The sequence below is a fragment of the Melanerpes formicivorus genome, unplaced genomic scaffold (genome assembly GCF_026170545.1).
Source record: "Melanerpes formicivorus ecotype bairdi unplaced genomic scaffold, bMelFor1.0.p_v2 SCAF_2, whole genome shotgun sequence".
In the NCBI taxonomy this organism is placed as follows: Eukaryota; Metazoa; Chordata; class Aves; order Piciformes; family Picidae; genus Melanerpes; species Melanerpes formicivorus.
The window spans coordinates 54,830,147-54,952,042 of NW_027142354.1; the positions used below are offsets into that span (position 1 = coordinate 54,830,147).

The following is a 121,896-nucleotide window of genomic DNA, read 5'->3' on the forward strand; positions in this document are numbered from 1 at the left end:
CTGGCAAGTATGGCAGAGAGCAGATATCACAGCACTGCCACTCACTCAGAGAATGTTGGGGCAGGGTTTACCCTTCTCTCACTACCCAGATGAAGGAGAACCCTGAAAAAAACACCAGTCATCCTTCCTCCTCACATCACTTTTGCACTTCACAGTCATGGCATTGCTGAACTATACAAAAGTCTCCATCTTTTTCTTCTCTCTGAGTAGGGGAAGGTGCAACATTTTTTTTGTGTTCCACCTTTAACAGCATGGAAACTGGCATTTAATTTTTAATGTTAGCTTTAAAGCCAAGTGGTTGCTAGGCTTTCCACATCAGCAAAATCAATCTGCTTTGGGGTCATTCAGAGAGTTCAGGAGCTTGACACTAGTGCCTGCAACTAATCCCTTCCTCCCCTTCGTCCCTCCTCTTTCAAACACCCTTTCAATTTTGCTGGACTAAAGGCAGGGGTAAGGTCAGACAACCAGCAGGCCTCCTGGGGTACTGCAGGGGCCATAAAGCACCAGGAATTAAAGCAGGATATATATGCCAGGTTACCAAACCCACTTCCTGGCCAGCACAGCTCAGTGGCCCACAGCACAGTCCCTTGTGCTTTATCTACTGCTTTTGAATAGAGCCTGCTCCTATTCATTTCTGGTCACTAGGACTCTGCAGCTCTCTGGATGACCTGCAGGCTGGTTTGATCCTACCTGCAAAGGCTGTCTGGTCTAAGAAAAAAATAATTCAGTATATAAAGGGATAGATAAGAACATATTCCTGCAAAGATGAGTCCCTGTGGGTTTAGGGCTTCTTGCACTACCAGCAAGTTCATTGCACTAGTGGGAGGTGTCCATACCACCAGTGTTTTTAAACCTACAGTAGAGAGCAGATTGCTTTTTCTTCTCTTTAGATTTTCTAAAGGGAAAGATCAAGAGACTGGAAGGGAAGGAGGGGTTGGGGAGGAGGGGGGGAAACCACAAATAGGACCAGTTCCAAGAATATCAGCTACTTGTCAGCTCTGCAAAATAGCTGTTAATTTATAGGGGAGAAGTGTGCAGGTTCTTTCAGAGCCATACATCAAAGCTTTCTCACTATGATACCTGGCTTTATTTGGCCTTCATATTATGGACCAAATTGGATTTCTCTGGTTCTGGATAAATGGCACAAGGGTGATGTACACTGTGATTTATTGCTGTAAGTGCTTAAAATGCCTCCCACTAAATTTGTTGTGACCTTATCACACCATTAAAACCTGAAGTAAATAAGTGCACTGAGTAAAGGTTAACAACACACCAAATAAAACAAACAGCAAACAGGGGGGATAGGACCTACTCACTCACATTGCTGGCATGCTCCAGGGGATGAAACTGCTGCATGTTCTGGCAGCACAAGGGAAGAGCTCAGAGGATGCAGAGTTGTACAGAGGGCAGAGATAAGGAGCTGTGCTTAAGGCCCCAGACTAACACCAAACCCAACAGCCCACCAAACATGACAGCTTTGCTTGCACTCTATGTAGAACTGTATCACTCTACCTCCAAGCCAGGCTGGGTAAGGTCAGCAGCATGGAGGTTCACGGGGCTCCCTCTGCGCAGGGATCCTTCCTTTAGGCTCAAAGCCCAAAAGCCACTGAAGAAGACCCTTTACAAAAGCATTAAGGATGGCATGTATTGCAAAGAGGTAAGCAACTAGCAGCCCCTGAGATGGGTTTAACTATAAGAGTATATAACTTACCTACCTGCATTGTCCAGGTGATGCTCCCTCGATACCAAAAGCAATGGGCCAGGCAGGTTCATGAAAATCCAGGTACCACAGAGATGTCATCCTCTTCTCAAACAAGATCCCTCTAGCTAGAGGTTGCTTGTCTCCACACCCTCCTCTAGCTAGCTAGACCCAAAGGGCCAACAGAGAGAGAAAAAACAAGTCCTGGCTTAAATAGATTCCTTACTCTCTCACAGAGGGAGATGTTTTCCTCTCCAGGTGTTCATCCTTAAAGCCAGAGACACCCATAGTGCTTTGTGCTACTCAGAGCAACAGGACACACCTGTGCAGCACTACAGCTTGCTCAAATCAAAAGTGAAGTTCAGGGGTGGGGGGGAAAGCCATTTATCATTAAAAAGCCTAAACCAAAACCAACAAAAAAAGGTTTAAAGTCCTCAAGACAAAAGAATAGAACCTAATTGTTTTTAATAAAACCTGAAGCAGTTTATTCATTTGGCCTCTGCCTCCAGCTGGCACTGCAAACACTAAAGCAGTTTATAATTCAAGGCAGTAGGTTGTGCCACCAGCATCTCAGAAACCTTAGAGAACATTTAGTAATCCACTGTGATCTCTGCAAGGAAAATGCAGGAAGACTGACAAAGCAGACAAGTGCATCAGGCGTCTACTAAAAAGCCTTTTCTCCTTGAAATGTTCTGGTTCTCAGTAAGCAGGACCGAGGTTGAACCAGGTGAAAAAGTCTGTGTGATCAGGGGCTGAGAGTTGATTCCCACAGCTGGAGAACTTGGGCTCTGTGGGGGTGGAAAGCTGTGCAGGTGAGGCTGATGTTTGCTGCTGTGGCTCGCAGGGAGAAGATCCCAGCCATGGTACTTCCCTGCAGCTAGGGGAGTTTCTTAACCCTGAGGCTTGAAGGCAGCAGAAGTCTTTAAAGAAGGTTCCCAAGGAGTCTTGTCTGCCCTGGCAAAAGTGAGAGATTGGTGTAACAACATCACTGAATTCCTAGAAGAAAGTGTTTGGGAAGGAAAGACAGGCTGGATGAGAGGAAGGGGCTTGAGTGAGCTGCTGCTGGGGGAATGGATCCAAGCTAGAGGAGAGCAGATTTAGATTAGATGTTAGGAAGGAGTTCTTCACCATAAGGGTGGCAGACAGTGGAACAGGTTGCCCAAAGACGTGGTAGAAGCCTCATCCCTGGAAGTTTTTAAGGCCAGGCTGGATGGGGTTCTGGGCCACCTGTCTAGTGGAAAGTGTCCTCATCCATGGCAGTGGGGTTGGAACTAGATGATCGTCGAGGGCCCTTCTAAGCCTGACAATTCTGTGACTCTGTGAGACCAGCCTTGGGGAGGTGAAGCCTCTGTGGGTGCCCAGTGTCTCTGATTCAGCACTATGTCTGCCCCTCTGCTCTCACTTCAGAAGTACATCAGAAAAAGTCCATTATATCATGTGCTTTTAAGTGCAATGTTTTTCTCTTGGCCTCAAAGTCATGATTTTTAATAGGATGTTAGATAAATTTCATGCTACTTACTTTGTTTGGGTAATGCCTTGTAAGTAGGACTTTAGATTAATTTAACTTTAATTGTTTATTATTGTGGCTGGGTAATGCCTCACAGTTAGACTTTTGAAATTAATGTGAACCTATTACTAAATTATAATGGAGCAATTATGAAAATAATGAATTTACTATCACAACTGCTGCTGGAATAAGAAGGAAGGAGAGGCCAACAACCTGACTTGCCTTTGCTGATACACCAGAAGAAAATGTTTCTGTGTGGCTAAGCCCTGCCTTGGACTGCTTTTTCTGAAGGTCACTCCATTAGGTTGTAATCACTTTTTAAATGAAAACCCTCACATATTTTCTTTTAAACATGTGTTGAACTGTTGCTGCTGCTGCGTTTTCTCTGCAGCAGCAGAGCTTGTCCTATTAATGCAAACCAGTCCTTCATGGAGCAAACGCGCGGTAACCCAACATGTTTCAGTAGCGTGGCTCAACAACTAGGTCACACACTGCATTAAGAAGAAAGCTCCAGATCAGCTTCCCATCTGCCATGCCCAGCAAGAGGAACCAACAGCATCTTTTCGGAGGAGAGACTTTGCCCAGGCAGCCAAGAGGGCCAATGGCATCCTGGCCTTCATCAGGAACAGTGTGGCCAGCAGGAGCAGGGAGCTCATTCTGCCCCTGTACTCAGCACTGGTTAGGACACATCTTGAGTCCTGTGTCCAGTTCTGGGCTCCTCAGTTTAGGAAGGAGGTTGACTTGCTGGAATGTGTCCAGAGAAGGGCAACAAAGGTGGTGAGGGGTTTGGAACACAAGCCTTATGAGGAGAGGCTGAGGGAGCTGGGGTTGCTTAGCCTGGAGAAGAGAAGACTCAGGGGTGACCTTAATGCTCTCTACAACTACCTGAAGGGAGGTTGTAGACAGGTGGAGGTTGGTCTCTTCTCCCAGGCAGCCAGTACCAGAAGAAGAGGACACAGTCTCAGGCTGCACCAGGGGAGGTTTAGGCTGGATGTTAGGATGAAGTTCTATACAGAGAGAGTGATTGCCCATTGGAATGGGCTGCCCAGGGAGGTGGTGGAGTCACCATCATTGGAGGCATTCAGGAGGAGACTTGATGGGGTGCTTAGTGCCATAGTTTACTTGTTTACATGGGTTGGATTGGTTGATGGGTTGGACACAATGATCTTGAAGGTCTCTTCCAACCTGGTCTGGTCTGGTCTATTCTATTCTATTCTATTCTATTCTATTCTATTCTATTCTATTCTATTCTATTCTATTCTATTCTATTCTATTCTATTCTATTCTATTCTATTCTCAGTGTCCAGGGTTACACTTCAGAATAGAGTAGAAGTGGAGTAGAGTAGAGTAGAATAGAATTGAATTAACCAGGTTGGAAGAGACCTTTGAGATCATCAAGTCCAACCTATCACCCAACACCATCTAATCAACTAAACCATGGCACCAAGTGCCTCATCCAGTCTCTTACTAAACACCTCCAGTGATGCACATCCCTGTTCAGAAACATATTAAAGCAAACACTCCACTCCACCCCTGTCAGTTGCCTCCTGTCTCTGCCTTAACAAGTCATTAACTGCATTTCATCTGTTCACTTCCAAACCCCTCAAATTCAGCTGTAAAAATGGAACCCCTTTGATCTCAGATTGCCGCCAATTCATAATTGATAACCCAGTCTGGAAGGAAGGGAAGAGCTCCGTCCCCATTAGTCGTTCCACTTAATATGTTCTGGTGCTTCAATTAAGCGAAACCCAACTCCCAGGGTCTGACTGCCTTCCAAAATGTGAGTCAATGGGGGGAAAGGGAACAACCCAGATCAAATTATTCCAGCTGTAAATCTTTGTAATAGCATAGATGTCAGGAGAGTGATCTCCAGCACTGAACAATTCTGTTTGTTTTCCGAGCTGTTGCTTTGTAGAATTCCCAAGGCATCCATTAGTGACTTCAGAAAGCTCAGCAGAGGACTCATCCTCCCTCACTCACATTTTTTGGTCAGGTCATTAGGCTGCATGCTGTAATGACCCCTTTTGGCCCAAGGCACTAAAAGCCTGGGAGTAATACATGATCTGGTAAGTGAGTAAGCAGGAAGGAATAATTAACACAAGTCATGTTACTCTCTATTTTGCAGAAGAAAACTGTAATTAACACACATCATGTTACCCTTTATTTTGTAGAAGAAAGACTGTCACTTCTTCCTGAAGATGTTTGAATTATAAATGTTAAGAGTGCGAACACCCTGAAGAAAACAATAATGTGCAGACAGCACTGGGCTAAAACTTGTTTTTCTGCTGGGAGAGTCTGACAGAAGCAGGACTACACAGCAGGCAGCTTGAAAAACTTCAGTTTCTTTACCTTGAGGGTAGTGGAACAGGCTGCCCAGAAAGGCAGCTGGGGCCCTATCCCTGAAGATATTCAAGGTGAGGCTCAACAGGGCTCTGGGCAACCTCAAATCATCCCTGCTTATTGCAGAGGGGGTTGGACTAGATGACCTTTGGAGGCCCCTTCCAACCCAGACCATTCTGTGATTCTATGATTGGATAGATGCTGGTCAAATGAGACTTTATTTCAATCAAAGTATGCCCCACTGAAAGCAGCTGGAACACCTGTTCAGGATACTTGGGTCCCATATTTCTCCATAGTCTACCCCCACCAGCTGTGTCTGGTGACTGATGGACTCCATGCAGCAGGAAGATGTGAACTCCAGTTGGGTATTTTCCTGGAGCAGGACCAGTTCAAGGAGTCTTTTCTAGAGGCCATCATAGCTTGTCACTGATTTCCTATAAACTTTATTCTCTCCCACCCTTGTTCTCATCTGTCAAATTTGGTCAACAGGTCCTGACACTGCTGGGAAGTCTGGGGGATGCTCAGAGTGCAAAGGCATTGACTTCCTGTCTGTGGTAAACTGTGCTAAAGAACACCACAAATATTTTGCACCAGAAATTCACGTCCTCTCTTTTTCTCTTATGTGCAACGAGTTTCCTAGAGTGACAGAGTAAAGGCAAAGGCTTAAAGCAAGTGGAGGAAATGTCTTCACATTGCATTTACTGCCAGAATGTGTCAAAGCTGTCACATAAAACTCCCTGCACTTTCTGGTACTTTTTAAGGGCTAAGCCATTAACCTCTTACAAGGGGAAATCCACCAGGTTCTCCAGACTTCCCTTGCTCTGCTCTTGCTTCCCTTCCAAAACTCTTTGAGTACTCAGAAATGGCAGGGTACACCATGTCCTTTACAAATAGATGTTACCTGTCCTCACATGCCATCCCCTTTTCCCTCTTTTCTCTTTGTCATGTGCTGCAACTCACCCCCTGTCACATTTGTCCTCCTGGCATTCTCGTTCCCCTCAACATTTCCCCTTCCTTCTCAAGAGAAAAAAATTGTCTCAGCCCTGCACAAGTTGATGAGAGCAGTAAACTGTCAGCTTGCTTCCTCAGGCAGCACAGGCCCTTGCCCACCACAGGGGAGGGGCTGCCCTGGGGGTGATGGGGTTCAGAGCTCTGGCTTGGCTGGCAGACTTCAAGAACCCTGTCTCGTGGCCAGCAGGACTCAGACCATTGATCCAGGGCCAGTTCTTGCTTCACACTTCGCCTCTTCTGCTTTGCTGCACGTTCTCCTCTTGTTTTCATTTTTCACAGGCACCTGGCAAAAGGAAAACAATTCTGCACCTCACAGCCATTTTAATAATTCATATTCAACTGCAGTTACTGCAAGTTTAATAAACAAGTACTTATTAGAATGTAATCATTTCTCCTTAAAGCAGGCAGTTTTGAGGAATGAAATCACAATCATTACATCTAAGAATATGCATGAATAACAAACATTCAGTCCTCCTGTTTTTGTTGGCTTGCTCATTTGCATGAAAGCCTTCCCCACTGTTCCCCTTGCCTTTGTTTTAGCAGAGGCTTGGCTTTTAATTGGACTGAATATTCAGCTGGGTTCAAACCCAGATTTGTGTGTCAAAAAAAAAACTATACATAGCAACCAGCTCATCCTGGAATCCATTAAAAATAACAAGGAAGGCTGGAATGAGATTATTCCAAGAGCTCTCTTGCATTCAGACCAAAACAGATTTATTGCACTTGCAGAGCAGCTTTCCCAGATAAGGGAGATGCAGCTGATAACATTGACTCCTCCTGGTTTTTTTCCTGTAGTCCATAAAGCAGAACCCTGTGCATATCTGAGCCAATTTCAAACCTGAGAGAGGCTTGCATGCACTGATAGCCTGCTCTCCATTTCCACACAGAGAACAATTCTACACAGAGACACACCAACACTGCCCATTTCTGCAGCCTGCTTCCTTCAGCCCTCCCTTTGGGATGCTTTGCACACCCCTATGAAATTAACCTTGTGCTAAACGGAAGCAGTGGGGAATGCAACAGTTGGTGGGAAATGAAAATAAACCAGACATCATTAAGTGGCAGCTACAACAAACTCACCTGCAAGGGCCAGGAAAGCAGGTTGGAAAGCTCATTTCAGTCTCAGTGAGGGGAAGCCAACCAGCCACAGCATCAGGCTGTAACAGGGGGGGTTGAACACACCCCTACCACCTGTGTGGCAACAGGAGCAGGGAGGTCATTCTGCCCCTATACACTGCACTGGTTAGGCCACACCTTGAGTACTGTGACCAGTTCTGGGCCCCTCAGTTTAGGAAGGATGTTGACTTGTTGGAACGTGTCCAGAGAAGGGCAACAAAGTTGGTGAGGGGTTTGAGCACAGCCCTATGAGGAGAGGCTGAGGGAGCTGGGGTTGCTTAGCCTGGAGAAGAGGAGGCTCAGAGGAGAACTTATTGCTCTCTACAACTACCTGAAGGGAGGTTGTAGACAGGCAGAGGTTGGTCTCTTCTCCCAAGCAACCAGCACCAGAACAAGAGGACATAGTCTCAAGCTGTGCCAGGGGAGGTTTAGGCTGGAGGTTAGGAAGAAATTCTTCATAGAGAGAGTGATTGCCCATTGGGATGTGCTGCCCGGGGAGGTGGTGGAGTCACCATCATTGGAGGTGTTTAGGAGGAGACTTGATAGGATGCTTGGTGCCATGGGTTAGTTGATTAGATGGTGTTGGATGATGGGTTGGATGTGATGATCTCAAAGGTCTCTTCCAACCTGGTCTATTCTATTGTATTCGGAAGCACAGTCACCCTCTCATGGTTGCCTAAACGGCAGACCACAGTGCCAAACAGCAGCCTGCCACCCCTCTGAGAGGATGCAGGCTGTCTTTTCCCTCCAAGAGAAGGTGTTGGGGGGGTTAATATTTTTTTTCTTATCTATATAATAGCTATTTTCATAAAGAGCATCTTCCCTGCACTCCTACTCACAGCAAGGAAATAAAGTCACCCAGAGATTTCAGGTTTCTGCTTCTAACACTTGACAGGGGAAGGTCCTTCAGAAGAAAAAGAAAACCCCTCCTTAGCAAGGTAATGAATTGGTTTTGCTGACATGTTGTGGAACTGTTTAATGGAAGACAACATGGTGGGAGGCCAATTTTGACTTTCTAAGCAGTGAAAAATACCTTTACAAGCTGGAGGTGCACAAGTCTTCCACTAAGACTTGCCTTGCTGGTTGCCCCACAGGGCTCTCACACAGCAGTTTCAGAAGAGGCCTTGAAGTCATCAACCCTAAAGGCACAGGGTCAGGTGTAGCCCCCTGATCTAATCTGCCTTCCTAGGGAAGATGTATATTCAACTCCAGGGCTACAAAGAGGGGCCAGAGTGAAGAAGCAGCACATTCTCCTGTGTCAGGTAAAGTGTGACCTTTCAAGTTGTTTTTTCAAAGCAGAAGATCTTCCTGCACCAGAGGCACATGCAACTCCAGCTTAGGTTACTGGTGAAAGGTCTGTGCTTACAGGCCAAATGAAGCAGGATAAATTTGTAGTGGTTTTGAGAGCAGGCTTTACTGTCACACACCCTCAAGTGCTGAAAGTCTGCCGTTCCCATAAGGTCCAGGCCACTAAACAGAAATCACAGGAGTCAAGGTGGTCCCCTTTGAAGTTTTCCTTCTGGTTGCTTACAAATTCCAGCCCTCAAAGTAAATCAGCTGAAGCTTGCTTCTCTGTAGATAAAAGTCTTAGATTTGCACTACACCAAAAGACCTCCCAGGGTGCAGAGCAATTCCTCTGCACCACACAGATTACTGTATGAGTTAACCACTGCAGGGCACAGTGGGGTCCTTTGGCAAAAGGCACTAAAGTCATCAGGTCCCATTTTTTTCCTCACACATTACACACCTCAGGTTTGTTTTTTGGCTTGGGTTTTTTTATAGCGCAAACTGAAATGAACATCATGTGGTTCACCTCTGCAGTAGATGCTCATCTGACAACAAAGCTGGTGAGGGGTTTGGAGCACAGCCCTATGAGGAGAGGCTGAGGGAGCTGGGGTTGCTTAGCCTGGAGAAGCGGAGGCTCAGGGGAGACCTTATTGCTGTCTACAACTCCCTGAAGGGAGGTTGTAGCCAGGTGGGGGTTGGTCTCTTCTCCCAGGCAACCAGCACCAGAACAAGAGGACACAGTCTCAAGCTGTGCCACGGGAGGTTTAGGCTGGATGTTAGGAATAAATTCCTCACAGAAAGAGAGATTGGCCATTGGGATGTGCTGCCCAGGGAGGTGGTGGAGTCACCATCACTGGAGGTGTTTAAGAGAAGACTGGATGAGGCACTTGGTGCCATGGTTTAGTTGCTTAGATGGTGTTGGGTGATAGGTTGGACTTGATGATCTTGAAGGTCTTTTCCAACCTGGTTAATTCTATTCTATTCTAAATTAAGAGAGCTCTGACCTGTATTCCTAAATCACACCTTGCCAACCCAGGAGTGGATGTCTGAGGGTGAAATAGAAACAGAATTTACCAGGTTGGAAAAGACCTTTGAGGTCACTGAGTCCAATCTATCTAATCAATACATCATCGAGTCAAACACCATCAAATCAACTAAACCATAGCACCAAGTGCCTCATCCAGTCTCTTTTTAAACACTCCCAGTGATGGTGACTCCACCACCTCCTTGGGCAGCCCATTCCAAAGGCCAATCAGTCTTCCTGTGAAGAACTTCTTCCTAGCATCCAGCCTAAACCTCCCCTGGCGAAACACAACCAAGATGACTACAGTTAATTCTAGAAGCCTTAGCTTCAACAAGGTTAAGAAGCCATCAATTTACCTTCATTTTGATAGTCCTCATTCCAAGACAAGAAGAAGAAAGAGGATTTTATTTCAGCACCTTAGAGCCTGTCCACTCTCCATATGAACTCCAAAGCATTTCACAAGAGCATCTGACTTGTGTCTTCTGCCAGCTCGTTTTCCCCTGGTGCACAGGAGCGTGCTGGGCAGACGCAAAACAAACACCACAAAACGATGAAGGTGTTTGGATCTCACCTAGTTTGGGAATCCCTGGGATGCAGTTTCAGCTGTGTGGAGAGAAAAAAAAAATAAAGAATTAAATTAAAAAAAATAAGGGCCTGGCTTCATTTTAAGCTTATTTATGTACAGATCAAACAAACAGACTTCCAAGTGCTCGCATTTAACTTTGATACCAAATTTTGATGCCTTCACCATTCACAGTAATCATTTTTTATGTGCATTTAATATTTTAGGGGGTTTGGGGTTGGGGTTTGTGGGTTTTTTTTTTTTCCCCCTGTAAATCCAAAATGCCAGACATAAAAAGCCCAACTTCACTTGAAACAGGCAGCATTTTTTTGCTATTTGAAAACTCTGCATTTTTAATTTGTTCCTTATCAGCAGAGTACTTCTGGGGCAAAGAGAACATCAAGTTTTTAAATGCCTTTCAGTTGATAGGAATTAATCTATTCTGCTAGCATTCTAAAGAGCTGGCTCATAGAAGGGCCCTGACATGTTTTCAGGCTCTTTCTCTGGCATGTGTTATGTACAAAGCAATGGTTATTTCTCAACTGCTTGCTGCTTTATTCCATGATGAGTGCCCAAAAGACGACATCTCCACGAGGTTTAATCCCTCTGGATCATTGCTCAAAAGCCCCATAGCCAAGATGGAGGGAAGAGGTATCCCAACCACTCAGGATGAATAGAATAGAATAGAATAGAATAGAATAGAATAGAATAGAATAGAATAGAATAGAATAGAATAGAATAGAATAGAATAGAATAGAATAGAATAGAATAGAATAGAATAGAATAGAATAGAATAGAATAGAATAGAATAGAATAGGTTGGACTTGATGATCTCGAAGGTATTCTATCACCCAACACCATCTAATCAATTAAACCATGGCACCAAGTGCCTCATCCAGGCTCTTCATAAACACCTCCAGTGATGGTGACTCCACCACCTCCCTGGGCAGCACATTCCAGTGGCCAATCTCTCTTTCTGTGAAGAATTTCTTCCTAATGTCCAGCCTGAACCTCCCCTGGTGCAGCTTGAGACTGTGTCCTCTTGTTCTGGTGCTGGTTGCCTGGGAGAAGAGACCAACCTCCGCCTGTCTACAACCTCCCTTCAAGCAGTTGTAGACAGCAATAAGGTCTCCTCTGAGCCTCCTCTTCTCCAGGCTAAGCAACCCCATCTCCCTTAGCCTCTCCTCACAGGGCTTGTGCTCCAAACCCCTCCCCAGCTTTGTTGCCCTTCTCTGGGCACAAAGATTTAGATGATCACAGAATCACAGAAACATTCAGGATGGAAAAGAGCCTCAGGATCACCAAGTCCAACCATGGAACTGTACAAGGTTCACCCCTAAACCACATCCCCAAGCACCACATCCAAATGACCTTTAAACACACTAAGGGTTGGTGACTCAAGCACCTCCCTGGGCACTCATTCCAATGCCTGACCACTCTTGCTGGGATAAAAAAAATCTTCCTACTGTCCAGTCTAAACTTCCCCAGTGGCAGCTTGAGGCCATTCCCTCTTGTTCTATCACTAATTACCTGTGAGGAGAGACCAGCACCAGCCTCTCCACAACTTTTTTTCAGGTAGTTGTAGAGAGCAATGAGGTCTCCCCTCAGCCTCCTCTTTTCCAAATGAAACAGCCCCAGCTCCCTCAGTCACTCTTCACAAGGTTTATTCTCCAGGCCCTTCCCCAGCTTTGTTGCCCTCCTCTGCACTTGCTCCAGCACCTCCACATCTCTCTTGTATTGAGGTGCCCAAAACTGGATGCAATACTCAAGGTGTGGCCTCACCAGAGCCGAGTACAAGGGGACAATCCCCTCCCTACTCTTTACGGACATAGCACTTCTAATGTATCAACCCTTTGCTTTAGATGCAAATACCTCCCTTGATGTGCTTGAAAGCCCTGGCCCCCCCAAACAGCAAAGCAGGGGAGCATTTCTCTCCCTAGTTCTGTATTTCTGATGAGCTCCTTTCCAAGACCTTAGAAAACTAGAGATAAACAAAGCTTTTAATCAAAAAGGGCCTGAATGATTTCTATTGCATTTAATAACCACTTCATCACTGTCACTAGATGAAAATGCTATATTGGATTCCATACCTGACAAGAGTTGTGAGGTAGAGGATAGCCTTCAATTAAGAAGCTATACCCCTATCCTTTTAAAACTGATGGAGTACAGCCTCTGAAGCTACCTTTTCACTGCTGAACACTCCCCCTAACTTTACTTTAGGTGGCTCAGAAGCTGGTAGTAACCTACTATCAGCAGAATGGAGCTCAGTTTGTCTTTATCATTGTATCTATCAGAATTCAGGTCAGAATGATGCCATGGTCACACTGACCAGAAGTCTTCCAAGACACTGTTCAGACAACAGTACTAAATGACTGCTAAGGAGGCTGAGAATCATTTCCAGAATGATTTGATCTGCTCCCCACAGTGTCAGTAGCACAACCTGAACACTCAGATTCAACCTACAGGATTCACTAAAACTGGAGGTGAACCCTGGGCTTCCACACCTGCTTTAAGTTAGGATTCCTGCCATGCTACTCCTGTTGGGAGGACAACAACTAACCTTCAGCTCACTGAATCAAGAGCATACCTTCAAGCAGGTAAAACCACCACTGTTCCTGAGATACTCACATGTGACAACACATTTTCTTTCTTTGGGTTTGCCTATCTACATTGTTATAGCCCTAAACTTCCCCATGGGCCTGACAGAATTTAATGGTCACACAAACTGGTTTTATTTTCCTTAGCTGAAACCACTGGAGTCAACCTGGACCAGCTGTGCAAAGGAGTCAGCAGAAGATGACTACCTCCTTATGCAAAGTCCTTGCTGAGCAGTTAGAAATGCTCTGGAAGCTTTAACTCTTCTATCACTTTCACAGCTCAAGGAGGAGTCAGTGGAGATGGAGGTTCTAGATTATCCCTGCTACAGCTATCACAGCCACAGACAGGATCTACAAATAAAACCTGGAAAAGGAGGCAACCTAGAGAGGATGCCCACAATTACAGAGCTGAGTTTCACACAGCACAGGCTGCTGCAGTGTCCAAACCACAGTTTTTACCATTCATGCCACTGTCTGAGAGGACAGAGTGCAGGGGAGAAAGTTTTCCTCTGCAGGGCAGATGAAGGAGGAGGAGAGCACCAAGAAGCAATCATTAGTAAAATAATTGGCTGCCTGCTTTGCACAGTTGCCACAAAATGTTTACTCTGTCAGTGCTTTGGCTTGCCAAAGTCACAGCTGTGCCAAGGAGCTGCCTGCTGTGGGGGCTGCTGGTGCATTTCACCTTGTAGGTTTATGCTGCACCCCTGGGTCATCACCCCTATCCCCCTGCTATTTTTCTCATATTGGAAGGATTTATTATTAGCCTCCTTCTGATAGCTAAGAGTTTTGGCCCCCATGGCTGCCATCAGGAGCAAATGTATCATCTGAAACTTACTTCAGAGCAAGCAGGCACAATGTTGTCTGATAAAGGCTCTAAATGAGGCATTATTTTAAGAGCAGTCATAATTTGGAAGCTTGTGTGTTAGAGAACAAAAACAATAGAAAAAAAGCCCTGCTTTGGGTTTTTTTTCTTGTTGTAGACAGAATGTTACTGCCTTATGTTCAGGGACAATGATACTGAGGTTATTGTACTGTGCTGGAGTGGGATAGAAGTGTCACTTCATTAAAGTGGGTTTTGTTTGCTTTTTCTCCCCTCTATCTTCCAACTGACTTTAACAAAGCACATCTTGAAGAAGGGAGGCTGCCTTTATTTTGTATCAAAGCAGAGACACCCAAAATCATAATTATTCCTAAAAGATCCAGAAGTGATTCACTGAGCACAGGCAGCCATTGCAAACATTTAATCAAGGAGTCTCAGTTGCCAGTAAGAAATCATATTGAAGAAGGGCATGGTCTGGGAAGGAAAGACATGCACCACACAGGAGCATAGTCACATATTTTCTGTGTACAGAAAGCTTCTAAGGGCACAGTCCTGAAAGGAGCTGCAGGCTCCCTGCAAGTTACTGCTGCTCTGGGTTTCCCTGGTGTTGAGCACACTCAGCACCCTGCAGGATTTGCCTCTAATGGCTATCTGATCCAAACCGCAAACTGTTAAATGACTAAAATCCCTGCATGCTAAAGCAGGACAGGAGAAGATTGCCTGTGCTGCTGAGAGATTGAGATTATCAAGTGAATAAATCTAGCATGTGATAGATAAAACAAATAGCCATTAAAAGCATAAATCTCTCAACACTGGGAAGACAAATGCATTCCCTGCACAGACTCTGAAAGCCTTCAAAAACACAGGCAGGACCAGCATCAAAACAGATGGAGAAGAGGAAAAATAATTGCTTTCCAAGCATCCATCTGCACAGGCACCCTAAAAAGATAATAAGAGCAAAAGGAAGAGTATCTCTGAAATATCTAGGACTTGGTGAGAACAGGTGGGAATCTCTGCTTTGAAATGTGACATGCTAGAGACAAACCCAGACATTTCCAGCTACTCAGCCAACAGTTCAGATGGTGCTGCCTTTCATCTTGGACACAAATTTGCACTGACTTGCCTAAGTAAGAGAGTTGTAACTGCACCAAACTTCTGACCCTTATTCTTGATTCCTGTCAGCCCAACTTCCACATTACTTTGTCCCTTCCCTTCACTGACTTTGGACTCACTTTCCTCTTTTAAGGGCAACACAGCTCTGTTTGTTTCACACTCCAGTTTCTCCAGCTATGCCTCCGTCAAGAGGGTGCCATTTGTCTTCCCTCATTCACCTGTCTGCAGCCACAAGTTTACCTAAGGCCCTGAGCACACTCAGGATGAAACCTACCAACAGTGTCAATTTAAGAGGTTGCTATTGATGGGGGTCTTTGTGGGGGGGGAGCTTCCCCAATTCACATGGACCAGGCAGACAGAACACAGCTGAAGCATGTGCATGCATTTATTATTATAACACACTTCTCTGGGGGCCTTTTCCAGCCTTATTCATTCTAAGATTCTATGATTCTTCCACTTCTACAGTATCAGCCCTATGTAGAAGTCACCCCTGGTGACTGAATCTTTCTGGCTCAAGGTTCAGTGTCTCCAGCTTGCCCTCTCACAGGAACCATGCTACAAGCTCCAACTCAGGGCACCTCAGTCACAGACCACTACCTCAGCCTGTGCTCCAAGCTGACAACCCATCCAGACAATCTTCCAGCACAACATTAATCCCAGTTAAACCCCTGAGCCTAGCCCTGCTGGGGGGACCCTGGCTAACTCAGGACTGCCTTCCTCTGTTTGTGCAGGCAGGGTTTTCTTCAGGCAGCCCAATGTTCAGACTCCCTGAGCTAGTGACATGCTGCAGGCCTGAAAAAACAAACCAGAAAAGGACTTTTCAAGCCAGTGGAGAGGATAAGAACCATAAGGAGAGGATAAGAACCATAAGGAATGGCTGAAAGCTAAAGCTGTGATACAGCACAGAGGCAGAATACTGGAAGGGGAACTACCACAGGGGAGATGTTCCACCTCCATTCTGCACCACGGTGGGGTCCAGCTACACACCCTTCTGGTGAAAACTTCTGTCTCCTCTCACTTGCAGCCCTTTTAGGAGTTTTCCAGCACACCTTGCTCTACTGGAATAATTCAGGGAACTCAAACTCCATGAGAGAGAGGGTAACAGGACAAAGCTCATTACTAACAATTTAATCAGCCATTTGTGGGGGTTTCTGGGTTTGTGCCAACTCTGTATTCAGAGTTTTAGGACACACTGTGTGAGAGGAAGTAGGAGTTCTGTGCATTCTCTCCAGCTGTTCCATTACACCTGATTTATAGCATGACACTGCTTGTTCTAGCCCATAACCTTGAGCTTGTAAACTACACAGGGGAAAATTTACTAACTACTGAGTTCACCTTAATGCACTATGGGGAATTTTAAGTGAGGGGAAAAGAAGGTAAGGAATCAGGTGGCATCTAGAAGAGCTGGTTGTGAACAGCACTCCTTTAATGGCCCAGTGCAGTGCACCTCACAGCCCACTCTAATTTAATTGGGGTTTTAATTTATATGGCCAGGATACAGTAAGGACCTATGTTTGTCTTGCTCTGAAGGAGATAATCAATAGGAGAGATGTAGACACATTTCACTGCTTATTAGCAGCACACATTGATGGAGTTTACCACAACAGCATGTACAAATGCCTTTACTCCACTCTTAGCTAGCTTAGGAGTTTGATTAATAACACAAGCCAGAAAACTCTTTTGCAGCTTTTCTACTATGAAATAAAATTATCATCCACAACAGAATTCTCTAAATGGTAAAGGAGTCCCCACAGGAAGGCAACAAGAGCTGGAACACAGGTGCCACAGGTACTTACTGCAGTTCTGACGATCCACATCAAAAGGGCCTGGGACTTGCATGAACATCAAGCCGAATGGGAACCAACAACCTGCTGCCATCAGATACAGCAAACTGCACTCTTGGCTCCATTAAAAGCGTGGCCAGACAGCCAAGGGAAGCTATCTCCCTCTCATTAGTGCTGGTGAAGCTGTACCTGGAACATCAAGTCTGGGTTTAAGTCCCACATTGCAACAGAGATGGGGAAACTGGAAAGGGTACAGCACAAGAGGTAGAGAACTAGATTAACCAGCAGAGGTTTCATAGTTTCATTCAGGGTTGGAAGGGACCACAAGGATCATCTAGTTCCAACCCCCCTGCCATGGGCAGGGACACCCCACACTAGATCAGGCTGCCCAGAGCCTCATCCAGCCTGGGCTTAAACACCTCCAGGGACGGGGCCTTGACCACCTCCCAGGACAACCCATTCCAGGGTTTCACCACTCTCATGGTGAAGAACTTCCTCCTCACATCCAGCCTGAATCTCCCCACCTCCAGCTTCATTCCATTCCCCCTAGTCCTATCACTACCTGATATCCTCAGAAGTCCTTCCCCAGCCTTCCTGTAGGCTCCCTTCAGATACTGGAAGGCCACAATTAGGTCACCTCGGAGCCTTCTCTTCTGCAGACTGAACAGCCCCAACTCCTTCAGTCTGTCCTCATAGGAGAGGTGCTCCAGCCCTCTGATCATCCTTGTGGCCCTTCTCTGGACACATTGAAGCCAGGCTTGTTCATCCAGCCAAGAAAATGCATTTCAGGGTGACCAGATAGCAAAAGGAGTTACAGAGTGACAGAGTCAACCACTTCTCAGCTCCTCCAGGGAACAGAACAAAGTACAAGAGGGGAGAGCCTGGGAAGGCTCAGGCTGGGCTTTGCAAGTTTTCAGAGGAAGAGCAGCACAGCACTAAGTAGAGGCTACCAGAGAGGTGGCTGGATTTCCAGCTTTGTGGGTGACTTGATGCAGTGCTGACAATGGCCCCAACTTCATGCTAAATTAAAATAAAGGCATCCCATGACCACAAATATGGTTTAAGCCTCCATTCTTCTTGAAAGGATGAAAAAGGGAGCGAGTCCAGGTTCAAGCATGGCACCTTCATTTTACCTCACAGCCCAATGACTGTACTACTGTGCAACAAACACACAAATTAGCACTCAGATGCAGGAGTCAGATGCTCTGCCCCACATTTTGTCTTTAGTTTCAAGAACACTCTGTTCAAGTGCATTACATGGACTTTCAGATTAATTTCCTCAGCTAATACTCTTGAGGTGGGTGCCTAATGTGCCTGGTGTAAAGTTGCACTCTCCTTGGTTTGTTCTCTTCAATGGCAGCCTGCCCTCTGTGTTAGTGTATAACTTCCCTGAAACAAGAAGGGAGTGCTGATGTTACAGAGCAAATACAAAATGAGCTCTGCATTTGCTGACTACTCTCAAGAGAGATCTTGCTCCTTACTTCAGTCTCCAAAGTCAGTTCCTGAAATCTTGCCCTCCTTTCAAGTTATTTTCCCTAGGTAAGGCTGCAGCAATCAGGAACTTATGTCATCATCATCATTACTGCTACTGCAGTGTCTCACTTTGTTTAATTAGTAATTCTTTCAAATTTTAATTCTGAAGTATGGCTGGGTAGATGCCATCCAGCAATAGACTTGTCCTCTGCAAATCCTGACTCAGGAGCACTCTCAGCTAGACCACAGCTCATGATGAAGAATGCCACACTGCTTCTATGGTTCATTAAGGTCCTTAGGAGTAACCTTATTTCTGTTTAAAGGAGGCTTCAGTTTGCAAGTGACCTTACAGCATCTCAGCAATGGGTTTTCCTAGGGACTGGCACAAAGCAAACAGTGATTGCTATTGCTCCCTCACTCCAATGGCAGGACTGTTAGACACTCCCCTTTGTGCAAATGGGTTGTCAGAAGAACTGTGCTGCATGACCTTCAGCAAGTTCATGCCAGGTAAAGTAACACAGCTGAATCACAGGGCAGAACATGCCTGTCATAGTATCAGACAGGGTTGGAAGGGACCACAAGAATCAGCTAGTTCCAACCCCCCTGCCATGGGCAGGGACACCTCACACTAGATCAGGCTGGCCAGAGCCTCATCCAGCCTGGGCTTGAACACCTCCAGGGACGGGGCCTCAACCACCTCCCTGGACAACCCATTCCAGGGCTTCACCACCCTCATGGTGAAGAACTTCTTCCTCACCTCCAGCCTGAATCTCCCCACCTCCAGCTTCATTCCATTCCCCCTAGTCCTATCACTACCTGAGATCCTGAGAAGTCCCTGACCAGCCTTCCTGTAGGCCCCCTTCAGATACTGGAAGGCCACAATGAGGTCACCTCAGAGCCTTCTCTTCTCCAGACTGAACGAGTCCAGAAAAGGGCAACAAAGTTGGTGAGGGGCTTGGAACACAAGCCCTGTGAGGAGAGACTGAGGGAGCTGGGATTGCTTAGCCTGGAGGAGACTCAGGGGTGACCTTATCACGCTCTACAACTACCTGAAGGGAGGTTATAGACAGGCAGATGATGGTCTCTTCTCCCAGGCACCCAGTACCAGAACAAGAGGACACAGTCTCAGGCTGCGCCAGGGGAGGTTCAGGTTGGATGTTAGGAAGAAGTTCTATACAGAGAGAGTGATTGCCCATTGGAATGGGCTGCCCAGGGTGGTGGTGAAGTCGCCATCATTGGAGGTGTTCAGGAGGAGACTTGATGGGGTACTTAGTGCCATGGGTTAGCTGTTTGGGTGGGTTGGATTGGTTGATGGGCTGGATGTGATGATCTTGAAGGTCTCTTCCAACCTGGTTTGGTTTATTCTAAATAAAAGTTTATTTTAAACAGCCCCAACTCCTTCAGTCTGTCCTCACAGGAGAGGTGCTCCAGCCCTCTGATCATCCTCATGGCCCTAATGCCTATCTGTGCCCAGGGATGACCTGAGCCCTAACACTGTCCACCTCACAACAGCACAGACCTGACCAGCATCAGAAGTCCCTAACTGTGCAGTTGCTGTCTATCACACTTGTATTCCACATTTTTAAAGAGGCTGATGATCATTTTATAACTACATTCATCAGTCTTTCGTTACTCCACCTTTGATGAACTACCTCAAAAAACTTCACAGGACTTTTGAAAAGTCCAAAAAAAAAATAGAAATAGCCCCCATCCCAAAAGACATCAGGCTGGCTGCCAAAAGTGCTTCCACTTTCTCACTGGGTGCTTTAAAATGTTTATCCACAAGCCCAACTGCACGTTTTGAAGTTTCCCTCAATTAAATCTCACATTGCTGAGCACAGCTCACAGTTCTCCCCTCTTCAGATTTCCCTGAAGTCTTACAACACCTTCAGGCATACTTGCTGCTTCTCTAGTTCCTGTAACATCAGCACATACACACACCAGTGGTGAATTTACAGTGCCCCCAGACGTTACCAATACAATCAGCAACAAGTAGAGGCCCAGGTGCCCATCGCCCTCCCCTCTGGTGGTGGCTCCTTCAAGAGTATTCTTTTACTGGGGGGGTCACAGTAATAAATTAGCTTCTTCTGCTAAGGACTTGCTGCAGTTAGCATGGAATTTTCTGTGGGAATATGTATCAAATATCTAACTAAAGTGCAGATGTGCTAATTACTAAGAAAGCACAGCAGAATGAAAGCTCCCAGGTTTGATTTACCTATAGAGTGTGACAGTAAAAAACTTCCATCACTCGATCTCACTGTTTGATTTACCTATAGAATTTGACAGTAAAAAACTTCCATCACTAGATCTCACTGTTTGATTTACCTATAGAATTTGACAGTAAAAAACTTCCATCACTAGATCTCACTGCATTTTTCAGAGGTTCAGGCAATAATGGCAAGCAACAACCATCCCTTGTGACTGAAGTTGGTTTTTTTTTTTGGAAGCCCAGGTCTGTTTGTTTAAAGGAGTGTCAGAGCCACCTGCTGCATCATAAAGCAGCTGGGAGAGACATCAGTCACATCCTCACTTCTCTCACTGTCTGAAGATTCATAGCTAGAGCACTGGTATCTGTAAGGACAAAACCTTGTCTGCAGATCCAGAAGGGATCTGAAGCAAAATCTATAACATGTAGGAGAAACTGCTACTGGAGTAACCTAGCTAGAAGCCAGGTTTTACATGCTTACATGACAAGTACTTGGATCATTTAGCAAGTCTTTAGTCTTCTCCAAGATCAGTGACCCCCTGAAAGATTAAGGCATTCAAGTTTGCTACAACTTGCAAGAGATGCAGTATGAGAAAAGACTTTAACAGCAACTGGCAAGCAAAGCACAGCTGTTTATCACAGCACACCAGCAACAGCTCTTCAAACATTACCTAGAGGGTTTTACCAGGATGCATACCTTTCAGACAAAAGTTATAAACCATGGCTTCAGAGCAAGTGAGGAATCTGTAACTGCGCTGCAGAACACAGACAGCAAATGACCACCCACTAATGGTACTGAGCTAGGTGTGTGCCTTCTCCTGAAACTTCAGTCTCCTAACACTCTTGAAACATCAGCAGACCCTTTATTTGGCAGCCAAGGGAAATAGCTGGATCACTTTCATTAAGTCAACAAAGCAACTTGTTTCTTTATAGAAACTGTCCCTTCACCCTCACTCAAGTACTGATCAAAGCAAAGGCATGTAAGAAAAGCTTCTGCTAGCTGGTGTAGTAAGAAGACCCAAATGAAGGAAGCAATCTGTCTCTAGAATCCATTCTAACATTCCCAGAATAGAAAAGAAAGGTCTAAGTATAAGTCATTTGCATAAACAAGCAACTGCTGACTCTCTTTTTATGTTGGTGTTCATGATCTCTGGCCGAGTTGAAAATCTGCCTGAGTGAAATGAGATTCCCCTTACTAACCTCAGCCTTCTTGTCTTCAAAAAAGCAATGGCAAAATGGGATTGTTCTCAGAGAACTGAAAGTCTGATTTGTGTATGCAACAAGCCATTCCATACTAAATCCACAGAGCATTTTACTTTCTTCCACATTATAAAAGCAATTTGTTTCCAGACAGTGGAGATTAGCTGGTTCGCTCTTCACCAAGACAAGCTTTTGTCCATGTTGTGCCTGCTGCCCACACTGAGCTTCCAGAGAGGAGCCTGGACTCCTTGCACACATCAGTTTATTAATGCCACGGTCAGAATCAAGAAGAGTTTCTACAGGCTGGGAGTTTTCACTGCTGCTTCCCTCTAGCAAACTAAACATCGCCACCTACCGACTGCCAAAACCTGAACTCCAAATGAAGTTTCTGTTCCCCACTCCCAGACACGATGCCCAAGATGCACAACAGAAGGCTGCAAGGAAAGAGCATGACAGAAAAGGCAAGCATAAACTGGTGCCTGAAAATCTCAGCGATGATTGTTACTTGTTTTGTTACACCGTTGTAGCTACTTTGAGGTATCAAGTCCTAGTCCAGGTCTTGACTTTGCAGCATGACTGTCAAGCACATTTTTACAACAGAGGCCCCAACCATTGGTAAGAGACAGGTGTGTGAAACTGAGGACAACTGCAGTTGCTTACAAGCTTTACAATGGCACCATGTGCTCTAGATTTGATAGTCCAGGGTAGAGCTGGAATGCTGTGGTCCAGATATCTCAGCAAAAGTAACATCTGATGCTGCTTTTCCAAGATTCTTCCAAACCCATGGCTTGACACCCAAGTAAAAAGTCTATGATGATTCTTGTATAATCAAAAATATGACTAAAACCATGCTTTGAATTATTCTGGTATATATTTACATTGTCAAACAAGAGATACCTATACAGCCACAAGAGTTTGTCACAGAGTATGAACGAGGGTTCTGCTTCGCAGCTGCTCCACATATTCTTTTGCTTGGTCAAAACCAGTCTTTGGTGGCTCTGGAGGAGGAGGAGGACCCTCCACCAGCTTCACAAAGTAATGGCACCTGGAGATCTTCATGATGCCAAACATGCCCTTGCCATGGTAACGAATCCGCTTCACATAGCGGCCTCTGCCCGTGGCTGACACAGCTGAAGGAGAAAGGCAGGAGGGAGAGAAGACAATTCAGTCAAGAATCTGCACATCAGTCAAGAATCACACATCTGCAGCTGAAACAATGCCTTGCTAGGGGATCTTTCATGACTGCATATGAAAAGTTAACTCTACTTCAGATTCTCTCCACCATCTTTCCTCCACTGCACTTAGCAGATACTGCTACAGAGGAAACCCTGAGTTGCATTCACACTATTCAAGAGCGCCAAAGAGATGAACCTAGATAGCATGTGTGCAAAGATAAATATGTGGTAAAGGACAAACCCAAAAGAAGCTACACTGAACACTTACCAGATAAAATAGCTCTTCTGAAGGTGGTATTAATTCCACTGCTTTTCAGTAGTTTGTGTCATGAATTTCTGGTGCAGTACTACAGACTTCATTTCCCCCTGCCCCGGCCCTTCTCCCTTTATTGCATTCATCAGAGGTATTTTCATTATCTACACATCCAGTGCTGCTCTAGCAGATAAACCTTCTTATGGTAAAGGCCTGGAGGGCTCCAAAGAATTCTAATCAAATCTGCTCTACAGTCCAGGTTACTTTAAGCTTATGAGGTCAGCTGAACATCTATATCTTATTTGGCAAAACAGGAAGTTTTGTTACTTTGGGCCTAAAATAAAGAAACCCTACAAGTAAATATCTCTCAAACATATTTCTAGGCAAGAAAGTGCTACAGTTACTACAAACTTACCTTGTAATCATTTATTAAGAAATCTATTGGCAATAACTTTACTTTCATACTGTTTCTTGCAGAAGTTTAGATTGCTATCCTGCAAATCTAGTAGTACTAGCCACAGATGAGGCCTCCAGCATCTATGTTTGTTGGCAACAACAAAAAGCCATTAAAATTTCCAGCTTCTTGTCTAGTCTTCCAGAATCATGTCAAGAATCAGGGCTTTCTGTTCATAGAGGCAGCAGAAATTCCACTCTCAGATGAATAAACCTTAAACCCAATGCATCTTGCAGATGCCAGAAGAACAATAGTGAGACACCAACTACAACAAACTCATGGTCAAAGGCTCAGGAGCCACACTAACTTCAGTGGTGCTGCTGCAGACGCCTTTCCTGTTTTGGTAAAGGTGAGAACAGAAAAGAGAGAGGAGGAACAGAAAAGAGAGAGGAGGAACAGAAAAGAGAGAGGAGGAACAGAAAAGAGAGAGGAGGAACAGAAAAGAGAGAGGAGGAACAGAAAAGAGAGAGGAGGAACAGAAAAGAGAGAGGAGGAACAGAAAAGAGAGAGGAGGAACAGAAAAGAGAGAGGAGGAACAGAAAAGAGAGAGGAGGAACAGAAAAGAGAGAGGAGGAACAGAAAAGAGAGAGGAGGAACAGAAAAGAGAGAGGAGGAACAGAAAAGAGAGAGGAGGAACAGAAAAGAGAGAGGAGGAACAGAAAAGAGAGAGGAGGAACAGAAAAGAGAGAGGAGGAACAGAAAAGAGAGAGGAGGAACAGAAAAGAGAGAGGAGGAACAGAAAAGAGAGAGGAGGAACAGAAAAGAGAGAGGAGGAACAGAAAAGAGAGAGGAGGAACAGAAAAGAGAGAGGAGGAACAGAAAAGAGAGAGGAGGAACAGAAAAGAGAGAGGAGGAACAGAAAAGAGAGAGGAGGAACAGAAAAGAGAGAGGAGGAACAGAAAAGAGAGAGGAGGAACAGAAAAGAGAGAGGAGGAACAGAAAAGAGAGAGGAGGAACAGAAAAGAGAGAGGAGGAACAGAAAAGAGAGAGGAGGAACAGAAAAGAGAGAGGAGGAACAGAAAAGAGAGAGGAGGAACAGAAAAGAGAGAGGAGGAACAGAAAAGAGAGAGGAGGAACAGAAAAGAGAGAGGAGGAAGAGACCTTTGAGATTATCGAGTCCAACCTATCACCCAACACCATCTAATCAACTAAACCATGACACCAAGCACCCCATTCAGTCTCTTCCAAAACACCTCCCTGGGCAGCCCATTTACTAGAAACTATCCTCCAGTAATTTCTGCTGATTAGAAGCAACAAAATCTTATTAAGTGTAAGAAATTTTTCATAGGGCAGGATGACATTTTTCTGCAGTAAAATAAGAAACCAAATGTACCTATATGTAAATTTGATTTGAACTCAACATTGTGATTCCTTACTGCCATTTCCTGTGCTTCTAACAGAACCTGCAACAGAAGGAGAAGAAACACTGAGCAGGAATTTAAGCAATGTTATTTCTGAGCTCTAGATTACATGGAAGAAACAGGTACAGAAAAAGTGTTTTATAGAAACCCACATTTTAAAAAGATAACTACCTTTCAGACAACATTCTTTGCATATGGACTGGAAAAAAAGCTACAATACAACTTGTTTGATACTTTGGGGAAGAAAGGGGGTGGAAAAGATGGTTCTCATCAGCTTCTGTCCACCTTCCATCCATAGACCTTGGTTTAATTAGACAAACTAGCAAGAAAATCCAAAAGGTGCACAAAATGAACTTAAGCCACTCAATATTTTCAGCTAATCCTGGGCATTGCTTTGTCATTGTATTGCCAGAAATCAATGCTCTGACCAAGAAATTGACTAATATGATACACCTAACAACTACAGTGTGTGAAAGGCTTTCAGGCCTCTACAGAACTGAGTCCCTTCCCTGATGATATCCTTTGTCTCTTACAATTTTAAGACCCAAAGCACATTGATGTAGCAGCCATAACTGACAAGGACTCTGCATTATTTACCATTTAATACCAAGTACTGTTGGAGAGAGTACCCACATGTGATTTGTTATCACTACAAGTTCAAACAGCCAGCACAAGTGACCCCTGCGTATTCCTAAGTCACAGTACTACATGACTGCTACAAAACTGTGCTGTGTGAACGTGTTCCAAATGGGCTAAATAGGAATATGGACAAGTATAGAAACATCTCCAAACTTCTGGTGGCAGATGTTAAGTTTTCATGAAGGCAGCAGTGTTAAAGAAGAGCACTACATACCTCTTTGATCACCTTTGCTCCCTTTTTATCACTGAATTCCAGCTGAGCAAGAGCCTGATCAATGGACATTCCTTTTATCTGCAATCAAAGTGTTAAGGTTAACTCCTGTAAGTACAAATATTTCCCTTCTCTTACTCACCACACACTATTTAAGTTATTTTGCCATGATAAAGAGAAAACCAAAAGAGTGCAGTTTCCTTAATTAGCATTTCTTCAATGTAGTATCTTACACACAAACTTCTGAGCTAAATACTGAATGAAACTTGTTAAAAACATTACCCTTCAAAGTTCCCTTTGCCAGCTGCTCCTGCACATGGAAATTCTTCCACAGTGCATAATCTGCCTGTGATCCTGGGTACCCATCTGAGGGCATACTTGGAGAAAACAGCTAAACCAAACCACAAAGAACTGTTGGCCTGCACAGAGGCATGCCCTTCCCCAGGGTGCCACAATGAAGATGCTCATTGGATTGTGCCTGCACTAGGCTGGTAAAGCAAACACAGACATTACATTTTGCATTCTGACAGATACAGGACCACAGGGCCACAGGATGTTAGGGGTTGGAAGGGACCTCCAGATATGGAGGCTGGGGAGGGACTTCTCAGGATCTCAGGTAGTGACAGGACTAGGGGAAATGAAATGAAGCTGGGAGTGGGGAGATTCAGACTGGATGTGAGGAGGAAGTTCTTCCCCATGAGAGTGGTGAAGCCCTGGAATGGGTTGTCCAGGGAGGTGGTTGGGGCGCCGTCCCTGGAGGTGTTTAAGCCCAGGCTGGATGAGGCTCTGGCCAGCCTGATCTAGTGTGGGGTGTCACTGCCCATGGCAGGGAGGTTGGAACTAGATGATCCTTGTGGTCCCTTCCAACCCTGACTGATACTATGATATCATTAAGTCCAACCCACCTGCCAGAGCAGGGCCACATAGCCATATAACCTAGTGCAGGTCTATATAGCTAATCTAGTGCAGATAGAGTACAAAGTACTTTTTGCTTACCAGTGTTGCCAGATACCACATCTTTTGATGGCTGTATTTTATATCCCTCCGACAGTGATACACTTCCTAGATGCAGAAATCAGAAGTTAGTAATGCTGTGAAAGCAAGAAAGGAGCACACACATCTGCTCCACAATCTGCTTTCTTACTAGGAATAAAGTAGGTGTGACTCCCTCTACTACACCATGAACATAACAAATCAGCCATACTTCTGACATGTGGAAGTGAACACATGAAGAAAAAAACTGTAGCTAGCACACAGAAAATTTGAAAACCATCTTAAGAGATTTAGTTTATAAATAGAAGTTTATAGGAAGGATGAGGTTTTTTTTTTCATCATCTTTTCCTTTCCTCCTCTTCAGCTTTACAAGCAGTCTAACACTGACAGATCCATTCAGCCTCCAAAATATTACTCTGTTGCCAAGTCAGCCTGCTGAGACAGCAACTAAATATTACCAGAATGAACTTAATTAGCTTTGCAGAAGTGAAGGCGGTTTCGAGTTTGACTGGCACAAAGAGCTGTCTCCACAGACTCATTTAACACTGTAACTGTACCACCAGGGACCAAAATTAGCCAGCAAACTTGAACATCAATACAAATCTGAAAGAGATGGCATTCTTTATGAACAGGTAGGAAACTGATTTAATAAGTGAGTTGGTCGATAACTGCATTTTCACATCCACTGCATTAGTCAGCACAGGGCACTGCATGCAGTCCCATGGACCTTGACAGGCTGGAGAGGTGGGCACAAGCCAACCTCATGAAGTTCAATAAGAGCAAGTGCAGGGTCCTGCATCTGGGTCGAGGCAATCCCAGGCACAAATCCAGGCTGGGCAGTGACTGGCTGGAAAGTAGCCCTGAGGAGAGAGACTTGGGGGTGCTGGTGGACAAAAAGCTCAACATGAGCTCTCAGTGTGCACTTGCAGCCCGCAAAGCCAATCAGATCCTGGGCTGCATCAGGAGAAGTGTGGCTAGCAGGTCGAGGGAGGTGATCCTCCCCCTCTACTCAGCCCTGGTGAGACCCCACCTGGAGTACTGTGTCCAGTTCTGAAGCCCCTATTACAAGAGGGATATGGAGGTGCTGGAAGGTGTCCAGAGAAGGGCCACAAGGATGAGCAGAGGGCTGGAGCACCTCTCCTATGAGGACAGACTGAAGGAGTTGGGGCTGTTCAGTCTGGAGAAGAGAAGGCTCCAAGGTGACCTAATTGTGGCCTTCCAGTATCTGAAGGGGGCCTACAGGAAGGCTGGGGAAGGACTTCTCAGGATCTCAGGTAGTGACAGGACTAGGGGGAATGGAATGAAGCTGGAGGTGGGGAGATTCAGGCTAGATGTGAGGAGGAGGTTCTTCATCATGAGAGTGGTGAAACCCTGGAATGTGTTGTCCAGGGAGGTGGTCGAGGCCCCATCCCTGGGGGTGTTTAAGCCCAGGCTGGATGAGGCTCTGGCCAGCCTGATCTAGTGTGGGGTGTCCCTGCCCATGGCAGAGGGCTTGGAACTAGATGATCCTTGTGGTCCCTTCCAACCCTGAATGATACTATGATACTATGTCCTTAGTTCATGGTGTTAAAAATATGCCTGTTCTTTTGAAATGCAAATACTTTGCTGAGGAGTGTGCCAACAGCTGCCACAACACATTAATTCCCAATGAAGAACAATTACAAAACTGTTCAGAAATTGCCTAACACAAGCAGGCAAAGAAATGGACAGGTGTAATCCTTACAGCCGGTCTGCGAGGCTCTCCAGGAAGCTGGGGAGGGTAAACAATCCTGTTCTTTTTCTCCCATTTTGCAGATTTCTGCAGATATGTACTCGTGTGGATGCATGACAAAGGAAGAAGGCTACTGGATGCCAGCCACCTGCAAGACACGACCACAGTCTTTGCTGCTGAGCACAAGAGTTCTTTGTCCCTGCTCCATTTATCTGGACTAGAATTCAAACAGAAGCCTCAGGCTTGGCTTTCTAAAGCAAACCATGAACTATAAGTGACACCGGCATAGCATGAGATTCCACATCCAGTGTCCCTAAATTGTCACCCAAAGACACAGTCACAGGCAACATTCTGAAATTTGAAAGGAAAGGTACTTTCAAAAGGCAATCAAATCCACATAAGCCAAACCTGATAGCAAAACTCAGCTCGGATGCAGAAGAAAAAACAAGCTACCTTTTGCCCCCTGCTGACTAGATGAGGCAGAACTGGGCGCCCAATCCTAACTACAAAGAACAACCAAATTCAAGACTAGATACTATGAATTTTACTAAGGCTGGAAAAGCTTCCTGAGGGTAGCCAAGCTGTGCAAAGCCTTTTAAAAATGCCTGGCAAACGAGGTTTGTATATTCTACAGGAGGTTAAATAATATGGAATATTTTTTTCAGATGTTTACCAAACTCAGTGTCTTGACACTTAGAAATCTCATCCACCAAAACAAACAATTCATCATCACTAGCTGCAATTTCATCAATTAACACAGGAAGGCACTTAACACGAACATTAATATAACTCTGTAACTTAATAACTCAAGTAGTGATAAAGTCTTCCTGATATTAGCAGAGCACATTAGCATATTTGACAAACAATCAATCTTATACTCCTACTGTAAGGTAACTCGACCCTCATGTGAAGGGCAACTGGTATTTCACTTTAGGAGGCAAAAAGGGCACAAACACATTGTAAGTAGAAGACATTAGCGACCATCGACAAACGTAAGTACATTCTGCATGGGTCAGTAAGGGGAACAAGAAACAAAAGCTTTCTAGAATCAGGCACAGTCAATAATAACAATAACAATAATAATAATAATATAAAACTAGAAGAATTAAGTAAAAGAACCTATATACAAATAAACCATATAAACTAGAAGAATTAAGTAAAAGAAACAATACATCACCCTGTTTAGCTACAAGGCAGTAAAGCAAAGCACAGATCAATGTAAGCCTCTTTCTTCTTTCTCAGTCTCTGGAATTTACTTTGCCCTAGTACAGATCTAAGCCCTGCACGTTGCAACCTTTCTGAAGTCAGGGATACAGTCAGCACTGATCAGTGCTCCCCCAGCAGAGCTCTGATATTTCTCCAGACTAAGAGGAAAGACCAGCAATCACAGGAAAACAATGACTGGGGAAAAGGCAGAGGGGAGCAACAGGTCAGCCAGAGAAACACGAACATCCGATGGAAAGAGGTCGGGGGAGAAATGCCAGCAGGCCTCAATCTTCGAATACATGGGGAGACACTGCAGGGGCACAGAGCATTCCCCTTAGCTCCAAGGGAGTGTGAGAACCCAGTAAGAAGGCTGAGCCAGGAGACCCGAGCCACCGGCCTCAGGGAGCCCCTAAGCGAGGCGCCTCGGGCCGTGCCTCAGTTCCCCGGGGTGCAGGAGGGCAGAGCCCGCTCCAGGTTGACGGCAGAGCCAAACTCACCTCTCCGGCTGCGTCCGGCTGAGGAGGCCGCGGGCCCAGGCAGTACCTGGAAGGAAAAAACATAGCGAGCAAGAGTAAGCAGGCGAGAGACGCCCCCGCAAACCAGCGCTCCGCTGTCCAAACCAGCGCTCCGCTGTCCCCCCACACTCACCCACACCGAGCACCCAGCGCGCAGCCATCTTCCCCGTCTCGCTTTACGGCAGGCACGCTCGGCTCGGCTCGCTGTTTGCGACGGCGTGCGCGGCGCTTGGCGGCAGAGCCCGCGGCGCTGCTGGGTGGCCCGCAGCGGCTCGGGGCGATGGCGGCGGAGGGCGTGCGGGTGCTACCCGCCTCGCCCAACTGGTACAGCAGCCGCTGTAGCGACGCCAGCAGTGATGGCCGCCTCTTCGGCTTCGCGGCGAGGCACCGCGTCTGCTTGGTTGATGTCGGCGGCGGCGCCGTTGCAGCACCCACGTTTTACGGTACCGGCGCAACCTTGTCCTGCGGGGGCCCCGGCCACGCGGGACCTTCCCCCCGCGTATTTTATAGCATCGCCCTGCCCACGCGGGGCCGCTGAGCCGCCGAGAGCCCCTCGGGCACATGGGGGCCGGCGGAAGCCCCGGGGGTGGGGACCTGGGGATGGATTTGGGAAGCTACTGTTGGCTCAGGGGGGGGGGTCCCATCACGGTGTCTTGCTGTCCGTGTAGGGGAGCTCATCGGGCACACGGACAGGATCTCTGGGTTCGCGTTTTGCCACTGTCCGGGGCAGAGCAGCCTCTGCGCCAGCAGCTCCGACGACGGGAGCGTCAAAATCTGGGACACGGAGACGTTGGCTCCGGTGGCGGAGTACAGCTTGCACCAGGTAGGGTGCCCGCCGGGAACTGCTGCCCCGGGGACCGATAGGGTGGGACAGAAGGAGCTCGCAGTGTGCGGGGTTTGTAGGTCTTGTACACAAAGGTAATGCTACTGGAACCAGAGGTGAATTTGAAACCCGGCGAAATCAAAGCCTTTGAACGCTTCTGGGCAGCTTTTTGCTGTACCCCGAGGACTGCACCGTTGTTACATCATCTTAAATTGTGGGTTACCTTCAAAGCCTCAGGAAGCAATTATGATCGCAATGAGTACTCGTTGCACTTAGCTCACTTTCATCTTTTCAGCAAGTTACTGTTCCACACAGGACGGAGTAAGAACAGAGATTTGGACAGTTACTGTCACTCAATTATGCCAAAGCCCAGCAGAACTGAAATGCTTTAAAGTAATTGAGCTGACGCTGGGGAGCACTCACCGATTATTTTCTACTCATTATCCCCTGTTAGATGGTGGTAAGAGAGCTTTAAGTGTCTTCAATCCCCTTTCTTTAGAACGTGATCTCAGCGTTGCACTGGTCACCCCTTGTGAAAGATCTGATTGTATCCGGTGATGAAAAAGGTGTCGTCGTTTGTTACTGGCACAACAGAAGTGACAGCCAGCAGTTCTTCCCCGAGCCTCGGACAATTTTTTGTCTCACTTGTTCTCCTCACAATGAAAACGTGGTGGCGATTGGGTAAATATTCATTACATTTTGTTTTCCATTCTCCTGCAAGAATCTTACAGTGAATTTTGGCTGTACTGTTTGCAAAGTTGATTTGAAGAGGTTGTAGTGGCTGTTTAGTTGGATTTGGTAGACCTGTGAAGACACAGAAATCTATAAAACAACATGAGGGTCTGGCTTTGGTTTGCATCTTTGAAGCTTCTTAAAACTGTTGGGTTTTAATTACACTTGAGTGGAAGCTGTATTGATAATGAATCATTGTCATTCCTGAAGCCAAAGATGCTGCTTGCACTTGAAAAGGCAGCTGCAGGTACACCAGTGCTATACTGGGGGTCCTGTTGACTATTAGGTCTGCTTCCTGAGAATTGGCTTCTCCATCTGTTAATACGGAGATAGTGGTCCTGGTAAAGAGCTCAGCAATTGGCTTAGGTATTATTTCATAAGGATCTGAGAATCTCTTCATTCTCTTCTGGTTTTAGCTACAAGGATGGCATGGTGGTTATAATTGACATCAGCAGGAAAAGAGAAGTACTCCATCGGCTGAGAGGCCACGAGGATGAAATACATTGTCTGGCCTGGTGCCCTGTGCCCGGTGAGGAGAGGTTACCTGCTTGGCAGGATGAGCTCCAAGGTTTGTAGAAGTAATTAATAGTGTGTGAAGTAATTTTCAGTTTATGTAAATGTCCTTTAATAGAATTTAATACCTTCTAGAGTGCAACTAAGCAAAGGCAACTGATAAGTTCAGTATGTTCTGATACAAACAAATACATTTTTAGTTAACTTACATTAAGTTGTGAATTTTAAAGTATAATAACACGACTTCAATGGCATGCAGCAGTTTCTTCAGAGGAAAGCAAAGTTCCAAATGGGGAGATGACACAGGACACAACCACAAAGAAAGGCTGTTACTTGGCTTCGGGGAGCAAAGATCAGACCATACGAATCTGGAGCTGTACTAGAGGCAGAAGTAAGTAAGATGATAATGTGATACACAACAATATGGTGGATGAGGTCTTCTCTAACTGCAGCCTTCATCTGCTGAGTTGTTAAAGCATGGGGAGCATACTTAAAGCATCAGATTCACAAGACTTCTTTTTGTCTCAGAGAATTTTGATGTAATAGGTCTAGATGATCCCTCTTGGTTCCGTAGGTGTAATGACTTTGAAGTTGCCACCCACGAAGAGAAGAGGTGGAGCTGTGGATCCTGCTGTTAAGGAGCGCATTTGGCTGACTGTTCACTGGCCTTCTGGTCGATCCACGGACATTGTGTCCAGCTCTTTTGGGTAAGTAGGGCACACAGCAGCCTGAATACGGCAGATTAACACTTGACAAAGAGCTGGCCGGGAAACTTTGACACCTGCTTCCTTCCCAGTATTACTTGAGAGAAGATAGTTAAAGTGGGGGTTCAGTAATAGAAAACCACTGTTTGTTCCATAATTTAACAATCAAACTGAATGTTGACTGCTAATGGTAGGTTTGCCCATCTAATGGGAGAAAAAGGAGCACAGCAGTTTGCAGTGTGGTAGCTGTGATGTCACTTGCAGGGTTGTGTTTGCATGTCTGCAGCCATGCACACATGTGCACGTGTAGTAGCTGAGTGTCTACCTGCATTACACTTGCAGCATGTCTTTGTGTAATACACTCTACGTGTAACTTACATTCTTTTGAAGTGAACAATGAAGTACACACTTGAAATTTTGCAGAGGAGAATTGCTGCTCTGGGATTTGACCCAACCTGGAAAGCGCAAGTGGACGCTTCTGGGATCTTCAGAAGGACAAAACCACTCCCGCATTGTGTTCAACCTGAGTCCTGTGAAGCATCAAGACAAAGAGCTCTTTTTATCCATTTCAATGGACAGAGATGTAAGAACCATTTATAACACTAACATAAAAATAGCCTGTAGGCTTAGACTGAGTGAGGCTACCCCATATAGGGCCAGCAGTTTTCCTCCAGGGTGGGTTCATTGCAGCATTTTAAAACATCATTGCTTAAAATTGGTTTGGAGCACAGGTTGCATATGGTTTTGCCCGTTTATAAGCTCACTCTCTTACCATGTTGGAGCTATGACATTATGCACTCAATAGTAAGCATTTAATAAAGGGAGTTTGCCATCTCTTTATTCCCTGTATGTTTCCATTTGAAAAGGCCTTTTTGTTTTTTCCTTCTTAAAATAACTTGTACAAACTAAAGCATCTATTAGAAAAGAAATAACAGTAGATCACCTCCTATTTTGAAGCCAGAAGAGGGCCATAATATCAAAATAGAATCTTTTTTGTCCATTCCATTACAGTCTAACAACTCCTGCAGCCCTGTCTGTGACACAGCCCCCTGGGTGCAGGTCACATACTGTTGTCAAGCTTTGAATGTGACCCTTTGATTTTTCATCTCAGTCATGTTTTGGTTTTCTTTGTCTTACCAGTCAGGACAATTAACCATTCCTTGTTCCTTGAACATTCTTCAGGTGAAATGCTGGGACCTCTCAACTCTTGAATGTTGCTGGACCATGCCCTCACTTGGGGGATTTGTCTATAGTCTCGCCTTCTCCCCTGTGGACACGGGCTGTCTTGCCATTGGTGTTGGAGACAGCATGATCCGGGTGTGGAATACTTTGTCCATGAACAATATCTATGATGTGAAAACCTTCTGGCAAAGCATAAAGTCCAAGGTTACAGCAGTAAGTGTGCTTTTGATTCCCTTTTTCTCCTGCCTCTTTTCCTCCCCTTGCTCTGTTTTTCTCTCCAAAGAATGTTTCTCCTTCACTCTGAAGAAGACTTTTCCCAGCTCAAATTCTGTAAAGGCAAATTACTCCTTTTGTACTTCATCCAAGGCATCTTAGAATTTGGCAACACATTTTTAGACCTTTTTTTCAGACCTTTTTACAGCCCTAGGTGTTTATAGTACATGTAGTGAAAGTCAGCTGACTGTTAATTATGTTTTCACTTTTATCCTCCTTTGTGATCCTTTCTGGCTTCATCTGTGGTTTCTTTTGCCCTGCTAGGAAGCTTGATATACACAAAACCCAGCATGGATGTCTTCAGGTAGCCAGAGGTTACTGCCTTTTAGTCCATTTCATCTCATCCCACAGTAGCTAGTGGAGGGGAGTCTCTAATACTAATAGTAGAGGGGGCAGATCAAATGGCTGTATAGTTTGAAGGGTGAGGTGTAAGGGATGGTGCTTGCTCACCAGTTCCAATGTTTTCCTCTTGTTTATAAATCAGAAATAATGTGGCCATTGCTTGTGCCAGTATGAGTCTCTTTCTGTTTTGCTTCTAGTTAGCCTGGCATCCAACTAAGGAAGGCTGCTTGGCTTTTGGAACAGATGATGGAAAAGTTGGCATATTTGACACTTTCTCCAGCAGGTAAGAAAGTCAGGAGCAGGATTAAATTAAAATCAGTCAAATAGGTGGATTTTCAATACCTCTTTGCATCTCTCCATTATGACTGGTAGCTTCTAAGGTAATCTTACTCAAGTGGCATGACCAGAGATAACTGTGGGAAGTCATCAGTTAAGGAGAACTTTAGCCAGAAAGTCATTCTCAGAAAATGAAGAGCAACAAGCAGGTGCAAGTCATCAGGACAGTTCTGTTGTGTTTTCAGTAGTGTCCTACAGGAGATGCTAAAGAAGGCTTGGCTGACTCATTGCTTTAGTATGGTCTAGCATCTGGTGTCTGTTTTTACTACTAGAAATACATTGCTTTAATTCCATTGCTGAAATCTGACTGTTCCTGCCTCCTTATCTTCCTGCCCAGCGCTAGGAATAAGCCACCTCAGATCTCCAGTACTTACCACAAGTGCACTGTATATGCATTAGCCTGGGGACCTCCAACTCCTCCTCTGTCTTCTGGTGAGTCTTTGGGTGCCTTGTTGCAGAGCTGCAGAGCACACAGGTGCCATGAAATGGAAAAAGAGCCCCATTTGCTTGGCATCAATCCTTTCTAGCAGCATTCTTATATGTATTCTGCTTGAGGAATTGTTCACAGTTTTGCAAGAGAGCAAAGCAATCCCTTCTAGTTTTTGAATTCTAGTAGCTTCAGGAAGTAGGTGAGAGTAGAGTACCACACCTCTGCACTTACCTCAGGGTATTGTAGACCAGTAACTGTCACATCCAGCATGGGTTCCTTTGCTCCAGCTCTCCATTTCTGCAATTTGAACCAAACCATTAGCTGCTCTTCCACAACTTGATTTTTTTTTTCTTAAGTACCAAACACCAAAGGGAATGTTAATGCTTGCAGTGATTGTGCTAAGGAGAGATCTGCTGGTAGAAATGAGAGGTTGTTGCAGAGGTTTGTGAGAAGTACCTTGCTGCCAGAGCACAGGCAATCAAAGCAGCTACACAGCCTCTTGAAAGAAAGTTTTGATTTATAGTAGGAGTGATGACTTCTGAGACTGATGAAAAACACAGTATACTGAGCTTTTTCTTCTCTGTTGGATAGGAGGAGAAGGTGAACAGCCCTCTGTAACTTTATATAGTTGTGCTGGAGAAGGTATTGTTTTTCAACACAACCCCTGGAATCTCAGTGGAGAGGCAAATGACATCAACAAAGTTATCCGAGACACTAATTCAATTAAAGTGAGTATGATTTTTGGGTGGCTTGTAAGGGATTCTTAGCAACTGTACTTTCTGTGACACAGTTTATGTGTCTGTCTCTGAAAAAGGATCTTTTTTTACCCCCCACTGTCACTGTGGCATGCCTGTTCCTGGCATCAGTTACTTCCTTTTCTGCTGTTTAGTTTGTATGACCAGAAAAGAATTGAAATACAGGCTCTGGTTTTTCAAGCTCTGTGTGGTTCCTTAGCATAATTAATTCACACCCAGATTTCAAAGCACTTTGAATAACATTCTGAATAATACCAGAGCTTAGATCAAGTGGTGGAGATGCATGAATGAACTCTCTCAACTTTAGTTCTCTGATTTCAAACAATAACTTTTGAAAACAGATGCTGCAGTAAAGACAGCCATCCTTTTGCAGCAATCTGTTCCCTTTTTGCTGCAGCTAATGCAGAGTGCTTGGTGATAAATGGCCATAACATCTTCTCAAGTATGATCAGTCACTTTTTAGCTGAATGTACAAAATACATGAAGTGGTTTAGATCTTGAGCTGCTTTAGTCAGCATATATTAGCTGATGTCAATCAGAGTGTGTTGATTTATATCAGTTGGGTTTTGGCTTCTTCCTAGAGTAGAAGACTCACTGGGGGTCAAGAGACTAATGCCACAGGCAATGAGATGATCTGGTATAGGCATCTAATTTGTAAGTAGCCTTCACCAGAATTAGAAAGGATAGAAATAATTAAGCTTTGATTTCTCTTGGAAGATGACAGAATATGCTCACAATGTCAGGAGTCTTCCAAGGAGCCTAAGAAGATTGAGTATCAAGGTCCTGTTGGAATGCAGACAAATTTCCACTGAGCCATGTCACTGAACTGATAAAAATAATCACTGGTTCTTGCACCAGTTCATTCCCCTTCCTGCTCAGGCTGATGTCCCTGCTACAAAATGCAGTGGACCCTTCTGTGACTTTCGTTTTGCAGAGTTAATTGCCGCTCTGTCCAGTTGCCAGTTTTGCTCTGTCAAAGGCAGGTGAGAGAGAGGTTCAAGAGTTGTTGGCAATAATTGTGTCTTCTTTCTACAGCACAAACTGCCTGCCCGTACAGAGATCAGCTGGAAACCAGATGGCAAACTCTTGGCTCTTGGCAATGAAGATGGGTATGTTTCCCTTGGAGGTTAAGGCTGTGTATGTGTTGATCCTGACTAGAATCACTGCAGTGAAGCAAAAGTACTTTCTGTTGCCCTGGGTAGTCTCTGTCCTATCACTGCCAATGTTTTTGAACTGTGGTAATGCAGCATTCATTGCTGTTACTTGGTTTAGCTGCTCTTGGCATGGAGGTTCCACATCATCATGTTCCATTGTTTTTCAAGGATCCACCCATGGTTGAAACCCACTTTTACTCATGAACTGAATGAGGGGGTTGAGTTGCATCCAGAAAATCAAATCTCATTTATTTAACTCCCTTTCAAGTTCTGTTACTCTGCTCATGCAGAAAAACAACAAAATACCCATTTTCACTGACTGGTGGAATTCTTACACTGTGGTTCTTGCATTTCAGCTCCATTGAAATATTTCAGCCACCAAACTTGAAGTTGCTCTGCACTATCCAGCAGCATCATAAACTGATTAACGCCATCCGTTGGCATCATGAGCATGGGAGCCAGCCAGAGCTGAGTTACTTGATAGCTTCAGGCTCAGTCAATGCCATTATTTATGTGCATAACCTGAAGAGTGTCATAGGTAAGAGTTTGCAGATTATATTCCTAGTCTTGCCATCTTGATTTGGTTCACTTCTGGTGTGTCTTGCTGGCCATGCTTGATGCATTTCTGTTTGGTTTTAGAGAGCACTTCGGAAACTCCTGTGACCATAACAGAGCCTTTTCGAACTCTGGCTGGGCACACAGCTAAAATCACAAGCCTTTCTTGGAGCCCCCACCATGAGGGAAGATTGGTGTCTGCTTGCTATGATGGCACTGCACAGGTATTGTTCCACAGCCACTCAAAAGTGATCCTTCTTTTAGCTTCAAGTAATCCATTCTATAGTGTGATAGAACCAGACCAACTAAACAGCAAAGCTTCTTGTGTGAGATAAACTGTTGAAGTACTGCAGATTTACCCTTGATAACCATCTCCTTATTCGGGACAGCAGGTACTGGGATGCTTTTGCAACTTGCAAGTTGTTTTCTAAGTCCATCAGTATCATATGATCCTTTTGGATCCTTCAAAGAGAAAGATGTTATGCAAATGTATTGATGCAAACAAAGGGAGCCCTGGCTCTTCTCCATTTGCATGTTGGTGCAAACACCCTGAAAGAGAGTTTTGTACAAGTGCAAATCACTGAAAAGAGAAAGCATAGGGGGAAGATGAAACTGTCTGAGCAATTGCTTTTCTTTCTTGTTTATAAGGTATGGGATGTTATGAAGGAAGAGCCACTCTGCAACTACCGAGGGCACCAGGGCCGGCTGCTGAGTGTCCAGTGGTCACCAGTGGATTCAGATGCTGTTTATACAGGAGCAGATGATTTTTCAGTTCATAAGTGGCACATCTCAAAGCAGGAGCATACAAGGCCTCCTCAGGGTAGGTACAGTCAAGCAGATGATGCCTTCCTGAAGATGAGGAGGCCTATCAGGAGAGCTGGGGGTGTTTAGCCTGGAGAAGAGGAGGCTCAGGTTGCTCTCTACAACTACCTGAAGGGAGGTTGTAGCCAGGTGGGGGTCGGTCTGTTCTCCCAGGCAACCAGCAACAGAATGAGGGGACACAGTCTCAAGTTGTGCCAGGGGAGGTTCAGGCTGGATATGAAGAAGAAGTTCTTTATAGCGAGAGCAATTTGCCATTGGAATGGGCTGCCCAGGGAGGTGGTGGAGTCACCATCCTTGGAGATATTCAAGAAAAGACTGGATGAGGCACTTAGTGCATGGTGTGGTTGATTGGATAGGGCTGGGTGATAGGTTGGACTGGCTGATCTTGGAGGTCTCTTCCAACCTGGTTGATTCTATGAAGCTAGAGCTGGGAAACAGAGGTTTGCCATGTTGAAATGGTATGATTAGTTCTTAAGCTGAATTCAAATCTGCTTGTTTGGAAACAGTCTTGATGTTGAGGAACGGACAGCTACAATACAGTATGCCACAAATCTCATCAGGTAATATCAGAGTAACTTTTGCAACCTTTTACAGGCAAAAAGAGGACAGAATGGGAGAAAAAAAAAAGTACACAACCAAAAGCCAAAACTAAGAAGAAGAAAAAGCCTGTCGAAAAGAGCTCAGCCAAGCAGGATCTAAGTGATGCCACAAATGGAGATGAGAGCCTGAAGGAAATGTTGCTAGAGGAAAATGGAGTGTCAGACCATGAAGGGGAAAAAGAAGCTCAGGGGGCAGAGGTGCCTAATAAAGTCTCCATGACTGGTAATAATCAAATCATCTTTGTTCAATGGGTCCCAAACAGTTTAGCCCTCAGAGCATCACCAAGTTTAACATTTTCAGGCAGATTTTCTTCTAAGAAGTAGATTTTCTTCTAAGAAGTAGCTCACTTGAAGGAAATACAGTTCTGGAATAAACTAGTTTAGGTTTGCTTGTCTTTAAATAGGATTCTGGCCTGGTGAACAAATTTACAGTGTTGGGCCATCATTTTTTTGATCAGTGTTGCCTTCTGGTGATAGATCTTACAATCCTGGTGGATCTTTGTTGGTGTCTGTTGACATCTTGTTTAGCTTTCTGACTGCCTTATGATACTTACTTAAAAGGCTGTCAAGTTCTATGGCAAAGCAAAGCTTGCTTTCTGTTTATTTCAAAGTCATTGTGATAGAAGGAAATGTTTCAAGTATTCTGCTGTGGACTTTCCCATGTATTGTTTATCCTTTTTCTTTTATCACTTACCTCCAGTGTCCAAGGATACATCTTCATCTGCATATGATTATTCTTCATTCAGCTTGCCAAAGCCTTTTGTGACCCAGAAAGCTCCTGTGAAAAAGGAACCACCTAAAGAGAAACCAAGTTAGTATGTTTTAGGGACTTCCAAAAGTCCTGCCTCATTGCAGAGTTCCATAATGTAGGCTTCTGTTTGGCTGCAGCCTCCCTTCCTAATGTGACAGCAAATGAAGTGCCAGAGAAAGAAGAGAGCATGCTTTTAAAGTCTGTTAGATGTTCCAATACTGCTGCTTTTATTTGCCCTGTTTCTCAGGTCAGTTGAGTGGTTGTTTATTGTGGGCTTAGGTCCTGCCTTTTAATTGCTGGTTTAATCCTAGGCAGGATGGGCAGAAGAATATGCAAAGTGATCAGTGTTCAAAAGTCAAAGCCCTATAGGACTTAAGCATCTGTTTTCCTGTGCGAGGAAGAGGAGGGTTCAGAATGTGTTGCAGACTCTGTTGTAGGAGACACTTTTAACTGTGCAGCAGTGACTTAAATTTGTTGGTTTTTTCTCTCCTTTTTGTTTTGATGGTCTTTAGCTCCTGATACCTCTTTAAAGAAGAGGAAGCCTCGTTCTGTTCTACCCTTCAGCACATTCATGGATCACAGGTCAAAAGATGAATTGCATCAGGACTGCTTGAGGCTGGCTGCATGTCTGAAAACCAAAGGTATCAGCCTAAAACTGAACTATTTGGAGGGTGGGTGCTCTAAAGTGTTCAGAAGCATGTGTCTAAGGGCTAGATTTTGGCCACCACAAGCATCTATTGGTTTGTGAGGTTTTTCCATCCTTTATTAAAGTGTGTGACTTCTTGTGGTCTCTTATCCTAGTTCTTTAGCAGTAGGATAGGAGAGGAGGTAGGAGAGGAGGTAGGAGAGGAGGTAGGAGAGGAGGTAGGAGAGGAGGTAGGAGAGGAGGTAGGAGAGGAGGTAGGAGAGGAGGTAGGAGAGGAGGTAGGAGAGGAGGTAGGAGAGGAGGTAGGAGAGGAGGTAGGAGAGGAGGTAGGAGAGGAGGTAGGAGAGGAGGTAGGAGAGGAGGTAGGAGAGGAGGTAGGAGAGGAGGTAGGAGAGGAGGTAGGAGAGGAGGTAGGAGAGGAGGTAGGAGAGGAGGTAGGAGAGGAGGTAGGAGAGGAGGTAGGAGAGGAGGTAGGAGAGGAGGTAGGAGAGGAGGTAGGAGAGGAGGTAGGAGAGGAGGTAGGAGAGGAGGTAGCAGAGGAGGTAGCAGAGGAGGTAGCAGAGGAGGTAGCAGAGGAGGTAGCAGAGGAGGTAGCAGAGGAGGTAGCAGAGGAGGTAGCAGAGGAGGTAGCAGAGGAGGTAGCAGAGGAGGTAGCAGAGGAGGTAGCAGAGGAGGTAGCAGAGGAGGTAGCAGAGGAGGTAGCAGAGGAGGTAGCAGAGGAGGTAGCATTAACCAGATTGGAAGAGACCTTTGAGATTGTATCTTAGCCACTCCAGAGAGGTTTTGAGTAGGATCCTACGTTGTGGAGATAGTGTGGAATTATCTGCATACATGCAAAGAGGTTTTCACCTTCAAAAATCTAATAGGGGCAGGAGAAAATAAGCCAGGAGGGAGATGTTTGTACTCTCACAGTACTGTTCCTTAGATCATGTGAAGGAACATGCTGTGTTTGGTTCAGACTAAATGTTCTGCACAAAACATGGTTCTTCTACTCAAACTGAGATGGGAGCTCTAAGTGTTGATCTGCAAATTGTACAGGAAAGAAAGTAGAAGGCAGAAATACTTACCAACAGTTGAGTGTAATGGAGTGGGAGAGTGACCTGGCAGGTTCCAGTTCCCAGTCTTGTACCAAATCTTAAATAGTTATTCTTTTCCTCTGGTTTAGATGATACTGAAGATGCATCCCCTGACCTCAAGGATCGCATCCACCTGGGGCTGTTTGCAGACAGGGCTTCTCTGCACAAGATGATTGATGTGGAAGGTAAGTGGAGTAATGAATCCACTTCACAGTATGCCCATTGTTAACTGCTGCATTCAAGGAGAAAGCCAATTAGGAAAACTGTTTGATTTTTCTTTCACTGTGGATTAAAGTGCAGGATTAAGAATGCTGCTCTGTGTGAAAAGGAAAGACATCTTTTTCCCAGAGTAGTTTTTACATCTTTCAGATGCAAACCTGCAAAAGCTTGAATAATCCTCACTAGTGCCAAGTTACTGTAGTGTAGTAAATAATGCTACTGCACTCAGGCTGATAGGAAGTGTTGTTTGCTTCCAACAGGAAAAAATCACCTGGAGAATGGGCATCCAGATCTCTTTCAGCAGCTCATGTTGTGGAAAGGAGATATGAAGGGTGTCCTCCAGGCAGCTGCTGAGAGGGGAGAGCTGACAGACCAGCTGGTGGCGATCTCACCAATGGGTATGTTTGTTCTTCTAACACATAAGTAGACAGAATTAGCTGCCAAGGGTAGCCTTGTTCTGATGGTTCTGGATTGGAAACTCATGATTGTTCCTGACTGGGAGGAAGTTGCTGCTTTAATTGCTTGATAACTAAACTCAAACACAAAACATGTCCTATTTATGACAAAGACATGAGTGTTTCCACAAGCATCTTTGGGCTGGGATAGCAGGAAATAAGGGTTGTTTCCTTTGGCACTTCTTGAAGGAGCAGATCCATCCTTCCAAGCACAAAAGTTGGTTCTTTGTAACATGTAGCAGTCCTTCCACCTTGCTGTTGCTTAAATATGCTTTTAAGCTGTTTTACTGGTAGTGAAGTCCTACAGGTGTGTTCAAGCTCTAGCTTTGCCCTGTTTCATTGCCTCAGTGACTTGTATTAGGGTAGTTAAGAAGCAAGAAGCTAATCTAGGGCAGACAAGGGTGATGAAACCAATGACCCTGTCATCCCACAGTAATTCTTCCAGCTTTACACTTTTGATTCTAATGATACTGCTTTCTCTTCTGCAGTTGGGTACCAGGCCTGGGTTTGGACAGTAGAAGCCTTTGCAAAGCAGCTGTGTTTTCAGGAGCAGTATGTGAAGGCTGCCTCCCACCTCCTGTCCATCCATAAAGTGTATGAGGCTGTCGAGCTCCTGAAAGTGAACAATTTTTACAGGTTGCTATATGTTCAGTTATGTTTGGCATATTTTGACACTTTGGTTGGCTTTTTGTACGCACTTAACTTTTCTGTCTGCTTTCTCTTACGTGCATTAGGGAAGCAATTGTAATTGCTAAGGCCAGGTTGCGGCCAGAAGATCCAATCCTGAAGGATCTCTACACCAGCTGGGCAGCTCTGTTAGAGAAAGATGGTCATTATTCCATGGCTGCCAAATGGTGAGTGGTACTGGGAAGAAGACAGAATTGGTTCCATATCTGAAACAAAGACAGTTCTTGGGTTTTTTAGCAGCTGAAATCTGCTAACTGGTCTGGACACTGTTTCTCTAAGGTCCTTTCTGAGCCTAATCTCACCAGACTCCTGCTAGAAGCTCCAGGTGGCAGTTCAGAGCAGCAGGTCCAAATGCCATAATACAGTAATACATAATACAGCCATATCTTCCTGTAGACATCACTGGTAGTCTTTGGAAACTAGTCCAGCAAGACTAAGGTTAGGATGTATATGAAAAGACTGTGATGTTTCCAACCTTTCCACTGGAAAGATGCAGTACAACACAGTTCATCCTGAGTTTCTTGAGGCCTTGGCTGATAGCCTAATCATTGGGTTATCCTTCCTCAACACTAGAGTGTTTCAAATTTGTAACTACCAAAATTACCAATAAGGCTTGAAATATTCTGGCTGGCACAGCGTCCTTTGATGCTGGTTTCAGTCCTGGCTTTTCTGAGGGTGTTCACGCTTGTGAAAAGGTTCAGCTGAAGTCCAGAGAAATGCAGTAGGGATAAACTCCTGCATACAAACTTTCTCTTCTGAATCTGTTTATTTCTTATCCAAGCTGTGCATGGCGTGCACACCACCAGAAGTATGCACTATTAGGCCATGTGACTTTCCCTTTGTAACCCTGCATCAAATCAGGCATTGTATGATTGCAGGAAACTTTGGTAAGGCAAAGCGATGAGAGCTCTGAGAACCTGTGGACGATGCAGGTTTATCTTCCTTTGTGTGTGCCAGTGGGTTGTAATCCAGTTTAAAAGCAGTGCTGCAGTACTAATCATGTCAATTTGCTCTTATCTTTCAGTTATTTGGGGGCTTCCTCACCTTATGATGCAGTTAAGGTGTTGGCAAAAAAGGGGGATGCCACGTCCCTTAAAACTGCTGCTGAGCTTGCGCTGATATCTGGAGAGGAGGAGTTGTCAGCAACTTTGTCTTTCAGATGTGCCCAAGACTTGCTGTTATCCAGGAACTGGGTGGGAGCTCAGGAAGTCCTTCAGCAACATAAAACATTATTTGTGAGTCTGAGCCTTTCCTTGCTGCTCTCTTTAGCACTGTCTCCAGATTAACTTGATGACCTTCCCATCTGTCAGTAGTCCACGGGTAGTCCTTTGAGTCTCACAGTGTTTTTCTGTAAGTCTATTGCAGTGATCCTGCCAAAACCCATGTGCCTTTGCAGAGGCAGAGGGCCCCTGGAAGGAAGGCATGTAGGCTCTATGCTTGCTAATTATGTGAGAGCAATTGAAAAAAAGAGGGATTTCTTTCTTTAGGTTGGTTTTGTTTTTTATAAAAATCTATAATGCTGGTCATGAAAAGAAGTAGTGCAGGAAAGTACTTCATGCTTCCACTGAAGAAGCAAACAAGCTGACTCTTAAATCCATCTGCTGAAGGTTTAATCCAGTAACTTGGGCTTTGTGCAGGCTGAGAAGCAGAAGGCTCCCTTGACATGTTCTGAAATGTCCTTCTGACCTCTGAATCTCTGGCAGCATTGTTCCTTTGGAAGCTGCAATTGTGAACCAGTCTATCACCAACAAGCTTCTACTAGCCATGATGTTCCTAAATTTGTCTTACCTGCTGTGGTCAGTAAGGGATTGTTGTTTCTTTTAGCAGCAGCTCAGTGCCTTTTTGTTGTTGTTGTTGTTAAAGGGACAAAGACTCGTCTTCTGCCTTAACGAACTGCTTTGCAAGTGCCTTAGTGAAAGAAATCCCTGTGACAGAAAGAGCCCTGTGCCTCCCTGTTACCACAGCTGGGAGCTGAACAGAAAGGCCTCATTTTTGGACATGGTGATAGAAGTGTGGCAGAAGGTATTAGGCATGGACACCACTGAACAAATCGCGTGTGCACGGGAGCAGCTGCACAGTGTTGAGCATCCTCCATCTACCAGAAACACACACCCAAAGCAGGTAAAAGCATTTGGACCTGTATGCACAGGAAAACTCAGCCACTTTATGGTGGTGTGCCAGCTGCTACCAGGGGCTGGTATCTGCACCCTGCTGCAGGATGAGGCTATAGTCTGGGAGAAGTAGTGTCCTAGGCAGCTGGGACAGCTTGTTTCTGCATTGCTTTCTGTGCAGGCTAAGAACTGGTGCACAGTGTCAGTGCTGAGCAGTGAGATGTGCTGGCTGGGTGGGAGAGGTCAGCATAGCTGAGTAGTCTCAGCAATGATTCAGGGTTGGACTGTTGGGAGAGGCAGGGTTGCTGCTTGTTGAAATACCCTGGAGTTCAGAAGATCTGTTCACAGCCTGGTGCTCCTCTCTGACTGCACTGTGTCACTGACATCTCCCATCTTCATGCTGCTTTTCAGGTGTTGGTAGGATACCTGGAAGCACAGCTGCTGATTTTACAGATACAAGTAATGTAGAAGTGCTGAGTTTCCTGCACAAAGGAGACAATGTACCTTGCATTGTTGTTAAAATTGCTTTTGGTTAAGTCATGTGCTTCTGGGCTCTTCCACAATTGTCATAAGCAGTGTGCAATTCATACTTGGCATTAAAAGTATGACTTGTGCTCTCTGGTGCTTCCTGCAGGTGCTTTTCCATATCTCCCACGACCTGACCCTTGCAGCCCTGAGCTATCAGACTGCAACCTGGGATGAGGCAGTGAAAAGTATTGTTGGAGCTGTGACCCGCAGTTATGATGCTGGTAATTTCACTCTGATGCAAGAGATTTGCAGTATCATCCTTCCTGAAGGTAGGTCTCTTCATGTGCTTCTCCTGGCACCAACAGCTTGGAGCATCTTCCTTGTAAGCACAGCTGTGTGTCCATTACTGTCACATTATCATGTTTAGAAGGAGCAAGACATGCCCACATACACAGAAACCACTGGGATTTGGTCAGTACAAGGCCTGTTGGGCCATCAAAATCCCTGGGTTTGGAAGGAAGCTCAGCAGTGTCAGCTGGTATGGCTGATGGAGAAAACTGAACAAATTCTCTTCTGTAAGGGAGATCAGGACATTGAAAAGCTGCATTCATCTCATAGTCACAATCCCTCCAAGCTGCCCTTACCTTCCTTCTCTGCAGAGTAAGAATTGATTTTTGCAGTTCTTGACCATGTGAATACCCTGACGTGTAGCCTGGGTACCAAGGTGTTTTGCTGTAGATAATGAGAACATGGAGTCTCATGCTAGCTAGAACAGAGTATTGTGTTTAAAAAGATGCCAAAGGTGTCTGCCTTCATTTTTCTGCTTCCTGCACCACTGTGGCAGCATCTGAGTAAATCTCTGGTTGGGGTCTCCAAGATGGTAATTCACTTAGTAGGATTGGTCTTTTCCTTTGGAAGTCTCTGCAAATTGTTTGTAATCCTCTTTTCATTATTAGGCTGCAGTAACCTGAGACACAGACTGGACAGCACAGATTCTCAGAGCATGGATGCTTGCAGAAGTTTAGAGGCCTTTGTGGCTTATGGACTGCTGTATGACCTGTGGTGGAAGCTACCCAAAGACTCCATTGTCCTGCAGAAGGCTGTTTCGGATCCTGTGCCGTGTCCCAGTGAGCAGACAGCTCTTGAGAAGGATCATGTTTCAGGTCAGTTCTCCTCTGAAGAAACTCCTGATCAAGCTGCAGCTGAGATGGATGAAAACCACTGCAGTACAACTGAAGTTCACAGGTGTGAGGCCAAAAGTGACTCAAAAACCAGCTTGGTTGATTTGGTGGACAGGCAGTCAAAACTGACTGGCTGCAAAGTGCTTCTTTCAGAAGAGTTTGCTGCTCTGCAGAACACCCAGAGAGATATAGCTGAGGTCCAGCAGATTTTAGCAGATATGATCCACCAGCATCAGCAGCAGAGGAACAATCTCCAGGAAAACACAGATGGAAACACCCAGGAAAGCAACCTGCAGCAGAGTTCAGAGACAGAATCAGACAAACCATGCTCTGACAGCAACCAGATGAATTGGTAAGCTTTAGAACATGAATAGACTAAAAAGCAGTGCTTTTAGCCTGTGTTTGTGCAGCACATTTCTTATTTAGCTCAGACTGCCTCTGATCTCTGGCTTGTCACCCAGGGACACTTCATTTACAGCTCAGAAGACTTGCATTTCCCTGGGGCTGAACTACCATGTGCATGAACTTACTACAGCTGAGTAACTTTCTCACATGCAGGGCATGTTTGTACAGTGAATAAACAGAGTAGCTTGAAAAGGGGAAGATAATGAAAAGGACAAGCATGATCTAAGAGGCCTGTCTCTCTGTTAGCAATTATTTGAGCCTTTGGCAAGGAGCTGGAGTGTGTAGCACTTGTTTAACTCTATGCTCCCTGTACAGGAGGGATGCTATGCTGTCATTTGAGAAAGCTACTCATGACATCTGCTCTTCTCTTGACAGGAAAGGTGAAGTAAAGGAAGCAATTACACTCCCTGTCCTAACACAGCAGCTCCTAAAAGCAAAGCAGAAACTAGCAGAATTTCCAGACAGTTTAAAGGTAAGTTTTCAGAAGAGAATGAAGAGGTGGTTCTGAAAAAAGGAGACAGATTTTTCTAAGGGCAGCCTCATCACAGAATCCCTTTCATCCAGAAGCTAAGGAGCAGGGATTTTCTTTTGTGATCCTAGGGAAGCTTTGAGAGCAAATTGACAGAGGGCAGCAGGGTGATGTTTTTGAGTGTTAACTTCCTCCATGCAGTTGGAAAGGGTGGGTAAAGCTCCTGCATGGGAGAACTCAGTGGGATATTCTGTAGCAATCCCTCCCATGCATTTTAAAAGTAATCCCTTGCTTAGAATTCTGGATGCAAAACCAGTTTTGATAAACAGTGAGATCAGAAGTTTAAGGTATAAAAGGGCCTTTACAGATAAGCTGTAGAGACTACAAATCACCAATGAAAACAACATGTCCTAGGCTGTCTTAGACCCTTCTGTTCTCTAGTCTGTAACATAACTAATTGTAGTGACTGTGCAGGAGGAGGTTAAACAGGAGCTGATGCACTGGAAAAAGAGCTAGAAACACATCTCACTCATGCCTGTCTGTACCAAAGATACTCTAAAGCAGTGCCTGCCTGAATATGTTGTACTTGAACAATTATAGCTGAAAGAACAGACATCAATCACCTTATGTTCCTTTCTGTGCAGGTCTTCCCGTTCCCCGACGTGCTGGAGTGCTGCCTTGTGCTCCTCCACCTTGAATCCCAGTGCCCTCCTGAGCTGCACCAACAGGCTCTGGATCTCCTTAAGAAACATGGCAGTGCTAGTGCTTACAAAAAGGCTGGCAGGAGGTTCTTGACATGACATTGTGAAACCAGCCTGCCTCCCTTGAGCTGCATGCAGCTACTTAACACCAAGGCTGTTGTTTCTTGAAGTGAAGGCTTGTTGTGAAGGCTGTGGTTACTTTGGATAAAACTACTCACATGTGGTCATCAGCTGCTTAAGATTGTGCTAGAAAATTGAAAAGCAGGAGGCCTTGAACTGGATACAAGATTTTTGTACCATCTTACTTCTTGGAAGGTGTGTTAATGAAAGCTCTTGCCATTTCCATGTAAGAGAGAGTTTTGAGCAGCTCTATCAGTCTTTCAGCAGTGGAAGAGCAGTAGGACCTCAGGAAAAAACAATGGTTTCTGTAAGTAAACTGACCCTTAAGCCAGTGAGTTTATTTTCCCTCCTTTAAATAAAGTCTTCTACCACCATGAATTAGCATTTAATTTGATGGCTAGAAATCAGTATCAATCAAGGGCAAATGCATTAAAACTAAGCCTGGGTAGTTTGCTGGTTGGCTGGTTTTGGTGGGTTTGTTAAATGCACTGCAGAAATCAAACAAGTATGTGCTATGACTTAGCTTTGGGTGGTGAAACCACCTGTACCACCTAAAAGGGGGAGGGCAAGATCTTTTCTATTTGTTTCCAGCATGACTAACAAGAGAGAGATTTCACCAGCTCAAGAGAAGTCCCATGTCTGAAGAATTGATTTTTTTTTTGCAGTTGGTAAATTTGAGGTAGCAACAAGTTCTTCCAGAAGGTGTGCCAGAAGCAATCCTTGATTCTGGAGTCTTGAACATGCAACATTTTGACCAAGCTTACAGCTTTGCCTGTCTTGTTAGAAAAAACTCTTGCTAAGAGAACAAAGCTACATTAGTCTTAGTGACCACTGCTCCTATCTGAAGAATTTGGTACAACAGCTTCTTCTAATTCAGCAGAAAAAAAAATGGTAGGAAGGAAGTGGGGTGTCATGCATTTAAGAAGTTGTCAACTACAATAAAGATTAAGGAAAAAAGGACAAGAGGTGGATTAGATACTTTTTTCTTTTAGAACAAGAGCTGTTCCAGATTCTTCCAGCTAAAAGGCAGGCTTGATAGTGATAGATTTCCTGCTCAGAACAACATGAAGAGCACTAGGTGTTACACTGGAAGTTTTCTCTAGCTGTCTTAGTGGTTACCTGGCCTTGTTAAATCATGGACCAAGCCCTTGAAAACCAGGAGGGGGAGCTAATGCTTAACCAAACAGCCTTCTACACACAGGATAGATGAGCAAACAGATTGGGCACTTCTAAGAGGCTATGCTGCACTGACAGGATACTCCACAGTACTGCCAGCTGTGCTGAGAAACAAGCAGGAAAAAGAACACAAGTCCCCCAAAGAAATCTTAAGCTCCACTGTCTAAGAAGCTCAACAGCAGGTTTTAGTAAGAACTACCCCAACAGCACATCATAAAGTGGTAGAAGAAGAGAGAAACTTGAGAGCATTTTTGAGTCCAAAGCCTGAACTTTGGGAATTTTAGTGCTTGATGGACAATCCAAACCAAGGCCTGGTTTTAAAAGATTTATTTTACAAAAAAAATTAAAAACGAGTATTTACAAGCATTTTAAATACCAGCTCTAAACCTCAACTCCTACTAAGGGATTGTTTAAGCTTGTTTAAAATGCAAGACAAAAGTCTTAAGTTGTTTGTTTTTTTTTTTAAGCTTGCCATGTCCAAAAGGGTTTTGGGGTTTGGTGGTTGGGATGGGGTTTTTTTGTTGTTTGTTTGTTTTCTTGGTTTTTAATAAATGGCATGACAGAGCTGCTGGGAAAGAACAAAAAGCAAAGCTCATTTTAAAAGAAGTCAGAATCCCAAGTTGGTCTTCCATCCTCTTAACTACTTTTCAGATGCTTATAATGATGAGAAATGGAGCTGGTTTGCCTGTTGTTAAGCACATAGTAAAATTGGGGCTGAAAAGGAAGGGGGCTGGGGAGAAGAGGAACAAATATTTATCCATCTGCTGAACTGTTTGTGTTGCAAGAATGAGTAGGTTAAGCTGAGTTAAGAAAACTGAAGTCAGAGTACTAGAGTACTGGTCCAGTCCCCTCTCAAAGGTGAACTTTTAGGCCTCTTTAATCTATTTCCAGAACAGTTTATTAATACCCTTAAGAACTAAGCTGATGCTCAGTATAGGTCAAACCTGTATCAACCCTAGAGAATTAGAAACTACAGAGAGATGATCAAATCACAGCTCCAGTAATATCCAATCCCATTGTTAAAGCAAATCTCTGAATATTTTTCGCTGCAAGGATCATTTTTAATGTCATCCATTCCCAAACCTCTGCAGTGATCAAAGGGAGCAATTTTCACAGACTACACAAAGATAAAATAAGCCAAACATGAGGTGAAGCAGTCACCCTCACAACATGCAGAAGTTTTAAAAGAAGCTTTATAAAGCACATTTTGCAAGTTTGTGTGCATGTCTGTGTCCATTTTCACTGGATTTCCAGACCCTTAGCTCTACTGAATATTCTACCCTTAAGTCTTCCTTGCAGATTCTGTACAGTATAAAGAGGAAAAAAACCAGAGGTATACAGAGTAGGTTCTGTTTTTTGCCCTTGGTATTAAAAAGATGGCAAACCACAAATGCTGGCATTAGGAGTTCAGTCAGTTCTCTTCTTCTGGGTTTCAGATGAAGATGCAGCTCTTCAGCAAAACTGCAGGCTGTATACTGTAGATGCCTTTTGTTTGAGAAACTTAGGGAAAATGGTTGAGGACAGCAGCTGCCAATATGGTAACTATGTTCTGCCAAGGGGTACCACTTCTCATGGCTGCATGTTGTTGATAATAGCCAAAATGCTCATTTTCTCCTGGGCTGAGTCCACATCTTCATTTTGTTTCTGAGCCACTCCTGTCCCAAGGCCATACAGCCGCCCACAATATTTTGCATCATCAATTGTATCCTCAAAAAACAACTGCAGATAAAACAAAAAAAAAAGGGAAGAAACAGGTATTGTTTGTTGAATTGTGCCTCTAAATCAGAAAACACCCACTGCTAATTAAACAGCTCATTTGAAGTCAGCCACCTCTAAGACACAGCATGCAAAGGAGTAAAGAGAAGTCAGTGCCAATATCAATAATTCCTATTACTGGCAGTTTGAAGTGTGGTGGCCACAAGGCTAGACAACAACAACAAGAACAACAAAAAAAAACCCAACACATTTTGCACCTTGACATTTATGGGTAGGAACTGGAGAAAGACAACCTGTAAAGAACACTACTGCAGTACCTCTTTCATTCTGAAGAATGCCATTCCCGTGAGAAGAGAGTCTGATCCTGCCTGGTGTTGTCGTCCAATTCGCTGCAAATCCAGCTGATCTGCCACTTCTTGAAGGCCACCCTACAGCAACAACAGAACAGATTTTATCTTCCAAGATCCATCTCTTGCCAAAATTGCCATATTTGTCTAGAACAAGAGGGTAAACACTGACTACATGCAGTCTGCATGCAGACTCCAGCAGTACAGACACACCAGCTGGTACTGAAGCATCGGTAAATACATGTTCCTGAACACACAAATACTCTTCTCAAGGTGCCCTTGCTTTCTTGCTGCAGATACCCAAGGTGACTGTGGGTACATTCATATGTTAAAAATGCTGGACCTTTCCCCGCTTTTCCTCAGCCAAGGCTGTGATTCAGTAGATAAATTACTTTCAGCTCTTTGAGTATCTACCAGTTAATCAAGTCATGTAGTAGTTCATGTACGAAGAAACTCCACCTTGAAAAGGGAAGTGAAGTAAGCTGAATTATGATTAGCCTCTGGAATTACACAAACCAGAAAAGGTTTATATACATACTGAAGGAATGTAAATACTGACAAGCCTAGAACTGAGGAGGCCATATCTATTAGACAAACTTAGTCACAGATGCTTGTGTGACTCCTAGCCTTCATACATGTTCCAGTTTTAAGCCTTCTTAGGTGCAGCAGTTCTGCCCTTGGCTTGCTGTATGTTGACAGTAGTGATACCCATCCATTAATTGCTTACTGGGGAGATACAAGTACCTTGAGGTTTTTGCAGCTCTTCATTAAGTACTTTACATCATATATAGATGGGAAGAAAAGGTTCAAGATATGGAAAAATTCATGTTCCTCTTCTGGTAACCTGGAATCTGTCAACAACTTCACCATGTAGCCAAAGTCATAACCACTGAGAACAAAACCAAAGAAACCAGATTAAGCAGGCCTATTACTGACCCATAGTCAGTACCAGAATCTCACTTTTCACAAGAGTTTGACATGCTGTAGCTTTCAGACCTCGAGATTTTTTCTGACATTCATAAAACTACCCTGTGTCAGAGCCAGAATTCATCCTGATCATCTATGAAAAGACTTTTGAGTGCTCCCTGCATATCTCCACTAACCTCTTGCAGAACATCTAAGCCACTGGGAAGAACATACTTCTCTTCCCAACACTGCAAGTTTCTGTAGCTATGGGCAATAATGAAGAGCAGGAAATCCTCTAAGTATCTGTTGCCACCACTTCATCCTCCCTTGAGACCTTTCATTTGCAGTAACAAGGACTAGAGGCTTTGTAATCAAGTTGCTTGAAACACTACAGGCAAGGCATCTTAACTACACACATTTCTTCTTCTACATAAACAATACTGTAAAGGAAGAAGAAACAAACCCTCAACTTGTTAACAATTCTTAGCATAGAGAAGACTAACAGTGAAAGGATTTGCAAGCAACACACACAAAATTCAGACCACATTAAACTCTAGTATGAAATGCCCTTACTGCTCACACTTAGCCTTTGCATCTTTTAGCTTGTTTTAACAACTGCAAAGCTACCAATTTGTCTCCTTAATATCTGTCTCAGCCTCCATGGGTAAAAGCAGCAGCATTTCAATCAAGAGGAGATTTCTCCTTTCAGAGTGTCAGTGCCCACCTCAGACCTACCTGTGGAAGGAGAGCCATTTCACACTGTCACTAAGGACAACCCCAGATGTCATAAGCAGCTCAGCAAAATGCAGGGTATCAATCCCTTCTTCTTCGTGCTTCTGGAATTGCAGCCCAGAACTGGCAAGGAGGTCTATGGAATCCTGAGAGTACATGTCCTCCCTGAAGGAGAAAAGCAGCTTTGTACTCAAGGTGCTACCAAGTAAAGCTCATTTTAGGAAAACTCTCCCGACACTGTACTTCAAAACTTGGCACAACCACGTTTTTCTCCCTAGCAAGTTCCAACTGAATCAGTTTTACTACCACTGCTGCAGCCTTCCACTTCCATCACAAGCTGCTGTGTGATCATAACTAGCTAACTCTGTTCCAAAGAATCCACCTCCACAGAACTGAATGACACTTTGAAAAGTACCACTTCTGCAAGGTGAACAGCTGCACCATGTATGAGGGCACAGAGAAGAGGGGAGTTCTCCCAAACAGGAAGAAGTGCAACTCCACAGCACCCAGCATCCTTCCCATCTACATTTGATTTTCACTTCACAGCACACATCACCTTGTCATCACCACCTGTTGCATCGCTGCAAGTAAACAAAATTGAGTAATACTTGACTAAGGCAGGAGGACAGGAAGGAGTGATGATGTGCTTGGTGAAGAGCTGAGTAGGAACCCGACTTGTGTTTCATTTGAGGGTGGCAGGGGAAGGAAGGACGTGACTACACACAAGTCAAATTCATGCCAACTGAGACAGCCAAGTGACGTGATCGCACTGTGAAAACCACTTCACTCCGGTTTTGATACCTCGAAGGGGCTCACCAATTTGTGACTTTGGGGTTCAAAAACCCTGCACAATCTGCACATATTAAATGTGAATTTTTTTCATGTTTTCCAATGACAATTCCATAAAGATACTGATTTCCTGCTGAGGGGTGGCTGCTCCAGATAAACCCTCTCTTTATTTCCAGGCAGCTCCGTGGTGATGATGCTGAGTTTGTCTTTACATTACAGGGGAAGGGACAATGAAACCTGTATGGAGAAGACAACATAAACTGCCACACTCCATTGAACAAGATTCACTCCCCTGAACAGCTGTGATGGTTACACCAATATTTTTTCTTTTAGATCCCAACTTATAGTCAACATCATCTTTAAAGAGATACCTTCTTTATTTTTTTGCTGAAGACTGTGCAGATCTTATTTTTTTTTAGCAGAAAGAGGTGGAATTTATTTATACAGTATATAAAAATATAAGAAATATATGTATAAAGTTTAAGACCATGGCACTATTCTAGGAAAAAAAGTTTAAGGCACATACAAGTGTTGGGCACAAGCTATTTAGCTACTTATCACAGGAAACAGTACTGAGGATAGGACTTTAGCATGCCTTTGACTTCCAAGAAACACTGCAAACTTGTGTCACACCAAAACAGATTCCACATAATCTGTGTTAGAATCTGGGGGAGGTTAATTATTCAGATGAACACAAGGAGAGGTTGCCCAGGGAGGTGGTGGAAGCCTCATCCCCGGAGTTTTTAAGGCCAGACGAGATGTGGCTCTGAGCAACCTGATCTAGTGTGAGGTGTCCCTGCCCGTGGCAGGGGGGTTGGAACTAGGTGATCCTTGAACTTCCAGGTGAAGTTTAGGCTCAAGGTGAGGAGAAAGTTATTCACAGAAAGAGTTATTGACCATTGGAATGGGCTGCCCAGGGAGGTGGCAGAGTCACTGTCCCTGGAGGTGTTCAAAAAGGGATTGGACATGGCACTTGGAGCCATGGTTTAGTAGTCATGAGGTGTTGGGTGATAGGTTGGACTTGATGATCTCTGAGGTCTTTTCCAACCTTATTGATTCTATGATTCTAGAGTTCCCTTCCAACCCTACCAATTCTATGCTTCTGTGATTCTCTGACACCTGCATCTGCCAAAGGCAAGTGCCACCAGCTGAAGAGACCAGGCGATTACTCCCTAGCTGAAGAGACTTACGTAAGGTTGAATTTGAAGTTGAACTGCCAGGTGTTGATGCCAGAAGGATATTCTCCTTTCTCATTGGTGAAAGTCAGGCCCAGCTGGATAATTTTCAGTAGGTCAACGTTACACCGAAGGAGCTGATATTGGTAGTCTATGGAACTGCGGAATTCACCAATTGGTCTTACAACAACTCCAGGAAACTCTGTGTCCTGGGAGAGGAGGGAAAACCTTTTTTTCAGTACTTATTCCATTAGGAGTTACTAGTATCACTCTGTTAGTGACCACACCTGCTCAGTGTGATCACCTATCCACACTGGCAGCACTCCACTCTGTGACTTCCATTCAGGTCTCAGCACTCCACTCTGTGACTGACTTCCATTCAGGTCTCAGCACTCCACTCTGTGACTTCTCCTCTAAAAATTACACTTTTTTTCCCCCCCTTTTTACACAACCACATGTATTTTAAACTGCTACAAGTCAGGAACTAAAAAAAAACCACCAAAACCTACACAACTCATTAACTATTGCATTCACCCATTTATTACAAGTCTCCCTTCCTACAGTTTTGTTCACTACAAAGTCATCCAATAAACATCACTGCGTAATCTTAACATCTTCCTCACAAAGGGCTAACCCTTTCATTTCCCCCAATATCTACTAAAATAGGCTTTTATTTATTTATTTATCCAGTGTTCCTTCCTGTTCTAAACACAAGTTACATTTAGCAATCTGATCATCTTCATTCAATGGTTCGGTGTCCAGACTCCGTTTTTGAAGCGTGATCAATCAACCTCAACAAAGCAACCCTGTATTAGACAAAGCACATTTTACTTGGCCACTAACTCTGTGAGGTCTCTGCTGAAAACCAAACTTTCAGACTATTTTTTCCTCACAGTTTAAGTCACATAACTTGAACTGACTAAAGCACATGCAAAAACTTGTGTGCTGTGTAGCTGACTGAACTTATCCATTTGCCCAAGATTATTTTTGTCCACACTTCCAGCACAGCCACTAAAACAGGTTCTAAGGACACTTGCAGGGACATCAAACAGAAGCAAGAAGCATCTGCCCCAACACATGGTAACAAAGACTTCATATTCACACGTACAATGATGCCCTACAGTAAAACACTGCACACTCTGCAGGGGGCCCTGGTTTTATGCCACACTGAAGGACTTCTATTATCTTGAATTGAGTGTTTCTAAGCAAAGTTGGCTTAGCTTACAATATCATAACTAAAACCAGTTGTTTGTGTAACTAACTGGCTCCTGCCAAGCACATGCAGACTTGTGAGGGCAGGGAAGAGAGTCTTACCATATGGGCAACATTCTGGTTTGTGTAAATAAGCCTTCCAAACATACTGCCATGCCTAAATACTAAGCAAATCTCTCTTCCTCATCTTCTGTTCAATCCATACTCAACACTACTTGCATTAAATTCTATAAAGCTTCCACTGAACTGCTTTCTAGTTTTTCACCATTGAACTTCTAGCTCAGTTTGAATAGGGGCAGGAGGAAATTATTTCTCATTCAGGAATGAACTTGTTTCCCTATCCAAAAAAAACAACAAATCCATTGATTAAGGCAGTTAGATGGCACATAAAATATTTACCATTGCAATGTAGCTGTAACTTAGAACAATTTCTCGAATTTTCCTCATCTCTTCTTCCAGATTGTTTGCCCATACTTCACAGATAACCTGGCTGTTCTCTGCAAGGGCTGCTGGCATCTTGCAGGGACCAGAGTAAAGTCAGATGGTGTTCAATTCAGAGGACAGTGTAGAACTGCAAGCTGTACAATCTTATCCAGGTGCTGCATTAAATAGATAAATAAATAATGCTTTACAGACAGACCAATGTGTAGGAACAAATGCTCTGTTAAGAGTCAGACACACTTCTGCTGCCAGCTTCAAGCAGCCCATTTAAAGTTTACACCAAGTTGTTTCTCGCTTTTATCACTTCCTGTAAACGAGTCGAGTAAGAAGAACGCCTTGAGCATCCGTTCAAAAGTTGGATGCACAGCCAACAGTCCAGTTTTTCCTTCTCCCTGCCTTTTTTCTCCTGGCACAAGCTCTGAAACTTCGGGTGCAAGACGTACAAGCCAAAAATCCTCCTATTTAATACCCAACTATTGCCATACTATTAGAGGCGCAGTAAGCCAGAATGCTTTACAGGCATTTATCAATATCGGCTTCCCTCATGGTTACATTATCGGAGAACACTGATATTTCAGACTAGCGGCAGCTGCAGCAGCGCCACACCAAGACCGGATCCCCGCTTGTTTGCTGCTGCAAACAACAACACGGGCGAAACTACTCCACGTTTCTGTAGGCCAGGCTCCAACGCTCCAAGCACGGCCGGCCCCTGCGTGCCCTGAGGCTGCCTGCGGCGGGACTCAGTGCAACCCAACCGCAACAGCCCAGCCCGCCACGGAGGGTGTCCCGCTTCCCTCAGCCCGCCGACAAAGGCCCCGTTGCCTCTGGGCCGGGCCCGTCGCGCGGCATGGAGCCTCGCGCCGCGACCGCCAGTCCCACACAGGGCTAGGCCCGCCCGGCGCGGCTCTTCCCGGTGAGGAAACGAGAGGGTTTTCCCCCTCATCACCGTCCCCTCAGCCCGGGGCGTCCCGCCCAGCGTCCCGGGGCCGCCCCGCCCGCACCTGCTCGCGCGCCGCCAGGCCCCGCCACTCGCGCTCCCGGGAACCGGGCCGCCCGGCCGCTCTAGCCCTCAGTCCCCCCCGCCACTCGTCTGCTCCGGCACTCCCCATCGCCTTCCCTGCCCCCACGCTACCTGCCCGGAAGCCGGGGCCGGGGCCTCTCGCCTCGGCGCAGGCGCGATGCGGCCTCCGGGGGAGGGGGCGGGACTTCCGGGGAAAAGCTTTTCCTCTCGCGAGAGATATGGCGAAGCGGCCGGGGTGCGCGGAGAGGTACGTTACTGCGAGCGAGCCGGTCTCGGCGCCAGGCGCGCTCCCGGGGAGGGGCGGGGCCAGGGAAGCGGGCGGGGGAAGCGGAGCGCCACGCGGGGTTCTGCCCAAAGCGCGCCTGCGCAGAGCCGCGGGGGGTGTCCGTCTGCCACCCGCCCCCATCACGGGTAATGAGCTCGCCCGGCCTCGCTGTTCTGAGAGCGGAGGACGAGTCCAAAGCCCGTCGGTGGAGGGAGCGATAAGGCAGTGAGATGCCATCCTCTCCCTGCGGGAACGGCGGCGTCGAGGCTGGATGAACGTAGGCTTGGTGCCACCTTGGGAGAGCCCCTAGCAATCCCGCAGTGAGGTTCCTTGAGACAGGGATGGTGCTAGGTCCTGGCTGAACGTCCCCGACAGAAACAGCGTGCACCCCTCCCTCAGCAAAGGGTCACAGCAGCGGCCCTTAGGCCGCGGCCTCTCTCAGGCTTGAGCTGCTGAGACAGAGGGCTCCTCGCTGCTGCCAGGCCTTGCTGCACAGGCCCAGCCATGGAGGCGCGGGGCTGCGGAGCCGGGTGAGGGCGCAGTGTAGTGTGAGCTTTTGGAGGCCGTTCCGCGCTCCTGGCACGCGTGCCTCAGATACTGCAGTGCATAGCAAGCTCCTTAGTCGAGAAGCTTAGAAGCCGTCCTTCCAAGTACCTGTTACGCCTGCGAGCTTATGCTGGCTTCTCCTGTTCTTTCATTACATAGAAATGCTATTTACGTTACATTAGCAACAGAACTTTGTCTCCAGCAAAGCAGCATAATGTAACTTCTTGTGTAAGAGCTGCCAGCGCTTGCTTTGCCGGCTGACACTGATGGCAGATACCGAGGCTCGTGTAGTAGTTAAGCTTCGACAGTGTTTAATTTCTTTTAGACTTGACAGTCTTCTGGACAGGGTCACAGCTGTTACAGGATACTGCAGTTCTGGTGCCGCTGCAGGATTGTGATCTACCCACCCTTAGAGAATCTTTCACTGAATCTTAGCTCCATGCCTACCATTCTGGTACCAGTATCTGGAAAAACAAATCTCGGTATCTTTTCCACTTCAGACATAGTTCAGTGTCTCAGGTTTAGTGTTCATACCTCAGCAGAAACATAACTTTTAGAGAACATGAGCTTTTTCTGAGTACTTCTCTCTCTCAAGTGACCTTGGTGCTGTCAGCATCTTATGGTATCCCATTACTGAGCATTATCTTGATTCAAAGTTTATCTTCCTATCCTCACTGCCTTCTCAGCTCTGCAGTCTCTTGTGTTGTGTAAGTTATATATTATGCAATGTGCTAGACTGGCAGAAAGTAATCACCTTTCTTCCCCTGGTCACTTGAGTTTGGGACTTTGTGCAAGAAAACATAGGTGGTCAGCAGATAAATACAGCAAGTTATATTACAACACATTGTAAATAAAAGGCTGGAATTACTTTTATTCCTAAAGAGTTCTGTGCTTGACAGTATATTGAATCCAGGGGAAAAGGGTGGATGACTCTTCTCAGGACACTAAAGTAGAGTGCCTTGCTAATAAAGTATTGCATGAAATAATCACTTGTGATAAATTACACTTGTAATGTTTAGCAGTTTGGATGCAGTTCAAACAAACAAACAAACAGAAACTGCTTGGGCATGTTTACAAGCACTGGTGGTGAGAGCTGGAAACACCTTTTGCTCAAGCAGATCAGAACATTTTTCAATCATGGGTAACAAAGCTGAAAAACAGCTGGGAAAGGCATGCTGCTCTTTAAAATCAAAGTCCCCAAGGGCTTGTATGTGGAAGTCAGACTTTCTTCCAAGTCTAGCAGGTGCTTGAAGAGCCTTCACCTCCTCTACATGGTTCTGTTAAGACCAAACAAACAGTTTCTGTGTACAGACCTGTTACATCATCAGGTAGAATAAAGGGCCTTAGCTCAGCATTTTGACATTAGTCAGCTTGAGCTGTGTCTCCTGGGTCACGCCTTCTTGAAGCACTTGTGACTGCTTAATAGCAGCACCACAACTGCAGAAAACTTACTCATGACAATCTTTACATGTGACTCGGGAGTTCCAAAATGCAGAACACGTTTGAGCCATCATTCCCATCTGCCTAACCCTTCCATTGCTCTGACAGAAGTTTCCAGAGCCTAGCACTGCAGTACTAGGTGGTGGCACATGTGTGCCCTGGCAGGTGGCTGGGAATGTAGTTCAGAATGCAAGGAAATGAGGATTGGATGGGATCTGCTGAGTTGAGATTCCTCTTTGAAGTTAGAGGAACTGTACTGTCAGTGTGGGTTTGTGCAATCCTGAAAGACAGTTCTTTGCTTGTCTCCTTCTAATGTGTTTTGGTTTGGGGGTTTTCTTCTTTCAAACAGCGAGACAGACAGTGACCGTTACAAGAGCTGTGGGGAGTGAACAGAGAAGTTATATTATGAAGTAGCTGATCAAAAAAGCCTTTCTGCTGAGAAGAAATCAGATGTCTTTCATGCTTCAGCAAAGATGTTATTAATGTTGGAGGAGCTGTGGTGAAGAGGCCAGGGCAGGAGCTCGCCAACAGGCAGAAGCAGCTTACAGATTATTGCCAGCCCGCACAAGGCACAGACTTGCACCAGAAGGTAAATTACTTTTACATCCTTATGACTAATATGCTGAGCTGTCTGCACCTATTGGGTATAAATATTTCAGAGGTGACTGAACAGTGGTGGAAAAGAACCACTGAGGTCTGTGAAATCCACTGGTTTATCTCCTGGCTACTGGGTGAGCAGTCCCCCCCCAGGTGTAAGGCCAAGAGCAAAACAGAGATGAGCTCAGGGCCACATTCAGGTGGCACTCCTCTCTTGAAATGCCAATTTGCACTTCCTCCTGTGCACGTGTGTAAATAGTTTGAAGGAATAGCATTCCTCTGTGTTGAGTCTGTTGTCTCTGATAAATAACAATTAGTAGCAACAGCTATGAATTACAACCTCTCTCCCCACTAGGGAATTGTTAGTCAAGAGAAAGTGTCAGTGGAAACAGTAGCACGGCCTCAAAGCTGAAATGAAGCAACAGCAAATGTTTGCCACACTAGGTAAGCTAGAGGGCAAGCAGGTTGGGAGGGGAGTTATGGGAATACTCTCCTTCCAGGTAGAAGTTCATTGGTAAAAATACAAATGTTATGGTGGGCACAAGAAACCAAGGGCACCACCTCTGTTCATGCTCCCAGCTCTCTCTGCAGCTCTAGCTGTTGCTTGCTCGAGGTGTTGCTTCCCAGACAAGAGTGTGTGTTGCTTCACCTGCGAGTGGCCATGCAAGGCTAGCTGTGAGGCTGCTATTCCTTGTTTTGCATTCTGTGGAAACAGAAATCTGCCCAGTTCTGGTGAGCAACACCCTCTGCTCTCAGACTGTAGTTGACAGCAGAGCACTGTATGTTAGGCAAGGAGCATACATTTGGGCCACATTTGCAGAACAAAGAGCGGTGCCGCTGCGTTGCGCCTTGCTTTCTGCAATCCCATAATTACAGACTTTCTGGTCTGTAAACAGCGTATTTGCTAACCTATTTGCATCTTATCCCTTGCAGATGGAACCAATACCAGTGGCAGGTTGAGGGCACTATGTAGCAACAGCACTGGTGTCATTTGTAGGCTTAGTACACCACAATGAGAACTGGACTTCTGGGCCCTTTTTGGCCAGATTCCACAGTAAGCCTTACTGCTTCCAACAAATACACCTCTGACCTATGGCACCAGCTAGTTTGTGCTCAAACCAAGAGCTAGTGCACTGTACAAACTACTGATCTTTAAGGTGTGGGTGGGTTTATTTTTCTTTTTTTCCCCTGATGCAACAATTAACTCTTGATGCAAAGCTCTTACCTGCAGAGGCATATTCCAAATGCTTAGTGGAGTGACAGCATGCACACATGCCCAGGGAACACTGCCAGTGCTAGCAGTGACATGGCACTGGCCTCACATGACTTGTCTGGGAGGGGACAGCTGGCTCCTGCCTGGAAACACACCCCTGTTGCCTTTGCCTAAACCCTCACAAAGTTTCCACAGCAGCAGTGAAAGGTGAGGAGTTGAACTCTGGGCTCTGAACAGGCGCAAAGGACCTCTCCTAGGCTACTATCAACAGGAGATGTGCAAAGAATGGGCAGCCAGAGTTCAGGAGTGTACTATCTTGAAAAGATATAATAGAAACTGAGGAAATCATTAAAAGGCAACATCACATGTCTGTGTAAAGTACAATTATAAGCCTTTCCAGGCACTGTGGTTGCCTTCAGGTCTCTGCAGTGCTTGGCACAGTAGGACACCCACCAAACACAACGACTAGCACTGTCTGTGCACACAGTGTGGACGATATGCAGCTTTGCAGGTGACCAGGTAAGTTGTCTTTACATTTTCCTTTCTCTATGCTCTATACTTTCATGGATAGTTGTAGACTTTTTTCTCTCAGGATCAGCTGTTTTCCAGTGCCTGTGCACTATCAGGCTTGATTCCAGTGAAGCAAGGTCTACAACAGAAGATTCAAGCAGGAGTGAAAAAGGAATACCCAGAAGCTGTGGTAGGCAGCCAGTGCATCACAGCAGATGCACCCTGTTACTGAGCTGCCCCTGCCAGCAGCAGGGCTGGCTGGTGTCAGGAGGAGGATGCACTGCAGTGCAGCATTGGGTACAATACCAGCAGAAACAGGCACTTGGGCAGCCTCAGCCTGGGACTCAACTGTTCAAGGTTCTAAACAAACTGCTAAGAAAGCTGGAATGGAGCAAAGCCCCCAGCAGGAAGGGATTGTTCCAGCTTGACTTATTTTGAGCATTGGTACTATTTTGTTGCAGACAGTGGGCACAGCTGCACTGAGACTACCTCTGTGACAAGATGGGCATACAGTGCATGTTACATAACCTAAAATGCATCCCTGTGGTTGGGAAATCTTCTGAAAATGAAGATAAGATCAATTTGTCCTGTGGCAAGTTATTTAGGCTGTTCTATTCAGGGTAGCAGCTTATTTGCAATTGCTGCTTGTATGTGTTCTTCATCAGATATGTTAGAGTACATTCTTTCATCAAGGTTGTGGTTGGCAAACTTGATGCATTGGAAAGAAAAACAACACACACAAATGTCATCAACTGGCTCTAGTAGCTCACAAAATCTAATGGTGAGGAGCTCTAGATCTGGGGGAAGACACTGACTTCATTAGCAGGTCCTCATGTGAAGCAGTAGCACCTTAGAGCACCTCTCACACTGCTGGTTTTGTGGCCAAAGGAGACAAAGTTAACTTGTTTGGTGTTTTCTTTAAAGCTGCTACCAGCTGTTAGCATTTCCCCTACAAGTACGTGCAAGCCTAGTGTCAGATAATGTTTTGCCTGATTTGGGGGAGGGCTTATTTCCCAGAACAGTTTAACATTGTTTTCTTCCACTAAAATATGTGATTTGGTGGACTGCTTGTCCTTTTCTGCCCCTGAGTAAGCAGAAGCCCAAGCTGAAAGGTGTCCAGTGTTTTTGTCTCGTGCCCTCTGACCTGCATACTGACACAAAACTTAGGGAAACAGAGCTGGAAACTCCAGTAAATAACCAGAGCTCCTTGTCAGAGCATGCCCAGAAAGCTGTCATTTCAAAGCTTAAGTGGAACCTCCTGGCTAATACAGGGACTTCTTTTTGGCATTGTATTCCTCCTCTCTGAAGCACTGCAAGAAGAGTACCCCCAAGAGGTGTGCTACCATCAGGAAGGTAACAGAATATCTTTCTAAAGAGCCATTCCTCAACTGGTTTCCTTCATGCCTCAGACAGGTGTCTTTCTGCCTTCTTTGTGCTTTCCTTTATTACCTTAGGCAACAGTTTGTCTGTGCTTCACTGTGCTTCCATATTCCTCTGGGTGAAAAGCAGAATGGATTAGATTCTGCAATCCTCAGCAACAGGGCCTTCATGTTATTAGAATGTATGTGTTTGTGCTTAGAGACTGGGTGAAGCCAAGAAAAACAGGAGAAATGTTTTATGAGCTTTGGCTAATTATGATTTTTGGTGAGAGTGCAGCAATATGAACCCAGATGTGCAATAATCCCTAGGACAGCCACACCACCTCCTGAAACACAGAAGTCTTTCCATAGCCATGGACAGCAGTGGAGCCCCCAGAAGCTACTTAAAGCTTGGGTTTGATTTTTGTATTTTAACCAAACCTTGGAACAAATGGTCAAGACAGAACCAAATGCTGGGAGATTTATTACCAGGTGGCCACCTGCCAGTTGAAGGACTTCAAACCCTCAAACTGACTATAGTGGGATGTGAAACAAAGATGATTTCCTCACTTACCATGTTCTCAAGCTGTAGTTTACAGTTCCTCTGCCATGTGGGGCTCTGCTGTGTTAATTCTTCATGGCACAAACTCACATCCTTGTAGTCAGATTTTTTATTTCATCCTCATTAGTTTAGCAGCATGACATAGTTCTGGAAGAAGGCAGGTCCCATATCTTCATTTCCTTGCAGGCTGTGAAGGGCTGGAGCTCCTACTGAGTGCACTGTCTTCCTGGGCCAGATGAGAGGAGGGAGCAGTGCAAAAAATCAGCAGCTTTGGGTTTGGCTCTTCTGCCATTTTTCTTTGTTGCCCTTGCATCCCTATTAGTCTTGTGGGACAGTACTAACTCATCAGGACATAAGGAGATTTTTCTCTCAAGAGCTCAGCTTTGTTCAATGGCCAGCATGAAGTAGGGAGCAGGACAGGACAGAATAGAGAGTAAATATGTCAGTGTGGCAGCTGAACTGCAAGTTGAGGGGATTTGCTGTTGTCAGCAGCATATTCTTCCACTTTCCAGCTATGCAAGGTTCACTTACTTACCCCACTTTTTATTTCAGATGAAAAAGGACTCTGGATATTCCACCATGGCTGAGCATCAGAAGCAGGTAAAGATTCAAGGTCATCTTTAAATGTCATGCAGGTGCTTTGGAATGCTGGAGGTATTGAACCATCTTCTAAGAGAATTGACAGGCACATCTACACTCTGATCACTTTGGCACAGCTAGGAACTGACCTCTTAGCACTGCAGCAACATCTTCCCAGCATATTTTCCCTTCCAGTGGGCTGCAGCTACAGCACCAAGTGGAAGAGGGCCTTTTAGCTTTGCTTGCATGGCAAGAGACCACAACACCCAGAAGCTGTGCCCTCTAACTGGGCCCAGTCCTCAAAGTGGTCCTGCTAAACCATTGCTTCTATACTTCAGGAATTAGCCAACCTGCACAAGCCTTTTAATGCAAGATGTCAAGCAATCCACAGGTCAGAGTTGGAAACTGCTGTGCTGGAGCTGTTGGCATGAAGAGAAACAGGGTGGTAGCACTTGGACTTGATGAGCAAGATTTGTTTATTTTCTGTGTAAACTTACCTGCTTCCACAGCTCATATAATTATAGTGTGTGGGACTCATTCCCATAATCACTTCATTACATGCAATAAAAACACAGCCTCAAAGCAAGACAGTTTCTACCCAAGTGGCTTCTAAAATAGTTGTAGCTGCTCTCTGCCCTGTTCAGTGAGTAGTAGGAGTTGCTAGTTTTTGGAACTTTGAGTTGTTCAGCTGGAAGATGCTGAGGAATCTGAAATGCTGATTAGTCTAACTGAAAATTCTGGCATTTGCAAAACATCAGAGCTTGTCTTTGGCACATTCTTTCTTCATTCCAGGAGAAACAAGGATTCAGAGGATGTAAGTCTGTTGAAAAGCTCTAGGAATACGTAGCTTTTGTAACCTTTTTTTCCTAAGGAATGTGGAGATACTGTTCCAGGCTCTAAAGATGAAGAAAGTCTTCTCTCACATCAGCACACATGAGGCATAACATGGATGCAATGGAAAGCAGGAAACTGCTAAGAGAGCAGCTCTCCAGCCCAGAATCCATCATGCACTATCTGAAGCCGGAACAGGTGGATTTCACCAGCCTTGCATTTGTAGCTCAGTACACTCAGTGATAATGCTGGCAACTGATTGCAGCTCTTCTGCTATAAACCTACAGGGGTCACAGGCATCAAGGTGTAGGTCAAGAGTCCTCCAGATTACTTCTTTCACAGTTGCTAACTTGACAAAAAAATAAGAGAGAAAAATGATAAGAGGAAATAATTGTTTGCTAGAATAGAATGGAATAGACCAGACCAGGTTGGAAGAGACCTTCAAGATCATCGCCTCCAACCTATCATCCAACACCACCCAACCAACTAACCCATGCAACCAAGCACCCTGTCAAGTCTCCTCCTGAACACCTCCAGTGACGGCGACTCCACCACCTCCCTGGGCAGCCCATTCCAATGGGCAATCACTCTCTCTGTGTAAAACTTCCTCCTGACCTCCAGCCTAAACCTCCCCTGGTGCAGCCTGAGACTGTGTCCTCTTGTTCTGGTACTGGCTGCCTGGGAGAAGAGACCAACCTCTGCCTATCTACAGCCCCCCTTCAGGTAGTTGTAGAGAGCAATAAGGTCTCCCCTGCGTCTCCTCTTCTCCAGACTAAGCAACCCCAGCTCCCTCAGCCTCTCCTCATAGGGCTTGTGTTTCAGTGCCAATGAGCAAAGTTCTGTCCTGGGACAGATAAATATTGCTGACAACTTCCAGGCAGTGTTTAATGTTCTATAGCTGTTACAGAACCTTGGGGAAGCTCTTCTCACCATGGAGAGAGGATACCTTTATACTGACTTACCCTGAACAAACCTGCACTTAAGATCTATTAGTGAGCTGCCTCTCTTGTTCGTCCTCTCCAACAGGAGACGAGCAAGACACGGCAGCTATGAATCACACTCCGGTCTGTTTGTGCAGCACAACAGCCCAGTTAAAAAACAGGAAGGCCAGAACAATGAACAAGACACTGGATGGTTATTACACTCTTATTGTTTTAGAATGGCTTTGATTTCTGTAACAAGAAACCCAAACATCTGTCCAGTACATAAATTTAATGCTTATTTGTCCAAGAAAAGCCAAACTAAGGTTGCTGAATTCCAGAGTCAGGCCTAACTTGAGCTGTTTTTAAAAAGGCAGCCACTTCATGATGCTTTTGTCCTGTATCTGCTACACAGCCTGGGTTGGACATTTAAATGCTCAAAGCTATATTGAATAGTGCTTCTTGAATGTAATTACTCCTGGAAGCACAAGGTCTTACTGGCAGTTTTCTGACTCTCTTGCAGTTCCTTTGGATAGGTAAAATCCTTACTGTGGCAAGAGTCACACTAACATCACAGCTGCCCTTATGCTGTACACAGGAAGAACTTCAGCATTTTTGTGACTTCCTTTTTTTTTGTGTGGCTGAGAGCAGGGATTCAGAGCACTTCATGCTTGTGAGAAGCTGAGTGGTTTAGCTCCTTGTTAATGGGCAGTTGTTCTACATGGATGGCACATGGTACCTGCTAGCCAAGTTGTACTCTCAGTACTAGAGCCAAGTTGTACCTGCAATGCCCCAGAGGCACAGCAAAATAAATGATGGAAGGGAAGGTAATATCCTGGACTAAACCTCTGTTATACTTAGGGAGAGAAAAAGGCAAGCTTCTGAGGATGTGAGCTTCAGAACCTGACTTCAAAGCAAAGGGGAAAGTTGAGAGGAGTGGTTCTGGATTAACTGGAGCTGTTAGATCATTTGAGCACAACAGTTTGCTGTGGGGAGAGAGCATACAGTACACTGGGAGGGAGAAAATGCAGAGTGAGGGAGGTGTTGAGGTGGAGCATCATTCCTTACCCACAGGTCCTCCTTTCCTGCTGCTCCAAGTTATCCAGAAGCCAGTAAGAGTGCTCCAGGTACTGCTAAGTCTGTGAAATGAAAACAAAGAGGGAAACAAAACCATCATTGGTCTTTGTCTCTCATTAGTTATTCCAGAGAATGTCCACATCAGTGACACTTCAGGTCTCTGTAAGCCTGGCAGACAGATGTGTGTCTCCTCCCTGCCTCAACTACACACACTGTCCTCCAACAACTTTGTTACTGTGTTCTCTTGAGAGTTTGTGGAACAAAACCAGGCCATCACAGGACTGCCTTCACCTCCTGCATTTCAAATGTGAACAGTGCTGGTGCAGGACACAGCAGCATGTGTTTATTCTTGTTGCTTGTTCACAGGAAGACAAGCTCTGGAATGCCCTAAAGATCTCTGCCTACGTCTTTGCTACAGGCCTGCTCATGTTCACTGCCTTAGTGAACTCTGTTTCTTGGTAAGCTTATTCAAAGGGGCTCAAGGAGAAGCTTTTCTGGGGAGAGGGTAAAAAAGTGGATGGTGAAAAGATGGGCAACTAAGAACACATATTCCCACAGGTTTGTGCAGAATTTCTGGAACACTCCAGGCCAGTTCTGGCAAAAAACATGGCTAAAACTCTACTACCATTACGAGGGAGATGAGTGGACCATCTTTCTCCTTGGTGAGTCTTAACAGCTCTCTGCTACAGGAGGAACCATCCCTGTATTACCTCTGAAAAGGGGACATGGACATGCCTTCCTAAACTCACTCACCCTCCCACAACACATGTAGGCTTCAAAGCCAGCCCCAGCTGATGTGGTCCAACTGTGCTGCCTTTGGACTGCTTCGCCATTAGACCTCCCCTAGACAGATCAAAAAGTTTACGTTTGTGCTGCTGCTGCTGAAATGGTTTCTCTGTGAAGACACTTTGCTCCTGTGAGAACTCAGTGACTCATTAGAACTAATGACTGCAAGTTAAAGGAAAATTAGTGAATTTTACTCTTGCTGCAGCACCTCTAGGACTCTTCTCTGCCTGTGATTAACAGCTGGTGAGCAGGCCTGGTGGGGATGTTGCAAGGTCTCAGGAAACAACTCAACCTTACCCTGCCTGTATTCAGAAACCACCCATGAAAAATCCCCCAGACACCCAGAGAAGTCTTTTCTTAGCCTCAGTTGTGACAAGTTTCAACTTTTGAGACATAGGTCCGCTCTGCTGTCCTCCTCATTCCCTAGGTTATACCTGGATCTCAGAACTTAGGCATGTTCCATTTTAAAGCACCTCAGGGCAGGGGATATACACCTGGCACATCTGGGGCCCAGCAAGGTCCTCTGGATACTATGCTACTGTCTTTTGTTTCCAATGTAGCTACACCTCTCAGTTTATTCACAGAGCTCTGCCCTTTCCTCATGTCACAGGGGCTGCCTTGATGCCTGGCCTGGCTTTCTGGTGCTTCAATGGACTCCTGCTGGTGGCTGATGTGACAGGAAAGCCAACTTTCATTACTCGCTATCGCATCCAGCTGGGCAAGAACGATCCTGTAAGTACTTATCACTCTGCCTCCTCTGCTGGCTAAACACTCCCTGCAGTCTCTGAGGCTAGGAGTGGGGAGAAGAACCTGTTAGGCTTTTCACTTGGAACCAAATAGGATTCCAGGAGAATCAAGCCAAGTCTTGTACATCCCCTGCAGAGAGGAAGGCAGATCTCCTAATTAGGCTCCTGATCAGATCTGGGTTGACTGCTTGATAAAAAGAGTTAATTCCAAAGCTAATGTGGAAACTGCCTACAAATTTTAAAGCCCTTTATCCTTCCAACAAAAGCCTGCATTGCTTCTGACTCAGCCTCAAGTCCTGACTTCTCTTTTGCAGGTGGACACAAAGAAATTACGTCAAGCCATCTACACAGCACTGTGTAATCAGTTCTTTGTCTCCTTTCCCATGCTTGTGCCCATGTTTTATGTCATGCAATGGTGGGGCAGCACTTTCAGCAAGGAATTACCCACTTTCTCGTGGTTCCTTGTGGAGCTAAGCATCTTTACCTTGGTAGAGGAAATTCTCTTCTACTATTCACACAGGTGAGCTTAGCACAGAAACAGAACACTGTGGGTTTTCTCCATGCCTTTAGGCTTATACCCATCTCCTGCAACAGCAGTAATCATATTCCCTTCTCTCCCACCAATCTTGTATTTATATGGAAAGACTTAGAAGTCCTGAAATCCACCTATACAGCACAAGGCTTTGGTGCTGCCACTACCTGGAGTAAGCAGAAATGGGTAAAATTACAAAGGTGGAACAGCTCAGAAGTGAAGGAACGAAGAGCAGGCAGCTTTACACAAAAGCTGTGACCCAGCATTCTTTGAGAAGAAAAGAATAGGGCTGACTGTCCTGAAAGAAAAAAGCTCAACAAGTCAGTGACACTTCACTTGTCCAGCACCTACAAAGCAGGGCCTGGCCCCTGACACTGCAGCTTTCTGCTGTATGGTCCATCCATGTGGAGCTCAAAACCTGCCTGCCTCTCTTCTCTGCTTAGGCTTGTTCACCACCCAGTCCTGTATAAGCACATTCACAAGAAGCACCACGAATGGACAGCCCCCATTGGCGTGGTCTCCATTTATGCTCACCCAATAGAACACATAGTAAGTGCATTCCTCTGTGATAATCCCCCAGATTCTGCATGGAGTGTGATTTGCATGGGATGAGGAGTGGCAGCTGAAGAAAAGAAAAAGCACCCTTAGACTCTTCTTCTCCCTTAGGAAGAGGAAGCTACTTGCTTTGCCAAGAAGCTTGGCTGTAGAAGGGTTGCAGTGCTTGTTTATGCTGTACTCCACTGCTTTAAGTGCACAGATCCAGGGGCCTGCTACAGATACGCAGCTGGCTGAATGGTGCCTCCTTGAGCACAGAAAAGGTTGGGAACACAGGCAGTGCTTTCAGCACAAGATGCAACATTTGCAGAGTCTGGGTTTACTGCATAGGCTCAGAATTCTGCCATGAATTTCCTGCTGGGCTGGCATCAGTATTTGCAGAAGTGGCTGCCAGCACTGCTCCAGCTGACATCTCAGGAAAACACATCCCACACCCAGAAGATTCCACTTACAAGGACTGTCTGCTGTGCTGCTGGGCTGCAGCACCAGCTCTGAGAGTCTCCCTGGCAGCCTTTGGGCAGCAGACTGACTGACAGTAAGCTTGGCCTGGGCAGTGACAGCCACTGGTAGGACACAACAAAGCAATGTATCCAGGATCATGACATCAGTGCCCTGCCTGCATGTCTCCCCAGGCCCTGCCCTCTTACAGCTGGTTTCCCCAAGAGCCACTCCAGCATTATTCCAAGGTGAAGCTGAAATTCAGACCTCTGACTCCAGGGTGATTTACTGGAATCATGCCATCCTTACACCCCTAGTTTGATAGCATGTCTAACTTCCACTGTGAGCTTAGGGAGCTTGTGACTGTTTTGCAGTGAGTCAAACAGTGAGCTCAGGACAAATAGTTTCTTTGATGACTATATAATTCCATTAAGATATTTGCAGAGGGATCTACCCTTTATGCTGTTGCACAAAACTGATCTGATCTATCACCCAGGTGAAAGAATGCAGCTCCTAGGGGGGAGTCTGGTTCTTATGAACCAATTCATAAAGGAGTTTGCTTCTCGCTTCCAGATCTCCAACACGCTGCCTGTCATGACTGGTCCAATGATCATGGGATCCCACATTGTCTCCATTTCTGCATGGTTCTCCCTTGCTCTCATAACAACAAGCATTTCACACTGTGGCTACCACCTGCCCTTCCTGCCCTCGCCGGAGTTCCACGACTTCCACCACCTCAAGTATGCTCAGCTCCCCCTTCCCCCTTCCCCTGCCTGCTCCCTGGCACCACTGGTGGGCACAGCTCCTTTTTGAGGGGCAAGTGGGTTTGCAGAAGTCAAGTACAAGCAGGAGCAGCCTATCCCTCCAGCTTGCCTGATAGCAGGCTGGAAGCTGTCAGTTCTCAAAGCAGTTAAGCAGAGGCTGGGATTTGAGAGGACTGTGTCCACTGCCCATGCAGATGCCTCACTGGTATCTACCCTCCTCCACCAGCTGGGCTGGAAAGCTTCTCCAAAGCACAAACACTGCAGGCAAGGCTGGGCATTTCAAGTTTCCCAGGCTGACATGGGAGGAGAGCATGTAGTGTCTGAAGCAGCAGGTTGAAGCAGTAGTCTGAAGCAGTCTCAGCAGGTTGCACAGGGGTACATACCATGGCAGTGGAAGAAGTGTTCTGTTGCACAGGTGCCTGCCCAATTCACACACACTCCCTTGAACAATTTGCCCCTCCTGCAGAAGCAGCCAGTGGGGCAGCTTTATTGCCACCCAAACACTGGACACCCAAACCATGGTGCCAGTTCTTCTTATCAGCTGTTTCCTCCAAAGCTCAGCTCATGCCAGGACCTGGGTCACTGCAGAGCTGAGAGACTCTCATGGCAGAGTGGCTGTGCTGCTGCCTCAGTGCTGGAAGATGGCAGCTCTGCATCCCAGGACAGTGGGGCCAGACAATATGGCTGTCCAGCTGCTCCTGCAGCTCTGAGCTGCCCAGGAGAGAGACAGCTTGTTGAATGCCACCATTTCTGGGTATGGCAGCACCAGAGAGGGAGGAAGTTTCACCCAAGCTTTGCTGTTGCTGCAAGGGAGATGGGGGCAGTGGCAGAAATCACATGGATGACTTAGCAGGGCTCTGCAAGGACATGGAAATAGCAAGGTCTAAGTAACCCCCCATCACATCCAGTGATGATTATTCTCTGGTTTCCAGGTTCAACCAGTGCTATGGAGTCCTGGGAGTGCTGGATTACCTGCATGGAACAGATACAGTGTTCAGACAAACCAAAGCCTACGAGAGACACAAGGTCCTCCTTGGCCTCACACCACTCTCGGAAAGTATCCCTGACACACCCAAGGCGGCAGAGTGAGGCCAGCAGCCTGCAGTTCTTGCAGAGCAAGAGACAATGAGTGATGCCAAATAATACTGGACTGGAAACAAGTTGTTGTTCCCACCTAGCTGATGCTGAACATGCTGTTTGAAATGACTGCACTTCTGCTGCCTGTTATTTCTTCCCTAAGGCACAACTCCCTCCCCTGCTCCAGAAAACTGTTTTAAAAGGGAAGTTTAGAGGGGTTTTAGCCATAATTACCTGCACTGCTCCCTGCCTCTAGCTGCCTGCCTGCAAGCCAGACTCATTTTGGGCCACATGGCTTTGGGGAGTTCTCAGTATTAAGGTTTTAATCCTTCAGTCTTTCCAGGCCGTGCCTTGGCCTTTCAGCATCATTCCACAGAAACAGCAGCAAGATCACCCTATATGATAGGATGAAATCCACTGTTCTGAGAGTCAGAACACTTGGGATATGGGAGGCAGCCCCGTGGAAAGTCAGCTTTAGAAGCCCTCTCCCCTGCACACACAGAGGCCTGATTTCCCCCAAGCAGTTCTTCATGCAAGAGGTCAGTGCAAGTCTGAATAAACTAATGCCTGCAATCCTAAAGCAGTTTTCCCCCTTGTGGGACAGGGAAGCTGATTTGGGAGCTGATGGCAGAAGCTCTGGTACATCACCTCTTCCTACTGAGCCTCACCTCACTCCCCACACAACAAAGGAAGCGCAAACCAAAACTAACTGTATGTTGATAAACTACATGAAGAGACCTCCCAAGGAAAGCAGAGTCCCTTTTACCCTGAGCTGTGTGGAGAGCAGTGAAACCCAGTAAGAAAGCACCCAACCAAAAGTAGCCATAAGCACCTACACAGCCCATCTGGAGACATGCTGCAGGGATCAAGTCTCAATCCTGGGACAAAAACTCGACACCTGCCTCTCACCTCTGCCAGACCCATGTCCTCAGCAAGCCCTCCAGGGAGGGGATACACAAGGCTGACCCATGCTGCACTCACCTGGTGTCAAGCACAGCTCTTACCCATGGAACCAACTCCCTGCACCCAGTCCCTAGGAGCACCCAGGGCTGAAGCCAGCGTGCTCATCCACCCACAGGCCCTGGGGAGGGCAGGCCAGCAAACACAGAACCCAGGCTGCATTGCCTTTTGAAGTTTTTATTTTTATACATTTTTTTTTGTATTAAAAAGGAAAAAGCATAATTACCACAAATTACAAAGGACTAAAGCATTACTAGAATAATGAGAATCACATCAGCCTAGAAAGCAGATACTCTGAATAATATTAATGTTATAATACAAGCTCTCATTCAAGTATTTTACATTTTTCTCTTTTCCTTTTATATGTGATGATGATCCTAGCACATGGGTCAAAGATTATGTCCTATAGACAGAGGATGGATCATGTACAGCGGGCCTTATTAACAAGATTTTCCTCCCAAGTGATACATGGTCTGTGATGAGTCATTTTAAGTCTGTCTCTACAATAAATGCAGCTGAAGAAGGTTGCACACACGTTCTAGTTTTGGGAAACAGAAGGCTGAGGTTGGGACACACAGGGTTTGAGAAGGGCCAGCACATCGAACCACCCCCACCCCCCCCTTTGCTCCAGGCAGGTGAGCAGAGGGCCACCCTCGCCAGGGCACAGCTCAGCAGGGGTTTGAGACACAGATACAAGTTTCTGACCCCAACGGGACTGGGACAGGCTGGGAGGAGGAGAGGGAGCAGGGGCTGCACTGGGGAGGCCCAAGAGACCAAGTGGTGTCAGGAACCCGCTCTTGTGAGGGGCACCACTGGCTCGAGCCCAGCCCCCATGCAGGGCTGGCACCTGGAGAGCAAGATGCAGGGAGCCAGCGCGGGCACCCCGGGGGTGGCCTGAACGCACTCCACGAGCTGCAGGGCTCTAGCCAGGGCCCAGGGCACTCCCTGCTCCTCTGGAGCCTCCCACCGAGGGATGTGCTCGTCACAGATACATCGGTCCTATGTTCAAGTGTCTGCAGAAAGTGAAACTGTAAACTACTCATTGAGACGCTGCCCTCCAGCCACCTGCTCCACGCCAGCGAGATGAACGTTTTCTTTCACAAAAGGAAAAAACAAAAAGGGAAATCCACCTGTTACCTGTTTGGGAGACTTCAGGAAAACCCAGAAACAAGAAGTCAGTGAGGCATTTAACATCGAGTGTAGCAACCCTCTCTTAGCAAAGAGCCTAGCATCCATTCCAAACAGTGACAAAGTGACGTAACCAGTCTCAGAGGAGACAGGAGACAGTAAGCATTGCAAACACAGCTTGCTACATTTACACTTTTTTTTTTCTTCTTTTTTTTTTTCTCCTTCTTTCAATAAAATAGCTGGAAAGGCATTAACAGCTAGAAGGCCCCCTCTGCGCTGCTGCCGTGCGCGGCAGGATGCGGAGGTTCACGCAGTTCTGTTACAGTACAGTGACCAGTCTCGAGCGGGCCAAGACTGGAGGGACCCCCAGGGCTACAGTGACAAGCTGCCAGAGGGGGTGCGAGGGGGGGCAGCAGGAGGAGGGACAGACAGGCGAACGGAGCAGCAGGATTATTACTTTTTAAACTTCCCCCCTCCCCGAAACGAGTGTGGCAAAGCAACGAAGCCTCCTCTGAAACCTAACTTCCACCTCCGCTCCCCACCCCACGCCAGAGCTCTGTACCCACTGCCACCACCTGCATCCCAACGATGGGCTGGGGAGCTATAGGGGCCTGGGATCTCCTAAGGAGAAGGGTGAGATGGGGAGCGCTCGCCCTGCTCTGCCTGAGGGCCCAACGGCCTCCCCCAGCCCTTCCAAAAGCAGCTGGAGCTCCCTCTGGCCGTGCCAGTGGCTGGGCTCCAGCCCCCACAAGATACAGGATGGAGCAGTACTGGCAGAAGTACCTGTGCCCAAATGCTCAGACCACCAGTATTAAAAAAGAAAGAAAACCAAACATGATCATGGTGAAGCATCCAAGCTAAAAGCAAGGCCAAACTCCCTCCTTGGCAGGAGCTCAAGAGCTTCCTCAACAGCAAAACTCTCTGGACAGCTGCCCCTTTGTCTCACGGTGGTGCCAGCTGTGTGTGATGCTTCTGTATGCAGCCACACAGCAAGAGACCAGAAGCCTCTGCAGACCTGATCCCAGGCAAACTGCAGGACAAGAGAAAGCCTCACCATGGCCAGCCCCTCCTCAGCTTGTCACAGACTATGACCTCGCCATGGCCACCATGCAAGCACAGGGGTGCAGGATGCTGCCCTGTAACCAGAGCCCCGTGGAGCTCCCTGCTCCCTACCACCACTCACACCATCATCTCACAGTGGGCATCATGTCCCAGCAGAGAGCAGAAGCAAACCACCCCATGTTCCCTCAAGTCCAGGGGAAGACAGGCAGGAGCAAGCAACAGCTGCCTCAGGCTGTCTCAGCCATCTTTCCTTTGCTCCCTGGCTACGCTGTTGCCCAAACAGTAAAACAAGGCACAAAGTCCACAAGGGCAGCAGGATGACAGAGTGCTCTTCTGAGCCATCTTCCTCTGGGAAATGGGGGGTTCATACAGGAGCCTCAGCCTCTGAAAGGGACAAGCCAGTGACTCAGCAGGTGTGGGGGTTCAGGGAGCTCTTCCCTGCCAAGACTAGAGGCTCAGCCTTAGAAATTTAACAAAAAATAAAAACTAAATCAATTCAGATTGCAGGAAATTCTCTGGGAAACTTTCACCTCTTCTGCCACCCAAACAATTCCACCTTCTGCTCCACAAGCAACAACTCTCTGCAGCAGGAGCTCGTTCCTCCTCATTTCCTGCTTCACTTGTTGCTAAAGCAGACAGCTCTCTTTAAAGGAGAACATGCACCAACAGGAGGAGCACAGGGACACAGCAGCAAGGACCACCCCACAGCACACCCTCACCTGCTCCACTTGCAAACCCCCAGCAAATGCCCTCGATCAACCCCACCTCCATCCTCCCAGGCCCCCCTTCTCAAACCAGGGGCAAACCCAGCTGCATCCATAACCTCAGAGACCTGACTCCAGCTCACAAGGGGAAATCCAGAGATAACAGTCACAGCCACAGCACTGTACTAACGTTACTTGCCCATCTGGCCTAGCCTGCACCCACAAGCCCAGAGCACTGCTGCTGCCAATGGAGCAGGCCACAACTCAGACAAGTTGGTACCCAGCTGCAGGGCGATGTGGCAGGGCTGCCTAGACCAGGATGGGATCACACCACCAGGAAGCAGCAAAGTAGCAGCTACCCAGCCCCACTCAACCCCAGCTGTGCTTTTGATTCTAGCAGCAGTTCATGAAGCTGCTCCACACAGACCAGTCCAGCCCCCAATCCACTAAAGCAGCACCTTCACCACAGTGTCAGTTTGGGAAAATAACTTCAGCCAGGGCCCTGAGTGCATCTCAGCCACTAGCAAACAACAACGTGCCCAAGATTGGCCTCTTGATCTCAGCTTTCAGCTCCTGGCTGCTCTTATCTGCCAGCCCTGCAGCCATATGGGGACAGCTCTGGAGAGATGACTTCTCCTCCCAGCTGAGACACAGGACTGGATCATACTTTGGGAAAATGCTGCTTGTGATGTCACAGAGCTGCATCTCTGAGTAGCTCTGCACTGCACACAGGAGCAGGCTTTGCAGAGCAGGAGGCTGGGGTGCCACAGCCACAACCAAGCCATTTGCACAGCTGGTATCCCAGCCCCAGAGATGCAGCACAGTGGCACCAAGGCAAGTGGCTCTGGCTGAGCTTCTATCCTTACATGCTTGGTGGGAGCATGACTTTTCACCTACTTCTGGGCCCTAGGAACAGATCTTGCCTCTCTGACACATGCCCCCTCCAAGGGAGCCCATCTCACGAGCCTGGGAAAGGTTGGCCTGCCAAAGCCCACCTGGTACTGGGCAGAAGAGCAGAGTAAAAACCACAGCAGCTCTGCAGCCACCACCTTGCCTCAGCTGAGCAGGGAGCAGCACGGTGTTACCTCAGCCCTTGGAGACGCACAGGGACACTGCCCTGAGCACAAGACTCCAAGCAGCCGCCCACCAAGACATGATGCACGAGGAAAGCCAGGTGAGAGCAGGTGTCCTGCTCACACCCAGCTCAAGTGCCACCAATAGCCCCCGGCCAGTGAGGGCTGCAGGTGATGAAGCTTCCTGGGGCTGCATCGCTTCCCGTCAGCCTACAGCATCAAGTGGCACCAAGAACATGCCAGCCCTCCCACTTGCTAGCAGCAAGGACCAGTCCCTCCAGCTGCTGTGACAATCTCTCCACTCATCCCCCTGACCATGCTGGAGGCACACGCTGCAGCAGACCAACACTCCTGCCCCAGCCTGCTTGGAGAAGGCTCAGGGGTGCAAGCAAGGCCCCGCACCCAGGCGCTGTGGCAGGGAGGATGCTACAATAGTATATACACAACACAGCGGCTTCAGCTGCTCAGTCAGCACGAGTCTGATGTGGATGTGACTGCCCTCAGCACCTTCCCCCAGGAGAATCTGGGCTGGCAGGGGGCGGTCTCCACGATGGGGGGGAGGCGGGAGGCGTCCGAGCAAACTGCAGGGTCAGAGGAAAGGCCGCAGGGAAGATCAGCTCGGCAGCAATGCCATGAGGAGTCTCTGGGCCGGGGGCAGCCGAGAGCCCAGCGCGCCCCAGGGCGCAGGAAGCCAGAGAGCCTCCCCGGGCCAGCTCCACCATAAGGCAACTTTTTGTGTGTGTGTGTGTGGTGGGGTTTTCTTTTGTTTTGTTCCTTTTTTTTTTTTAGGGTTTTTTTTTGTGTGTTTTTTTCCCTCTCTTCAATAATATTTCCAAGGAAGAAAGCAAAGGAAGATGTGTCTTTTCATAAGGTTTTTTTTTGTTGGTTTTTTTTTTCCTTTTATCTTTTTTTTTCTTTTTTTTAAGAGGAGTTTGTGGTTTTGATTTTTTTTTTGTTGTTGTTTTTTTTTTTTCTGTCATTGTTTCGTTTTTCCAAGGGATAAGGAAGAGAAAAACCTCCTTCAGCAAAGTCCTGTCTTTGCTCACAATGGGCATTCCTGGGGCAGCAGGTGCACTGTCCATGCAGGCTCGAGTCCGAGGTGCCTGCAGGCCTCCCACCAGCCGTCCTCGCAGGAAGGAGTCAGAACAAGCCTGTCCTTGGCCAAGGTCCTTTGGTTGACTTCCACATTGTCCATGGAGAAAGGGAGAGGCGGGGCGGAGGGAGAGCCAGACCCTCAGGAAGGTTGGAGGTGAAGACGCTGGGGAGAAGGGAGCAGGAGGATGGAGAGGGCGACGCTCTCGCGACGGTCGGCGCCGGAGAGGCAGCGCCGCACGTGGAATGGGAGGCGTCAGCCAGGCCGTGGAGATCGGAGGCTCCGCAGCACCGCCGGGCGCCGCGGCTTCAGTCCCCCCTGCGGGGAACCTCTCTCCTCCGAGCTTCCCGAGCAGGCTGCCCTGCGAGCCGAGGGGGAACACAGAGGGGAGTCGTTGGGACTGCACAGAGCAGACTTGTTTTGGTAAATCCAGACGAACCTCTAGCAATAATTTAAAACTTGATATATATATATATAATAATAAAAAAATCTCCCCTTTCCAACCCAGCCAGAACGTTGCTTTTGTTTGCTTGTTTCTTTTCCTTGAAGGGACGCTAAGACATGAGTGTGTGCCCAGGAGGGGAGGGAAAGCAAAGGGTGGGTCTGCTGGGAGCGGGTCTGGCTCTGGTCAGGGTTGTAATAGCAGAATGGTGGTTTAGATGCAGATCGCCTTTGCTTTCCAGCCCCAAGAGACAAAACCATGTGCGCTGAAGTTTCTCCCACGCAGCCCATTCCTGGGCACCCACCTTCCAGCTCCCCTCCTGTCCCACCCCCTCAGGTCTTCCCTTCTCCAAGCCAATCCCCCACCAACCCACCCCACCCCATCCCCCAGCAGAAAGCAGACGCTGCAGCCTCTCTACTTCCCCACTGTCTGCGATTCTGCAGCCGATGGGGCAGGGGATTGCTGGCTCAGGTTTTTGGCATCCTCTTGTGCAGGCTGGCTGGCTGAGGCGTGGGCTTGGCTGGCTGGGCACTGGCTGACCGTTTTGCTGGAAGACTGGGATGGGTAGCGCTTCCGGCCGTCTCCCCCTGACGTCGTAGGGTATCTCTTGTGTCCACCTTCCTCCCCCATGGGTGGCTGGAAGAGAAACCCCCCAGTATCAGCACAGCTACCCCAAAATGCAGATGCCCTCCCCCTGGATCAGGGCCACGAGGATGATCAGAGGGCTGGAGCACCTCTCCTATGAGGACAGACTGAAGGAGTTGGGGCTGTTCAGTCTGGAGAAGAGAAGGCTCCGAGGTGACCTAATTGTGGCCTTCCAGTATCTGAAAGGGGCCTACAAGAAGACTGGGGAGGGACTTCTCAGAATCTCAGGTAGTGATGGAACTAGGTGGAATGGAATGAAGCTGGAGGTGGGGAGATTCAGGCTGGATGTGAGGAGGAAGTTCTTCACCATGAGTGGTGAAGCCCTGGAATGGGTTGTGCAGGGAGGTGGTTGAGGCCCCATCCCTGGAGGTGTTTAAGCCCAGGCTGGATGAGGCTCTGGCCAGGCTGATCTAGTGTGGGGTATCCCTGCCCATGGCAGGGGGGTTGGAACTAGATGATCCTTGTGGTGCCTTCCAACCCTGACTGATACTATGAACAGCCCTCTGACAAACCTCCAGTTGCAACTTCTCTCCTTGTCCCATATAGAACAAACATATTTACCTCACACCCTCATCTCCAAATCTACCACTGCCAGATTTGCTGACAGACAGACAGACTGACTTTCAGTCAAGCACAAAGGTGACAACTTGCTCTTAGGCACCTTCTTCTCAAACAGAGACACAGCTTAGAACTCCAGGAGCTGAAGCTCCACACAGTGCTGGCTCCACTCAACTCATCAAGGCTTACTTTCCACCCCCCTCCTCAGGTCATGAGGGAAGATGGGTTCACCCAACTCCCCAGAGAGCTGCTCTGAAGTGGATTTGCAACAGGCAAACCCTGCAGTTTGCTCCTCGCCCGGCTGCCAATTACACGGCACGCCACTAGGTGTCACCAACTCCCCTGCTTGGTACGGCTTAGGGACCGGCCTCCAACACCGCCCTGGCTAACTCAGGGTCAAGGGGTGTTTGAAGGGGCCACCACTATGGCCTTTTGTCTACTCACATCCACTCGGAAGTCCTCGAGGCGCTTGAACTTGCTGAGGTATTCTTGCAGTTTGCTGTTAATGTCCAGATTTTTGGCTTTGGAATATTTTAAGAAGGCCCAGAACTTTTCCAGCCCATAGAGCTGTCCTGGAGGGGAACAAAACCAAACCAGACATCAGCACAACAAAATTCAGACCAGACATCAGAACCCTTTCCTCCAGGCTTTCCTACTGCTTGCCCCATGGACCCTCACCTCTAGTGGGCACAACCAAGGCAAGATGGAAAACCTGGATGGAAGTAACCTACACAAGTAATGGGCAGCCCTCTTGACAAGAGATAACCCAGGCTTATCTAGCCTGATACTGACAAAGCTCAGCCACACTGCAAGACCTTGAGAAATCTTAAGAGGAACTGCTGTCACTAGAGAAATGTTTTGGGTGAGTTACAACCTCCCACTACCCATCTTCATCACCACCCCATCCTCCCAGCAGACTTTAGGACAGTGAGCATCCAATCAACCCTCTCTGTGATATGAGCAAGAGGACATCCCACCAGTCCCAGCCACACACATTAATGTAACATCACGGTATGGCTTGCCCAGTCACAAGAGGTGGTCTAGGGGTGACCATGCAGCTGGGCTACATAGCTGCCAATCCCAGAGGAGGCCACATGAAGCACCTACCAGCTTCATAATCCTTGATGGTCTCTTCTTGGAAGTCCTTAAATATATCTGGCCGGAATTTCTTCTCCAGGCCATAGCTGTAGTATCTGAAAAGGCACTCCAGACCGTACCTGGAACACAGCACACACCACGTGCTGCTCAGGCACAGCACACGCAGCACTGGGGCAGAGGCTCTTGAGCAGAGCCCTGCTTCCTACCAGCAGCAGGAGGTGACTATGGGTGACCCCACTCCTACCTTCGAGCCAGGCAAAGATGTTGCCTTTGTTTTGCTGTGAGCCCTGCAAAAGGCCAAACCTCTTCCCTGCCACTCCCCTCCCAGAACAGACCACTCTGCTCCTCATCTCCTACCTGTATCCCTCCTTGCCATCCTCCACAGCCAGTTGCTTGAACTCCTCATACATTTTCTTGTTGAAGTGATCTCGGAGGAAGAAGGACCAGAACCGGAAGAGCGTGTTCATCTCCTGGGACTGACCGATGCCCAGGCGTTTCCGCTCTGTTTTGGGGAGAGGGGAGGGTTACAAGGCAGACCTTCCCCCCTGGAGCCAGCTCTTGCATGGGTCCTCATCTACAGGAGGACCCTGTGGCACCGTGACTACACCCACCCCCAGTGCTGGACAGCCTGAGCCACAGCTGACGCTCACCACTAACTGTGGGGAGACATCGCTAGCAGCAAGGCTGTCCTGTAGGACGCTTCTTACCCGGTGTATGAGCTCCCCCAGGCAGCAGAGCACAGACACCTGCCCCACACCTCCCGTGCCAGCGTCCCTACCCTGCTGGTGCCCCTACCGTTAAGGCAGCGCCGACGGTACTTGTGGTAGACGTGTTGTGTGAAGCCATTCTCCTTGAGCAGCTCGTGGGAAGGATGCTGGAACTTGGGCAGGGACTGCGGGGTGCAGCCGTAGCTTCCGACGGCCGGGGTCCCCTCCGAGGGGCTGGAGCTGGGCACGAGAGACTCCTGTCAACCCCCTTCCTTGGCACCAGCCAGCTGACAGCAGAGTGTGGTCACACTCCACCCCACAGCATGTGCCTGCTGGTCCCACCAACTGCCCTGTGACTGCCTACTCTGAGTTTGGGACCTGAACCACCAGGTATCCTACTAGGAAGGGGAGCAGTGTTTCCAAACAAGCCTCAACTTGTTATTCCAAGGCTTCAGACTTTTCTCAGCACTTTCCAGGAGGGTCAAGTTGGGTCTCAGTTTTTTCTGCAGCCACCTAACAAGAGACCTGCCCTGCCAAGACCAGGCAGTACCTTTCCCCTTCCCTCCCACAGTGACTCCCTTTCCCACTGCTGGCTCTGCCCGACCCCACACGCCGGTCTCCGGTACCTGATAGAGGCCGTTCGGGGCCTGTGCTCCCGGGAGTCCATCACCCAGCCCACGTGGCACTCCATGGGAGGGTTGGAGCTGTGCCTCGTCTTCCTCTTCCGCGGAGTCTGCAAGACATGGTGCATCAGCGACACCTCCCTCTCTTCTCCGCTCCCACCCTGCACCTCAGCCCTGGCCCCACCTTGGCATCTATCGTCCTGCCCTCTTTCACCACGGGGTAGAATCGAGGCGTCTGTGTTGGGTCCTTCAGCTGAGGCGTGCGAGGGGTCCGGGGGGTCCTGGCATTACGGTAGTTGGGTGACTCTGGTACTGTTGTAGGCAAAGACCGGGCGATGGTGGAAGGCTCAGGGACTCCAAACAACTTGTTAGCCAAAGCGTCTGTAGGTACTGCAGAGAGAACCCCCGGCTCCAGGTCAACTGAGCTCTGAGCATGAGTGTCACTACAGCCAAGGGACATCCACCTAGCCAGATGGGATCCAGCAGGGACACATCCCAGCCCTCTGGAGACAAGCAGCTGCCAATTCAGCATGTCACCAGCTTGGCCAGACAGCCTGAACCTAGCAGCAGATCCAAGCACTGAGCTTCCAGTGATCCCACACAAGGCATCTTACGCCTTGTGGCTAGCAGCAGTGACAAATCCCACCCCTGAGAGAAGGACAGGGCACAAGGTGCCACACAGAGGCAGGCATGGCATAGCAGGCAGATGCTTTCCAGGTATAGAGAGGCTCCAGGAGGAAAGCCAGGGAGCTACACTGGTCTACCAAGGTTTCTTCATTCAAGTGGGATGCCTCTGCTTTTGGGCCTCCTCTTCTGAAGCTCTAAATCTTCTGATGGGAGAAAAACTGGGAAAGATAACCCTGCATCCCTGTGACCCTGATTCCCTCTCTTCTGCTACTACCCAACCTCTGAGGGCCTCTCATCAGGCAGAATAGGAACAAATTCAGTACCACCCCCACCTTGTGCCCTCTGTCTCTTACCTTGTTGGTACCTAGGGGGACCAGGAGGAACTTCCTGGTTTGGATCCACGGGGGGCTCTGGGGTTAGGGTGTCAAACTGCTCTCTGCTGATCATATTCACCTTCTTGAAGTTCTCCACCTCTTGCTGCATTGGGAGAGGAAGATGATGAAGCAACCAATTGCCCTCTTTTCTCCCCTCATCCCATCAGTTCATCATGACCACTGCTCCGCTTGCGCAACAGCTGAGCACCAAGTGCAGCCAAGGGGCCTGGGTGCCCAGAAGGGCAATCTGCTGTGCAGCAGTAGGAAGGGGAGATGCAGCAGAGAGAACTGGGCACTACCATGGGCCAGATGTGAGCCACTTTGCTCCTCGTAAGCTTTCAAGGATCCTACAAGGTAGCTCCATTCACCACTGCCTGCTTCTTTTAGGCTTTTACCAACTCAGGTCAGGATTGGTGCAACAAAGGTGAAGGCAAGCTCCAGGACCCACAATTGGCCCCTACTACCTTCTTGTGTCCCCAAAGTCTCCTCCCTGTGTTCTCACAGCCGCACCAGCAGTGGAGCACAATGCTCTCATGTAATTGAGGGACCCAGCACATACTGTCCCACTGCCACCTGCAGTCCTCACACCCTCAGCTTCTGCCACCCCAGACAGCAGCACAGCTTCAGCTGTGTGACAGATACCAGACAGGGAACACTGAGACCAGCTGGTAGCTCCAGCAGGCCAAATTTACTTACTTTAGTGAAGCAGCCTAGGCAAGTCCCTAACCCATCAGAGTCACCAAGCTGGGACTCAAATGTTTCAAAGCAGCAGATGGATTTTCTATAAAAAGCTAGAATCTATGCAAACTGGCACAAAAAATGGAGAACACCACAGGCCAAGTGCAGCTCAGCCAGCTATGAACCTGTCCCAGCAAGTGCAGTCTCCAGGGGACTATGCCATGCAACATGGGCACTATAAACACTGCACAGACCCAGTTTCACCCCCTAGATCTACCACTGTCTGAGAAAACTCTGTCACACAGTAGAGCAATGGGCTCCATGTCCTGGGACACCTCCTTACTAGCACTTTATTTACCTGGCTGCAGCCTTACACCACGTTACAGAGCTATGTTTAACCCTAATGCAGCAGGGCATGATGCTGGGAGCTGGAATCCCAAGCTCCACAACAGGACTAATCCCAGCTTAGCTGTACCCACACCAAGGAGGCAGAGATCCTCTGCTGCACACGAGGCTCCCCACACGCTCCCCTCCTTGGCTCAGCTGCTCTCACCTTGATCTGCGAGTACTCCGGCTCGAACTGCTCCGTCCACAGGTCCTGCTCGTAGTAGTAGAGCCCATCGTTGATCACCTTGGCCAGCTCCGAGCTCATTTTAGCCCGGGAGGTGTGGTTGCCAGTCCGATCCCCGCCAGGGTGGCGGCGCAGGTAGGGAGGGGTCTGTGTCACGATGAGGATCTTGTTGACGTCGCGGTCGTCGATCTCGTAATCCGAATCCTCGTCCGACCAGTCGGTGAAGGTGTTCTTGCGGCCGTCCATCTGCTCCATCTCCTCGTCGAAGAGGAAGTCCAGCTCCTCGGGTTCATCTTGGTCCTTTTGCTTTTGCTGCTGCGGTGTCTTTGACTCCTCTGCCTTCTACAGGAACAAGACAGACACAACCCCACTGCTCAGAGGCCTAACCGCTGCCCCTAGTTTCCCTACTGCAGCTGGAAGCTGCCCATCTGGGGAGAGCACTTCATTACATCACTGAGGAGAAATTCCAAAGTGGGTCAGATAGGGCCAGGAGGAACTACAACATCACTCCCATGACCAACAGACCACATTTGATCTGAAATCTGCTGCTTTCTGATTCAAGTCACCCAAAAAACTGGGAGACCCCCACCCCAACAGCTCCTACATATCCACCTACCTTGGGCCTAGCTGGGGAGGGCCGGGGTCTCTTCTTCACTTCAATCCACGTCTCTGAATCCAGGTCTGGCAGACTTGCAGACAGGCCCTTGGGCATCGTCTTCAGGTTACTGACCTCCTCTGTTTTGGCAGGGACTGGACTGGTGGGACGTGGGGAGCCAGGAGCAGACTCTAGAGGAACAAAAGCCACAAGGTGCTTTAGAGGGAGGGAGGGAGGGAAGAAGCCTAGGGGTTGTGTTATTAAACAGCTTGAAGGTCTAGCTAGCACCCAGTGGCTAAGGCTTACCAGCACATTGCCCACAAGTGCTGGGGTGGGGATAAAGGGGAGAGGGGTAAAAGCAACAAAGCCCAACATCTCCAGTTAAGGTTGTGATGCTGGTGGTGGCCACAGAGCTCTGCAGGTGATGATTTCCCAGACACACAAAGCCCTAAAGGAAGTGCTTTGTTGCTCTCAGGGAAACCTCCCCAAGACAGTAGAAACAGATTTTTCTCCTACCAAAAACCACAGCAGCACCAAGAAGATCCTCCACTTGGCTACTCAGGCCCAGCCCTGGGCTTCTGTCAGTCCCCACAGATGAAGTGAGAAGAGCAGGGGGAAGCCCATAAAGGACAGCAAATCCTTCCCCAGCACTCTGACAGCTCCATACCTGCTGCCCCATTTGTGCCCTCACTCATTAAGAACAAACTGGGTTCATGAGTGTCCTCTGCTCTGCACAGCAGCAGTAAAGTGTGTGGAATTCTTTCAGCCTCTAGAAACTCAGTCTCATTCAGGTTTTTCCAGGTGCAGAAGCAGCAGTACTCTGGGAGTCTGAGCCCGTATCAGCTCCCACCACAAACAGAAGGCAAATGAGAATCATGCCCTGGTAAACATTCCTGTCTTGCAGTACCAACACTGCAGCCCACACCTCCCTCCACATTCTCCATGTGCTCACCTGTCTCCTTCTGGAAGCTCTGCCGGGGCACAAACTCCGGGCAGTTGATGAACTGCGAGAAGTCTGTCTGTGTGTAGTCAGCCATAGGAGGGCCAGGCAGAGCCCATTTTTCTGGCTGCTCTTTTCTCCTGATCTTCTCATCCACAATTTCCACCACCTTGCTGTCCTTCAGAGCCTGGAATCAAGTAATATTCTGTTACCATAGGGCTCTGCTTTGGCACATTGAGTGGCTCAGCCCCAGACCTCTCTCCAGAAAGGACCAAGAGGAGAAGGGATCACATCGAGGACAAGGGAAGGGCACCACCTGCATGTCACTCATAGCCCATCTAGAAAAACAGGCCTGACAGGAGTGTCAAGAATCAGAACAAGAAGTCAGGTCCATCTTTCCTTGCCCTCACCTTAATGATGAGGCTGATGTCAGTGGTCAGTGCCTGCACCCGGTGGAAGCTGGCAATCAGGGTGATGGGAAGGAAGCCATCTGAGTCCATCTTGCGGCGCAGGAAGAAGTCTCGCTCCAGGTTGTCCACGCTGAAGTAGTATTCTCTGCAAGGACAATGCAGCAGTGAAAGCCAGCCCAAAGCCACTTTTCTCTGGGCACCCCAAGGAAGTAACCCACACACACACTTCTGCTATCTGGGGAGCCCAGACTTGGGGCAAGCCTGTGCCGTGAGTCAATGTACCTCAGCTCTATCCCTAGCCACGGGATTAGCTATGCGGTCTCTGGGAAGGGCACCTGCAAGCATCCCCCCAGCCACCAGTGCTCAGACAAGGGGTGGTGCTCACATCTGCCGCTTGATGTAGTCTTTGAGCAGTTCCTGGTCCACGCTGTAGAGCTCGGCGCTGCTGATGTTGTCGAAGTAGTAAGTGATGTTGCTGGCGTACTTCTGGGTGCGGGAGCCGTCCGAGCCCTCGAATTTCCGGTACCCATACTGGTAGTCGAAGTGCCCTGTGGGACAGCAGCAAGGGTAAGCACAGAGCCCGTTTTACTGCTAGACAGGCCAGATGGGGCTGGACTCCTGCATGAACTGCTCCCTCTGCGCTTTTTCTGGGGCCCTCATGGCAGTCCACAACTGGGCAACGCTCATTCACATCCCCCACCCTCCTGATCTCAGCTTTTGCTGTAGCAGAGATCCCAGTGAAGTTTCAACAGACCAAGCTAAAGACAGGCCAGGAGCCCTCTTACCCAGGAGCAACTGGGTAGTCTAGGTGACACAAGAAAGCCCTACACTGAAGCTTTCTCAGGGCTACCACAGACACTGACTGCTAGAGCAGATCCTCTTCCCCATCCAAGCCATGACTCCTGCTTGGCTCTTAACGTGACAAAGCCTATGCAGAATATAAGAACGCTTCAATTCCTGTGTGTAGGGGTTCTGCAAGGGACAGAAAACAAATGGAAGAGCTTGGCCTCATTAACAGAAAGATGTTTGCCTTCATTAAAACACTAACAAGTATAATTTGCTTTTATTAAAAGCAGCTCAACTTACCAGCTGGGATGACCTGGCACAGTATTTCCCTGTATCTCTAGAGTGCTCTGCGCTCCCCAGTCTGCTTTGGAGCCCCAGATCTCTCTCACGCATGTACAGACCCCTGCACTCTTTGACCCATGCCCTGATCTCTCCTTCCTGTCACAGGACCACACGTAAAATGGTCACCTCCTCTGCCTCGGCCCCGGCCCCTGCCGCGGCCCCGGCCTCGGCCCCGGAAGCTCCCTCGCACAGCTCCTCCCTCACTCTTCACGCTGGAGGTTTCGTCGTGGTCCTGCCAGCTGCGCTCGTGCTTGTTGTCAGGGTGCCAGCCTGAAGCAGGGGGGGAAGGAGAGACAGGAGCAGTGTTAATGGTTGAAAGCACTTCCCAGGAGCAATCCCGCTGCACCCAGGGCCCCTTGAACGGAGGACACGTGCCCACCACCCCACGCCATGCCTGGGCACCAGGGCTTGCTCTGCCCCACAGCCAGGGCAGGCAGAGGGGGTCCCCAGCCTGGGCTCCCACCTTTGAGCTCGCTGCGGGTGTTGGAGGGGTGCCTGTGCTGCTCATTTTGCCGGTTGTTCCGAGAGGCTGTTTTGTCCCTAGGCACCTCTGACTTCATGTCTATCTGCAAAGGGACCCACTTGTGTTTGTTGCCTGCAAAAAGACAGGGTTTGGGCATGACACAGGTTCACCGAGTGTCTGCTGCTTCCTCCACAGCCCCCTCTTGCCACACACCCCCCACACAGAGAGGAGAAAAAGCAGCAGGGCTTTCTGGACCAACTCTGTCCTCAAACACCCCTCCAGGCCTCAATGGATGTAGAAAGGCTCTAAACCACGACTCTCAGGCAGGGAGGGACATAACACAAAACTCCCCCACTGCATCACAGCAGGTGTCCTTCCTCTACCCCTTTCTGCCCGCTGAGGCTGAGGCCACACTGAACCCATGTGTTAACCATGGCTGATGCAATCCACAGCCAGGGGCCTTTCTGTGCCAACATGGGAGTGCACGTGGGAGGAACAGTCCTGCCGTGCTCCCCACACAGATGTCCCTGCTCGGGCTCTGCTCCACCTGTTCCCACCAAAATGACACTCCATGAAGTGTGCAAACACCTTTTCACCACAACTGTCCCCACGCTGGGCCCATGTCCTGCATCAAAGCCCTGAGGGAAGTCAGCAGATGCTTCCATCTGGCTGTGGGTTGCAGAGGAGGAAACCATCTGAGCCTTGGGGACTGTCCCCACCAGGTCCCTGCCGTACCTTTCTTCTTCTGGGCTGACTTCTGGTTGTCATCGTCACCATTCTTCTCCTCCCCAGACTCATCCGATTTGGTTTTCAGGCTCTCTTTGCCATCACTCCCGTCCCCTTTCTCCTGCTCTTTCATGTCTTTCTTGACAGGCAGCTTCCGGAGGGATGGTGCTTTGTGTGGCTGCTGCAGACACACCAGTGCAGGACAGATTCCAGAGGTGAGAGAAACAAAGAGCTGGAGGCAGCCCCCAACAACAGGAGAACCATGCACTAGGCTGGAAGCATCCTGTTCTGTCCCTCCTAGAGACGTCCTATTCCTGAGCAAGGGCTTTTGTCTGAGCAGGGTAAGGCCCCTACAGATGATGGAAAGAGCTCAAGGCGAGACACAAGCCCTGAGCACAGCATTCCCTGAGGCCTGGTACTCCTGGATGAAGGTGTCCTAACAAAGGACTGGAGTACCCCAATGGCAAAAGGGTGAATGACTCCCAAGCACTGACACAGCCAGGAGCTGGCAAAGAAGCCTTCAAAAATAGAAAGGTTTCAATGACACCCACATGCACAGCAGGAGTGGAAGGCCCTGCTCCTTGGGCACACTGGCCCTTTCTTAGATATTTTCAGTTTCTCCTGTGCAAGTCTTGACTTTTGCTCAGGCCCCTTCTTGCACTATGCAGCTCTGCAAAGAGCAGGTCCAGGAGCTGCCCTACCTGCTCCACCCAGGGGTTCAGACCCGGCTTCAGGCTCCCAGAATAGCACCAAGGAGGGAGCCCAATACACAAGGCAGCCCTAAAAGGAAATCCCCTGCACCCTGCACGCTATTCCTGGCTGCCTCCGTGCTGACACTCAGAACCCCAAATGGCCTGGCTCTGACAGCACTCCCAGCACTCCAGAGGGATAGGGAGGTCTGCAAGGGCCTGGTCTCGCTTGCTGGAGCAATTTTGAGTTCTCACCTGGACACTCTTGTGGGCTATCTCTCCAGGTGTTGGCCAATTTGTGGCATCACCGAAGTCACCAACCTTGTATCCAAAGAGCAAAGTCACATTAGTACACAAACAGTGGGTGCCATTCCCTGCATCAACAGTCAGAAGCCCTTTCAGCCACACTGTCACAGTCACCAGTGTCCTGCAAGATGGCTGTCCCCAGGGTTGGGGGGGTGACACCCAAACTGCATATGGACAGCTTCTCCCCCCACCCAAACAGGGCTCCCAAATAACTGCAGACAAGCTGCCCCCAGCCTTGAAAGCTGCCAGCCACTCAGCTCCCACCTAGCTTTTTACCCCAGCAGCAGGTAACTCTCTTATCCTAGCCCTTTTTCCTTGGACAGGGAAAGCACTCAGCTATCAGCATCCTAAATCCACCTGGAGCAACCACATCCTGCTAAGGAAGCTGCCTCCACCTATTGGCAGGCTACAGGCAGGTGTAGCTTCACTAAGTACCCAACTGCTACCAAGTGCTGGCAACAACACAAGGGATCATGTAGAAGAATTGATGGGGAGATTCAAGCAGGTATCTGATGACCTGCAGGACAGTGAGGACAGGACCCAAACAGCTGTCCAGGTACATGCTGAACAACAGAGGGGCACTAAGTTTAAGATTAGCTGGGCACAGAAAATCCTCTTTGCCCTTACAGGGTTTATTATTTCTACATGAACTTTAGGAGCAGTCACTGAGTCCCCCAGAAGAATACATCTCTACACACAAATGACATGCCCCTCTCTCCAGGAGGCAGGTTTCCTGGGAAAGCCACCTGCAGTGCAGGCCCATGCCTGTTTTACAGACAGCAGCACCATCATCCCCAGGGCCCTCCTACCCCCCCGAGTGAACAGCTAAGTAAAGTCCCAGCAAGTTTCAGATGTGTCCTCAGTGGCTGCTGGGAGCCAGCACCAAGAGCCCATACACCTAACTGTGCCCAATCTCCTTAGAAATAACTGTCCCTCCATTCCAGGTTGATCCCTTGGAACAGACTGCCCTGATTCCTTCAAAGGAGTTGCTTTGTTTGAAATCAATTACCCTGGCTCTCCCTGTGCAGAACAAACTGCACAGGTAAGGAAGGCTCTGCAGACACAAGGCTCTGTCACACCATTGTCCTGTCTGCACTGCAAAGCAGGGCACTGTCTAAGCCCATATGGGAATTGGGATGTCCTTGCAATGTGGTGGGGAAACTTTCCACATTCAAGTGCTGGGCAGAACACCAGGCCAGAGAGCAAGCAAGACTATTCAAATGCTAAAGAGAAGCTGGAGAATCAGGATGTTTTCCTCCATGCTCCTGCAGGAAACCAGGCCAGCATATCAACCTTTCCACAACCAGCCTCATGAAGGAAGCGATCTGTCCAAGTGACTTCAAGATGCTGAGGGGGTGCTGACAACTGCAGCAGAAGCTGGTGGCCAGCAAGGGGGCCAGCAGGCACAGCCCTACCTTGCTTCCTTTCCGCTGTCTGGGGTTGGCAGCCCTCACCACTTTCGCAGGAATTGTGTGCTCTGCAAAAGGAGAAGAAGAAAGCTGTTAAAACACAGTGAAAAAGTGAACAGAAAACAGAGACAGCTTCTGACCTGGGTCTCACGAGGGCCCCATCAAGATCAGATAACTCCTTATCAATCCAGGCTGCCGAGAAACGGACCTTTAACCCCATCCCGCCACAGCCTCCCTGACTTAGGTCAGCACTCCCCACTTGGTCTTGCCAGCCAGGGAGGAGGGGTGGCGTGGAGCTCAGCTTCCTCTGTAAAGCATCATGCAGAGCTTGATCTGCTGCTATGTACAGCAAAACAAACATGCCCTTGAACGTACAAGGCCCATCACCACACCACTGTGGCCAAAAGGCTCCAGGGAGCAGAGGAGGGCCCTGACAGAGGAACACACAAGCCTGTGGCACATGGGTGCAGCTCGTCTCGTGCACAAGAGGAACACAGAGAGAGAAGGAGCCCTGTCTGGGGAGTGCCTAAATACTGCTACAGCCGTAAGTACTTAGGTACCTGAGTGCCTCCAAGGTGTTCCGAGATATCAGAGTGCAACTGCTGGGGGTCACACCACCGTGGACCTCACACAAGACTTGCGGCATGTCAAGACCTCAGCCCCACCATGACCCATCTTGGTTCCTGCTCACACCCCAACCTCCTGACAAGCAGAGAAAGAAATCTGACTTGTTCTCTCCCTTTCAGGTTTGGCTGCAAGGTGTCACATTTAGGAAATCATGCAGGGCACACACAGAGTCCAACAGAGCAGCATGCTGCTGCTTAGCATGTATCAGCCCTGAAAGGACCACGAGTGAAGGTCTCCTGCCTGACAGCACTGCTCCACAGGGAATGGAGAGCCACCTGCCACGCTGGGCAGGGGCAAGTGTTCCTGCTGACTCCACTGGCTTGGTTTCAAAGAATAGCACCCCAGACTGGGCTTGGGGTGGGGAGTGAGGGCAGAAGGGAGGTGAAGAAAAGGGCCTTGAGGCAGGCAGGGTCTAGCTGGGGATGCCCTGGAGAACACCCTGAATAGCCTACCCAGCTCCGCTCAAAGCTGGCTTTGATCTCCTGCGTACAGCAGGACAACTTTGCCTAGATGATCAGAACTGGTCTCCTTCCTAGCCTTGAAACCTGTGACTCATTCTGCTGGCCCAGTCTTGCTCAGAGTTAGAAGCTTTGAAGTGTCAATAAAGCAGAGTCAGGTATAGCAGGATGGAGCCCAGAGCCATGTGCACTCACCTTTCTTGGTCCCCTTGCCTAAGGCTCCTGCATGGGCATTTCACCCCTAGGAGAGCCCAAGCTCTCAGCTAGGTCCCCAGATCCTCCCCTTTCCCCCAGGACTACCCCAGCCCAACCCCTCTGCCTCCCCCAATAAGCAACAGTCCTACGTGACCCTCAATAACTCCACATGCACCTCACTGAGAATCTCAGCTCCACAGCACAATGCTTGCCACAAGGCCTTCCAACTTTCCTGCTACTGTGAGGAGTGAGCACTTCCAGAACAGCCCCTAAAATCCTCCACTCAACCCCCCACAGATGTCACCAACTAAATATAGCTACCAAAGGCACCACCAAGTACTACAGCAGAAGCCCACAACCACCCTGGCTTTCCACAGGTATGGAGCACCTCTGCCTGATCCAGCATCACTGACATACCTGGCACTGTGGGGAAAAAAAAACACCTGAACTTGCTCTGCAGCCTGCTTTGGGCATTGATCATTCTGGATAGGGGGAGCACAAGGCTCCCTCTCTCACTGCAAGCATCCCACAGGTTGCCAACACACTGCAGCCCTGGAGTTTACAGCAATGGCATGCAGCCCTGGACTCCAGCTGCTTTAGCTCAGGCACCTCATGACCACAGATATTCTTGTTCCTTTTTGGGGAGCAGTCAAGGAGAGGCCCCTTCACAACCTCTAGTGAAAAAGGACAAAGGGCCACTGGCAGCAGAGGGGGGTGCCACATCATCTTTGCGGGGGAGGGAGGAGATTAAAACAAGTTCTGCTGCTTTCCTTATCTGCAAGATAGGAACAGGGATCCCTTATCTAGCTGAGGTGCTGAGAAGCCTAATTAGCATTTGCAGAGCTCAGTGGAAGACAAAACACAAAGCAAAGAGCTGCAGCCTTGGCAGTGCAGCCTGGCAGGAGGCTGCTCTAGGGAGCACAACCAGGCCAGCACCATGCCAGGAGCTGCAGGAGGCTCTTGCCACTGTGGATGGAGTTGAAATCTCCAAGTCCTGGTTGCTCAGATCAAGACAGTAGACCAAGAGGGTACAATGGTGCTAGCAGACAGAGAGAGAGAGACACAAGAGCCAAGAGCCATGGCAAGAAGAAACTGCATGCCTGGCATGCTCCAGGGCATGCCAACCTAACCAAGTGCCCCAGCTCCCACCCATCAGTGATTCTGTAGCCAAGCTGCTGGCAGTCACACCCCTAAACTGCTCTTCAGGCTCCTTTACAGACTCTAGCAAATCCAGGTGGTTTTAAAAACAGCAAAACCCAAACCTAGCCTGTGTGTGTTTATGGATGGGTTAACACAGGTGCCCAGGCTTCAGAAGAAAACCTTCCTGCAGGGACAGCACATCTTGTGGTGCACAGCTGAAAGCATCCCTACCAAATGCCACTGCAGGAAAACCCTGCTCCCCTTCAGCACATAACCCTGTGAAATAGGGAGCAAGCAGGTGTTGCTCCTCTCCACACAGGAGCTCAGGACAGATAGTGCTAGCAACAGATACCAGATACTGCCCTGGTTGGCAGCAGAACCCTTAGAAGCTGCTGATGGATACCTCAGACCTCCTGGCATTTCACAAACCTCCTTGTGCATTGATTAGGTGGCACTAAGTAGTTTCCAGTTGTGCTAGCACTGCCCAACAGCTCTCCCCCACCAAAACCAGGGTCCCTCCATTCAAGGGGACAGAGAAAACAAAGGAGACAGTGGACAGGGAAGGAAGGAGCAGTTTTGCCTACAGCCACAGGGCAGATGCTGGCACAGCCAGGAACTGACCTGCTGCTCTTGAGTTCTGACCTGCTGCCCACAGCCAGAACCAAACTGCCTGCCCGTGGGGCTGCCCAGCATGAGGAGGTTCTTAAGGACTGAGGGGGCAAGGCACAGATAGGAGCATCACAACCCTGATGCCAGCATTGCAGCCAAACCCCTCCCACCACTTAGGCATGGCCAAAGCACTCACTGGCTTTCTACCCCTGCTCCCCAGCACACCAAGAAGGGCAAAGCTGTGCAGACACCCTGTGCTCTCCTTCCAGCTCACAGCTGCCCTTAAGGCAGGAAACTCAAAGGGGCATCTGGGTGAGCAAACATCTACCTGGAAGGAGAGCTGCTGCACAAAGACCAGACAGCCAGGCCAACAGCAGCTCCACAGCTAAGTGGGATCCTCTATCCCAGCAGGTACGCATGCTGTAGGATCACCAAGGTCAGTCTAAGACACATATTTACTACCTTACCTGGGAATAATCACACCTCATGCCTGCTGGCCTGGTTCCCTGCCTTTCCTTACACCCAGTGCAGCTTGCAATGGATTTCTAGAGAAGACATCAAAGTGGAATAAATTTGCAGGGCTGGGAAGAGACCTGGCCTTATGCTGCAGAAACACCTGCACCTCCAGCAAGAATGCTCTGGAGCCTGCTCCTGATGTCCCTACCACTCCTAGGCAACACTGACCGAGGCTCAGAGCATCTCAGCACCAGCAGGGACAGCCTCAGAGAGCAGCCCAGGCTCCCAGCAGGAATACAGGGTCCTCAGCTCTGGCACACACTCTGTCCCCAACATAGCACAGCCCTCCTTCCCCAAAGGTAAAGTCAATGGAAGGGAACCAGCCTGCTCCCAAGCCACTCCAGCCTACAGCCTAGCACCTAGGAGAAACTGCTGATGAAGGCAATTGTGAAGCCAAGAGCCTGGACTTTGTGCTGGAGAGGCTGAGGCAGGGGCACATGCTCTGTGCCACAGTCCTGCTGGGGCTCAAAGAGCTGAACTGGTATCCCCAGTTCCTGAGCCCTGGCAGGAATCTGAGGGTGCAAGCAGGGCAGCCAGCCAAGCAGTCCAGTGGGATCTGTCACTATTTGACACTTTCTGGATGATTTTCCCTTCTTCCTGTGCTCCACAGCACAGTCAAGGTGCATGTGCAGCTCATGACCAACATGACAGGACACCTGCTCTGGCAATGCTTCTTCAAGGTGATGAGAAAGAGGATGTGCAGCCTGAGCAAGGGCAAGCCGAGCCCTGAGCAGCCTGAGGAGCTGGGCAGGTCACAAGGGAGTGAGGGAAGCGTCCCAGGCAAAATGACATGGCAAGGAAAAGGATCTGTATTAACCTCCTGAGGAAACCAATGGACACCCAGGTAGGACACTTCTGAGAAAAGCCAGAAGCCATTAGGCTATTTGTATATACATGCTCATTGTCCAGGCACAGAAACCAGGCTGGGAATTAGCTCCTTCCCCTGGACATAGCTACCTCCTTTAGAGTCCTTCACAGAGGCTGGGAGTCCCTCCTAGAGTATGACAGACAGGACAGGCATGGTGGGACAGAACTAACCTGCAAGCAATCCCCATAAGAAAGAATGTCCCAGCAAGCAGTCAGCCACAGCTAAGCCTGCAAGGACCCCACTGTGGCCCCAGAGAAGGTCTAGGGAGCCAAGAGAGAACAGCTACACAAAGGTGTATCCCCACCTTGCCAACATGAGGAACTGAGGGCACCAACTCTGCCCCTGCCCTTCCTCCAGGCCTCAAACAAGCTCCTTCCAGGGCAGCCTGATCTGGAAAGCCTCAAGGACAAGACACTGCTCGAGAGGCTCTCCTGTGGCATTCAGCACTGCCCGTGCACTCGACCTCCAGGAACTGAAATTTGAGCCTGAAGACACAGCTGGGGAGCTTCATGCTCTCCACCACCACACCTTCTCCAGAGACATCTGCAGATCAGTACTGCAGGCCAGATGTGACCTGCAAGCTAACAACAGCCCATCCCCTCCCACCAGCAGCCTGCCTGCTGCAGATGGTGCTGAAGGATTTTCTTACTCAGAGTTGGTCCCAGGGAGAGTTCCCCTGAATTTAGAGGCAGAAGCCTTGAGGAACAGGCAAATGCTTTCTGTCCGCCTCCCATGGCTGCTGCACCTATTTCTTCATCACTAAGACTACAATAAGGGTCTGTTGCCTGCTGTTGCAAAGGGGCTGGGAGGAACAGGCAGACAGGAGGGGACATCAGTCTCCCCAGGGAGCCATTTGGTAGCCCTTCCTTGGGGGCAGAGATGTGTGGATATTCCCAGAGATCAAATAGCAGCTTCCACCTCTGCCTGCCTCCCAAGGAACTGCTCCAGCACCAGCCTCAGCCGTGTGTCAGAGCCAACACCAGACTGAGAGGAGAAACACTTGTCTCTGCAGCTCCCTGCATGAGCAGAAGGGCCTGAGATTTACAGCACTGGCTGCTTGGCTCACTCACATTTTGCTGAAGGCATCATAAGGTCCATGAAAGTAGCAAGGCTCAGGGCAAACCGGGCAGGCAGACTGCATCTCCTCTATGTATGCCATGTTTTAGGGCTCTGCTTCTCACCAAATTGCAGTTCTAGCTGGAGGTGGGTGCCTGGAGGGGGATTCAATGAAGCACTGGATAGAGTTCTCCAAGAGCTTGAAATGAGATGTTATCAGAAGGACAGCTCCCAGCATAAAGGAGCCCTCCCCAACTCCAACTCACTCCTGGGAACTGCAGAGAATCACAGCTGGCCCTGTTGCTGGTAGCATGTGGTCTCACAGCTCCCAGCTGTCAGCACAGCATCTGGCCTTCTTTATACAAAGAGGGATATTTGCAACACCCCTGCAGCATCACAAGTTTCCTGCACAGGCAAGAAAAAACTACAGCAGAATGGGCAAGGTCAGGACCAAGCAGAAGACTGGCTGCTGAGGTGCATGGACAGGAGAGATTTGGACTCAAAGGATGTGGGAAGCCTGTTCAGCAGGAGCCAAGTGACAAGCTCCAGGCACTGGGGCTCAAAGCCTTCCAAGCAATTTTCTGCAGCTCCTCAGCACTCAGCTCCAGCCTGCAAGCCCTACTGTAAGAGCAAAGGGAGCAGGGAGCTGCCTACACTTCTCTGCAATGTAAGCTCTGCGCCTGCTGCAAAGATCACTGGCTAAAAATAACTCCAAAAAGGGCATCTGACAGCTCCACAGCCCATGAGAACACTCCCACCTGGGTGCCCCAGGCAGGCTCCAAGAGCTAGGGAGTCTGCCCTGGAAAAGCACAGGGAGAGGCCAGGGGGACAGGGAGGCTCAACACAGCATGCCAGGGCAATGCTGTCACAGGCTGGGAGTGTGAGCACCTGAGTTACATTCCCAGCTCTCCAAGTCCTTACACTGCTTGGCTGATGCTCCAAAGAGGTCCCAAGCAGGGGGAAGTGAAGCAGCTCAGTACACTTGCAGAGCTTGTCTCTGCTGATAGCTCCTTACCCACAGCACAGAGACCTTTGGAGCAAGCAGTGGCACAGGATGGAAAACTCAGTTCTGGTCACAGGGAGCTTTCTAAATGCACGTAACTGTTACAAGCTCTGGACACAAGCTACCTGCAGGGTCTGAACCTACCAAAGATGCATAACCATCCCCCCTGAAGCCTCTCAGTCCAAGACAGAAACCCTTCAACTTGTGGCCAAGCTACACTCCAGACAAGTAGAATAGAATAAACTAATTTAGAATAAACCAAACCAGGTTGGAAGAGACCTTATAAGAAATGCTACCAGGCATTTCTAACATGAACAGTGTCAGCAAGGGCACCCTGGGTTCTTCCTGGCACACACAGCTACTATTAAAGGTAGCAAATGAACTCTCTTAAGGGCAAGTAACATCTTTCCACTTCCTTTTCAAGCAATGCTCTTCCCTGAAGAGGATTTCTAGGAAACTTTTGACACATGATCCACACTCACACCACCACACTGACCCCTGGGATGCCAGGCTCATGCAGAATGTGAGGGCACAGGAACTCCTACAGTTTTCTATGGAAAACTGTGCCCTGAACTAGGGGCTTCCTGCTGGGAAAGCTAGTGGATGCACTGCACTGGGGACACAGCCAAGGTCACCCGGCTGACTGGACTCCAGAAGTGTCAAAATGAGGGAGCTGGGCTGACTCAGACCTCCAGAGCTGCTGAACCACCCTGCTCTCCCTTAGCATGGGGAAAAGCACCCCTCACCCCACTACTGCTACAGGAGGAAACACTCCAGCACCAGGGCCTGACCCAGCTTGTCTGGTGCAAATAAGTGTGCAGCCAGCAGAGCACTTCACCGGCAATTCCTCTGCCATCACAGAAGAGAGAAAAGCCTCCAAGGACACCTTGCAAACACTCTGTCAGGTTAAACAGTTCAGGGAGAGGGGCAGGAAAAGCCAGCAACACTCCCAGTCAAAGGCCACAGCAGGCAGTCACAGGCAGGCTGGAGTCCCTGAGAAAAGGCACAAGCTGATCCAGCTGCCACTCAGGGCAGTGAGGCACAGCAAGGACACCTCAGCACTGGGAAAGGCAAAGCAGCAGGGGCCCAGGCCATGCAGGCAGGCTGAACTGTGGAGGAGCCAGAGGGTCAGGCTGTCCTCCAGGCTGGCTTGGAGAACAGATGATACAGTTCATGACCTAAAAGGACCAAATCATTGGTGGGGGAGAAGGAGGGGGTGACATGAAGAGGAACCACAAGACAGCAAGGATAGACACACAAGGTATGGCAGGACTCAGCTCCTTATAAAACACAGCAAAAACACCCAACCCAACCCAACCCACTCACCTCTGGGGACAACTGATTTGCAAATTAAAGGGGGGGCGGTGCAGCCTCCAGGAGGAAGCAGGAGCAGTTTCCCTGCTCCTGCTTAGCTCTGCTGCATGGCTCTGCTGGTTCTGCCAGGCTCTAATGAAAAGCTAGTTAACAGTTAATTATTACCCATTCAGACACACGATCCCCTACTCCAGCGGCTGCCGGCCGGGAGGGATAAGGCCGTCACGTGACGCAAAAATCCTGCCCTTATGAAAGCACAGACAACTATATTTAGTTGGAGAAACGATGACCTAGCCAGCCCGCCCCTCCCTGCCCCCCCTGCTTGGAGAAGCCTGCCTGCCACCTCCAGAGATCCTCCCTCCACCGCACCTGGGAAGTCCCTCCCTCAGCCGGGAGCTGTGACTCCAAGAGGCTGGGGACACCTGGCAGGAGAGGCAGCCCGGTGTGCACATACACCAGCGCAGAGCCCAGGCTCGGCCTCCCTTCCCATCCTCAGTGCTGCTCTGTGGGTCAACTTGTGTGTAAAAGCTGATAAGCACCAAAAGCAACAAACAGGGGCCAGCCCAAGGTCCTAGACCTTATCTTGAAAGTGGGAGGCACACTGGGAATCTGACCAGTGTGACCAGCACCGGAGTGGCATTCAGCAGTGACGCTCCGGCTGCTGGCCTCTGCACAGTCAGGGCTGGTGATGCTCACACCTGGTGATGCGAGTTTGGCTCCCCTGGCTCAGCCCACCTCTGGCTCAGCCAGCTTTCTTTCCACACCGTGACTGGGTGGACAAGACAGACACAGGCAGGCTGAGAACAGAGAGGGAGCAAAGGCAGCTGTGCTGCGGTCCCACGAATCACTACATGGAGAAGGCCCCAGAAAAAGGTGTGCGGCAATGAAAGCCAAGAGCATCACCCACTCCCCCTCACGCTGCAGCAGAAGAACTCCAAAGGAAGGAGGAGAAAAAACCATAAAATCAAAAGAGTCCTGAGGACCAGCCATCATTAATCTCTTGCCATCAGCAGAGGGGTGCTCTCTGCCTGCCTCCCGCTGCGGCTGACGAGAGCACAAGCGGTGCCTGCAGCGAGGTCACCACATCACTGCTGAACACAGGGCACCAGGCTGACGTGATCCCTTTAATGGCTGTCAGACTCCTACAGCAGCATCTGGGGACTTGGAAGATGACAAAACTCTTTACTGGGAAGCATCTGGTACGTCTCACTGTAAGTATTTAACAAGGAAGAGACAGGAATCGAGAGCCAAGCGCCTGGCACAAGACCCTCCAGCTCCTAACGTTTGTGCTCTTGACGAGAGGACTGTGTGGCTTCCACCCACGCCAGGGGAGGGGGCAAGGGGTCATACAAGGCAAAAGTGCAACCTCTGCACAAAGCATGCCTCTGGAAAACCTGTCATCTCAAAGGAAGGAGCCAGAGACTGAGTTCCTAGAAAGGAGACAATGATGTAATTGAAATAACATCGTTCCTGGTTCCTCACCACTGTGACTCCTGCACGAGACTTTGTCTGCTTATTTCCTCCCCTCTGCGGTGGCCATTTGCAAAGCAACTGCTAGGCCTTGCCCGCAAATCTTGCACTAGGTCAGCTGCCAACCTGCCTCCCCAGTGACATACAACAGAAAGAGTCTGTGCAAGACCTCAGCTCACACCCTGAAGGAAGACAAAATCGCCACCAGACAGAAATGCAGCCCCGTCTCCTTGGGTAGAGGAAAGCAACAGCAACTTGGTGGTAGGCCCAGATGCAGCAAGCATTCCCAGGAATTTGGGAGGCCAGACCTTGGTCACCCACTAAGCAGGATGTCTCCAGAAATGAGCTGAAGAAATCCTACAGCTGGATTACACTAAGCACAGGTATAGGGTATCCCTCTTGTTGGCAAATCCAGAGCACTAAAACCGTGGCAGGAACAGGGCAGCCAAATATCCTTGCAATCTCTGGGAGCAGGCAGGAAGGCTCCTTAAGGTTTCTCAGCTGAGCTAACTCCAGGGCATGCTTTCTAAGCAAGACACAACATCCTCACTTATTCTCCCCACCTTAAGCCAGATACAGTGAAACTGACATAACAAATGCTGCCCATCCTGCTGCATAACCTACTCTCCAATCCAGGTAATTCCACGGCTACAGGTGGCTGCTTCCTCTGTCTCAATATTCAGCATTATAAAATATCCTAATCAGAGAGCTTTCCAAAGAAGTCAGGAATACTCAGCCACAAAAGAGTGAGAGACTGCACTTTCTCTCCTGATTTAGAAGATCCACTTCCTCCCCTTCTCTTTACAAAAACCTGCTTCCTTGCAGTGGGAGCATCACCCACATCTCTTTATGGAAAGCTTCACAGTGTCTAATTCAAAGTGGCATCTGTTACTCAAGAAAGGTACACAGCCACTGCTGACAATTCTCCAAAGTTATCAGCTCAGGGTGCAGTAGAAGATTTAAAAAGAATAATCAAGAGCAGTGAGAGCAAGGCAGGGCATCACTTACTGCTCTGCAGAACACCAACGAATTCACAGCTCCACCCTGCACTCAGCTCTGGTCTCTGCAGCTCAGCAAGGGCACAGCAGTGCTACAGATGCACAGTACCAATGCACACAGGAAAGCAGTTAAATCACCCAGAGGCAGCTTCTTAAGAGGTGAGACTAAAGAGGCTGGGGTCCTCCTCCACCAGTGAGAGGAGGGCAGCAGGCTGGCAGGAGGACACAGGAACAGCACTCAAAGCTAGCAGGAGATCCGTTTAAAGGAAGTGAAAGTGCTTCATCTAATAGCAGGCAGCAAACTTCACCACTCCATGTGGCACCAAGTCCTGGCAGGTGGACAGCAAAGGCAGGCTCCCAGAGAGGTTAGGTGTCCATGGCCACCATGTCCACAGATGCCCAGGTAGAGATGGGAGTTCGTATCACTCCTCTAACAAGTGGCTGTATGAGTCCATCCCTCTGCTCTGCCACTACACCACCAAGCCGAGCCCAGCCTTGCTTCTCTCAAGGGTGTTAAAGTCTCTCATCTTTCCACCTGAACCCCAGATCCAAAGGTGTGAAGTGGCTTCTTCTGAAAAGCACCCTACAGCTGCTGGATCCTACTTGCTGGATGTAGGAGAGGATGGAGGAACTGCTGTCACTGATCTCCAAGAGCAGCTTTATTTCCAGACGCTGTTAGGTAACCAGGACGCAAACACTGCTGCCCTTCCACCTCCATAGCACCTGCACGTGACACCAGGCTGGGGGCAGAACGCCTCCAGCTTCCAGAGACCAACAAGTGGGGACATGCTTTGGGGCACACTACAGCTCCTGTGCCTACAAAATGGCTGATTTTTGGCTCAGGCTCACCGCCTCTGCAGGTCCCAACTCTGTTCCTGCAACTCAGCATCCTCCATCACTACGCTTGGGTGGAAGAACAGACTTCTCACCAGAAGAGGAAACCACCCATACAAATCCACCTGGCTTTACAAGATTAATCTTAAAGCAAAACAAAACAATAGCCACTGACACACACATGGGAGTCCTGGTGATTTGCCCTAACAGACCTGAGCAAATAAAAAACCTCAGCAAAGGCAGCTGAGGCAGTCAAAGCCAGCGGCCTCAGGAGTGTACAACAACTCCAATGCTAGGAGCAGATAGGCTCCAGAAGAGCCTGCTGCCCCCCACCAGTGGTGCTACCCTGCCTTTGCCTGCTGTATCCACACTTCACTGTGTTTTGAGGTGTCAGGGCTTCCAAATAAGCACAGTGCATGGGAAGGAAAAGCATGGCACCAGCCTCAGGGCTTTTCTGAAGAAGGCGCAGTAAAGGCTGTGCAGCGTCCTGCACAGCTACCCTTCAGAGGAATCCTGTTCAAGCTTTCACTTCTCAAAACCACAGAACTGTAAAAAACCTCCCAGCTCTGTAGGTACCATTCTCTGCAATGCTACTGACATGTAACATGCACCCAGTGAAACGCTATCATCTCCTGCAGATGCACACTCATGCCCCACCCTGGAGGCAGCTGTGGAGGTCCCCAACAGGCTGGAGAGAATGGAGCTGTGCCAACCAAAGGACATCTCCAGGTCTGCAGAACAAGCAGACAAGTAAAAATAATCAAACATCCAATGAAGGCAGACCTTCAGCAGGGTGCAGAAAAGCCTCTTATGATGTCAGTACATGGGAATATTATGCTCCAAAACCATTATTAGTATTTTGCTTTCCACACATGTTCTGAAAGCAAGAGAATCATGAAAGACTTACAAATGGGTTGGGTTACTACTTGGATTACTTATCCAACAGCAGCAGAGGCATCTTCTGCAATGCCCCAGTGGATCTAGTTCTGTACCATGGGAACATGAGCACACACACACACACAACCCCCAACCTGAAAACAATGGAGCTGATTCCAACTCTTCCAAATCCTGATCACACAATGCCTCCACAATCAGCAGCAATTTATCCTCACACTATCATGTGAACTGAGGAAATGTGATCCCATGCAAAGCCAAAGATGCAGGCAGGGCTTGAGCACAGTGATACATTTGAGGTCACACAAGGCCAAACCAGACACTGACCCCCATTCTCAGTGCTTCTGCTATGGGACACCTCCACAAGGCAACAGGTTCTTACTGACTGGTCTTGGTATCACTGTGTGAAACACAAACTTTTCCTTCAGTCTTGGCACTTCAATTTGGACAAAGAGATTCTGGCAGTTTAGGAAAGGCAAGAACTGAGATCATCAATACCTGCTTTAAAAGTCTACATCCTCTTCCCAACTTTTGGATTTGCATCCAAAGAAGCCTTCCCTCTCTCACTAGGACCCCAGTCCATTTCTACAGGGCCCCTCCTAGAAAGGCTGAACCTTGGAGCCAGGAAGTTTTCACTGGTCTTTTGTAGACGGCAATGCAGGGTGGATCTCAGCTGTCTCCAACAGTGATACTCAGCAGCAGCACAGCCAGCCCCAAAGGGACCTTGTCTAAGCATCACACATTCAAATGTACATCTCAGAGACAGACACATCAAGCTGTATACAACACACAAAGAGCAGTGATTCTGAGTTACATTTGCATCTCGATGCATCAGTGTTGTCAGTTTTATGTGATGATCAAGACCTATAAATTCCCAGACTGTTTAAACACTGAACACCCAAATTTGCCACTCTACAACACATGGCAGGAAAGAAATCCTCCAGCAGCTGCAGCCATCACTACAGTACAGCATCCAACACGTCACTACCACGCAGCAATGGCCAAGTACTAGGACTTCTTTGCTTAGTTTTCTCTGAGGAGTGCTTTTGGCTTGGGAATTTCTAGGGTTTTTTTTTATTAATAATGTCTGTTTCACAGTCCTGCAGCAGTCTTCTAAACCTGATCAGCACAGAAAGAAGTGCAGAGATGGCATGGGAGCAGGAGGTTTGAAGAACTCCAAATAATACATACCAGCCTGGCCGTCCGTTGGAAATATATCTGTAAGAGACAAGGAGAAAAAGAAAGGATCAGTATTGGTTACAGCTGGAGTGCAGATCATATTTAAAAGGTTCCTCCTCTCTTGATTTGTTTGCTTTAGCTAAACAGAGGAAGTATTTTCTTAGTATCCCAAGTTAAACATCAATCCAGCTTGCAACCTACCTCAATTCAACCACTTTCTGTGAGAAAGACTTTTGAGGGAGACAGTGTTTATCTGAGTGCATTGTTCTCATAAATAATCTTCTATATTGGCTTCTAACAGAAAGCTGCACAGCAAGACCTATTCCATGGCACTCTCACACTCCCCTTGGCCAGCAATATCAAATGGAAACCTGCACAGAGAACCTAGCACGGTGACCCACTAGGGGATGCAGGGGGCAGCCAAAGCAAAAGCAAAGTGAGCATTTTCCTGATGGTTCTTGGTCTTCAGAGCAGTAACAGAACAGGCAGCCAGAATCATGAATCTATCATCCAAATGGAGGCTCAGTGCCTTAGCACATCGTGCATCACTCTGGTGGAACACTTTTGCCTTCCCCTTTCCACCTCATGTGGTTCTGCCAGCCAGGACAGCATGGTGAGCAGGGCTGTTGGAGTATGGGCAGTTTCAGATGCTCAGTCAGATCACTCAATCCTCCCATGCTCTTTCCAGTTAGAGGCACAGGTCCTTCTCCTGATGACCCTATTTATTGTTGGGAGTTCACTGAAGTAGCTGGGAAAGATTAGTTGAAAGACATTTAGGAGCATGCATGACAGCATGTGTGGAGAAACTGTTGATAGAGGCTCCCCAAAAGCTATCAATACAGCACTTTTGAGAGCAATACACTGTTTTCTTCAAGGAACTTGGACGAGAAGGAAGGAAGGCAGGCTTGCTGCAAGCCAAGGTCCTCCTAGAACAGGGGCAGGCAGGCCCCTGGCTCCTGCTTATCAGCTGCCCAAAACACACATTGAGCTGTAAAGTCATGAGAGCTGCAGCAAGGACCAACCCCTTGGAAGGAACAAGGCGCTCTGGCCTGAGCTCAATGAACGCAGAAGCAGCAAAAATGTGCCTCTACCAAAGAGCTCCCATTATCTGCCTGTAACAGTGCACCATCTTCAAGGCATCCTGAGGCAGGGATGCTTTCACCCCACCTATGAGCAGCAGAAGCAAGGGTGGAGGGGAAAAAGAAAATGGCAAAACCTCTGCTGTTACACAAGGTTATGGGCTGTGGCCATGCTGAAGGCACATCTGAGGGTAAAGACAACACATCCAGAAAAGCCTCCAAGCACCAGCCTGGATGCTCTGCAGACTCCACATTCTACTGCAACCCTCCACCAACACATCATCCAGGCAGACCTAAACATCTTGTATTTCTGTGATGGTTGCTGATGAGGTCAGGCTCCTACAACAGGGAGTAGAAATACCCTGTACTTGGTCTGAAAGATCCCAAGCAAGAGGCAAGTTCTGCATCTTCCTACTTGGATAACACTTAGACAACTTCTCCACAGAGGAGCCATGTACTGGTTAATGCATGTTACCTGTTTGGACCAGCTAGCTGTACCAGCTATTACCAAAACCCCAAATTAACAACTAAGACTACTACTACAGTGGCAGAGGACAGGAATTCCTTTGTGCCAGCCAAGAGCTACAGGCCTTGGCAACCAGCCTCCTTTCCATACCCCTGCCAGGTACACTTCTCCAGTTTGCATTCCTGCTAGGCTGTCCAAGCAACTCTTCATCAAATGCACGCCACAGCTTGGCCAACCATTTGCACAACCAGTCATCTACAACAGGTCCAGCGATCCCCTTCTAGAAACCACAACTACTCAGCAACAGATTTGCCACGGAGTGTGCTAGAAAAGCAGCAGAAGGTCCTCAGCTGCTCAGATCAGTAGAAAGCAAGGACCACACACAATGACCACGGGCAGGTATTGCTCACATTCACCAGGAGAGGCTCGCCAGCACAACTCCTGTTGAGAAAAGACACCTGCCTCTAGTCTTCAGCTTTCCTGTTTGGGAAGACTGAGCTTGTCTAACTCATCACAGCTACTATTAACAGAGGTTTGACTCCAGAGTAGAGACCCAAGAGCAGAGGGCTTGCAGGCAGCTTTCCACACCACCAAGAACAAGCACAAAACAAGCAGTGTGCAGGACTTGCTCGTTTGAATAATAGGGAGGCCAAGAGGAGACAGATGAGGCAGGGCGGGTCAGGGACCATCAAGCACAACAACCCTTTGGGACACCTTCTACCCTTGCAAGCACAAGTGACTAGATTAGAAATTAGCCTGCCAATTAAGGGCAGCACCTGAGGTGCCCAAGAGAAGTCTAAATCAGGCAGCTTGCTTTTCCCAAGAAAGCCATGGTGGGGAAAGAGGCAGAAATGTGTGTGGCTGGCAAAGATAAACCCTTTGGGCTGCTCCCCAAGGAGTCCACCTAGCACACTGCAAGACTGAGGCTGCCTGTCCAGTTGAGCTCCCTTCCCAGTGCTCCCAAGGTTTAAAAATTGTAGATAAATAAGAGCAGTCAAACGTGAAGGACCCAGGCAAAGAGCAGACTGGGATTTTCCTGAGGCAATGTGCCAGCATGAAAAACCAAAGCCAGCAACCCAATCTCACTGATTGCTCCCACCATACACACCACCTTCCCACCTGCTATTCCCACAAGACACCCCAGTGCCAGGTATCCTGATGCAGGCCAAACCTCAGAGTAACATTCCAAAGCAGCTTTCCACATCCAACCAGCCAGTTGTCCAGCAGCAGGCACTCACATGGAGTGGAGCAGCTCTGCCCCTGCCTGCACCATACCTTCCAGCCAAATCCAGTCCACCACACTGGGATGGTACAGAATAACCCCCAAACAGCCAAATGGAATGGACCAAGAGGCAATACCAGGATGCAAGCAAGGAAGACCCATAACATTTGGGCTCTGTGGTCTCACATTTCCTTCCCCTTCTTGCATACAGACACTTCTCAGTACAGGCTGAAAGGAGAAAGACTTGGTGTCTAAACACAGGGATTATAATCATCACAGGAACCAGTGAGCACTAGATCATAGCCCCAGCCTCTGGCAAGCCAGGTATGTCCCGAGCCCTTTCCCATCCTCCTCAGCTCTGTACATTATCCACAGAGCCTACCTCATCTCAGTGGAAACCACTTGCCATGAATCTCCTGTTATCAGCAAAAGGAGGCAGAGGAAGGAGCCAGCAGGAGGAGGTCAAGGGCCAGCAGGATGTGGGGATGGGCACAGAGCATCCCCTTCTGTGCGGTCATGTAAGGGCACAGATGCAGGACAGAGGCACTTGCCCTGAACACCAATACCCAGAGCTGCTGCAAAAATAAGCCCAGGAGACAAAACCAAATTGAGGGCAGCCCTTATTTGAGGTGATGCTGGGGGGTGGATACAGAATCCCAATTTTTGCCTGACAGTACTTTTAAAACACAGGAGACAACTATATGCTAAAATGGGGCACTTAAAGAGAAAAGCTGATGCAGCCACACACATACTCCCTCCCTAGGGGCTATCTGGCCACTGCTGCTATTCAGGTATCTGGGACAGGTCCAGAAATGCTACCCCATTTACAAGCCCAGATCTCCCCCACTCACTCCAGAAGCATGCTGATAACTGGCCTCCTCCACCAGCCACACTTCAGAGTCAAACCCAAAGCCCTGCCAGGAAGCCTGCCTCCTCCCAGCTCTGGAGCTACAGCTGGGAAGGGACCTCCAGCACTCACTGCCTGTCCTCAGTCCTCCACCACCAGCACCCCTTCTGTGCCACAGACGTTGCTTCTTCCCAGCAGGGCCTGAGAGACAGCAGCTAAGGAGCAACTCATTAACCCTGATGCAAGAGAAACGCTGACTCGTTATTAAGCAACCCACAGCCCTAACTGCCAAGAGGGGCAGGGCTGCAGGCAGTGGCAGCCAGCTCCCTGCACCCCACTACCAGATACCACTCTGCTCTCCAAATTGGGGGAGAAATGACCTCAATGTGCTTTGTGTCATCTGCCAGCCACCAAAGCTCACTGACAGGTATCAGTGTGCTGAGCAAGGGCTGCTCCTGGGCACACACAGGTACAAGTGCACATGACAGGATGCTCCTCAGCTGCACCCAGCAGGACACAGGGCTCAGCCACACTGCCACTGCTATGAGAAGACATCAGCTGCTTTGTTCTGGCTTTGGACCCATGCAGTTGTAATTAAATCATCCCTCCACATTTTGCAGACAAAAGACTCAGACATCATCAGAAAAATGACCTCTCCAAGGTCACACAGGACTCGGCAGCAGAGACGTGACCAGAACTCGGTTGTGACAGCTCAAAAGCTTGCAGGGCTGTGCTAGTTTCCCAGGAGAGGGATGAGGAAAGGAAATGCTGGCAGATAGCAGCATCTCCAGGGATCTTTCCTCCTAACCTGCCCTGCCACCCGGCAAGGACGATTCAGCTCTTCTGGCTACAACAGCAATTCTCCCACCGCAAACGGCACAGGCAGCGGAAAGCTCCAAATTACAGAGTCCAGCATCTGCTGCAGAAAGACCAGTGCCATCTGAATCTCTTCCCCATCCCCAGGCAACTTCTCAGCTCAAATCTGTATCACCCAGCTCCCCCTCAGAGGCCAAAGCAGTGTCTGCACAGGTTCCCAAGACAGTTACAAGCCTCTTCAAAGCAATGCTCAGAGGAGGGGGCGAGGCCTGCAAGGAAAAAGTAGCAAAGCAAGAAACCCCAACCCCAAAGATTAGCATGGCAAATTATGTCACTCCTGAGATCTTGCTTGCTTCCTGCTCCCCCTCCTTCACTACTTGCTGAGCAGGCTTGGGGAGGGTCCAGCTCTCTGCCACCCAGATCTTCCCAACCCTTTCCAGCTGCCAGGTCCAGGCAAACACCTCTCACAACTCTCAACAACACTCAACTGTAAGAAGTATCTTTGCCTCCTCAAAGAGAAGCTTAGTATGGGTAAAAGATTCAAGCCAGATGGATCAACCTCACATGATGGTGGGTAGGTCCTAAGACACCACTAAGATCTGTGCAAGAAGATAAAAAGCTACAGAAGCATTTATCAGCTTCCAAGCCAGTTTCTCCACAAGGGTATCCAGATCATTAGATCCTTGGTAAGTAGTTCTGTTCTCTCCATCTTCTGTTTCTTCTCAGACACCCTCAATACCTACACTAAGCTGAAGAGCTGCAGCCAGTGTGAGCTGACATTTGTTTCCCACAAACCATGTGGAAACAAATGCTTGAAATAGGTTTTCAGTGTATAAATGGCCATGGTTTTGGTGCAGCTCAGCTGGGATGCTGCTGCTAACTTCACATACTTGGAAAGGGATGAAGAATTCCAGTATCACCAAGCTGCAAGAAGAACACCCCTGGCAAAAATCATCTACTCTCAAATCTGAGCATTATCTGTAAAAGATAGCTCCTTAGCTTTAACTTCATACCACACATTAAGTTAGTAGCTTAATGCTGACATTCAGTTTCTTCCAGACAGAAGGGCAGCAGAGCTGACCAAGCAAGACTGCAACTGCAGCTGAAGACAGTCACCACTGGGACCAGCACTGTGCCTGGCAAAAGAACCTTTCAGATATCTGCCTGGAAGAGGGTCCAGGTCTCTTCTCTGAGCACCAGATGCCAGTGGAGTTCCAGGGAACACACACAGTCTGACCAGAAAACACCTGAGAGCTCTCCAAACAGACAGCATTGCAAATCCAACACTTGCATATGCACAGGCACACAAAGAGTAACTGTAAGGTCACTGCTGTTTTTTCTCCTATCCACTTATCAGTGCTTGCACTGGAGAGAACAAACACTGGGTGTTCTCTCCCATTAACCCCTTGCCCCCCATCTCCAAAACAGACAAGCAGCAAAACGCCCATAGACTGAACATGCCAATTCACGAGACAAAAAGCTGCAGAGAATGTACAAGGCACTTCAGAGGTGTCCCATTACAGTTCCCCTGCAGCAGCTGGTGACCCAGCTCTCTGCCTCACATCCTTTAATCACCAATAAGCCTGAAGTGACACCACTGGATGCCTCCAGCCTTCCAACCTTACATGAGACTGGGCCCAGGGATCACAGTCACCCTCCACAAATTGCTCTTTAAGGTACTGGACACGGAACAAGAACTAAAAGTCCAAGTGTGATCAAGCAAAATCAGTGTGTCTCAGATCTGTTGGAACACAAGAACCATTTTAGTGCAGCCCAGAAACCAACTGGATCCCATGCTGTGGAAAGCAGCACAGGCTGGCATTTCCCTCGGACAGGGTCACCTCACATTGCGCTGCAGCACGCTTTTCTGCGTGCGCATCAAGGGCAGGCAGCCTCAGACACCACAGCAAAGCTCTGCCTAAGGACAGCTCAGTAAGCAGCTAGCAAGACAGAATCTTCTTCCTATAGAGCATCCATTACCACAGACAGAAATCCAGCCTCTGCATGAAAAAGCATCCCTCCTGCTTCTCAAAAGCCCCAGTATCATGGATGTGCCCCATAACATCAGGAGGGGATGCCATAAATCCATGTGAAAACCCCAGGAACAGGAAATTGCAAGGCATTCTCCACCTCAAGGCTGCAGGCAGAAGGCCAAGCAGGGGGGCTGTAGGATACACAAGGCAGCACAGCGAAGACAGCCTAATTAAATCCCTTGACTGAAGAAATCATCAGATTCACAGTCTGAGATGTTCCCCCTCTCCAGTCCAGGCTATCTGGTTGGTTTTAATCAAATACACAGCTTTTCCAATCACCCTCCAAACTCCATCCTTGCTTGGTTCCACTTCTCTGCTGTTGATCAGATCAAGTGTGATTTGAGTTCCAACTAAAGTTAAGAGGGCTGTCTGCCTGTGATCGGCCATGTCTCTTCTACGTCCTCTTTGTAGCTCTACTTACAGATTTAATTTTTCATTTGGAAAGCATGGATCACTTACAGCAAATTCCTCCCTGCAGAGTGTGCAAATGCCACATCTGTCACTCACCAATCAAAAAAAAAAAAGGAGAGCCAGAAGACTTCACCTGAGATTGGGAGGCCAAAAGAAATCAATCCCCCTTTTGTTCAGTGCAAGACCCTCTGCGGCGGCAGAGGACTTCTGAGCACTCGGAAGATGCATTAGATCACATTAGGTATTCCCCTGAGCTCTCAAGGTTTAGCTGGGACTAAGGAAGTGAAATTTGATATGATTACAGCCAGCAAAATCCCATGCTTTGTCATCTGAGCACATGGTGAAGACAAGACACCTCCAATTCACTTTTCTGCCTTGTTGGGGTGGGCTCTTGTGCACAAATACCCTATCACATCTGCTTCAGTCAAGAGTAAAACCTCTAGATGGTATTTATGGGACACTACTATCCACATTTCAGTATCTGCTGCTCCAGATCAAGAATTCCTCAGCATTACATACAGTGGTGCCACTTTTTACACTTAAATCTTTGTTTTTCCATTTACTTGCTCCCTTCCACAGCCTTGTAGCTGACTTGCCAACATGAGCCCACCTCGAGGTACATAGGGCAAAGTGCTTCAGTCACTCCTTTTAATAGTTCTTTTTGTGCTAGGTAAGGCCTAGAATATTGCTACTGTTATTATGGTCAAGTCCTTACTTTCAGTAGGCTTGTGGGTGGCTGGAAGAGTTGACATGAACAGACATTGCTACTCAGCTAGGTGGGCTTTGTGACTGGTTGGAAGGGCTACAGCAAAAGCTTAAAATGATTGTAGAAAGAGTCCTAAGTGTCTTCCAGGAATCAATTCAGGGTTTCTTTTGCAACTTTTAATACAAAAAAAAAAAGGAACATCTGGCCTTGGAGAATCTGAATAGATGAATTTCCAGTAGTCTGAAGCAAAGGTTGGCTTATGAAACATTTGAGTGTTGCTTATTAACCGTAGGCTCTCAGTATTTCATTCCATCACTAGCTTCCCCATCTGTAAGTGTGCAAACCAGACAGCTTGGTAATTAACATTTGGTAAATTAATAATCACTCATTTGCACCACTGACCAGAAGTTTTCAAAAGCACAGTTAAAGTAAGGAGAGGAAAAAAAAAACCCCACAACAAAAACAGAAGTGCAGATTGGATTTAGTGCAAAGGCTGAATATGTATCAGAAATAATCTGCTTAGTGCTAAGCATTTAACAATGGACTCACCTTCTGGCAGCACCTCCCAGTTACCAGGCAGGGAAGACACCAGTATCTCCACACACCTTTTTCCCCTTACTTTCCCATCACCAACACCCTAACCTTTCCTCATTTTTGTGGCTTTTCCAATTTCATACCTGCTTCCCCACAGATTTAGTCCGGAAAAACTCACCTCTTCTCTCAGCATTTCAGACTTACTAAAACCTCTTAACACATCCTGCTCTGAAAACCCTCTGCTCCCTCCATGCATGCATCCATCAGGCAAGTCAAAAGAAGTCAAATGACTACCAGGAAAGAAGAAGAGATAAGCAGCCCCTGCGCCCTCCCTGCTGCCGGCAGCTCCCTTCCAGCGCGCAGCCATGCCCTGCAGACTGCAGAGTCACTCTGCAGGAGCGCGGCACACGCTGCCGCTCGGCTGGAAAAACGTGCTCAGCACTGTGCTCGGGAAGGACTCTGCTTCCTCCCACCACCCCCAGCCTCTGGGGCTGCACCCCCATACCTGGGCAGGGAAGAGGGGAGCAGCACCAGGCTGCCCCCAGGCTCACAGGGCCCCTCCCGGCTGCACTGGCACCCAGCGGGAAGGACACACTGCACATTTCCACCCACTGCCCAGCTTTCCAATCACGGTTTAACTCTGGCTCGTGTCAAGGACACGTGAAGTTCACAAGTCCCATCCGAGCCCCCACTTCTTCCCAGTGCCCCCTAACTACTGGTCTCACTGTCACCAGGGCACCTCCACAGAGCCCACCACAGACCAAACAAATAACAGTGGAGCACAACAGATATTAAACCACCTCCATCGCCTTCCTCGTGGGGCAGAGATGCCTCTCCTAGGGCCCAAAAGAGGCCAGGTCAACTTTGGGAAGCAAGACAGGAGTGCAGTGGAGAGAAGCACCTGTGAGCACGTGGCCAGGTCACAGGCCAGCTCTGCCTGCTATAGCAGCAGGCTGTAGACCTGTTTCGAGCCACTTCAAGGGGTGCCTGGCAGGAAGTGAACGTGTTTCCCTAGGAGCAAAGGTTGGAGCAAGCTGCATGCCACGTGCACTCCAGAGGGATCCAGAGCACCATCTTCTAGATCAAGTGAAGAAAAGGTGCCTGTGTCACCTCTGAATGTCACCAGAGCCAGACTGAATGGCACTGGCAGACCTTAGTCACACGAAGGGCTACCTCCATTGGTCATTTCTAAAGCAAAGAGAGCTTTCCACCTGAGCCCTCACGCCAGAGTATCCAACCCTGCCAGGGCCATCATGGTCACCTCCTGCAGACCATCAGCCCCAAGCTATGCACAGCAGAGCTGTCTACCAACCCTTCCAACTTGTGACCACACAAAGTAACAGGATGACTCAAAACCAAAAAAAAACCCAAAATTGCAACCACTGCAGCACGCTGAAGCACTCTGTGTGTCCTTACACAGCGCTGCAATCCATGGAAGTGATGAGGCAAGCTGCTGCTCCTAAGTCAGCTTTGCTCCAGAAGGACACTGAAGGTAAACCACTGATAATGCAGGTATTAGATCAGCCAGTTTGCAGCCCTTCCTCCATCTCCTTGCACGTGACAACAGAATATCCCCCAGCATACGCAGCTTTAATGCTGCGGGAAGAGCTCTTGATCCCGGGAAGATTCACAGTGAGTGTAAGACAGAAGCTGGGCCAGACAACTTGCTAACGGTGGCCCTGGCAGCTCAACCAGCACCAGCAGCCCAGTGCAACAGAAATCCCAGCAGAGGTACAGCACATCACACACCAATGTACTCAGGAAAGGCAATCCTGCCCACAGAGGGCTCCCAAACTGTAGCACTAGCACATGCTCTGATAGAGGGAAGTTCAATTAGGAGGATTACTGGGAACCTGCAATTACAGGATGAGCCTCTGTTTAGAAACATGTTGTCACTTGACTTGACCACTGTTTCCACAAGCCTGCCCAAAAAAATCCCATGTATCTTGTGCAGTATTAGAATTGCCACCAGCAGATCTGTTTTCTACTCCACGGCTCTTGGACCTTCACATGCACAACACCCGCTTCTCCTTTCAGCCAAACAATTCAGACCAGCCCTGACCCCAAGAAGTCTGATAATTGATTTAGTCAAGGCTAAGCCCAGTTCCTATTTGTTCTGGTCACCAGTTACTGTTGCCTAAATACTCAAGTAGCTGCTCTTAAGTTCTCACTGCACTGCATTAACTTCTTCAAAGTTTTGCTTTTACTTTTTCTCTGAGCTGCTCAAGTCACACAGCTGTATCACTTGCTTCAGTAGCCAGCTGCCAGTTATTTCAATGCAAGGAGAAAAGTCTCCCAATTCCAAGATCACTAACAAGGATCTGAACCACAGAGTGAGTTGGGAACTGGTCTCTAAAGAGGCAAGGGAGAAATGCTGTGAGGGCCATTCCAAAGACCACACATGCACAGAGTACCCAGAACTTTACCCAACCCCAGAGGCTCACTTCTTGCCTATGCAAAGCCCCACCTAGATGGCTTTGCCACTACCCAGCAGGTATCACCAAGGTTGTACCACCTCTTTCCCCAGGTTCCCTGTGTGCACAGCAGACCAGAGACTCGACAGAGCCAGCAGCATGAAGTCTAAAGCCACTGGTAAGAAATCAGTAAAGGTTCCAATGCCAACATGACCAGGAAACAAATAACACTTTAAAGACCATAATGTAAATACATATCATGGTTGAAATGAACAAAACTCACCACTCCCAACTGGACTTAGGGTAAGAACAAAGCAAAGAAAAAAAGCCTTCTCAGGTCTGCTATGGGTTATCTGCCAGATCTACAGTGAGGCCACCATACCTCCACTTATGTGGTTATTGAGATGGGAACAGAGCTCCTCTGTGAGGTGCACCACCGTAAAGGACTCCACAATCCTCTGCGTGTATTCCAATGTATTTACATTTTCACTAAGATTCTTTTTTTTATGCCCTTGCTGTTTGCAGCTGTAGTAACTTTAAGGATCCAAATACTCATCCTGGCCTGGACAGGACAGCTAACATGCCCACTTCTTGTTTAGACAAACACGCAGTACCACCAAGGTGGTGTCAGAGATTTATTGCAAAGTAGTTTCAAGTACACTGAGAGCAACCTAACTCCATCCAAGCTGGCATTTGGTGTTCCCCTGAGGATAATCTCACAGCAAAAGCAAAAACACAGAGAAAGGATCAGGTATCATAGTTTGGAAGGAAGAGAAGAGCATTGCAGCCCCAGTGCCCCCATTCCTGGCCCTGCTTTTTGCACTTGATTTGTCTTCACAAGTGACCCAAGTACCTTCTCTTCATCCCAATCCAGTAATCCCAGATACAATCCCAAGGGAAAGCACCTTGGCACCACAGGCAAAAAACAGTTTAAAGGAAGAGGGTAAGAAGGTGTTTGGTGAGAATCCTCTAGCAACACCTTGGACCTGGAAATCTAGAACTGGAGGTCACAGCAGAAGCAAGTGCTGAAGCCCCGCAACCAGGACCAGTGAGTCAGCTCGCAGAAGCTGTGCTGCATTCCCCAGCCTTCCCGAAACAAACAGTGCAGAACAGGGCAAAGGTCCAGCACAAAGCTGAAGGGCAAAGGTATACAGAGGAGTTAAAGCTTCACATTTTTTGAAGCAGTGAGCTCCAGTTACGCTCATCCTCTCAACAGTAAGATGGGAAGAGTTACTCAAGCTTGAGTTGTGGGATGGGCACAAAACAGTATTTCAGGGAGGAAACTTGGGGCAGGGCTGGGGGGGAAGGACTCCTGCTGCGATAGCTCTGTTGCAACAAACAGCCAGGAGAGGTCCATAATTACATGCCACGACAGAGAGAGAGTTGCCCAATGCTTTGGAAATAGGTGTGTGCAGCACTACCGAGCTGGATACCCAAGCAGGCAGATGCACGCGTGTACTCCGAACACAAAGAAATGCCAAAGGTAAAATGTTTCCCATACATCTTATCTCCTCTACTGGAGGCTGGTTTCAAGGAAAGCCCTATGGGGAGTTAGTCAGCAAGGGGTGAGAAGCTAATGAATCTTCCTCTGCCTTCTCCTCAGTACTGGTAGCCAACCCAGCCTCTGCTCTGGCATAAATCAACACGCACTCTCTCTGAACAATAGTCGACTAACCTCTGGTGCTTGCTGCTAGCAACTAAGGTGTGCCTTCTGGAAAGTACTGCGTACCCGCCCAGTGCATGTGCCAAATGGCAAGCAAGAAACTCTGCTCAACAAACTCAAACACCTCCTGCACCTCCACTGGGAAATACACTGATTTCTCCCGCTTGAGTGTTTGCAACAAGCATGAAAACCAGCATAAAAGTTAGTACAGGCAAAGCTTGGCAGCTGCAGCGCCAGGCATTAGAACCTGCCTGTCCTTTCTTTCAAGATGTCAATGGCTTTAAAAATTCAGAAGTGCCAAGTGCCTTGATGCAACATTTCTTGAAAAAACTCCAGCAGGTTTTCAAAACAGGGTGCTGTTAACACCTGTCTGCACCAATGCTTGCATCAGCACCAGCCCTGGTGCAGGGCACAGCGGAGGAGCACAACATGTTCCAGAAGGTCAAGCTGCCTTAACTGCAAGCCACCCTTCTCCTCTGTGGAAGAACTGGAGAAAATACTCCGAGTTTGGTTTAAAGCCAAAAGTGCAAAGCTGTTTTTGCCAGAAAATGTTTCCTTTGCTACTGCAGACACACACACTACCATCATGCCTTTGCCAGCCAGGCTGCTGGCCGCATTTATTTACATGATAAGAGAATGTGTAAGGAGAGGACAGTCACGCAGACCTTGTTACTAGATCATTAGAGAGCAAAAATGAGGCAGCGTTACCAGCGCCAGGATCCCCTCAAAAGCAGTAGGCAGTGTCAAGTACAAGCCTTGCCACATGGGATGGGTTATCTCAGGACTCAAAGGATCCCCTCTGATCCCTTGTACCCTGACTCTGAAAAGCACATGAATGGAAATAGAACACGTCTTGTCAAGCCACCAGGAAATTCACTGGTGTGCCACTCCAGCTGAGCCTCAGCCCCTGCTTACAGCATCAGCAGTATCACTGTTGTCTAACTTGATCTAATGGTTGCTCCACTTACTGCCACGCCACTGTGCTTTTGGGGGAAGGGATTAAGAAGCCAGGAGTGGCTTCATTTCAGCAGTCCTCCTTTCTGCAAAAGCAAAAACATTTACTCAAACACTCACTGCCAACCCTGAGCATAAAAACGCTGCAGCAGGTAAGCAAGACACTGACTTCTGAAGATAAATCCTGATCCATCAGGACACCGTTCTTCAGTCCCTACATCAGCCCTCCCATGCTGCAGCAAGTCGAACAGTTCAAACTTCCCTACCCATTTTCTGACACAGACAGACCTCAGAAACATCTCAAAGATGGCTGTTTCCTCTGGGCCACAGCTCAAGGCCTTTCTTTCCTTTTGTAAGCAGCAGTTCCAACACAGACCATTACAGAGGTAGGTCTTGCCCATTAAATCTGTTCTGTGGGCCTACAATTAATAGAATCATTATAAAAAATTAGGGCTTTCAAAGCCTGTAAAACAAGTCAGAGAGAGATCTGTTTATCTTTACACTGTTGTCCTCACCAAGCTCCCTGGTCTCCTCATTACCTCTGGGAGGATCAGGGCTAGAAACATTTAGTATCTCTAGCACACAAGCAGTGCTCTGGGAACACTGCTGGATTGTGAGCCACGGTTTTGCAAGGTCTGCTGAAAAACCAAAACCATCCAGCGACAACTGGCCAGAGTTAAGAAGCTCTCAACCTGCTTTAAGTGTACAAAAGAGTGTCTTTCCTTAGGCCTGGAGGGTCATGGCAACACGACAGCACACCTCATCAGCACCATCCTTCACCAAAAACTCACCCCCCAGATTTTTTTGGTAAGCATCTGCCAAAAGAAATCCTCCACTCAAAGCAGTGAAGGCACAACGGGAGACTGCAGACACCACAAGAAGGTACTAGGGCAAGGAGCTGCCTGGCAAGGTCAGCTGCCAACCTGCCTCTCATGAGAGCTCACCAGCCGTGTTTATTTTACACGTTTTCTCTTCTGCTAACGAACTGGCAGCAAAAGAAACAATGCCCCAAGAGAGGAGAGCCAAGAAGCAGCAGCGTCTGGGCGCTGCAGTCGCTGCTGCCAAGCATCCCAAAACACACCACTAACCAATTCCATTACTGAAACGCCTTCAGGAACACCATGACAATTGTGCTCAGGCCCAAGAAAATTCTGAGTGTTGCAACATTACTCCCATGCCCTACCATAGGGTGGATGTGTTACCGACACGCTCTCGCCCTCAAAAAAGCCCAAATCATCCTCCTCCATATGCTGGGCTGAGTGCTTCATCTCTGCTAGCTTAGACAAGACACTCACCTTTGCAACTGGCCTGGTAATGAATCCAAACACACTATGAACACGAGCCTCAAACAGAGACATTCAACCTTGCAGTGTTGCATCTTTTGGTTTATTTCTGGGGACTGTTACCGGAGCAGGCAGCGCAATGGAGCAGTGGAGTGCAGCTTTCACACAAAGGAGCGACGTGACCAGTTTTATGTCACACCACAAGAGACAAATGTGGACAGCAACGCTGTCCCAGATTTTGTTAGGCTTTGCTTATGTTGGTGTGCGCAAAGGCAAACCACCAAACATTATGAACACGGACTTTTACCTGGCACAATTAACTTCCCCTCTACACTCCCCATTAAGATGACAGCTTTCCAGGTGCAAATTGCAGAGCTGTTCATCTTCCAAAGATCAATACCTCTGATGAATCATCATGCCAGGCAGTAACAGTTCTTGCAAAACACTAGCACATACAGTAATTGAGAATCTGATGTCATATCTGGCAGTGTGATTTTAGAGTTAATAAAGGCAGGCTGGAAAAATTCTCTCCCAAACAAGACACTCGGTGAAAACTTCTGTGTTCCTCTTAGTACCGATTGACTTGAAGCAGGTGTGAGCGATGCCCTGGCAATAGCAACGTTTTATCCCAACTTCCGAGGAAATGGTTGTTCTGCAATTCCATCTTTTGCTGATGGCAGCAGGTTAAAAGCTCGACTTAGACAGCGTCGCCCCACTGGACGCTTCCCCACGCGACTCCCTTTTGCGGACACCCCCCCACACCTCAAAGCCGTGCACGCTTCGCTGCTGACAATCTCTGTTCGCAGCTGCAAGCGAGCAGAGGCAGAGCCGCGCCGGGCCGCCGCAGCAGCAGCCCCCGACCCTGCCGCCATGAGTCGGCAGAGAAAGGCGGCGCGGCCTGCGCGCCGGGGAACAGCCGCCGCACACGTGGGCAGCGCCAGGCCGCGGAAGGGCCTCCCGGGGGGGCGGTGGCGGGGTGCGGCGAGGGCCGGGCCGCGCTCCCGGGGGAAGCGACCACGTTGCCTGCGCTGCGGCGGAATGCTGGGAGCTGAGGCGGGGAAGGTGGGGTTGGAGCTTGGAGCGGGGCCGTTGCCGCGTGCCCCATCGCCAAGGCCCGGCCACCCAGCGCCTCCGGTCGCCAAGAGCCCGGGCCCGCCCCGCCGCTGCCAAGCCCTCGCCGGCCCCCACCTCCCCCCCTCCGCCACCGCCGCCTCATGGCCGCTGCCCGGGCCGGGCCCAGCTCCCCTCCCCCGCACACGCGCTCCCCGCCTCATGGCCACGGACGGTGCTGCCGTTTCCTACTTCCACCGACCCCGCACACAAACACCCCGCCGCCCCCTCCCCTCGCCGCCCTCCCCTCATGCCGGCCGCAGTCCCGCTCGCCGGCAGGCCGCAGGCGCGGCGCCGTCCCCACGCCGTGCCGCATGGCGCGGCCGGCCGGGGCGCGGTCGGCGGCGCAACGAACTCTCTCCACCACCACCTCTGTCGTTACCCCCCTCACCTCACTGCAACTCCCGGTACCCACCTGGAGGCGACTGCCCGTTCACCACCGGCGCGGCGGCGGGCGCGTTCTTCGTCCAGGGGTTCACCTTGGGCGGCGGGGCCTCGATGAACTCCCGGCGCCCCGCGCCGCCCGCCTCGCCGCCGTCCTCCGCTTCGCCACCCGCCCTCAGCAGGCTCTCCTTCTCCTGGTTGTTGCTCTCCTCCTTCTGCTGCTTAGCGCTGGGCGGCCGCGGTGCCGCGGGGCCGCCGTCGGGGCCCATGGGTGGCTCGCCCTTCTCCCGGCCACCGTCCTGCGGCGGCTTCAGCACCAGGGCGCGCTCCTCGGCGGGCAGCAGCGGGGCGCCGGGCAGCAGCGCCTCCACCTGCGTCGCCATCTGCGCGCCCCCGCCCCGCCGGGGAGCTCTGGAGTCCCCCCCCCCGCCGCCGCTGCCGCCGCGCGCTGCCCACCCCCCCCTTCGCCGCCGCCGCAATATGGAGACGCGCGGGGACCACGCGACTGCCGCGGGGGCGCGCGCCGCGCCGGCCCGCCCGTCGGAGCGCGCCACCGCCGAGGGGAGGGGCGGGGCGCGCCCTCGCGGGCCGGCCGGCGGCGCGCACGTGCCTGATGCAACGCCCGGCCGCGCAGGGAGGGGGGATCCTTAAAGGGGCCTTGAGTGCGGGGCTGTCCCCCGTGCCGGGTGTCGCTCTGGGCGTGTTCTGGGGCGCCGCTGCCGGCTGG

The 121,896-nt window shown here is 48.3% G+C and overlaps 5 protein-coding genes and 1 long non-coding RNA gene across 10 annotated transcripts; 2 read left to right on the forward strand and 4 right to left on the reverse strand.

Annotated features, from left to right (window-relative positions):
- Nucleotides 1-5,372: 5,372 nt before the first annotated feature.
- LOC137445936 (uncharacterized) lies at nucleotides 5,373-17,356 on the reverse strand. The gene is made up of 3 exons (XR_010988540.1): nucleotides 16,873-17,356; nucleotides 10,341-10,587; nucleotides 5,373-6,840 (listed from the first exon to the last, which is right to left on the reverse strand). It is a non-coding gene; the product is annotated as an uncharacterized lncRNA (long non-coding RNA).
- Nucleotides 17,357-21,987: 4,631 nt separating this feature from the next.
- Nucleotides 21,988-30,447, reverse strand: MRPL22 (mitochondrial ribosomal protein L22). Its single transcript, XM_068161699.1, has 7 exons — nucleotides 30,391-30,447; nucleotides 30,240-30,285; nucleotides 28,549-28,684; nucleotides 26,829-26,894; nucleotides 25,836-25,913; nucleotides 24,955-25,024; nucleotides 21,988-22,869 (listed from the first exon to the last, which is right to left on the reverse strand). The coding sequence occupies exons 1-7, from the start codon at nucleotides 30,416-30,418 to the stop codon at nucleotides 22,658-22,660; spliced, it is 636 nt and encodes a 211-aa protein (XP_068017800.1). The 5' UTR covers nucleotides 30,419-30,447; the 3' UTR covers nucleotides 21,988-22,657.
- Nucleotides 30,448-30,532: 85 nt separating this feature from the next.
- GEMIN5 (gem nuclear organelle associated protein 5) lies at nucleotides 30,533-49,140 on the forward strand. Of its 2 annotated transcripts, none has more exons than XM_068161712.1 (28): nucleotides 30,533-30,700; nucleotides 30,926-31,080; nucleotides 31,580-31,761; nucleotides 32,229-32,380; nucleotides 32,585-32,716; nucleotides 32,900-33,032; nucleotides 33,453-33,612; nucleotides 34,212-34,424; nucleotides 35,024-35,109; nucleotides 35,500-35,594; nucleotides 36,184-36,320; nucleotides 37,383-37,456; nucleotides 37,858-38,039; nucleotides 38,141-38,280; nucleotides 38,705-38,876; nucleotides 39,473-39,700; nucleotides 40,178-40,288; nucleotides 40,741-40,869; nucleotides 42,040-42,135; nucleotides 42,430-42,567; nucleotides 43,113-43,260; nucleotides 43,359-43,478; nucleotides 44,336-44,546; nucleotides 45,175-45,432; nucleotides 46,057-46,219; nucleotides 46,847-47,423; nucleotides 47,852-47,948; nucleotides 48,590-49,140. In XM_068161712.1, exons 1-28 carry the CDS (start codon nucleotides 30,538-30,540, stop codon nucleotides 48,743-48,745), a joined length of 4,608 nt encoding a protein of 1,535 aa, XP_068017813.1. In that variant the 5' UTR covers nucleotides 30,533-30,537; the 3' UTR covers nucleotides 48,746-49,140. The 2 variants fall into 2 exon arrangements, with proteins under 2 accessions (XP_068017813.1, XP_068017818.1); XM_068161717.1 differs by having other exon boundaries at nucleotides 32,588-32,716.
- A 1,113-nt stretch (nucleotides 49,141-50,253) lies between these two features.
- Nucleotides 50,254-58,472, reverse strand: CNOT8 (CCR4-NOT transcription complex subunit 8). 2 transcript variants are annotated; one of them, XM_068161774.1, is made up of 7 exons: nucleotides 58,393-58,472; nucleotides 57,219-57,418; nucleotides 55,623-55,816; nucleotides 53,647-53,808; nucleotides 52,750-52,894; nucleotides 51,976-52,086; nucleotides 50,254-51,661 (listed from the first exon to the last, which is right to left on the reverse strand). In XM_068161774.1, exons 2-7 carry the CDS (start codon nucleotides 57,333-57,335, stop codon nucleotides 51,512-51,514), a joined length of 879 nt encoding a protein of 292 aa, XP_068017875.1. In that variant the 5' UTR covers nucleotides 57,336-57,418; nucleotides 58,393-58,472; the 3' UTR covers nucleotides 50,254-51,511. The 2 variants fall into 2 exon arrangements, with proteins under 2 accessions (XP_068017875.1, XP_068017866.1); XM_068161765.1 differs by lacking the exon at nucleotides 58,393-58,472 and adding an exon at nucleotides 58,262-58,372.
- A 9-nt stretch (nucleotides 58,473-58,481) lies between these two features.
- Nucleotides 58,482-73,211, forward strand: FAXDC2 (fatty acid hydroxylase domain containing 2). Of its 3 annotated transcripts, none has more exons than XM_068161744.1 (10): nucleotides 58,482-58,528; nucleotides 60,882-61,121; nucleotides 65,325-65,372; nucleotides 68,546-68,637; nucleotides 68,738-68,841; nucleotides 69,576-69,697; nucleotides 70,026-70,231; nucleotides 70,687-70,792; nucleotides 71,810-71,976; nucleotides 72,933-73,211. In XM_068161744.1, the coding sequence occupies exons 3-10, from the start codon at nucleotides 65,325-65,327 to the stop codon at nucleotides 73,087-73,089; spliced, it is 1,002 nt and encodes a 333-aa protein (XP_068017845.1). In that variant the 5' UTR covers nucleotides 58,482-58,528; nucleotides 60,882-61,121; the 3' UTR covers nucleotides 73,090-73,211. The 3 variants fall into 3 exon arrangements, with proteins under 3 accessions (XP_068017845.1, XP_068017855.1, XP_068017836.1); XM_068161754.1 differs by lacking the exon at nucleotides 58,482-58,528 and adding an exon at nucleotides 64,141-64,205 and having other exon boundaries at nucleotides 61,040-61,121; XM_068161735.1 differs by lacking the exons at nucleotides 58,482-58,528; nucleotides 60,882-61,121 and adding an exon at nucleotides 62,100-62,861.
- Nucleotides 73,212-74,198: 987 nt separating this feature from the next.
- LARP1 (La ribonucleoprotein 1, translational regulator) lies at nucleotides 74,199-121,596 on the reverse strand. Its single transcript, XM_068161725.1, has 20 exons — nucleotides 121,201-121,596; nucleotides 105,260-105,286; nucleotides 92,093-92,154; nucleotides 90,627-90,692; nucleotides 89,692-89,863; nucleotides 88,957-89,088; nucleotides 88,620-88,763; nucleotides 87,751-87,913; nucleotides 87,366-87,510; nucleotides 86,968-87,142; nucleotides 86,037-86,206; nucleotides 85,403-85,762; nucleotides 84,151-84,274; nucleotides 83,355-83,560; nucleotides 83,174-83,280; nucleotides 82,636-82,787; nucleotides 82,198-82,342; nucleotides 81,850-81,959; nucleotides 81,187-81,314; nucleotides 74,199-80,175 (listed from the first exon to the last, which is right to left on the reverse strand). Exons 1-20 carry the CDS (start codon nucleotides 121,550-121,552, stop codon nucleotides 79,954-79,956), a joined length of 3,162 nt encoding a protein of 1,053 aa, XP_068017826.1. The 5' UTR covers nucleotides 121,553-121,596; the 3' UTR covers nucleotides 74,199-79,953.
- Nucleotides 121,597-121,896: the final 300 nt, after the last annotated feature.

Bases quoted from the DNA above. Each gene is read 5' to 3' on its own strand.
- MRPL22 (XM_068161699.1), bottom strand. From the start codon at position 30,418: ATGGCTGCGCGCTGGGTGCTCGGTGTGG. The intron at 25,914-26,828 runs GTAAGCAAAAAG...CTTTGATTGCAG, and splicing joins TGTGGTATCTGGCAACACTG to ATAAAAGGAATGTCCATTGA. The intron at 25,025-25,835 runs GTATGTAGTGCT...CTTCTGTTGCAG, and splicing joins GAGCAAAGGTGATCAAAGAG to GTTCTGTTAGAAGCACAGGA.
- FAXDC2 (XM_068161744.1), top strand. From the start codon at position 65,325: ATGAAAAAGGACTCTGGATATTCCACCATGGCTGAGCATCAGAAGCAG. The intron at 70,793-71,809 runs GTAAGTGCATTC...TCTCGCTTCCAG, and splicing joins CTCACCCAATAGAACACATA to ATCTCCAACACGCTGCCTGT. The intron at 71,977-72,932 runs GTATGCTCAGCT...TCTGGTTTCCAG, and splicing joins CACGACTTCCACCACCTCAA to GTTCAACCAGTGCTATGGAG.
- CNOT8 (XM_068161774.1), bottom strand. From the start codon at position 57,335: ATGCCAGCAGCCCTTGCAGAGAACAGCCAGGTTATCTGTGAAGTATGG. The intron at 53,809-55,622 runs GTAAGTCTCTTC...TTTCTCCTTCAG, and splicing joins AACTTCAAATTCAACCTTAC to GGAGGACATGTACTCTCAGG. The intron at 52,895-53,646 runs GTAGGTCTGAGG...TTTTGTTCTCAG, and splicing joins AAATGGCTCTCCTTCCACAG to TGGTTATGACTTTGGCTACA.
- GEMIN5 (XM_068161712.1), top strand. From the start codon at position 30,538: ATGGCGGCGGAGGGCGTGCGGGTGCTACCCGCCTCGCCCAACTGGTAC. The intron at 33,033-33,452 runs GTAAGTAGGGCA...GAAATTTTGCAG, and splicing joins ATTGTGTCCAGCTCTTTTGG to AGGAGAATTGCTGCTCTGGG. The intron at 43,479-44,335 runs GTGAGTGGTACT...CTTATCTTTCAG, and splicing joins TATTCCATGGCTGCCAAATG to TTATTTGGGGGCTTCCTCAC.
- LARP1 (XM_068161725.1), bottom strand. From the start codon at position 121,552: ATGGCGACGCAGGTGGAGGCGCTGCTGCCCGGCGCCCCGCTGCTGCCC. The intron at 105,287-121,200 runs GTGGGTACCGGG...TGTCTCTTACAG, and splicing joins GAACGGGCAGTCGCCTCCAG to ATATATTTCCAACGGACGGC. The intron at 92,155-105,259 runs GTATGTATTATT...CTCCTTTTGCAG, and splicing joins TCCAACGGACGGCCAGGCTG to AGCACACAATTCCTGCGAAA.